We start from the raw sequence: 144,179 nt of genomic DNA, 5'->3' as shown, positions 1-144,179 counted from the left end.
GTCTGCAATATGACACTTATCCAATTTTGTACTTATGGGAATAATAGACTTTAATTCCGCCAGTGAAATGAGTTTTATCAGTTTTGGTGCATGTCGGGACTATTTTTGTCAAAGGGTGCTGTTCATTCTGGAGCTTCAGAAAGTGCATATCAAATAGCGATTTCTAAAGGAGGCTAATAATCTTTGGGGGCTTGGTGTAGATGTTAAGTTTTGGTGGTATGGAGTTTATTTAAACATCTTGATAATATTTGTAGTTTGTCCTCATGTAATTATAAGGTAATATCTGTGTTATGGGTAGTTATCTTTTAGTTTTTGCTCATATTAACCTATATATTTTACATCTAAAATCTTAAAAAAAAGTGTACAGGAGGTATTCAGTAATTCTAAGAGGACGAGTTGACGAGTTGACGAGTTAACGGTGGCTGCAGTTACATGTACATATGTAACTTTTTAAGACATAAGATTACTAATATGATATGCAAACAGCAACTTCGAAATCTATTTTTGATCACGGTCCCCCTGAGTATTGACATCAGACTTGTGTGGTTTGCATGTAATTTAAATCATCTTTAAAATCCAGAAATCAAATTATAGTCAGATTTAAGTGTGCATGTAAACATAGCCATTGTTGACTAATTTTAAAACAAAAACAAGACTTGACTGTATGGAATTTTGAAAAAACAACAAACTATATTTATTTTGTGCTATTATGTTAAAATTTTGCTAAATATTCTGTATGTTTGTGGACCTTATTGTTGTCTGCATTTGACATATCCTTCAACCAGTGGCCAAAACCTATGTGCTCCATATCTTGTGTCTGAATCTTGGTCAAGAATGCCTAGCTGGAAGATAAACCAACTGTGAATACTCCGAGTGTATGGGGCTAACCCGAGTACCTGAATTAAAGCCAGACACGGGGAGCACACGCAAACTCCACATAAAATCAAACGCAGGAATTTCCATAAAGTTTTGAGAAGAAGAGCAATCAATATGCATGCAAGCCAAATGGAATTCAAAACAGAATTATGTAAGTAGATAATGGTATTATACAAAACATGCTGTCAATCCAACTGCATGGAAACAAACAACAGGAGCCGACCACATGGGCAGCATCACTTCCCACACAACCTATCTAAATAAAGCCACAGCACACAGGCCTACACCTCTGAACGGGACAGAATTAGACAGGCTTTTTTCAAAATGGTAAGACACGCAATCAGATATTTTCTTCCACGCCACCACTTTTACTTTTTTTCGTTTGTTGTGGTTGGCATTTCCACTTATCCATAAATATTTGAGTTTAATGAAGAACTGGTGAAAAATCTTGCTGCTTAAATAAGATATAAAGTAGGATGAGTTGTGTAAAATGTTCACTGTTCATGTGCACCAACAAGTCAACAATGCATCAATTCTCTGGGTGGCTTGAAAACGGCTTTGTGGTCCATGAAGAACTTCTTTGCTGTTGAGAAAGCCAAATAAGCTAGCAATGTATTTCCAAAGCAGTACAATAGGATGATAGGATAAAAACAATATTGTAAGCTTAAAGACTTATTGTGCTTGTGCCCGTTATATAGTATTTTTGGATCATTACGTTATGATTTGCACATTTTAAATCACAATATTTAAAATGTGCTAAAAACTTAATACAATAAAGAACGTCATCACAACAAAGGGGTGTGTAGCTATTGGCACCTCCGATGGGTATCTGCAGATCACGTTTCTTTTTCATTTGTACCAAAATGACTAAGTGGTGCTGCTGAATCCTACGCCTATCATGATTAAGAGAATAAAATTGGAGAGCGAAGTAAGTATGCAGTGGGCATAAGCCAGTGCACGAACCACTCCAAATACTACTTTGAGTGAGTAAATGGTGAAGGGAACCAACTATAACATGGCTCAAAAAAGTGGATTTTGCGTAATAAGGGCCTTTTTCCCATGTATTTGCGCAAAATGTGTCTTTCCCCAGTACAGATACATTGTAAAAGCATCTCTTGACATCAAAATAATTCCATCTGCATCTAATTATAAACCACTTAATGTCAAATAATCAGGAAGTGCACGTTATACTAATAGCTGTTGGCTTTACTGTCACACCAAACTCTGCACTGGTCTCTGAGAGTTGGGAAAAACATCTTGCGGTGAATAATTCTGATGCTCTGAATGTATAAGGTAAGTGAGGAATTACTTGACCACAGCTTTTCACAGAAGTATCTACAGTAGCTATAGTGCGTTTGAGCAAGGCTAAAGCATTTTAATGTTACATGAGTTAAGTATGTCTTTGAAAATAGACATATAGACATAGTTTGGCATAATCCATAGTTCCGCTTTAGCAGTACAAGCCTTATGTAGAAGAACTGATAAATACATATTGTTGTTGCATTTGATTCTTAATTAACCTTATGTTCTGCTATGACTAACACTGATTCATTCAATTAAAAAAGGAGATTTGAGTGAGTATGATATAATTCTGAGTCATTATGTTCCCATTACACTGCCCACACTAACCATAAACCTGCACTATTACCTGTTGTTACTGGACTAGTGTAAATATGTTGATCTTGCTCTATTAGCTGATCTGACCCCTCGTGTTAATGCATCAACAACAATGGCATAGCTGTTAGCGCCGGAGCTTTAACCACATTCTCCCCGCCTGAATCCGGAGGTCAGGCCACTTCTACTGCGGAGCTGCTTTTCTCTGCTGACCATTACTCACCTAAACTTAAGTGCTGAGTTTGAGCAAGCAAAACAGAGCTGAACGCTTTCTGTCCAGATGAGTCACGGAATTATGTCACATTTCACATAAATTTGAAGTTTTGCAATCGAAAAGTGGATTTTCCTTCAAATACAAGGTTACTTTTTTTTCCCTTCAATGTACTCCGTTAATGATACTTTGCATTTGATTCTGGATGCAACCTGGACAAGCTACAGGTCATATCTGTGGAGAGGCAAGCCTGCTCAGTGCTCACAGCAAGAATGCATGTTCTTCAAAATCTGTTAAACAATGAATTTACTAGTAATTGAATAAATGAAGGATTGATATATTTATTGCCATACTGTAGAACAGGGAGGTCAAACACATTTTCACCGAGGGCCACATCATAAAATGGTCACTCTCAAAGGACCACATGTAAAATAAATGCAACTACTTTTTTAACTTGTTCATTGACTGTCTCTGTATTTATTTCTTGAGTTAAAATACTGCATATACATTTCCACAGATGTAAAAATATGGCTGTATAACTGTATCTCGTGATAAACTGACATTTTAAGACGGTCAAAACTTTTAATTTATCTTGTTGTGGGCCACATAAAAAGAAGTGGGGGGCCACATTTAGCCCGGGGGCCTTGAGTTTGACACATGTGCTGTAGAACAAGAAGCAATAACATCGCCATGGAGACAAGCTGGAAAAATCACACAATTTTGGATGGGATTGAACCATTGACTTTTAGATAAGATAACAATTCCACATCATTTTTACCATCTCTATATTCCCTTTTTTATTTCCTTATCTAAATTATTCCATCTTTGTACCATCCATTTCCATTGTGATTTAGTAAGCTCTGTTTATGCAGTGTCCAGCAGAGACACAGTGACGAAAGACGGAAGATAAGATATGATTCATTTTACCAGCACTGTACAACATGTTCTCCAAACTGTGAGGAGGTCCTGGCTGTTCCTGACAAGTGATGGGGACAGCTCTAGTATGGTGAATTCAGTACAATTACATTTTAAAAAAAACATTCCCGGAACAGGTTGACTGACTGTGATGTAACTTTCCGTATCCATGGCCACGCTTCCTGTAAATAACCTCCTCAGATGCTCTCTTCTTGAGGTCAGCTATTTATATCCTGTGAAAGTTAAGGGCAAAAGCTGCACCGCCCTGAGCACCAGCAGGCCCTAGACATCCCAGGCAATGTCAGCGAGAAAAGAGCAAAACATCAAGTCAGATCATAGTTCAGGGAATAGAGCTCAGCCTTCTGTTTAGTCTTTTTCAGGTTTTTTTTTTTTTTATACATATAAAAATATTGTATTATGAAAGAACTTGATATTGCAGTAGAGATTCCACTTGTGACAAAAGTTGTTCATATACAATAAAGAGATGATATAACAATGAGTGTATCCAGTGGAAATTAAGATATAAGTAGGAATAATAAATATATCAAATTTGTGGGGAAACCTGCAAGAATACAGTACAAAACTTGCCTGGAATCCAACGAATCTCCCCAAGTTCAGATGGGTGTGACTGATAGGTGGATTAGCTACTCAGGGAGACATATGGTCTGTCCATCTCATAACAAATATGGCTGCTTAAGAGGAAGCAAAGAAAGGAAAAAAAAAATATCACAGGGGACTGAAAAACATCACAGATTTCTGCAGACTGAGTGAATGAGTGAAGCACTAAATTGTCAATCTGAGGTAAGAGAAAGATAATTTTATTCAGTATGATGAGTGTCCAATGAGCTTCTTTGTTTCACATGTCTTACAGAAAAAAACTAATCTGATGCACAAGTGTGGTTCAGGCTCGAGACGCAGTGTTAAAGCTTTTGGCAAAGTATGACAAATTATGGTTCATATTAAAACCTTTATTACATTAACACGTTAACTTGTGCAATCTTTTGTACGTTTTCAAGTATGTAGTTAATTAATATTTCGAAATATTATAAAATACAAACTTACTCAAATACAAAAATTACTTTCATACTAAAAGTAGGAACAACAGTGAAAGGAGAAGGTAACATCTTATTGCATTAAAGCTTTAAACGGTCTAAAGAGGATGTTAGCGTGCGGTGAGTCCAGTGCCACGTGTGCTGTGTGGGCGATACTTCCACTTTCACTCCTCAGAATCATGAGTCACTTATCAAAGCGAACCACTGCTTTCCCTGGAAAAGACAAACTCAACCTGATTATGTGCTCTGCTGGTGGACTACAGGAGACATGGTCTGCTCAACCAAACTGATGCACGAAACATGGATTAAAAACATTGGATTATTTTTAGTTCATAAGTTTAAATAAGAAATTTTGTAAGAAAAGTCCCAATTTAAAGGTACATTATGTAACTTTTTTGAGTGGAGGGCCTGCAATCTGGTTATCTCTATAGACATGTTATTGCTTTACATATGGTGATGTCATATGGTAATACAGGAAGTGCTCCACTGTGTGTTTAAACTCCACACACTTTCACTAGAATCATCTGGATAATTTCAGCCCTGGAACTGATAATCTCTAGTTAACTTGAAAAGTACCTCTTCATGACATCACAACAGCGCATTTTGAGCTTTGGAGGTGTAGACGGACCAATATTAAGGGTGATGCCAACATGTGTGAATGAAATATGATTTTTTTGATGAGGTAACAGCATTCTAACATGGCTTAAAGCTCACAAGAGTCAATTTTGGATAATATAGGACCTTTAATGATGAGTTGGAGCCATGTTTCACAGATCCTCCTGCTCAGCTGAAGTCTAAAGTTGCTTTAGTTTCAATTATATTAGTGGTAAAAATGTATTTACTTGTTTTCGGTGGAGGATGGACATCTGCAGAATATAGTATATGTTTAATTTCTTATATAAGATTTATTATGCAAGTCTGGCTAAGTTTTGGATTCCTGAGCCCCAAATTGACTTGCAAAAAGTATTGTAATAGTCTGATATTTCATGTTTAGTTCAGAGTTGACACCTTTTGTTGTTCTTGGAACTGTTTATGTGTTGTTAATGTAACTGCTTGTGTATGTGACACTTGGTGGCTATGCCAACAAGTTGATGTGAAGGTTTTATTTTTTCAGTTACTGGTCTGTTTTGGAAACTGGCTCTAGTGCGTCAAGACTGCTCTTCTTTTGGCAAGGGTTACCGCCTACAGTAGCCCTTGTGTTCAGATAATAAACAACCAGAAGAAAGCACACACTGGAGTATTTTGGTAATAATAGTAACATGATATTAGCTGTTTGTAGTAGTTGACTGTATTGCTATGCATGTCACTTAAGCTTTGCTTTGTCATTCAGAAAGCCAGTTGTATAATAAATGAATAGTGATCTAACGGTTTGAACAACTGTAAAATGTTTATTCTCACAATAACACTAAAATTTAATACCATAATATCTCTACTTACACATTACATTCCTACAGAGGCATGATGGGTCACGTGTCTTGTCCAAAATTTTAAAATTACCTTTCTCTTATATGTTTTTATAAGAAAAAAACAACAGAAACTGGACAGTTTGAGCTTCACCATAAAAAGCCTTTTTCCAAAACACAACACCATAAACTGTAAAAGAATGAATACATGATCACAGTTGCAGTACTATTAAACCAGGACATGTAAAATGCATTGGCCTACTTAGCACTGCATAACCTGCTCCTTTCTGAGATTGGTTCCACATGTACTGAAAATCCTTTGAAGCAGGAAATTACAGATTGTGAGTAGAAAATGTCCTAATATGCAATAACAACGGGTCTATTTGTACACAGTAAGTTTTCTCGCTCACACCTCGCCTCCTGCCTGTTGTGTAACTTTAGTGTTGTTGGCTCTCAGGCTGTTGGCAATTGTCACCGCGGAGACACAGGAAATTCAATCAGTTAAATGCGAGTGTGTCACATTAACAAGGACGCGGCGCTTCCTCCAGCCCCTCCCCCTCCCCTCCGTATCTCCTGCTGCCCCCTCCTCTGGTCAGCTGCTCCTCATGTCTCCAATAACCCCGAGAGCAGGTCATGTGATGCATAGGCAAACTGGAGTACAAGACACATTCATGCAGGTTTATTTTAACTTTGGATAGAGTGGAAGTCAGTGGTAGTGGGAATTCAACCACAAAGATTTCATATGGTGCTGTCACTACTGCAGAACTAGTAGCTGCTTCAACCTCTCCATCTGTTGTATTGTATTTTGAGTTAGACATATTTGAGCAATCCTGTATTGTACATTTCTGACTTTTCACCCACTTCTAGTTTTCACCCACTGCCTTGTACTTGCATATGTAGGGTTCAAAAATGTCAACAATTTTCAACAATAAAAAGTATATAAAAAGTAAATAGTAAGCAACTGCGTGCCTATTAGATATGCAGTTTTGAACAGGAAGCCAATGGGCCTGTTTCTGTTATTACGCCATTTTAGATCAATATTGCGGTTTTGAATTAACAAAATAAAAAATAATAACATATGTGTGATAGTTGAAAACTAAATACCTGAAAAAAGCTTGAAAAAAATGTCTTTCATCACATCTCAAGATGGATCCCTGCTATTGATTTTCAAAACATCAAATGAGAAGCTGTTACTGACCCTGCCTAAACTAATCCCACCCAGATGAATAAGAGGAAGTCAGATTAACCATGAAAATGATTCACTCTGGTCACAATAAAGGAGCTTTGTCAAGTCTTGCTAAATGCCGTCTTAGTAAATATGACTAATTTGGATCAGCATGGTGCAGCCCCCCCCAATTATTTACACCATTGGACCAACTAGATAGATAGAGCATGTGTTGTACTTTTACAGCCTAAAGCCATGTTTATCCATTAGAAACAGACATATTTAGATCAACCTATGTCGATTAGGCGCTTCTCCTGCTCCATAGCACAAAGATCAACGATTTGATTCTTTGATTTCTTTTTTGCTAGTCTCTGAATAAGTTTCTTCTATCATTAAACACATCTGATTCTTGGTAGTTTCCTGGTTACCATGCTTTACAGAGGTAGCTGATTGTCAAACCATGAAAGGAGGAAGTTAGTAGTTAGTTACTTGAAGTTAGAAGCTCGTGCCTGCAAGAAAAAGGACCAGGTGAGGGACAGCTCCTCAGGATCATCTTTCAAAGGTTTCTAGAACAGCCCATTCAACAGTTTATATATCACTGCATGCAACCTCATTACCAGTGTATTATTACGTCTCCAAAAAAGTTCCATTCAACTGTAGCCTACTATCTTTATTAATAAAGTACCTATATTACACCGAATTGACTCTTATGAGCTTTAAGTCATGTTAGAATGTTGTTACCTCATCAAAAACATACCCGGAATGTTTTGTTTCATTCACACATTTAAGTAATCCTCCTATTATAATTCTATATCGCCAAAGCTCAAAATAATCTGTTCCACCTTTCGATGTCATGTAGTGGTAGTTTTCAAGTTAACAGCATACAGTTTACCTTTTGTTCAGTAGAGATTGACAATTCTGTTTCTGAAAGTATCCAAATGATTCTAGTGAAGGTACATGAAGTTTAAAAACACCGTGGAGCACTGTATTACCACATGACATCACAAGGTGGAACAAGAACTCGACCTAACTGGGTTTGTGTGTTAAACATGTAAATGAAACAAAATACAACTCAAGCAATGTTTTTGATAGGAAAACAATATTATAACAGAAATCAGATAATAGTGTAATATGGGCCCTTTAAGGTATGCCAAATAGCAAAGCAAAAATATAAATCATCTAACATTCACTTGCAACATGTCATACCAAAACATATTTTGTTGACTTATCCATCTCTTTATTATGGGTTTGCGAACAATAAAATGTTTTGCAACTAGATGCAGACTTAGTTCTGCTTTTACAGTATAATCTATGGAGGAACAAACAAAATGTACTAATTTACAAGAAGAACGTGAAGTGCCCCATGCACTGTTTAAAGGTCATTTTTCATGTCCAATGTTGTCCCTAAAGCTATACCATATTTTGTACATGAATATTTGGGAGCATAAAAATGTATATTATTTAAAAAGAGGTGTTATTATTTATGGAAAGTTTCTATTTGTGGAGGAAAAAGGGAAGTACGATGTCCCTGCATTTACCACAAATCTAGAATAGTGAAGGCAGCATGGATGGTAATTGCATAAATCTAGGCTATATGGTGTTTTGCTGATGTAGATTTAAAGGGCTGGACACAGTCTGTTTCCTGTCTTTAATCCATGAGTGTGCTCTGCTTAAACTATCCCCCTCTGACCTACCCATAATCCTGCTGTCTTCATTCATAAACAAGCTGCTGCTGAATACACGGGCCTCAGGAAACAAAAGCTCACTGGTCATTTGAATTTGTGCTAAGAACACTTCCCACTTTAGGCAATTGCAGTTCCTATTTACAAAACCAATATTAGCTTTAGCAGACTTGCTTTGACTGAAAGAGGAGGAGGGCGTGGATTTAATGAACTCAAATAATTGTGTCATAGTCTTGTGATGGCATATCAGTAGGTTTATGTAGCTTTTTTATTTATTTATTTTTTTATGTGCCAATGTCAGTGAAGTAAAGATTTGGAGTAAACTGACAGAAATATGACTGTCGATCACTCTCACACCACATATTCATACAGGCAAAGTGGGTGAAGTGTTTTGCCTAATGAGACACAACTACAGCATGCACCACTCGAGCTGTGATCAAACCACAGATTTTCGGGTTACATGGTTCAGTTTCTAATTTCCAATCCCCTACTGCCCTAAAAGTAACTCGGTGCTATTTTGAAATGCCTAATATTACTAATTTCCTCTCAGTTTTTAAGCAATAACTTTTCAACACCATCTGTCCCTCTTTTGGGTGCACCTGCAGAGCAATTTCTGTCCCTTGTCCCACATATTTAGATTGATGCCGCAGGAATTATAACATTTGAGATTTACATAGAAAACATATTTTATCTTGCAAAGAGCTGAAGGTACTGGCTTATAGAGTTGTAAAATGTTGGCACCTATTGCGATTCTAATCTCTCTGTGTGTCACAGTTGATAAAAACTGAAAATCGTATGGTTTTATTGCAATTGGCTATGCGCACAGTAGCATGCTAGCTGACTCATTGTGTCTCAAAGCTTATGTAAACTTTTATTAAAAGCATACAATATAAAATAAATAACAAATAAACACAGAATAGTCCTCCGCTGAAGTATTCATTTTATTTGTGCAGTCTTTAACATATTGTCAGTGACATCCACCCCCAGCTCCCTGTCCATTGCCTTATCTTTAATTATTTAATATTTTTAGCACATCTCAGCAAAAAAAAAAACGATAGTGATAAAATTGGACAGGAAGTAGTGACGCTAATAGCGAGGTTGCTTGGCGCTGTTGTGCACAGAGACAATTATTATCTATTAGCTTAGATTTCCCAAGTACTTCCATCCAACTCACAACATTCAACAATTTATCTAGCCCATGTCAGGAAATACAACAATATACACTGATACGAGTATAATACTTCATCACTACAGCAACTTGGGCTATGGCTGTTACTCTTTTCATTCACAAAACCAATATTAGCTTTGGCATGTTGGTTTAACAAAACGGTTAGGCTCATGGACATCTGTGTGAAGATAATGATGATAAGTGACTATGCAAAATGTGGCCATTTTCATATGTAAAGAATCCAACCTAGTGGTAATGCAATTTGAATTTTGTCTTTTCCTGTAAATCACTTGTTTTAAAATGTGCAAATGGGCTGTCATTCCAAGAAGGAAGATAATGATGTATGCAAAAAAATATGCGGCTATTTTGTATTTGTAAATTCAACAACTCGTCATGTTTGTTTGCACTGTGGTACATTCAGTAGTCTGCACTGTCATCGCTCCCTCGTGGACTTGTGGCTGGCAGCGGAGGAAGTGGAGAAGGCTGTGACCATATAAGGAGTTCCTGTGAGCTGGTATATGTGTGTGTGTGTATATCTGTGTGTGTGTGTGTGAATGAGCAGGGTAAACAGTAAGAGCGTGCTGTTGGTAGCAGAGCATTGGTTTACATGTGAATGACCTGTGCTTCATAATGTGTGCAGAGGTGAATCTAAACAGCAGCACAAACAGGACTGAAATAGATACATTAGGTTGCACAGAATAAATAAAATAAATCAATCAATTAGGGCTTAATGTCATGTTTACTCTCGGAAACTCCAGATTTTTATCTACTGTATTATTCAAGTAAAAATAATATTATTAACTAACTATTAAGGTTCAATGAAGTTTGTCCTCTACATTTGACCCATCCTTGATAACTTGCCCAGGGACCCATCTCCAGACCTGAAACCCACCCACACCCAGAGAAACATGCAAACTCAAACCTGGAACCTTTTATTGTGACGTGAGAGTACTCACTACTTAGCCACCATGCCCAACTATGTGGACATTATTGACTAATTGCAGAAATATCACCAGTATAGCCTTATTTGGAAGATAGTATTACATTTTTTATCTTCTCTTTTTGCAGATTTGTTAAAATTTATCGTAGACTCAACATGTAAATTTTGCATGTCTTCAATATCACAACTTCAATTTTATGTTGCAAAATGTATGCAATGTATCGCTCATTCATTATTTATACTACAATATTTTATTTGGGATGGCCGTGGTGGCTTAGCAGGCAAAGCATTGTTTCCCCATTATTTATAAGTTATTGGTGTCATTTCTCTTCCCACTAGTACAGTTTTTGTTGCTGTGTCTTTTACACTAACTGTTTATGTCTCTTATGTCTAATATCAAAACTCATAGATCTCACAAAACTGTCACTTCAGTTTACAGATTGTTTATTTTGTTGTTTTTATAACCCAGTTTGACATGTGATCTGTTGTTTCTTTCACTTTCTCATCATTGCCACGCACACGGAGTCGCATAAACACATGTGACAGACAGGACGGGCTCATTCATAAAAGCACTGGTGCTGAGTCCTGGCTTAATCTGCGTTGGATTAGGGGATTACAGAGGAAGCAGATTTGGACAGATGCACACGGATCCTGCTCACGCTCACATTTCATATCAGACTTGTGTTTTATACTCTTTCAGTCATGTGGATGGATGCTGGATGGAGTTGGCCTGTGGTGCAGAATACTTTATTTTTAAACCAAGGATAAAATTGGAAAAGATAGTGGCATGAGACTACTGGGCAAAATGATGTGCACTTAAAACAATTATAATAATGCTAATACATGCTCAGTTAGTATTTTACACAGACTTTTTGCTGTGGATCAACATAAAATAATGATGTGAAAAAGTGACGTAATCTTATGTGATGTCCTACTTTTTAAATGCACAACCACTGACTGTATATATGAATGGGCATAGCTAACCTGCTGGCCGCCACATTCCTGATTGGACGTGAACATGGGCATGCTTCTGGTTCCATCGCTCCAACTCGGCTCAAAATTCGCCTCCATAACTGTCAGCTTTGATGAGTTTCATATGACGAACCGAACACCATGGGTGATGTTACACTACCTTAGTCTACTTCTTTATACAGCATATTTGTACAGCTTAAACTACTATTGAATGTATTATTAAGAAATACGTATTAGTGATACTTTGTGGGGAGGAGGGTGGGTTCAAAAATCACCTGCTTTATTGTATTTTACTGTATTTTATTTATTACAATCCTTGAGCAGAGTATGTTTGTCATGTAAGTCATTGTCATCTTTGCCTCAGACCATGCTACACAGTCACTAATTTTGCTTTATCCAGTCAGCAAATACTATTTGATACTATTGCCCCCCTCCTTTAACTAAATAACTGAATCACCACCAGTAACACATGACAACAAAATCAGGTTATGAGCTCATGCTGCTCAAATATTGTATCCTGGAAAATGTCTGCACTACTGGGCTTTGTAAAAAATAAACATAACCTTACAATGTGAATACAGTAGGAAAACCTGTTCATAGATTGACGGTGTGTTTGCTCATTTTACTTCAAAAAATATAAAATAAACTAAATATTTTTAAAGACATCTTCGTTGCTTTGGAGATTACATAAAATTGATAACTAGATTACTAACTTGATTACTGCACTTTAATCTTCCCTTTCATTTAGACAAAGTTAATTTCCGTATTTACCTTTAAAGTACAAACCTGAGTCACGAGAAATCCACAGGAGCTGTTTGAAGTGGAGACAACCAAAATCTTGTCAGTATTTTGAAGCAAATTGACATGAGAAAATGTACGATTACGGCAAAAGCAAAATAACAAATTAATTGTTATTAGTAAATTGTTACATTGTTATAAATGTGCTATTTTATAGGCTACAATTTGAAGATAATGATCACTTCCAGGAAACCACTTCTTGAGGAAAGCCATCTTAATGCTGGATATCTGAGTCAGTGTCCGGCCACCAGAATCAATGTCCCTGGACTAAGTGGCCCGGTCTCAAAGCTGCAGTGGAATCAGATATGTGATCATCTCTGGCCATTCAGATCAATAACGTCTGGGCCCTTTACAAGTTATGACTCCTATTTGGAGGCTACTCCAGTTTATTTTGAATATTGTATTGTTCTGATGTAAGGAAATGCATTGAATTTCATCTGGTTGTTTATTTTCTGAACACAAGGTCGACTGTAGGCTGTAACCTACTCGTTGGCATGGCAACCAAATGTCATATACGAAAGCAGTTACATTAACAACAACACATTAACAGTTACAAAACAACAAAAGGTGTCAACCCTGAACACAAAATATCAGATCATTACAGTATATTGCAGTATATATATTTATGCATTTTTATTGCAAGGAATAAATTATATAATATGATTTACATAATACTGTATGCTATAGAAATGATTTACTGCAGTGTTTCTCAGACTGTGGTATGAGTTTATTCAGGTCATATGTGGACAGCTCTTCCTTTTCTGGTTAAGAATCAATTTTATTCATAGTTATGCCCTTTTTGGACAATTACTTGGTTAGAAGTACTGCAACCGTGATATATCTGGTTTAGCCCTGTACTTTATCAGGTTTAGATTTGGTGGCCAATCATTTACACATAATATTTCAGTGGAATATAAGAAAATCAGACCAACCTGCAGTAGGTGATTTGAAGGTGCCATGGTTTATGATAACTCTGGATAGGATTAAGTTAAAGCCAACATGTGGACAGCTCATGTTAAATTGTTTATTGGTAAAGTTTTGATTCCCCGTAAGGAAATTTGTCCTCTACATTTGACCCATCCTTTAATGCTGTTAGGGTAACCTTTTAATAGCCATAGCTGACTACCTAAATGAAGGATTAGCCATTTAGCTGCACAATTACGTATTGCTATTAAATAAGAAAGATATTTTGAACTGTTACAAAGTCTGAAATAGGCTACTGAGGTATAATGTGCACTACAAACAACAAAATTTCATCTCCTGTTACATGCAAAGTGAACTGAATTCTTTTTTGAAATTAGAAATTGCAATACTGGTTATTTGTTTTGTCTTTTTTATGGAGATGGTTGTTTGGAGGAGGGATTGTGAATATATGAATCAAATGATGGCACAATTAGGAAGACAATAGAAAGACAAGAGGATGCAGTGATATAGTATAGTATATAGCATAGTATGTGATAACATGCTAACGATTAGATATAACACAAACACAGAACTGGTTTTGCTAACAATGACTCTCTCAGTCCAATAGTATCCCCTCCTCTGTTGATGGATGACGGCATGTGTAAACCAAGGAGGGGGTTGCATGGATTGAGAGCTGAAATATATGCAAATAAGGTGACATCATCGCATAGTCAGCACTCAGCCAATCAGCTCGCAGCTCCCTGACTGCTATCCCCACCCCCAGCACCGCTCCCTTGTTGCTACGGCAGCATCAGCCCCATCCCGATCTGTAGAAGCAGCGATCGGATTCACTATAGTAAAGTGTGTTTTTGTTGATAAAACAATCATTGGGTACTATCAGAATACTGTTATTTTGAAGATAGGTTTATGCACACGCCACAGCCCCTCCCCCTTCCTTGTCTTTTGTCCTCTGCTGTCACCATTGTCAGCACCCTGTCAGGTATGATTTAGTGCTGCAGAGTGCTGACGTCTTACCTGAACATGCGGCAAAAACAGCAAACATGAGAGTGAAGAGCTTGGTAACTACAAGTGTACTGACATGATAGTAACATGGAAACTAAAAACATATGCACTTATTCCATTGTAATATGATTAATCCAACCTATACATTATAAGTTTAATTCTGTTACCATCCTATTACACTATTTCTGTGTTGTAGAACAGATATAAGTGATTTGAATGCCCAATAGAGGTGGAAAATGTGATATCAATTTGGCTTTTATACAGAAAAGTAAAAACTAAATGATAACACCTAATACATACACAGCCTACTTTTTATTGCTCCATTCCAAGTTTGTTGTGGGGAGATTGTTCTGTGCATTTGGTCCATCCTTCAACCAGTGCCACTAAGGCAACCTGTCAGGAGCAGAGGGCTTATCTGGAATAGCCTAGGACTTTGTTGGTTCTTTGGAGATAACACAAATAAATAAGATCTAGTTCAAAGTTTACTTTTCTACCGCAATACAGTATTATCTGCATTCCTAACTGCACATACACCACATCAAAGGATAGGGCCTAAACCAGAACTAAAGCAGTGACTAAATCTGGACTAGGCCAGAACTAAAACAGGACCAAATCAAGTCTACATCAGGACTAAACTGTGGGCTCATACCAAGACCAAACCAGGACAAGTGACTTAATAACGGTCACTTATCAAATCATTTCTTTTGCAGTTTGACTTCCATTTTCTTAATTTTGCCATTTTTGTGTAATTAAACACTTTCTTTGTCACCTCTATAGCTGAATGTCTTATATATTTAAGTCAAGCACCCAGAGAGCAGACACCATGGTGATCAATGAGTGTTGTGTTTCAGTGACACCTGTCAGAGCTGAGTGATGGGAACACTTTGTCCTTCTGACTAATGACGCCACAAAGGAAACAGGGCCAAATAAGGCATCTATAACTGACGCCTTAATGATAATGAGACAACAAAATAGAACAGATTTTGTATTTCATTTACATTTGAACCAACAGAATCCATATGGTAGTTTTTACTCCCACCGTATTGAGAATAACATAACTCAGTAAGCCATGTCGGTTATAGGTTGTATTTATGTAGCTCTTTTTCCATAAGGTTGACTCAATTTCTGCAATGTTGTATTCTATGGGGTTTTGTATTAAGTAATACAGTGCCATTCAATGTTTGGATACAATTTCACATGTATTTTTATGGAACGATAGTGGAAAAAGTACATATTCCAAGGACATTACAGAAACAAACACTACAGAATGCTGTGTGGGTTGTTGTTGACACCCAATAGTGGAGGAATATTTGATCTTCCACTTACATTATCAAATTGAAAACAACTTTATCTAACAACTGGACTATTTATGTGTGGGCTTTTGTGTTCACTTAACCTAGAAATACCTTGTGTAATAATTGCATTTATGTAAGCCAGCTTATCAAACTTTTATTCATGTCTTCTGGTACAACTGTTTAACAACCAAAAATATCAACATTTATTTGAAGTTTGAAGCTTAAAGGGCCACTATGTAAAGGTCACTTGCTTGTCTCTGTGAAGATGTTATTGCTTTGCCTGATATGTTCCACAATATGTCATTAAACTTATTTGTCTGGAGACAAGCACCACACGGCCAAGTTACACGTCAGATCTGTGGAAAAGTGACTCTGCTCTGAGTAAGAATGCACGTTTTGTGTTATGTTTGTTTGTTTTTAATAAATAGAAACCCCTGTAAATGAATAAATACATGATGTTTATTTGAGAACATTCCAAATCTCCAGGGAGACAAGCAGGTGGCGAATCCTACATCAGAAAAGTTGCATAGTGTACCTTTAACAGCAAACTTTACAGCAGAAGAAATTAGCTTTGACTTCTATTTTGCTTGTCTATATGTGAATCCTCCTCAGAATTTTCTACTTAGGCTAAACATCGACTTTTTTGTCTGTGTTCTCACTTCTGAAAATGAGATGTTTTGGTTCTGTCTCTTCTTTTGCGGTCTGATCTACCAATTTGCCTCTCCCTTTCGTTCCCGTAACCATGACGACGGGATCACCATGCAAATACCTAGGCGCAATGAGAGGAGATGCAAATGGTGTTTCCGCTCGTGGGTTCACACACACACCCACAGTCTCACACACACACTCACGCACAAAGTATCAGATAGGATGTGGTCAAATCTGCACGTGTGCACCCCAGTGCCCTCATCTGCTACGCCCATGTATCATATAAACAACTTCTAAAACTTCAGTTAAAACCAAAATCTGTGTCAAAGTATAATAAGATGCATTCACGTTATAAAATTTGATACAATTTCAGATGGAGGGAAATGGACAATATATTATAAAGAGACACAGACTACAGTTTTTGAAAGAAATATCCTAGAAATGTCAACATATTAATCTGGTGGAGTATTGCGACTGTTTGATGCTTACTGTCTGTAGTAACTGAGTTTGTTTTGTGAGGAAAGGCATACTGTGCATTATATTACAGAGATATTAACTTTAAAGAAGGATAAGAAAATTGTATGTTGACAGTTTACCAGCAAAAACATTATTGGCATGTTGAATGTTATGACATCACATGACGTATAGGCTACACCAACCAACAGTTTTATGAATGAATTACTATACACAAGGTCTATTGTGCTGATTCAAGTGGGCACATAAATGGTAATATATGCAAGAATCCTTTCCTCCACATATGGCCTTCCAGAACAGAGTGGGAGTGCATTTATTTAATGTAAGTCTGTTTCCTGCGCCGTTTAGCTTATTTGTTTACACAGGAAGCTGCCTTTTAGGTATTGGTTTTACTGTCAGTAAGTGCAGACAACAATAGTATGTTTAAAAGAATGAAGAACTTGTTTTGTGTTTGTAAAAGTATAGCATCAAAAAGTATGGGAAAGTCTTTTTAAAGTTGATTCTCAGACTCAAATTTCAAATGTTCATTTTGTCTAGATGTAGGCCTACTCCCTACTCTGCTTTTAATCAACAGTTGCCAGCCCAATATATAAATGAATGAATATATGTCATTATAGGTGACATATTTATTTATTTTGTTTACTCAGTTGTATTTCGATTAATTCATGCATGTTAGAGTGCTCGAAAAATGTCTATTTTCACCTACCTCTATACCTACCCTCTTCCCTATCCTGACTTGCATTGGCTCTGGGTCATACACGTAATGTTCAAAAATGTCATACAGTACACCGATTTTTTAGCATACAAATATGTAAATGACAATACACTGCTTGCTACAGTAAAATGTTACTATTAAGAGGAAGAGCTTATCAATTGTGCATCTTTAACACAAAGTCAGCGTTCCCATTTCTATTACTAGCCATTTAAGACGAATTTTGCCCTTTACAATGGGCAAAATGGGTTATAGTTTATTACCAAGTTTATTACTACAGAAAAATCATAACATGTCTCCTTTAATAATAAAAAATGTAGGTAAATAAGTCAAATTCTACAAATTAAAACACATTACTGCATATTGAGACCTATATTAGCATATGTTTTCACCCCGCCACATTAGTTCGCACTACAGTTGGTGTCTAATTAATTAACTGAAACAAAGCATTCATTGACGTCTGCTTCCTGTCGCAGGTGGAGGGGTGCTGTGGGTCTTCCTGTAACACTAGTATCATGAGCCTGAGGACACACTTAATTGCAGGGCTGACAGGCACCCGCCCACTCCCACATGCATTCACTACGGGCAGTTTACAGTCACCAATCCACCTACTCCTACAAGGCTGCAGGCAGGGAGGAAGCAACCTGCAGGGCCCCATGCTAGCGTGACAGACAATGATATGCTAAATTAGTGTCCAGTGAATGCAATAATGGATGGTGTTTTGAGTTTAAGGCTTGAATGTTTTCAAAATAGTGTATTAAACCTTGCTTGCCTCTTGAAATGTCAGTGTTGATGAAGGTGCTCTATGTAACCTTTCTGGAGCAGGGTTCTATCACTTGCTGGTTTCCATGGAGATGTTATTGCCGGGTTGTACGCCTCCAAATTCCACGGTGCAACAAATCAACCATACCGTGTACCCTAACACTCTTTCTGATCCATCTCTTTCCATTCCAGGCAAAGCAATAACATCCATGGAGACAGGTTGTGAACTGTCTATCAAAAAGTTGCATAGTCCACCTTTAAATTCTAAAATTCTACAATTCAGTAAGCTATATTGCATTTTTAAGAATTTCATTTCACTAAGATGTTGACTTGAAAGATGAGTCACGTTTTTAAATGATTAGTGACAACATTATAACTCTTACTTGGTTTGTAAAACTCATTATAATCTTATAATCATTGAATTGTGTTTTATTCAGTTGTTATGAATGAAGCCCGGAGCAGTGGATGACCGAATGCGCACCTCTGGACTCCAATCTCGTCTTCCACGCCTCTGTTTCATTGATGTTTGCAGGTTTGTTTTATGAATGAACGGCAGAGGGGACGAAAGGGGGGACGGGGAACTGTGCGCTCTCTGATTGGCTCTGAGCGCTTGACGTCACCTCCGCTGTGACGCCATGCACCCATTCATAAAAAAAAAAGAAAAAAAAACGCAAAAGGGAAACAATCAGGAGGAGACACAGCGAAGAGAGGCAGAGGGCGAGGATAGACGAAGAGAAGAGAGAGAGAAAGAGAGAGATGCGAGGATAGACTGGAGACGTACTGACGCTGCTAAACACTTCACAGTTTTCCCGACGACGCGCAAATGGAGGAGATGTGCGAGATGGAGTGCCCGCTGCTCAAAAGGCTCCTAAAGGACGACGGAGGGGCGGCCAAGGTGCTGATTTTGGATTGCCGCTCGTTCCTCGCGTACAGCGCTGGCCATATCCGAGGTGCCGTGAACGCGCGGTGCAACACGATCGTGCGACGCCGGGCCAAGGGTTCCGTGCTGAGTCTGGACCAGGTGCTGGCCGGGGACGACGAGGCGCGCGCTCGGCTCCGCTCCGGGATGTACTCGGCTGCAGTGCTGTACGACGAGAGGACGCCCGATCTGGACGCGGTGAAAGAGGACAGCACGGTGACGCTCGTGTTCAACGCGCTGTGCAGGGATTCCGCGGGCACGCTCGTCTACCTGCTAAAAGGTAAAAAAACACTGCACTATAGCCTGTTTGTTTAACGATTTATTGTCGAAAACGTTAAAGTGTATCTTATGTTTTCACTTTGTAAATTGATCTGAAAGTCTCACTTCATAGTTCATTCATAACATCTACAGCCCAGACTTCAAATTTTAACAATAGCCTATTAAATGAAAAATATTATTATTATTATTATACCAACATCTTATAAACTGTATTATTGAGTAGTCCTATATTTATTCTCAATATGAAATTATTTGAGCAAGAATATTGATACTAGTAGGTCACTGCATGACAATCCATGAACTGGAATCCCACCTGAATCCACCAGAATGAAATTGTGAAAATCCATTATAATAATCTATTCACATATTACAAATGCTGTAGAAAGATTATTCTACAGACAACCAAATGAAAAACATTATAATCTGCAGTCTATACAATTGGACATAGTATGACATAACCTTACAGAGTCTTGGTATTATCCAATTCTCAATTATTTGATCAATCTCCGCTCCGGACATCCATTTATAGTATCCATTTGACTCTGTTGTAATGTTTTTGGTCTCACACACCCTACTCACATTCTCGTGGGCCAATAGCAGCCAGGGCAGAGGATGAGGTAATGCTGATGCACATTGGGTATCAAGCAATATACGCAGTTCCATCATCACCAACACTATAACACTGAGAAATAGATTCTGTACGTGCCACAGTGAAATACGATCGTATTCTGGGATGTGGTTGATAGAAAGTATTGTTATTGTTGGTGCAATGTGGTGACGCAGTTATGTTAAAGCATGGTGGTGGGTGTACTGCTGGCTTGCAGTTGGTGTCATAGCATTATATGGTTCTGTAATGTTTAGTTGAATCTGCATTAGGGTAAAATGTGAATTTCAATTTTAGGAGATGGTTGTTTGAATATAAAGTTTTGATTTGATCCCGGTTAGCACCTCTTATAGTCCTGGTTAAGTTCCAGTTAAGTCCTGGTCTCAGTTTTGATGTGGTGTGTGTGGAAGTGTGAACGCAGTCTGTAAATTTGGATACTGGACTTTGTGGGACTCATAAAATGATTAGGCTCAACATTTGTGGATTTTAAATTTGGATATTTCTGAGCAACAAATGAGAATATAGACTAATATTGTTGTTACTATGGTTTGTGTTGCAGGTGGTTACGACAGGTTTTTCACAGAGTACCCCGAATACTGCCTGACAACCAAATCCTTACATTCACTCACCAGTCAGTCGAGCGTGGACTCTGCTTGTTCATCGTGTGGGACGCCGCAACATGACCAGGTAAGATACTAAACATCTACCTATAAAGTGTCTAATCTTTCATTACGGGATAGATAGTGATAACACCTTTTTCACCTTCCATAAATAAAGTATAGTATAAGTAAAAATCTACAGGTTTATTGACTCCTAGCCCCAATCCAATAATCAATTCTTTGTGCTTTATCAAGGCTAATTAAGGTGTAGTTATTAGTTTTTCAAAATTTGTATACTGAAATTTTTGTCAAATATAATCAAGTAAAAGTTGTTTGTCAATAATCTTGCTCCCATGAAGTCAGTAGTAGCAAACAAAAGCATCCAGCTATAAAAAATAATAGTAATAAAAAAAAAGAAGATAATTCCATGTATAAAATCACAGAAATATACTGTAAAGTAAATTGTACGAGAATATGTAACTGATTGTTACATATTCTTATACATAGTATTTTCTGAATAAATTAACAGTGTAACGATGTATTCTACTGACGTCCTCTTTCTCCTGTTAGGTAAACAGAACTGTAGCCTGGACCTATTTGCTTTGTAAACATAAGAGTGCATACATACAGTCTATAATCTGTTTATTCAGAGCTGCTTAGCCAGTTTTAAATATTGACCATTCATACAGTAATCTTCCACAAGCATATTCAAGTGAGTTCCTAGTGTTACCCTGGGGTCAGTTTTTAGCGTCGCACTCGCTGCCACTTCCTGTGACCCTGCTGACCTTGTATGGTGATTGGTTATCTAGAGCCAGGCCTTTTGTTCTGGTTTAAATTCCCTTCAGGGGGCACAATCCAGTCTCTTGTGTGTTTTTGAGGAAAATTACTGATTATCACGGCCGCAGACTTATTTATTCCAGGAACTAGCATGAATATTTCAAATTCCAAATAAATGATTGTAACACATATTTAAAAATGGTCTGAAAGAAAGCACACATTTTGTATGTTTTTTCCCATTTTGAATTTAATGACAAAATGTTCTGCTAGTACTACTGATACTACTATACAAATACTATTTCTACTGCTATTATTACTACTGCAACCCGTACTTATATACTTAAATACTTATACTGGTAGTGTTACTTTCATTTTTTGTATGAGGCTACTAACAATACTTATACTACTATTATTATTACTATTCCTTACAGTGTTACTAATACTGTTCCTACTACTACATATTTCATGTCTTTTACTAGGCCACTAATACTACAGATATTACTACTATTGTTAGCCTACTATGACAAAAAAAGTTACAACCAGTAATATTCTCTGTTCCTTTTGAATTCTAATTATCATTGTACCTGATAAAAAAAGTGTCACAAATACATTTCATACAACAGGACAATAATTCCAACATAATATATAGACTACTTAAGTTAATTATCTATTTTCTGTCCACCCCAGTCTGTTATGGCAAATAGATCCGGAGTGAATCTTGTTGTTTTCGTCCTGTCTCCCTACCCCTCCCTCTCCTGCTCTTCCTCCTCCTCACCTTACATCTCTTAGCACTATCGATCATTTCCTGATGCTGTGTTAGCGGGACGCTCGTCAGAGGCAGTGACATAAACGCACTAAGGCCTCGTCAATAAGTTGCACTACCGGTTCAGACCACAGACCTCCAGCCAAGGGCCCCCAGCCAAGCGTGACACCCATGACACCACATGACAGCACGAACACAGCCACACATAGCACTGTTCACTGCAAATAGTTATATCCAGGTTTTGACAATGGCATATAGTTAATTGTTTCTGCTTTTATTGCAAAACATATTGAATACATTGGCAAGCGTAACATGTATTTCTGTATTACCTTTTTAACATGCACATAGCATTGTATCATTGAATCTCATATTTAGTGTAAATCTAGCAAAGCGCTCATGTGGATCATATTTATTACTAACAATGGTACTATTATGTTTATTTTTAGAACAAATTTTCCCTTGTCATTTCACACAATTCATGTTAACTCTCTACTCCATCTAGTGGCACAAAACAGTGTAGCAAGCCTATGCAACTCTCAAAGTAAAGGCCCAGATTTTTTTTGTCCCTTTATAGTGTAAATGCAGCACTTTGACAAAATCTGACTGCTGCATGTAATTATCGTTAAGTAAGTATTAAGTGTTTTAACAATTGCAAACCCGAGAGAAAGAAAATAATGGCATTACACCCCTGATTCACAAAAAAAAAACACTTTTAAAGCTGTGCATGTGACCAACAATTCATGCGTGTGTACCAAAGGTTTTAGCTAAGAAGTCATAAGATAGATAAACACCTACTTTCTCCTTTCACATTTTAAAAACCTGGTTCCATTTTGTGTTATCCCTTGCGACTGTCGAATTATTTACAAACCATAATCGAACCATATGGCTTTGTTTCTGTGTTTGTTCCAGGGAGGTCCGGTGGAAATCCTCCCATTCCTGTACCTCGGCAGCGCCCTTCACGCCTCAAAAAAGGAGGTTCTAGATGGCATCGGAATCTCAGCCCTGCTCAACGTGTCGGCCGACTGCCCCAACCACTTCGAGGGGACCTACCAGTACAAGTGCATCCCCGTGGAGGATAACCACAAGGAGGACATCAGCTGCTGGTTCTTGGAGGCCATAGAGTTCATAGGTCAGTGCCTGGAACTAGAACTAGAACTGTGGCGGGTTAGCATATGGTTTCTTCCGGCTGCTCCAAATCCATCTCATGCGTGTTGTTGTTTTGTAGGTCATGTCATTATCAGGTCAGATGGAGGCTGTCAGTGCGGTAATGTTAACTGGGTGTCATAGAAGGGTAGAGGTTTCATTATTCAGTGGAACATAGTGGCACATATTTGGTTGCAAAGAAATGCTAAAAATAGTTTAAATCACGTTACAAGTAGCTTAAAAAGGTTAGAAACAGTAGCAACACAGTAAATAGTTCCATTTTTGATTAAGTTGATGTCAATCGACGTGCCAAAGAAGAAGTATGGGTTAATTTTAAATGGAGATACTATGGAAAAAAGTATTGTATGCATATGAAAATTGGTTGGATGAAATCAATGTGCTCTCAACCTAATCAAACTGAGTATCCAGTCTCAAATAAATGAAATAACCTAATAATAATAATATTGTGTAGTGAGTTCAGTTTACATTGCATTGTCTATAAGGCTTTTCGAAAAACCAAATCACTTCCTCCCATATGGCTAGTTCAAAACGTCCAAAGATGACTAACCTGATATTTTCCTACACGAATCCGCTGTCGCAATACATTATGGATTATTTACACGCCTGCCGCAGCGCCGATCGCAGTAATCCATATCAGATCCGTCAAGGCGGTGACACACGCATACAGAGGGTATAAAACCGGCTGTCTGAACTGAGTGTGAGTGTTTTCATATGAGGGAGTATATAGGAAAAAAGAATACAAAATTTAATTGATTACAACACTATATACGTCTGAAAATGAAATGCATGTAATCAATGGAATATGAATAAAGTTTTCCCCAATAAGTTCTTTATATTTAGCCAGCTTAATTCCCTGCGGGCTGCTGCTCACGCCACACAACATTGTTAAACCAATCATGCCGACGAAGCTCATTGGGGAAATTGAATTAGCGAAAAAAAATCGGACTATTGCCTGGTGGAATGTAATGAATTGGCCTAAACGCACAGAGAAGAGGAGGGAGAGAGACAGAACGGGGAGGAAGTGTGTGCTATTTTTTTTATTATTTGGTTCTTGCGTGGTTGTGTGGCTAAATGTGATTTGCTGTTTTTCTCACTCGGAGCTGAGACGGTGCTGAGGGATGCAGAGAGGAGGAGGAGAGGAAGTGCGATAAGGAAGGCATTGCTGCAGATTTGTACAAGCTATTTTAGACGTGATATGTGGAGATATGTTTGACACTTTAGAACGGAGGTGTCAGCTGAGAATAGCAATACGATGTTTTCCGCAATGTAAACGTTGAGATTTGAATGTTGCGTCTTGTTGGGTATGTTAGAGCCAAAAGTATAACCAAAAAAATATCCACAGAAGATATTCGCTGTTTGTCATGTGTGAGAGTATACATGCAAGCATACATTTAATTACAAAAAAAAACCCTAAAAAACTTGTACAATGTAGAGATTGGAAAAGTTTGCAGTTTAATTTAGATTAAATCCCTAGTTCAGATTTTTATCTTGTTCTTGAGAAAGCCACTTTACCTGCCATGTTTCTGTCAGCATTTAGGAACTCATGTCATCTTGCTGTTCATATAAATATATTCTCTCTCCTCTTTCGTCATCTTGCTATTTCAGTTCCACTCTTACCGTAGCAGTGGAACCACCAGCCACCTCAGGCTATCAACACCCGTGTCTAGGCTCAAGATTTTTTTAGATTTTTGTAATGATATAAAAATGTACTTAGTAACCCCCATGTTTGTGTGCATTGTTCTAACCTGTTGTACCTTGTGTCTCCCCAGACTCAGTGCGGGACTCCAGCGGGCGCGTGCTGGTCCACTGCCAGGCCGGCATCTCCCGCTCAGCCACCATCTGCCTGGCCTACCTTATGAAGAGGAAGCGCGTGCGTCTGGATGAAGCCTTTGAGTTTGTGCGCAGGCGTCGCAGCATCATCTCCCCCAACTTCAGCTTCATGGGCCAGCTCCTGCAGTTCGAATCCCAGCTCCTAGCCACCTCCTGTGCCGCCGAGGCCGCTGCCACCGCCAGCCCCCTGCTAGCACCCAAGTCCGCCGCCAACCCTTCCGCCACAGCCACGCCTACTTCGCCTTTCATCTTCAGCTTTCCCGTCTCAGTGGTCAACCCCGTCTACTTGCACCACAATCCAATCACAACATCTCCCGGCTGCTGATGGCTGGACGGACATTTTGCTCACAGCTGGGACAATACGGACAAAGCTGAGCACACACACTGGGCTGTGATTGGCTGAGAGAGCTGTCAGTCTTGTAATGCTGACAGCTACATGCTTCCAAAAAGGTGGGAGAGTTTGCGTCACGGTGCCTAAATGACAACCATAGACAGTAGAGGAGTACCGGGCAGGGGTGTCTGCTCTCCCACTAGCTATTTAAGTCCAAAACTGATCACTGGCAGCTAACATACTGCTACTAACATGAGTAGGTTTTTCATTTTTTTAGTTTTTAGTTTTTTGCTTCATTTTACAAGTGCATTAGTATCATAAGCTAGCTAAATTACCAGCTAAATGCATAACTTTTTCCCATATTTGGTGGTATATATTTACAAAAAACTGGAATATTGTCATGCATACACGTTTTTTCTACTTATGTTTTTAATAGCCTTCTCAAGTATTGCAGTTTTACCTGAGCGACATCCTGGTCCACTATGCTTCTACTGTCTATGTTACAAAGACTTTTCAATGGTACACAAACCAGCCAACGCTCCATCCATTTCACTATTATCACAATAGACCAAAAAACATCCCTGGATTTTTTTTCCCATTATATATACACTTTTTTTCTTGAGTGGAGTGTTGGACTGAAGCTTTCTCCTTGAACCGGCACGCTACTTTAACACACACCTATCTCTCTCTCATTCATGACGACCCAAATGAATAAGCTCAGTATGAGTACGGGGCCTGTTGCTACGGAGACGACAGGAGATGGACACAGGAAGGAAGGAGGGATCTTAAGCACCCCCCCCCCACCCCCGACCCACTCTTACTCTCCGTCTCTTCCTTCCTTCATTGGGTGACAAAATAGGATGGAGGGAGAGCAGTGACAGGTGCTTTGCTGGCTTCCTGTCTTTCTCTTCTCCCCCTCTCCCACACATACACCTTCCGTTCATGTTCTTTTCATCCTTTTGTGAGCTGCCCCCTCTCCTCTTTTATTCCTCCCCTCTCATCTTTCGCTCTCTTCCGCCCCGAATAGCAGATAAATAAATCATACCAGATGCCAAAAAAGGCCACAAGCCGAGCGACTAGGATGGAAGGTCCACAATGGGGAACCAAAATGATCTAGAAGCACACTTGTTGGTTATTTTTTAAGGATTATAAATGATGTGTTCTTTTTACACATGGCAGTTTCCCAAAACACACAGGATGTTGTTGCTTTCTTTCAGCATAAGTGACTTTTTTCAATCTGACAAATTGCTTAGGGAAATGTATGGAGTCAATGGCCTGGATTGTGCACTACCACTGTTTTTTAAGAGGTTTGTGCCTTGTTCTTAAAGGTATAACATGGATTTAAGCTCCTATGGATTGACTTTGGAGAAAAAGGATAGTGCAAAAGTATAATGTTAATTTATTTAATATGATGGTAATATATATTCTGTAATTCATAGCCTATCCATATGTCAAATGTAATTCCAAATATTCATTTTCAAACCTGCAACATTTCATGCATTTTTTTTTATTTTTTTTTTTACTGCAGATGTACGGTAATTGTTTTGATACTTCTGGAATCCGTGCATACAGTTACTACATAATTGTTCCCATAGAATTAAAATGACCAACCCTTATGTAAGTTGTCACTTTGAATCAGTGCAATACAGGCTTACAAGGGTAGATAGATACTGTAACCCATATGCTACTGAGACTGAGAAACTGTTTGCAATGTCAATCTCCAAAGTCCACCCATGGGTGCTTTTTCACCCAGTCCACCCAGTCAAACATTCACAACCATGTTACAAAGAAACTCCACTACTGCGTAATGTTTTTGGACGGTTGTTGGCGGCACCTCTCTGTAGCACTTTGAAGTGATGCAATATTGTATTTATAATTTATGATTGATTTGCACATCATGGTTGAAGATAGGCTGACTAGATGTGACCCAATGGAATAATAATGAACTTGTAGGAAAAAGAGAAGAGTCAGAAGAGAGTTAATCAGTGGTAAAACGCAATACTAAATGTCTTTTGGTTTGTCCTATGTCCACCTGATCTGTTTGTCTGGTCAGTGCTGTTACGACATCATGGCAATATCAACTCTCCACTGGGACTTTTCAAAGACTCTCCCTCAGTTTTATTGTAAATGAATGATCTGTGCATTTATTTATTACTAAGAATACAATGTTGAATAAAAAATGTTCTTAATGAAAATGATCGGTGTATGTGATGTTTTTATATTACAGGAAAGATGTTTGTAGAATGAAATATTGTAGCCTATGATTAAACAACAACTAACACAATTGGGCTATTTTACAACTTAATTTTGATGTGAAAAGCTCAATAGCTGCAAGAAAAAACAAAACAAACAAAAAAAAAAAAACATTAGTTTGAATACATAGTAAATATAGTAAACATCATAGTCAAGAGAACATTGTTGTGTCCATATAGGCCTATTCTCTGTATTTTTCTGTACCTATTAAAATAAAAGTGAGAGAAAAATGTCATCAAATAATATATATTCTTTCATACCATATGTAGGATTATAACATTTAGCAGCCTAATGTCTGTGATACTTGCTGGGTCAAAAGTAAGCGACTAGTACCCTCTAGTGGACATTTTAAGAAAGTGCAATATGTCTGGTTTTATTATTGCTCCTCTTTGATTAACATACACTAAGCCTTACAAGTCCATGTTGTTTTATATGCTGATTTTGAGGTTTTATGCTTATTTGCAGAATATCAGACATATGTTAGTTATGAATAGATTATGAATAAAAAATAAATATTATTTAAGTATCCCATTTTATACACTACCAGTCAAAAGTTTGGATGCACCTTCTTTGTAAATGATTTTTTTTTTCTTTGTTTCCTGCTTTCTACATTTTATATACACACAGAAGACATTAAATATATGATGTAAGATATGGAATTGTGTAGCAATGGAAAAAAAACCAAAAACACTAACAATAACAAAATATTTGTTTATATTTTTAATTCAAATCCTCAAAGGAGCCACCCTTTAGTTTGTGGGCAGAGTTGCAAATCTTTGGCATTTTCTCCAAGGGTTTTGATGCTTGAGGAGAATGAGAATCTACAATGTAAATAATCATGGAAATAAAGAAGAAAAATAAATGAAAAAGTATGTCCAAACATTGACTGGTAGTGTATTTCTTCTACAAATAATAGTATGACCTAAATGTTTCCATATTTTTAGCAGATGCTCAAATAAAATAAATACATACATTCATGAATAGATAGGCCTTGTGACAAAGTGGGCCTTTGTCCCCTTTTTTTTTAAATTTTTAATTTGGTTTGTACACATGTCTGTTCATTTTCAATAACTTTTCAATACTAAACTAAATAGAACTATCCCGGGTTTGTTTTTGTTTAGTTTTTCAATCAGTTAAAACACCACACACTAGTTAGTTTAAACATATTTTATTTAGTTAAATGTGTCAATTCAGTTCAATACAGCAATCCTCTTACCTGCACATGGTCACATGGTCCAAACGAAGAGGGGGCGTGCCCTATGTCAGCCATTATAGAGGCTTGAGTGGGGTCGTGGGCCGGACCATGTGGAGGGGAAAACTGTTTATTTCTTTGTGTTAATGCCTTATGTATTTTTGTTTCAGTGATATAAGTGTTTATAGTTAATTTGTTAAACACTTTAGTAAAGGAACTTGGGCCCTGAGATATGGTTTTATATTGAAGGAAATGCTAATGTTACACCCACAGCACCTGGAGAAAAGATGGAGTAAACCGGGGGAGGAGCTTCCGGTGCAGGAGAGTATTTTAACAGGGCTAATTAGACAGATGAGAGACATCAGTGTAGCCAGGGTAAACGTGGCGTTTTCCTTAGTTGTTTAAGTTTTGTTGCTTAGTTTTCGTTGAGCACCGTTAATTTTTGTAAATATGTATTATTTTTTGTGTTCACGGGGTACCACTATGCGGATAATAAATTTTGTCTAATGGGACCTCTTTTGAGTCTGACTCCTACTTGATCACTTCGGGCCAGCTTCCCCACAGGCCTGTTTATTAATGTTATTAATGTGTTTATTTATAAATGAAAAAGGACCTCCTCAAACGAACTTTAAAACAGCTGCAGTACATCCAGAACACTGCTGCTTGGGTTTGATATTTGCTGAGGTGACTAGAACCAAATAGATTTTAAAGCAGCTCTGTGTACAAGTCTCTCCATGGTCAAACACCAAAGTACATCTCCAACATGTTCGTGCCATATGAACCATCTCACACTCTGAGAACTTCAGGGACTGGCCTCCTGCTGGTGCCCAGAGTCAGGACTAAACATGGGGAATCGTTTCAAGTTTATGCAGCTAAAACCTGGAACAGGCCTCTACTTTGACTGAGATTAAATCCAGGCTCAAATCACTTTTGTTTAGCTGTGCATATGACTGAAAGGTTTTTATTTTGCACTTTTCTCTAATGTTAATTTTCTGATTATTTATGCTTTGATTCATTTGTAGTGTGATTTTAATGTCTTTCTTATTCTGTAAAGCACTTTGAATTACTTTGTGTACGAGCTGTACTATACAAATAAACTTTCCTTGCCTTAAATAGTAAAAATATACTATTAGCCCAAAAATATACAAAACACAGGAGACACAGCTGATCTGATTTATTAAGGATTTTGTTCTGTACAAGTGTTTGTTCCACATGTTAGCTGTCAGACTGTACAACTGTACACAGAATACACATGATGCAGAGGAAACGCTTTTATCACTCCAGTTTGAAGAGCACATTCACTGCGTTTCTCTTGAAATATTTACACAACAATGGCTGCCTGGTCCACGGTCCAGCAAAACACAAACCAGACACAACACAATTCCAAAGAGTTGTCACATTAAAAAAGTCTTTACATGAAAAATAATGTTTAAAAAGACCCCCAAAGGCCTACCTAGCAGGTTTTGAACTGTCCACCTGCTCAGGTCATGTCTATAACTTCACTCGAAATTATCACAATTAGATCCAAATTCTTTTTACCCAATTTCATTCTTTATTACATTAAATTAATGGCATAATTCAGCACATCTTGGTTCAGTCCACTCTATCAAAGCCAAATATGCCAGCTACTGTCCGGCTCTATCAAATGCTGTCTTGAAATATGGTTGCCTATGAAAAAATAATGATATTCAAAATACTAGGCCAATGTCTCCACAGCAAAAATCAAAAGTAACTTCACATTATGTGTTAGAGGCACCCTGAACAAGGATTTGACCTAGTGTAACCCATACAATAACAAATTATACGTGTCAAAGTGTTGTAGATATATAGTTAAGTTTAAGGCAATTCACGATCGATTACAGAAAAGTGAAAATAAAAACAGTGTGGTCCCATAACAGTGTGATATTTATATGTTAATAAATAAATAAATCATGGTAAAACATTAAAAGAAAAAAAAAAAAAAGACATTACTGTGAGGTGAATTATGGTAGTGTAAGTAAACATTTATGTATATTTATTGGCCATTCTCCATAACATTAAGTTTCAAGTAGCTGTGCCTGATTTTTTTCCATATATTTCAACAAAATTTGTCTTTCCCCGGTACAGATACATTGTATAAGCAGCTCTTGAGGTCAAATTAAGTCTGTTGTGTGTTGCCTGCATCCAATTATAAAGTGTTTTTTTTTTTTTTGTCTGGGCATCAGGGAGTGCACGGTTAACATGCTATTTGCTGTTAGCATTAAAGTGAAGGTCAAACAGCCTTTCTAGTCTCTGAAAAAAGCACCAACTCATCCCTGTGACTAATTAGGACACATGGAATGCAAAAGGTTTAGTTTTGTATGCTAGTTTTGAATTTTCACATTTTGAAGACAGTAAAAATCAAGCACAGTGCCTTTAAACCTATTGGATGATTTGGAGACGGGCTGTTCACATTCTAAATAAATTGAATATTAACTAAATGTGTAATTAAGCTTATTCCTGTGTTACACCACTAGGAGGCAGCCAATACGAGAGTTCAACAAAAGGCAGCAAATGCCAGTAAACAAAACAAAAAAAATAAATAAATAAAAGGATATGATGTGATATTGAAATGTAACTTGAATAATGTACCTATTGGGATGAAGAAACACGTATTGTGGTCCCAGTTTCGGACAATAAAATGCACCTCTGGATTGTCATTTTGTTCTTTTAACAAATGCAAACTTTGCTACTAAACAACATTCATTTTTTAACGTAAAAAAATGTGAAAGGATAGGGCTTGAAATGAATAAAGCACTGTTTTTGCTTTGTGGCCCCAGGGAGTTGTTCCAAAATAAATTTCAAATGACAGGGAGTATGAGGAGTACAAAGGAATGTGTTTTTGCCTTGAAGAATGAAGCAGAAATTCACAACTCCATATTTGGGCTAATCTCCTTTCTATATGCACCCCGCCTCTCCACACATTGCCTTGATGTTTGCAGTCTGCCTCTGCTCCAAGAGTCCTTCTCGAGGTTTAAAACACCTCTTTAGTCTATATAAGCCGTAGTCCACAGTCTTTGGGATCCTTAGGACTTCTGTTCGGCGGAGGCAGCAGGCGTAGCAACACTTTCCGGCTTCACGATCTGATACGTGATCAAGTATTCGGGATAAGCCTGGACAGACAGACAAGTAGTAAGAAATGTAAAAAATGTTGGCTATGTTGTAATATTGCAATAGCATAGGCCTTACAATATTATCATTGACTTCTACAGTACGTGTAAGCTCTAAGCACATTTTGAAGTATTATAGTCAACATACTGAAAAAGTAAAACAATTTACCATGAAAAAGTAGCAAATAAATTGTACTGTTCCCATGAGTAAATACCATGAACTCACTATAATTGCACTTTTAGATACCATGTGAATTTGTTCATATTACTATAACTATGCTATAAAGAAAAGTGCTATGCCTGTGGCCTAAATTGTAGTATTATGTTAAAGCTGCTCCATTTCATGAATCAACATGAGTAAATTACAGTTATTCTACATTTTGATTTTATTTTGAAATATGATAATAAGCGGTAAAGTGTTTTCCTCATAAAACAGCACCACTATAATACACCTTAAATAGCCTTAATAAACCATGAACAAAGAGCATCGTTCATTAAGAATTATTGAAGCTTAGTAACTACTTAATTAAGGAGTTAGGAATTAGGGTATTAATTAAGTGGTTACTAAACCTGAATCATTCTTAATAAACTATTTTCTCAATTTGAAATAAGTCTTTGTTCATGCTTTATTAAGGCTAATTAAAGTGTAGTCATTATAAAGTGTTACCCATAAATCTAATAAATACCATACAGTGAAATTTGTATATGCTTATATCGGTTGGATTTGAAATGAAATGATTGAAGAATGGCACGTACCTGCTCCCCTCTGTAGATGACGTACTCCGCGTAGGCTAGCCCGTTGACACTGGGACGTCCAATGACCGAGTGGTGACCTGGAGGGGCATGGGCCATTTTCATCGCACTGAACTGAAGGAAGGACTTACCCAACGTCACTCTGCAGAACAGCATTTGTCTGAAACACAACAAGCGAACAAGTGGAAGTTAAAAAAGCAGTTTTTGTTAGAAAAGACAATCCTTCCTTGAACAGGAATGTGGGGATTAGACATCATCTTTCCCCCATCTATAACTCCATCCTCAAACCCAAAGTAAATAAAGGAAACAGAGAACAACAGAGCTAGCCAAGAGTTGTATGAATATGCTAAGTATGTCTCAGGCACAGTGCACACTTAGTGTAGCTAAACAGAACTAGCCTACATACAGAAATTGTAAACAAAAGCCGTTTCCAGTTTCAGTATAGTTAGCTCCAGCCTTCAAACAGTTATAAGTGTCCACCAGCAATCTGACCAGAACTGAAGAAGTGGCTTGGATGAGCAGCCAAATGTCTTCACTCCTACAACTTTTTGTCTAGTTGACAGATTTTACTTTTGACTTTTACGATGGATCAGACCTGGACGACTGAGGGATTACAGAGACATCCTTTGCTGAAAGTTAAAACATTTTATTTAAACTCATCAGCTACTACTGCCCGGGCTCTGTTTGAAAGACAATTTTGAACCCATTTACATGTAGCATTGTCAAATCCAATATGCCTCAGGCGTTTCAAGAGGATTTTATGATCTACTGAATCACTTTAAATTTTTTCAGCACACATAATGTAGAGATCCACACTTAATGTTGCAGTGCCATCATAGTAGAAGAATATTTACACCAGCTCTATATTTCTAGAGCTCTTAACTTCGATTTACTGCCACTGATTGAGGGCATGTTTTAGCTGTGCATACCTGCACTATTCACTATTAATGTTAATGATTAAAATCATCATTTATATTTGTTTGTACTGTGATTTGAATGCATCTTTCTTGTTCTGAAAAGCACTCTGAATTACTTTGTGTACAAATTTATATATATATATATATATATATATATATATATATATATATATATATATATATATATATATATATATATATATATATATATATATATATATATATAATTATATTTGTATTAGAATTATTGTTATATTTTCATTATTTTAATTTAAATGTATATATGAACATAATGTATATTTGTTATTTACCTTTATAATAATCTTGTATAAAAGGTAGTGGGGAAATGTATGGTAATTTGCGTACAGAACTAGATGACCCCATCCACTTTTCTTTGAATTCATTGACTTCAAATAAAATCATGATTCATTTTTCCACTGCTCATTTACTTTACTCCTGTACTTGTACTGTAAATTTGTTTATTACACTAACTGTTGACGATCCCCAAAGTCTTACCTATGGCACACGTAGCAGGAGCGGTCTTTGTGGGTGGGGCATCCTGTGCCTCCACCAATCCCGTACACGTACTGGTTACTTTTGGAAGAGTTCTCAGCAAAGTAGATCCCAGCCCCAAACATGCCCCCAATGTAGGCATGGCGTTCATCGAAGCCTTTGTGGATAATAGCGTTGATGAACGGAGACCCTGGAAGCAGAGAAAGGATTAAGTTTGGAGATAAGAAAACAAAGAGAGAGTTTGAGTGATATGGTTCTTGGAAAGTAAAGAGATGGCAGAGTATGATAGTTGGAGCTGAATAAATAATGTAAAAAAAATAAAATAAAAAAAAATATATATATATATATATATATATATATATCTTGGTTATGAATCTGAAGTATGAAGTTCCCACTGTAAAATAGCATGGTGATTTTAGTCACAGATACTCTGCCTCAACAAAAGAAGTCACTACCTGGATTTAACTAAGCAAATAGGTATGAGCCTCCAACAGTCTGTGCTCAAAGAATAAGGTCAGCTGACACCTGAATATACTGAATGACCAGGTTACTCCATCAATGGATTTTTTCTTCCCTGATGGCACGGGCATATTCCAAGATGACAATGCCAGGATTCATCGGGCTCAAATTGTGATAGAGTGGTTCAGGAGCATGAGACATAATTTTCACACATGGATTGTCCACCACAGAGTCCAGACCTTAACCCCATTGAGAATCTTTGGGATGTGCTGGAGAAGGCTTTGTGCAGCAGTCAGACTCTATCATCATCAGTGCAACATCTTGGTGAAAAATGTATGCAACACTGGATGGAAATAAATCTTGTGACATTACAGAAGCGAAATTGAAATGATGCCGCAGCGAATGTGTGACGTAATTAAAGTTAAAGGCGGTCCAACAAAATATTTTAGTGTGTGACGTTTCTTTTGGCGCCGACTTTTTTTTTTTGGCCAGGCAGTGTATAATTTCCTCCTGTTTCCAATGAACTCTTGTGTACTAACCAGTGTCCAACAGTGCTTTGACGCAATAACTAGTTCCATTCAAGACTTCAACTGCAAACATTACCTTTGATGATTTGTTGACAGGTTAAAAGTAAACTACCATAAGATCCTGTAAATATGGAATACCATGAAGTGTGTCCGGAATATGAGCCATTGTTCAAACGACAAACTGCAGGGAATTTTCACTCAACAAATATTTGAATAGTACAAACATGGAATTTTAAGCTGAAATGTTGACACATTGTCAGCAAACTAATGACTCAAGGCTATTACCAGTAATCACTTTTTGCAATAAAAATTTGAATAATTAGATTTGGAACCAGTCATGTTCAATGACAGCAAAATTAAAATGACTTATTCTTGAATTCTTACCATTATTTCTATCCAAACATTTACACTGCATTATTCAGGGGCGATGTTTATGCAAATTATAGAAAAAAGGCAGTCTTTTTTCTAGCAAAGAAAAAATGAAATTGAAAATATTTAAAAATTGATTCTTTTAAATATAAGTTACTCAAAATACTGATTAACAGACACCAGGTGTTTTTGATGGTCAGATTACTTTTGTATGATCAAATTATCTGCTTACTTGATTATTGTAATTATTCGATTTTTACGAGCCATGGACCCACTGTCTCAAAATGTTGGTGAATTATGTAACAAATAATAAAATAATAAAGCTGTTTTAGTAAATATATTGTCATACTTCTATACCTCTCATATACAGCAGCTCTTTCCCATTGAGTGATACACAATAGTATGTTCTATCACTAAACCATAAGCTGACATTGTTTTATCTCAATGTATTTACCATGAAACAGCATGCGTTCATTGTGATGGTTGTGGTTTTCATCTGCAATCTCTTTTTGTCTGTGCGTGTATCTTTCCCGTAGCTTCTTATTCACCACTTTCTGAATCTGGAAAATAGAGGAAGAGTATTTATGGAAGTTATTGATTTTTAACATTCAGAAAGATGATGCTGAGCTCTTGAAAGACCACACGGCTATAAAGTCCTCAGATGATTTATGAGAGGACTAACCTTAATGATATTGTACCGACTGAAGACTCCGCCCGCGTTGCCTCCATCTCGGTGCTCTCTGATAGTGCTCTGGAGCTATTGGGTAAAATAAGATTAGAGGTGAAACTAATATGCGCAGTGAAAAAAATGTTATCACTTGCAACTATATTTGGAAAATAATCTAAACAACAGACATATTGACTAAAATGAATATCTTAATTTTTTTGTATTATCTAATTAACAGAATTTTATCAATGCATCAGGAATGTGCTGAAATTTTCCTGTCAGTATTTTGGTTTAAGTATTGGACAAAATGTGAAAATGTGATCACTTTATATGGTACTTGTTTAGAAGATTATACTGGACGTTTTTTTCTTATAATGAGGTAATTTTTTAAAGAAGGGGCACACTTTCATGGGGTATTTATTGCTAACAAATAACATATTCAGATCACCATGTAATCTTTTATTGTTTTGAAAATGCTATATTCACCAAAAACAACACTTTAACAAGTCACTCCCCCTTCAGAATGCTCTCACATTACAATCAGTGTCCGCTACTGAAACTACCGCACATAGCATCATGTTAACAGTTTTAATTAAAGTCGATATACTCAATATTTTAATTTTGCATATTTCCATAACCATAGTTGCAGATATTATACTTTTTTTTTGACAATGTAGACAATTTTTGATACACTAATAATGAGAATTGTTGATCTAAATGGAAAATGTCCAAGCTATGATACTAAGAGCAGCATTTCTGGGGTAAAGTGGTCCTGTAGATACCAGAGAACAGAGAAGAATAGAAGCTGATTGAAACTGATTGGAGCTCTCAGCCCTGGTCTGCAGTAAGGCTCATCTGAATGCACTACACATCAGCTGACGTCTCTAGGATTCAGCTTTGATTTGATTGGGGTTAGTGTAAGGTTACTGGTGATGAAATTAAAGGTGCACTATGTAACATTTCTATACCCCTTGGAGATGTTATTAGCCTAGAATGTTCCACAGTATAGCAGGCCAAGTCACAGGAAAGATAGTTTAATTCCAAACAGTGCGACATTTGAGGGAAAGCAATAACATCTCCATGGGGACAAGCAAGTGAGCCACCAGAAAAGTTAAATAGTGCATTCCCCCTATGAAATAAATAAAATCAACTTGTAACTGTATCACTGAATGCAATATGACCAACTACCACTAAAAGTCTAATGTCACTGTCAGATGATAAGTAATTCTTTGTAACATGCACATGAGTTCTGTGACATTTCTCAAACTAATTTCATTTCTGCGTTACATCAACTATAATTAAAACGGGTATGCTAGAGGTGGTTAGGCCCAAGTTTCAAATATTATCTACAGACAGAAAGCGTCAGTCATTTCCAGTTTCATTAAAAATTAAAGCAAAGAAACGAGCGGTTAAATTTGTGTTGAGCCTGACAGTGCTCATTAATTCTAAAGACATTCACATTGATAACTGCTGTCGTCTCCAATTACCCCTTTCATTTACAAGAGTGGCATAGGCAGAGCTGCTCTCACACTCTCACTGATATGGAACAAGATGGGAGGATGATAGGACTAATTATTTGGCATTGAGTGTTGATAATAAAAAAGCTGTGTTGTACAATATCTATTTGAAAAGCAAGAAATTAGCAGAGATTAGCCGAAATAGAGCATTTACCTCCTCCTCCACCGACTGGAACTCCTTGTCGTCTGGAGACAGGTCGATGAGAACTGTGCCCTGGCTCGAACAGTGGAATGTCAGGTATGGGTTGGCACCTGTAGCACAGAAATGGTTCAAGTCAGGCAGTTGAATAGTTTAATTTCAGTGTAGGGATTATTTTGAGAAGTTAAATTGAGATTATATTGGGAAATGAAATTTAAAAAAAAGTGAAAACCTTAAAACGCACCTGATTTATTCCCATCAATTTGAGCAAAATTTGTCCCACTAGTCCCACTACAGATATATTCTATAAGCAGCTCCTGATGTCAAAATAAGTCCTCTGTGTACAGTCGGAATCTAATTATTTAGCGTTTTATTGTCTGAGAAAGAAGAAGTGTGTGACAAACTCCACTCTGGCCTCTGAAAGCTGTGAAAAGCCCTTATAAACTCATTGCGGTGAATAATTAGGATACTTGGAATACATAAGGTAAGTGAGAAATAACTTTGGACCACTGCAAACCATTTAAAATTAACTAGTTCTATTTTTCACATTTTAAGGCAACAAAAATCATGTGCTATGCCTGATTTTTAATTCACTTCTTTCGCAATATTAGGGATTCCCAAACTTTTCACAGTATAACCCCCAAAATAATCATACAACAACAGTTAAATTTCACTTACATATTGTTTGTTAAATAAATAATAATATATTTAATCTAGTGTCAATTTTGTTTTAAAAATAATTTTCAGATCTCCACTTTGGAAATGCCTGTAAACGATCACTGAATTAATAATTAAGAATTATAAATTGACGGACTTCCAAACCTCCCAAACATTCCAAACATTTTTGGGTATTTAAAATGACAATATGAAATAAGAATATCAATAAAAAAACAAAACAAATGAGAACTTCTAAATTTTGATTCTCTAGTTCCAAATCTCCATATTTGCCTGTCCTCCTGTGATTGCACTGCTCTGTGGTCTGTCCTGACCTTGCTGGCCTCCTAGCAGCCTCTCGATGCCCTTGATGAGTTTGTGTCTGTGGCCGTAAGCGTTGATGCCAATCTCTTTGAGCTCCTCATGACCCATGTCGGCCAGAACGTCCAGTGAAATCTGCCCACATACAACAAAGGCATATTTACATATGCAATACAAATACACAGTTCTGTTCTCGTCTAATTATAAAGTGACGTGATGAACATATGAACATAAGAGGTCACAAAAAAGGTTAGCATTTACTATATTCCAGTTAGGGCAGGGCGATATGGCCTAAATCTTTAACAAAATGTGAAAGAGAACATTTGCGCTAACAATATAATTCACAATATACCTTAGGCTACTTATTGTGGCTTTTATAATATTGGCAAGACTTTTTCCATTGGTATTTAACACTATTTGAGCATATATACCATGGTCTATTTGAACTCTAATGCACAGCTTTGTTGTCATTTTATAGTTTAGTATATTTTTATGACACGTAACCTGTGAAGCACATGGTCAATCTTTTAAAGTGTGCTATTTAAATTCATTTAATTGACTGATACAGAAACTTATTTCGGGCTATAAGTTCTGCTTCCACAGTCAGTCTTTAATTCACTTGAAGCTTTAGTGGTAGCAATTAGCCATGACCTCTGTCTGCCTCACCTCACAACTTCACAACTGAAATGTGAAAAATGGAAAATCAGCTGCAGGTCAAGCACAATCACAATATTAAAAAAAATTATATCACCCCAATATATACTACCAATTCAAAACTGGACACAACTTCTCATTACTATTATTATTCTTTATATTTAACCCTTTCTACATTTTAGATACAATCTGAAAACATCACATACATTGTGTGAGAAATGTGGAATTATGTAGCAAAAAAGGTTTTTTTTGTTTTTTTAACTTCAAATTATTCAAAGTAGCCACACATTTTGTTTTGTTGACAGCGCCTTGGCCTTCTCTCACTGAGCTTCATGGTGAATTCTCCTGAGATGGTTTTCACTTCACAGGTGTGCCTTGTCAGGGTCAAGACATGCAAAAATGCAAAGCAGTGATCAAAGCAAACGATGACAAAATCTAAAATAAGTTTGGAGATATTTTAGTGTATTTCTGTTTGTGTTCATTCATAGTTTTGAAGCTTTGATTGAGAATCAACAATGTAAATAGTCATGAAAGGAAAGAAAAAACATAGATGAAAAATTGTGTCTAAACATTTGACTGCTACAATACATCACAATATTTATGATATGACCCAGCCTTAATTCCAGTGTTTGATCTAATAGATATCAGAATGCATAATCCTGCGGCTCAAGTTGGTGAGCTTCATTAGAAAAATCATTTCTTTTGATATTATGATGCCAGATGCTTTAGCGAGCCAGTTTCAACACACGTACTTATTAAAATATGGCCTTTGTTTCAGAAATGTGTCCCACTTAGCTCTAGGTTGTTAAAATTTGAAATGCTACTTTTAATGTCGATGAGTCACCACCATAAACATTCATTGAGTGGGCTCTGTTTATCCCAACCAGTCTTTCTATCATTTATTAATGTTTGGTTCAGAAAGTGGGATGTCATTAGCAATTACCTTCTTCACTCTACAATAATAAGTTTGTTATCATAGTCTTGAACCCAATAACTTGAAATTTTGTCTACTTTCCCAGAACTCAATCTACTTATACTTTTCAACCTCTGCCTGTTCCACACTCTTTAATTTGCTCTCCATTATAGTCAGCTTCCTGGGTTCCATTTGCGCAAACAAAGAATTCAGAAATTAACAGCGTGTGAAGCACAAACACATTAAAACAGATGTGGCCGCAGCTCATCTAACGTTCTATATTTGTGCCCATTTTCCACTTCCTGCTGTGTTGATAACGACGAGGAAATAGCGTGCATTACAATGTACGGCTTGTTTACCTGCTCTCTTTGGAAAATGTCCCGAAGATGCTCAAGTCCTAAACTTTTCAGAAACTGGTTTATGGTCATGTCGAGCAGTGCTGAACATAGAGAAACAACAAACAAACAAATAGAAATAAATTAGAAAAAGAAATACATAAAATAAAGTTAAATACTTCAAATACTTCATAAGATTCAAAGATAATTGTAAGCATTGATGTCTGAGGTTAAAGTATGATGAAAGCAGTGGAGTGATATTAGCAGTATAACATAAAGCACTTTTATTTGCTGAAGGATTGTCAAAAGTATTGAAAATCAGATGCTAAACTAGATAATTACTTGAGCAAGTACCGATACTAAAAAAGTCATATCAACCGGGCAGAAATGAACCATTCCTGAGTAGCTTCAAAAAGATCTTGAGCTATATCAGAACAAGACCACACAGACTACTATACACCCATGAGACATACCTGGGCGGCTGAGGGGTTACACATATACAACTTGGTAATATAAAAGAAAGTACTACAATTTAATGCTGAAAACCGCATTCTATTGTCGAAAGAAAGAGTGTATTTATTATCACTGTGTTATTGCAATCGGCATTGAGTACCGACCCTATTCCTTTGTATTGAAATGGATTTAAAATTCTAGTATTGTGAGACTAACTTGCTGTGTAAATCTATATATAAAAACTCATAGCAATAAAATCATCTCATCTGCATCATGTGGTCAGTTCTACATTAGGTAACTTTACTGGTGAAGGGGCCGTCACCTACTAGTAAACACAATCTCTTAAAAACTGACTAGGGTTGCCTCTTCACCAATCTGACATATAATTTGGCTTATTGACGTCACCTGCTTGTCTCCATGGAAATAAATAAGTTTAATGACGCACTGTGGAGCATTTCAGTCAAGCAAAAGTGTCTCCATCAAGGCAAGCAGGTGGCAGAACTTCCCCCACAAAAACTATATAGTGCATATTTAAGTGTTTGATGAGAATAAAAACATGGCGTGACTTTACTTTCTCCTTCTTTTCTGTCCGACCCAGATGCCCCGTCTCCTGACCCTGTAGCACCGCCCACTGTGATGTCATTGAGGGGTGTGCTCAGGTTGTCTATACTGCTGGCTGCGGATAGACAGGACGGGGATGGCGACGGAGAGATGACCACGCCCCCTGCAGCCCCAGTGCTCACCACGCTGGCACTCACCTAATGGAAACAACAAAAACGTGTTATTTAGACCTTTAAATATGCCATCAAATATGCAAATAAAGTTGATGTCCAAGCACACCACAGTGGCTTGTGGTTTAAGACAGCTCGGCAGCGCATCTGGAGGCATGGCATCGATCAACAAGGCTCTGATGTCATCCGCCTGCAGTAGAATGAACAGAGATTTTGATTAGTAATGTGTTAAAACTATTTACACACTTCAAATCCCATGATGGTCAGCATGCAAGATAAGACTTGAAAACATATTTCTGTAAATGTTAAATAAACAACAAGCATAATCTAACTGCAAAGTGCATACTAACAGAGTATTTGCATACAAAGTATCACCTGCGCCTTAAAGCCTAATACCTAAAGCTTGAACAACATTCCACTATCTTCAAAGCAGCACCACATACTGCACATCTTATCAATAACGATTCAAAAACAGGCAATGTTACAGCAAAGAAAAATTAAGGTTTTATCATATATCAAGATTTTTAACTTAAAGTGCACAATGTAACTTTTTGTGGAGACATTATGGCATTGAACATATCTATTATAGGAAATGGTAACAAAATGCTCCAAAGGTCTGTAAAAAACAGTCCCTAATGCTTACTTAAAACTAAACTTGAATGCATTACATAGTGTGACTTTGTGCTTTGGATCTAAAACAAACAACTTCTGTTACCGTTGCCAGATCCAGCGGCGTCTGTCCTTCCTGGTTCTTCATGGTGGGATCTGCACCGTGGGCCAATAAGAGAGCACAGAGCTGAGTCCTGCCCTTCTGCGCCGCCTCGTGGAGTGGAGTGAACGCCCATTTGTCTGTAGCATTGACGCACGTGTTGAACTTGATCAGCAGGGCGGCAATATCTACGTGCTAGACAGAGGACACGAGAAGAAAAAGAGGTGGTGAGGATGTACAGCGGGGGACATCTGAGGAGTGTGAAGTATGCTGCGTAAATGTAACAAAATCGTGTGATCAAGAATTTCACACAAGCTTTGTTTAAAAATAATACAAAAGTAAGAACTCAGAAAGACAGAACATGATTAGCAACATGTCTCACTATCATACATAGTAATACTTCTTTTCTTCTGTTCTTTTTGTCCCAAAAGTTTGTGTTATTTAAGTTTAAAGGTGTACCATTTAACTTCTATAGTGTGGGATCTGTCACCTGATTTTCTCTATGAAGATGCTATTGCATTGCCTATAATGTCCCACAGTAAAGTGTTCAATAACAGATATTTAAATGTTCATATTATCTTGAAAAACCTGTACTCTTAGTTTTGTCTCTACGCAGAGCTCACCTGTAACTTGCTCTGTAGGGAGTCAGTCACCTGATTGGTAGACATGTTTAATGCTATACTGCTGAACGTTCCAGGCAAAGCAATAATATCTCCATAAAGTTAAGCGCACAAGGAATACTGCGCCAAGTGAATATGAAGTGGTTTGAGCCAACATTCAAGCTTCTGTAGCAAAAACCATGAAAGGATGTGGCTGGTAAGGGTGTGACAATGTTAGATTTCAGAGTTACAATTATTTTGGGAAGAAACATCAAGATTTTACAATTTATGTAGCCTCGTCCAAACAATTGTGAAACACTTAATTCACATGATATTGTCACATTTCACCAGTATCTGACCAGCTTTGTGAAATCAAACCTCCTTTGACGTAGAAGAGAATAGTATGTCTCTTTGAATATTAACAGTGGGACATAAATCGTCAGGTGACCACAGCAGTGTGTCTGGCCACTGTTTATTCCAACTAAACATTCAACAACATTTACACATTGAAGAACTTCTTTTCTCACTAAAATTTTAAAATGTTGTTATGTTACTGCTCAACGCAATGGATGTTATGTTACAAAAAAATGCTTCAGAGAGGACACAATTTCTTAAAGAGGGAATATTTTACTTCCATGGAATATTAACTGCTAAGGCACAACATATTTAATTCCATGTTTATTGCTTTGAAAATGCTATATTCACCGAAAACAACGTAATAACATGTTTTATAAGTTTCAGTTTAGTTTATAATGCTCTGAATCTCCCCTACCTTGGCTCTCACACAGATCAGTGTGCATTTTGCTAATGAAACTACTGCATATCATATCAGGTTTGTCAAGTTGCTGTGTATAGTTTTGTATCATGTTTGTGTATATTTATGGAGAATTGTTGTGTGGGAGCATGGGTGACGTAGGCTTATGGGCTGAGCATTGGACAGAATCTTACAGCTAACCCTAAGGAAGGTTTGAATAGTACTGGAAGAGATTGCTAAATTACTGAAACATGCATGGATGACATTAAAAACCTCTTCAGGCATGTAAAAAAAAAAAAAAAAAACATTGTAGAAAGCAAAAAAAAAAAAAAAGCTTCTGCATTATACCCTCACTGTAAAAAATGAGCTCAGAGGCATTTTCAGCTCGATTTTCGATGTTAAATCTAAATCAAAGACAAACAATTTCAACGCATTCATAATCTGAAACTTTTGTCGCACGCTTCCTCTTCTATTCTCTCTGACTGTTCTTCTCTGGCTCTTGTCTTTATGTCAAAATCGATGTAGCTCAGATCAGAGGAGCAGCAGGAGATGCTTAAATGTGTATATGTGCATGCTTGTCTCCCAGACCCAAAGCTCATCAACTTTTCATTCAGACATGTGTTCCACAACAATACTACTGCAGAGGAACGCTGCCAAGCTATACAGGCAGAAAGGAAAACTATATAGACAACACACTTTATTCAATTTTTGAGGAAGGAGCCAGCAGATGTGGGGCAATGGGTGTTTGATTAATGTTTTATAGTTCATCTCTTCTTTAATGATTAATACTTTTACTCAAGCTATGCAAATGTCATATTCTCCTTTCTCAGTGATAGTTTGTGATGCAGAGACACGTTTCTAATGAGTACAAACGTGGAATTTTACAAAGCCATGCTCAGGAGGAAGACTTCAGATTTGGAAGTTATGTCTCATGTCACATTGGAATGCCATTAGCTTCAAAACACCTGCATAAAGTTAATTATGGGTTCTGTCCATATCTAAAAATCACTCCTAGTGATAATACAGTAGTTTGATATCATGTTAGTAAGAAAATAATCAAAATAGGCCCTTCATATTAGTCTCAAATTATTGGCAGAGCTTACAGATCATCAGCTGCGCTCATTTAACAAAAACTTTTTTGGCCTTTGCCATGTACAAATCCATATCAATCTCCAGTTATTAGTTTATATGTGTATTACTTGGGTAAAAGTATGTAGTACTGTGTAGTAGTACTAAATGGAAATTATTTTTCTTTTGGATCTTTTTACTGAGCCTGGCTATAATATTCCACAGAAAGGCTTAACAAGTATATATTTCCATGGAGAAAGTTCTTAAGAATAATTTTAATTTTACATTTCCAGGTGATGTGCCACCTCTCATGTTGCTTTGATCATTTGTTATTGTTGTAGTCTCCAACCGTCAATCTTGTGTTTATTTTAAAATGTAAAAAAAAAACAATCAAGAGCCCAAACTTCAGAAAATTACCCAAAATGATTCAATTCCCCTGGTTAAATTGAAGTGAGTCTTACCCCATAGGATGCAGCATTGTGCAGTGGGATGAGTCCTCCTTTGTCCTGGGCATTCACATCCGCTCCATGCTCCAGCAGATACTCCGCCACCTCCAGGTTGTTATATCCGGCTGAGGGGTTGGCAGTACACGCAGACAGGAGATGAAAACAAGAAGACAAGAAAGCAGAGGTAGAATTAGGCAGTGAAAATAAAATAAAAAAGAGGACTCGTCAGCCTATATCCGCATGACAGCCTGTAATCATTTTCCCTTTTACAGATTTCTGTGGAGGGAGTGTGGGAGTCTGAGTGGTTCAATATATAAAAAAATAAAATAAAAAAAATACTGCAATGATGCTCAAAGTGCTTTTCTAAAACTGTCTTATTTTAAAAAGTGCTAGACGCAGCATAAATTATTTTCCAATTAAAGTTGAGTTTGTCATTGCAAGTGCTGTTTCTGGACATGATGTTTTATGCAATTATGGAAAATGGCAAAAAAGTTGGCAAGGGATTTTCATTTAAATTTGATAAATATGTAAAATTGGCAAGCCGTAACACAATTTCCAAGATACATTTTTAAAACAGAGGGGGCAATTAGCAAATAGTTTAAAGGTGCACTGTGTAACTTTTCTGATGAAGGGTCTGCTACCATCTTGTTTTCATGGAGATGTTATTGCTTTCCCTTGAAGTGTTACGCAGTTAAGCGTTAAACGTTATGTGTGTTTTTATTGCCAAAATATGTATAGAAAAACAAGCATTCTTACTGTGATACCTCTCCACAGATCTGACCTATAACTTGCTGGTTAATGCTACATTGTGGAACATTCTAAGCCACATGTGTCAAACTCAAGGCCAGCGGGCTAAATGTGGCCCTCCTCATCATTTTATGTGGCCCTCGACAGAGTAAATTAAAAGGTATGATGGTCTTAAAAGACACGCAGTTACACAGCTATATTTTTTACATATTCACAAATGCATATGTAATATTTGTAACTTGAATAAGTAATGAATACAGAAACAGTTAATGAACAATTTAAAAAAGTTTATTTTACAACTGGCCCTTTGACGGTAGCCATTTTACTGATGTGGCCCTCAGTGAAAATGTGTTTGACACCCCTGTTCTAAGCTAAGCAATGATATCTCCATAGAGACAAGCAGCTGACATACCCTCGACTGGAAAAGTTACACAATGCACCTTTAAACAGTAAGTATGTACTCGGATCCAATTACAATTACAATATTATACAATTAAGTGAGGTAGTGTTATGCAAGTAGAATACAAGTAGATACAATACAATATATATTTACTATTATTATACACTCACCTAAAGGATTATTAGGAACACCTGTTCAATTTCTCCTTAATGCAATTATCTAATCAACCAGTCACATGGCAGTTGCTTCAATGCATTTAGGGGTGTGGTCCTGGTCAAGACAATCTCCTGAACTCCAAACTGAATGTCAGAATGGGAAAGAAGGGTGATTTAAGCAATTTTGAGCGTGGCATGATTGTTGGTGCCAGATGGGCCGGTCTGAGTATTTCACAATCTGCTCAGTTACTGGGATTTTCACGCACAACCATTTCTAGGGTTTACAAAGAATGGTGTGAAAAGGGAAAAACATCCAGTATGTGGCAGTCCTGTAGGCGAAAATGCCTTGTTGATGCTAGAGGTCAGAGGAGAATGGGCCGGGTGATTCAAGCTGATAGAAGAGCAACGTTGACTGAAATAACCACTCGTTACAACCGAGGAATGCAGCAAAGCATTTGTGAAGCCACAACCTTGAGGCGGATGGGCTACAACAGCAGAAGACCCCACCGGGTACCACTCATCTCCACTACAAATAAGAAAAAGAGGCTACAATTTGTACGAGCTCACCAAAATTGGACAGTTGAAGACAAATGTGAAAAATGTTGCCTGACCTGATGAGTCTCGATTTCTGTTGAGACAGTCAAATGGTAGAGTCAGAATTTGGCGTAAACAGAATGAGAACATGGATCCATCATGCCTTGTTACCACTGTGCAGGCTGGTGGTGGTGTAATGGTGTGGGGGATGTTTTCTTGGCACATTTTAGGTCTCTTAGTAATTGGGCATCGTTTAAATGCCTTGGGCTACCTGAACATTGTTTCTGACCATGTCCATCCCTTCATGACCACCATGTACCCATCCTCTGATGGCTACTTCCAGCAGGATAATGCACCATGTCATAAAGCTCGAGTCATTTCAAATTGGTTTCTTGAACATGACAATGAGTTCACTGTACTACAATGGCCCCCACAGTCACCAGATCTCAACCCGATAGAGCATCTTTGGGATGTGGTGGAATGGGAGCTTCGTGCCCTGGATGTACATCCCACAAATCTCCATCAACTGCAAGATGCTCCTATCAATATGGGCCAACATTTCTAAAGAATGCTTTCAGCACCTTGTTGAATCAATGCCACGTAGAATTAAGGCAGTTCTGAAGGCGAAAGGGGGTCAAACACCGCATTAGTATGGTGTTCCTAATAATCCTTCAGGTGAGTGTAGATGTTATAGATGTTTATTATGCAAATTAGTATACGTGGTATAAAACTAAACAAGACAGTTTAAAGTAGAAATTTGAAAACGAAATATGCAACATCATCCAGTTTGAATGCTGCAATATTGACTGTGTGCACAATAGTTAATCGTTATTTAAGTGTGTACTAAACCCATTTATTCTGATTTATTGCCCTGACTGGACAATTATTTTGATGAACCGCCATGGATTTCCAGCTGACAACACTTTAATTATACTTTTTAAATGTAAAATATATTGGGGAAATGGCGTCTATTTGAGGCAGATCTAAATTGGCAGTTAGTGTGTAAATTAGGTTCATCAAATGTCAAAAGCATAAAATTTGTTCTATAGGGCTCATATAGACTTATTTTTCCATCGCTGTGGAATTATTCTATTCTCTGCAGTGAGAGTAGACAAATTCATAGACTTATTATTATTATTATTATTATTAAAAATGTAAAAAAATAAAAATAAACTAGTTTGTTTTAAACTATTTGCAGTGCTTATACAATATTGGGGCAAGACAAATTTTGCTCAACTACACGAAAAAATTTGGGTATAGCCTCTTTAAGTTTGCATTTAGTTTCCGTTCCAGCTCATGGTTTCACTTATACAGCCCTGAGGTGTATGTTGTTAAAGATTGTCATCAAGCACAACAGCATTTGAATCTTATTACCTTCGAGCCGTATCTGTGCTTGTCTCTACCGCTGATGTTATCGTGATTAAACATGCTGAGTATACGGAGCTTAGTGCGCCTCTGTTATCCGCTTTTATAATCTGCACTTTTAAGTTTGTGCCCAAGGAAGTCTGAGGAGCCAAGGTCAATCTAGTTACTACCAAGGCCCTTCCCAGCTAGAAGAGCAGAAAATTTTTAAGCAGTGAGAATGATCCAAGTTGAGTTCAAACGGCTTTGACAGTTTTCTTATATAGTTGGAAGTAAAAAATATGCATAATGTAGCATGTCTATATTCTTATTTTTAGTTTTGCAACCTAAGCAAAAAAAGTGTTATCTACGCCTTTTTAGTTTCATTGGCACTGACATGGAGGAGCTTGATTTATGTCTAATACATTGTCTTTTGTTGCAAGCTTTATGCCCAAGTAATAGCCTATTGTTCAAAATTACTTTTTCCAGGGTAGCATTGATTCAGTCCTACTACATTATTGAGATACAGATACAGATCACAAACTGCTGTAATTATTTCCCATTTGGTTGCAAAAGAAAATTGAATTTTATCAACTGGACAAAAGTTTTCTCTACTCATCCAAATAGCTTCTTCAGTTCTGACAGGGATCTGGTAAGTCACTATCTTATATTTGTCTGAAGGGAGGAACTAACTGCAGTGAAACTGACACAGTCTAGTTGTAAGGGGCATCTGTTTTTATTGAAAGTGCATATGAGAGATTTTCCTCTTTTTTTTATTACTACTTGCTTTAGTGGAAGAGTACCTTTGGTAAGTATTTATAGTTTAACATCAGCTATGTTTTTTTTCACACGGTAGTGCACTTTGTGGACCGACCTCAGTGCACACTAGATTTACTTTTGTTAACTTTATTTTTTGGGTTGGTCTTCTTTACATACACCGCACATCATTCACCCCAAACACGCACCATGAGTCATATGAGAGCTGATCGCTGTAAGGTATTTACATCTAGCAGTGCAGCACTACATCAAACTAGTATCTTGATTTACTAATGCTAAGGTAAATAACACGTGCCCACCAGTGGAGTGCAGACATATGGAATATGTGGGGGCTCACAAAGATGCTATGCAGACCAGTGTGGAGACTTACTAGGAAGCCATGCGACCAGAAGAAGACCCTCCTTATACACACACACACACACCCCTACACACACACAGGGAGACACTATACTGTCAAACTGTCAACATGCACATCTCATCCTATCCTTTCCGTAGAGTCTGTTGCTTCATTGTTCACTTTACCTGTGTAGAAAGCTAGCAAGAATACCTAATAGAATATGCGCAGACACGCTCGCTTCCCTTATACACAGTGGCCTTTTGTTTCACCTGTGGCTAAATACAGCGTGAGAACTGTAAGTGCTGGTGATGGAGAAGAAAAAGTTTTTTGAACGACGCACAGACTGCTCACCTGCGCAGACAGACGCTGATATTAAATTGATCCAAACTGTCTCGACAGACAAATGTATAAAACAACAACTTTGCAGCACCAATTCATATAAATACATACGTGTTCCAAGTGATTTTTTGCCCAGTTCCATCAAATTTACTTGCACCCTGTACTGTGTAGGTCAGCCCAAGGTCAGGCGTGGTTACATCGCACTGGCCCGCTCCAGAGTGAGAGTGGAGCCGCCCTGAGACTACCTGTTTCAAGCGCGCTCAAAGCAGACTTTTAATGTGGTCCTGAATGTGACTGTTGGGCTCACATGCACTTTAATTTTCATTTATTAATTTAGGCCTATCTTTATTTATACAGGGAGAGCCCAAAGAGACTCTCCTTTTCATGACAGTATAAATGTTTGTCTCCAGATTAATTATCAATTAAATTGCATTTGTGGCACCAAAGTATCCAGTTTTGCATGTCCTTGAAATATATTCAATTTTTGGGAAGCAAAACAACCAAAATCCCTTTTAACCATCTCAGGTGGCAAGATCAATCATGTGATCTTGTATTAAAAATTCTCAATTGTCCACAGACAAGTGAGATATTCTGGCAGTCTATGAAGTAGTCTCTTCTAAATGCATTTTATACAGTGTTATTCTCTTCAGGCAGATAGTGACGGCCAACTTACTTTTTTCCAGTGATGAGTTTTAAATTCATTCTGTTATGAAACGTAGGGCTGAGGGAAAGAGTGAATCTAAAGGTTTCAAAGTAGAGGCTGCATTTATATTATATCTCTATTACCCAGTACAGAAAGAAAGGTTGCTTGAAGAACACTGAACATTTATTCTGTAATTTAATGGGGTACAATATTTGTTTGTTTGTTTGTTGTACTATAAGTCTAATTAAACTACCCCATTTCTCCATTTGCATCATACCTGCCAGATGTAGTGGAGTGGAGTTGCGTCCCTGCGTGTCCCTGCAGTTAATGTTATCTGGACTGCATAATTTCTGCACTCGGGCCAGACAGCCTTTCTTTGCGGCGTCCAGCAGCGCAGCGTCACCCCTCAGTAAGTCCTGAATGTCCGTGTCCCCGTCCTTTACCAGATCTAAAGGTGTGTTTCCATCGCGGTTCTTCTTGGTTGGGTCCGCTCCATGCTGAAACAAGAACGTCACATTGTTAGGGCACTGGGACTCATGAGGCTTGTTACGATAACACATTAATGACAGTAAACCCTGTGAACAATATTGCAAAAAAATAAATAAAAAATGTTTCAATTTAACAGCACAATTAAACACTTTAGTGGTTAGTACTTGTATCTATAATTTGTCATAGGCGTTCAATCAACTACAAAACAATTTACTAGTACAAAGTAAAGGTATACACACTAATTATTGAGCCTAAAAAATATGACTCTTTTTTAAAAGATAGGTAGAACTTCATGCTTTGACTCATGTATGCTTAAGCTAAGTCCTTACAAAAGCTGGTCAATATATGTCCATGTATTCAACAGATGGAGGTAGTGACACATGTGCAGTAATTTAGTTGTTGATATATGCAGCTTACCCATTGGCTTTGATCCATGCAGCTTATCCATGGGCTTTGATCCAACAGAGATTTCAATGTATATATATTATACAGCAGCGGGCACATGGCATTCCATTTGAGCTGCTTTATTTTTGCAGTGAGGCCAAACTACACTGCTGCTGTTATCCCAATGTTGTTTATATACTGAAAGGTATCAAAAACAAATGCCTAAGTAAGTCCAATCCGTTTTGTGGCAAGTCCAGAATACATTGTCCTAAGCGGGTAATGTATTATTTAAGAGGTTCACTTCTTGGGATTTGAGTTGGTTACCTTAAACAACACACATACTCAAAATTCAGTGCTATAGTTGCGTTTAGCTGGTGGATCGGTGAAATTGTATTATGATAAGGTGTAAGGTATGTTTTAAAGCAGAAAAGACACCAACAAAGATTCACAATTGAACATGTGGCAACAAGGTCACATTACAATTAACAGTGCTGGTTCCATTATAGTAGTAGTGCTGTGAAAATATTCACATTTTTAAACAAGGTCAAGATTTTATCATTTCTAATCATCAATTTTCATCCCGGGTCATTTTTATTGAGAGGTCTACAGCCAGTCCACTGTCAATAAAAGTATAAGGCTAGGAGCAGAGTTCAGACTTTGGAGGGAAAAAAAGGCAATTATTAGTGTTAAATAGTAGTTAAAAGACTATATTGTCGTTCAAGAAATTAATATTGAAAGCCATTTGTTTTAATAAGACAAAATGACTAAATCAAAAATTGTGATCAATCAAAATCAATCCAAAAATTTGACAATAGCTTCTATAGGGTAAAAACAAAGACCATTCCATGCCTATCATCCAAATCTTGTTTTATGGTTTGTTGCTTTTTTCTACCTCAAGATGAAGACAGTAAAACTCTTTCAAATTCACAATAGAGTGGTATATTAGTATCTTGCTTTATTGCATTTTACAAGAGCTGCTTTTAAAAACACCGTGCTGCGCTACACCCCTCTTTGGCTAATGTTATAACTCGCAAATTGTGAGAAATGTTTTTCCAGTGTTGCCTTTAGCCAACCACAACTAAAGAAACAAAACAATCCACTTGAGTTCATTTACAAGCCAGTGCTTGACTCAATTTTCACGTTTACTTTCTGCATATTTAGCTCAAAAATGTTTTCTTGAAAGCCTGGAATTTTTTACCTCCTTTCTCTGCAAAACTCAAATCTAAAAGCAAAACTGAAAGACTTAGCCATCTCTTTTTTGACAACACAGTGGTAGTACAAAAGATCCTCTAGCAGTGACTTGAATTTAAACTATCCTTACTAAAAGTGCCTCTTTTTTCTCTTCGAGCGTTTGAGCGTGTTTTGCACTCGGTGATGACAAGTGACAAGTGCGAGGAGGATGAAGGTAATTCACAGGGGAGAGGCAGACGAGGCAGACATGAAGAAGAGGAGTCAGGGAGGTGAGGACAGGACAGTCAGCCTAGTAGAAAACATCATGCCCTTAGAGACTCAAAAGGTGAACAGATATTTTCATAGCTGGGCATTTATCTGTATAATGTTTGAAGTGGAGTTATTGGTGAAGTCATGTTGTAGTACCACTAATCGGAGTAATCAAGAAAATGTCCATACAGATTTCAACCTCTTTACTTTTAATTCTTAGACTCATTTTACTGCAGAAAAGTTTAGACGTTGGCATTGCATATATCGCAAAACCAAGTCTAAAAAGCGGCAAAAACAACTGATTAAATAAAAATGCAACAATCTTATGCTGTAATCTTTCAAACAAGGGTATAAAGTGACATTTCTGCTCTTTTGTGGGATAACTAATAAGTTTAACAGACATGTTTTAGCACATTTCTGGTAGATTGTCAAATTATCTTCAGATTATTGAAAAAAACTGAGAAATTCAACTTGTCAATATTGCCCACCCATAGAGAAGGAAGAATGCAATGAGCAGTATACTGGAAAAAAAAGCATCTATATTAAAGGAATCTGCAAAGTAGGGAGAACAGCAGTGTTAATTTTGAGATAGTTAGGTTTATAATTTGGTTAAGGAGAAAAGATATGTTGAGAGTCAAATCAAACAAATGGTGATATTGTTAATGGCACTAACATTACACTGGAAATGTACTACCTAATTTCTCCGTCAACAAACTCAACAACAACTCAGACACAGGAACCTGTCTTTTGCTTCAGACTGTATAGAGCGTGATCCACAGTCTATTTTCAACACAAAAGCTAACAATCATAGTCTTGACAAATGAGTCTGAGTTGTTCAACAAAGTGAATTTGAACTAGAAGCTTGCTTCCAAAAAATTAGCTAAATCTTAGTTGATAACATCAGTAATGTGTTTTTTTGCCTCAGAAATATGTGGGCAGTTGTCTACCTGCTCTGCTCAAACTGTTGCTTGCTGTGGCATTGCTTTGCATTTTGTGTCAAGATAACACTGCAATCACCTGGCGCTTAGATATCTAAAGTGGTCTCATGGGCAAGCACATTAGCTTTGTCATAAAGTTCAGCTTCCTTCAGTTGAGGCTCCTTTCTAAGGTAAAGCCCTACCTTACACATGCACATTTGGATTTTTATAAAGAAATCTGCACATTTGTAATGTTGTGTATGGGGCTGGACCATGGCTCTCTGCAGTGTTTACAGAATGCCCAGAACACTACAGTTCATCTGCTGACAAAAACTAAGAGAGCACATTACACCTGTGCTGTGCAACCTGCACTGGCTCCCTATTTCATATTGGTGGAATTCAAAATGTTATTGTGTTTAAATGTCTGCACTCTACGGGTCCACTTTATTTGAGAGAGTTACTGCAGCCCTATACACCATCCAGAGCTGAGGTCAGCTGATCAGCTCTTGCTGGCTGTGCCCAAAGCCAGGCTCAAGACCAGAAGTGACAGAGCCCAGAACATGGAACAGCCTGTCAGATCCTCTCAATCTTTAACGTAGTTTAGACTATACTGAAAACCCACCTCTTCTACATGGCATTTAATACTAGCTAGACTTGGTGTTTTATTGTTCTTTTCCTATGTATTGTATTATTTCAAAATATTTGTTGTTGTTTTTTTGTTCACTTTTATTTGAAGCACTTTTGTCTGCTAAAGCTGTTTTAAATGTAATATATATATATATATATACATACACATAAAATAAATAAATTTAAAAAAAAAATTGAACTGAATAATTCTGAGTCATATTAGTTAAAATACCAGCTTTGGAGCAAGGTAAAAAAAACACTATCATCAGTGCAGCATCAAGTTTTTCGCACCTGATGTTCTCGTGCTCCATGGTAAGTGCTAATAACACACTTTGCCCATTAATCGAGAGGAACATAATTATGCTGTGGCACTTCGAGCTCCGACAAAGACTTATCCCAGCGTTTTGTACGTCTGAAAGATGAACTTGGAGAATGTCACAGCGGTGGCAGTGGCACATTATTCCGAGTCCAGAATAACACAAAAGAGGGAAACTGTAAAGAGGCTTACGCACAGAGGAAACTTACAGATGAACTTTGGAAGAGTTTATCTGGAAAGAATGAATAGACTAGAGGCCAAGGTTGAACACAATTTTTACTAATGCTAAGCTCAGCCATTTTAGAGCATAATCATCTATAATAGTACAATAGCTTCTCCTTAAAGTGAGACTACATATTTCTGTCTTACACAAATGAAAGCACAACAAATGTATAGAAAAATGTTAATAATATAGAAATTGTGATCAGCAATAAATTAGTAAGGCTGAGCTTGACTCGCAACTGAAATCACAATTATGAGATCTTTATAACAACACATTTTATGTCTTTTTTATAAGTGTGACTACCTTAAAAATTGATTTCTATCACTGTATGAAATGTATTAGTTTTACAGTAAATATTTCAGTCTTTGCCATAACGCTGTTGTTTGTGGCTATTTATAAAAAGTAAACTGTAAACATAACCTGCATTTAAAACACATCAAGAAACTCATTGTTTTTGTCCGATTACACAATTATTAATCAATCAACGACTTTCTTTTTTACCCAAAGCTCAAATCATTTTGCACCTGTGTGATCTTGTCAACAATAACTATTAACAAAGTTAGATAATTGCCTAAAATTCCTCAACCCCACTAGCTAAACACGAAATATATTTTTGGATGGAGAGAACAGTTCCTTCCCTAGTTTCAGGACATTTCAGGCCGGGGTACGTTTTTATTAAAGGGGAAATGAAGGTTCTGCTCTGCGACTCTGTGACTCTGAACCGTGAAGATCCAAACATGAGCAAATAAAGGCAGCGCGCTCAAGTCGATCGATCATGTGTCTGTGTAACGGGAGCGGTGCTGGGAGCAGGCATCAGATCACCAAGCCCAGGCTCGAGGGAGTCTCCACCATCCCCCCACCCAAGCCCTGCGGTGACAGTGAGGAATTCGTTTCATCTGTCTCGCTCAACATCGGCATGTTATGATAGCGCCAAGGATCAATGCTTCTCCCAAACCAGTAGGCGCAGATGAAAAATGGTTGCCACCTGCTCAAAGCCGCGCTCGCTGACAACTTCATCTCTGCATGGCTTCCACTCGAGATAATCAGATCCTTTGCAGGCCGGGTGAGGATACGAACAGTGCCTTGTCATAAATTCGTGTTAAGTGGGGGGTAGGAGGGTTGGAAAAACAAACAAAGATGCTACGGCAGATGGTGGCCAGCTATCTGTGGGCTGTGGAGTCAATGAGCCAGAGAGGAATCACCTTGTTCACTTCCGGAAGAAGCATTCTTCTTAGACTGGCCCTTGGCATCAAGAGCATTAATTATCACATGGTAATGGAGACTACTCAGCAAAAAGCCATAAACGTCAACACTTTAGCAGATATTAGTCACACAAAAACACTGCTACGGGAGTGAATAAAATGTAGTTATTTTATTTATGTGTAATTAAAAACTCAATAGTCCAAGTAATACAAAGGTAATTCTTTTTTCTATTGTCTGTTTTTTCAGTTGTTGCCACAGCTGATTATCAACTTCCAGTACATCACCATACATCACCCCTTTAGTCAAAACTCCGGCAATAGTCAAATAAGCCAAGTCAAGAGTGCAATATTATTTTTTTTTCTTGAAGTAAAATCCCCCTTTGCCCATTGTAGGGGGTGTGAACAAAGTTATAATCAGTACTGACCTTAAGAGTGACATGTAGAGGTCATGTACTGTCTAGATGACAGAGGCCATAGTTATTGGTGTCTTTCTATCAGTGAAAACACATTGAGAGTACCGTCAACTATGGCAGGGCGATTTTCAGGCTGCACCGTTGCAAATGAAAAAGCTTTACAGAGTTTTGAAATATGCAGAAACAAAAATCATTGGCTGCCTGCTACGCTCCCTTATCATGCTACCTCAGTATAGCTAAAACGCTGTGAAGTTCCACCACTACAGGCGCTACAGGAATGCCAAACCCTACACCACCAGACTTCTGCATGTCTTTTGCCTTAAACAAATTACTGTGTCATGTTGAAGAATCACAATAGAGACCAATAAATACCCGTTTTCAAGATATGCATAGTTAAAATATTGATTATAAATGTGTGATTTCTAGTAGCAAATCTCCTCAACTCCACACACTCGTAAATACACACATCACCTTGGCTGTGAGCTCTGTGGGGATTCAGCATGGGAACCATCAAACCCTGACACAGCTACAAGTAATTATCAGAGGAATAGAACATCACCAGTTACAAGTTCTGCTCATCCGTTAGCCTCTCTGTCACAGCTGATTTCTGCTTCACTTGGCTGAGGAAGTTCCAAACAACTCCCTGACTACAGACAGGAACCACCTCATATCTCACTTCAAACATAAGAACCTTTAATCAGCGCATCATTTCCAGCAGACTGCCCCCATTGCGCTGGGAGTTCACATGTTCCTGCTCCTACTCCCAGTGGAGCTTTGTACGCCGCATTTATTCAGACCAAAACACAGCTATTCCCCAGTGCTGTCACCTCCGCTGTCCTCCTCTGTCCACTCCCCTCCTCTCAGCTGTCAGCCGACTGCACTGCTGTTACTGCATGTTCTAATTATTGGCCTATGGGTAGCACTTGAAAATATTCCGTTATTAGTGTAGCCATATGTTAATGTGTAAATATGTAAAGAACCAGTAGTTGATGGTCGAGGGATTTAAAGGCAGTATTGTAACTTTACATAAAATATTTAAACCCATAACGTGACAGTATATAGCCGAGATATATTTTGTATTTACTATATTTTTATTTTTACTTGTACCTACACAATAGCATAAATGTGCTTTATTTGACACCAGTCTCGTGCCTTTTGCTACTTATATTGAATTTATTATTACCATTTATGTTTTTGCTCTATCTTATTATATTATATTGTGATGTGTGAATGACTAAATATTCTGTCCTCAGTGTTGTGTAAAAACCAGAGGCTAAAAACACACAGAACAAAAGAAGAGTCCACACGACAAGACAGTAATTGACCTTTACATAAACAAAGGATTTTCAGAGTGAACATTAAACTGTCCATTAAATGTTCACTCCTTAAAGACGCTGTATCTGATTTTTACTGTCTTAAAACGTGAAAATCGAACTAGTTCATTTTAAACAGCAGTGTTACAAAGTTATTCCTCACTGAATTTATGCATTCCAAATATCCACCAAGTATTCACCATGATGAGTTTATAAGCACTTTTCAAAATGCTCAGATATCAGAGAAAAGTTTTGCTGTGACGGTAAAGCTATCAACAACTGTAATGCAAAAAAATTAATAAATACTTAGACCACTTAACTTATGTAAACTATAATCTATGTGCCTGGTACTCTCACTTTCTACTTTCCCACTGCTTTCTCATTATCTGGTGATGCTACTTCAATACGCAGTTTTAAAAATATTTATCAATCCCTGAGCCAAATAATAATCAGTCTCTCTCACTCCTACCGCTGCTTTCCATGTAGTGTTTGATTTAACATACACTTGCTTATGCTCCAAACTTCATCTTAAACATAACAACAAGCAAATGCGTGATGGTGCACCCCTCAGGACAAACTGTCTCTGCTCTTAATGCTTGGTCCTGCATGCTAAGTATAAGTACGCTTTGTGAGTTAGCAGCATACATTACAATTACTTTTGAGGCTCCATGTGGCAGAACACAGTGGTGATGTAACCTGTCGGGAGATGGATAATGGCAAAAACAAAGCATGCTCATCTGTGCTGCTACATCGCTAACAGGAGGTACTGCTCTCTCTGAAGCTCTGTTACTGTTAAACAAGTTCCTCTCAAATAACATTACAATCCATTTTGTATTTTTTCTTGAGTTTTCAGACAATCTAAAACCTTATCAGGGTGTGTTTGCCAATTTGTGCGTTGTAGTGTCACCATGGTAACTGCAGAACTTTCCGCTATAGACATACATGAAATAAACCCCCAGCTTGATGTCACTGCAGTAGTATCAAAATTTAAAATGCAAATAGAGGAATGTGACAATCATATTACAGAACACATTTTTTCACCCGTGTCATCTTCTTGGTAAGAATTTATAAATATTCTAAGCATGGCTATTTTAAATGCTAGTGCTGTGTGACTGAATTTTAATGTAACCTGACACGTTCCATGTTTTTAATGTGTGTAAGAAATGACTAATGTTTTCTTCATGTATTACAATTCTACCCGTGCTTGGTACATGTGAGAGCGGTTAGCTGCAGTACTCATCAAGGCCTTTGCAAGCTGACAATTTTAACCATTCCAAGTTGTACTTAGCAAAAATAATTAGCAGATGTGAAATGCTGAATAATAAATCTCATAAAAAGCACCTCTAGTTAATAGCACATTACATTAGCAGCACTGGTTTTAACACGCAGATGAGAGTGCTGAATTATAATTGAAGCTTAATATCTTTACAAATCCTCCAGAACTATTGCATAGTAGTAAAAGCAAGTTAATGTATGCATACTTTTAATATGTGGTAATGTAAAGTTTCAAAGCCAATATAAAATAAAAGAAGAACATTTATAATTTTTATACAAAGTTCAATCAGCTCGGAAGCAATAAACCAACTAAAAAATTTAACAAAAATTTGAAAATAATTTGTTTGAGCAAGAATGTCTCTGTGTTGTCAATTTTATTACCTGGGAGAATCTTAAAACTTAAAGACATTCATTTGTAATGCCCTCCTTCTTTATCTCACGCCAGTTGGTACTGTCATTCATTGTTTATTCAGAGCAGCCCACAGGGCACATGCATAATGCCAAAGAAAAAACAATTAATCTCTGGAAGCATCTCTGTATCAGAACAAGTATAAAACCGCACAGATTAGTATACACAATGGAACCTACTTGAACAACTGAGGGATTACACAGTTTTAAGACCATATGGAAACATAAAAGAAAGAAAGATTTAATGTTGAAAATCACATTTGATTGTCTAAAGAAAGAGTGTTTTTAATTATCATACACCAAATCTATTCCCTTGACTTTGAGCGTTCTACACTTGTTTACACGTGTTCGCAGGCTTGTGGAGCTGTGTGCTCAGACAGTGGTAGCTCATGTTTATGCAGTGTACCTGAAACATCCATGAATACATGTATGCACTGCTTCAGACGCTGTACTGAGGAACAGCAAGGACAGTATGCAGTGTCAATTCTGCATAAAGAATTCTGGATCTGGGACTGAAACCAGTTTCAGCTCTGTGTATTAGATTACCATTTACTATTTGATGACAGAAACAGGACAGCACAGAGGAAATAAAAATTAGAATACATTATAATCAGTGCGTAAAACTGGGGCTGCCCAGCGCACACAGCTCCACAAGCCCATAATGAGGGGTTGAATCTACAATGAGCACATCTTTGAACAGTAATTGTGTGCAAAGTACCCATGTTTAGAACAGTAGAGATGTGACGCTAAGCTGAGTGGAGTGTGCACTGAGACTGAGACTCCTCCACCTTGAAGAACAGCCTGTGTCCTGCCCAGTGAGCCCCAGGGAGCGCAATGGGCATTTATGTAAGCTTTTCACTCATCCAAGTGCCAGCCTTTTGCAGCCTGTGTTCATTTTTTTTGGTTATTTTTGATAAATATAACCAAAATTAAAATTATGACTTTATTCTCGTAAAATGATGACTTTTTCTGACTTTTAAATGTTGAAATATTACGACTTTATTCTCCTAGCGCAGGCGTACTATATTTATTTTAAGTGACCCTTATACTTGTTGAAGATTTTAAAGTCACCTCGCTGTGAGGTAAACAGTAGGCTATTGGGTGGTTAATTATTATGAGTGTAAGTCTAAGTTTAATGGGGTATCTACGGATGTGCACTTTTTTTTTAATTGTCCGTTATATGTTTGTTTGTATATAGTTTAGTTGTTTTACCAAAAATCAATACAAATTTGGTAACAAAGAAAAAAAAGCAGTCATAAAACTAGAGGACACTTCACTCAGTGCAAGAAATACAGTACTGTCTGCTACAATGTTTATAATAGAACTCTTCTTACCTTCAACAGCAGTTTGCAGATCTCATATTTGCCCTTGGCTGCAGCCTCATGTAGTGGAGTGAACTTCCACAGGTCTGCCACATTTACCGAGGCTCCATGTCTGACCAGCAGCTCTGCCACCTCATAGTGACCATACGAACAGGCGTTATGGAGGGGAACCAGCCCACTATCAAAAAACAAGAGACATTTTAGGTGTGTAACTCACTATGTTTACATTGCGGTGTACTCAGAGTGTGCTAAACAACCAAATTCAAATAGTCTTTGCCTCAAAACCTGTAAGAACACTCTTGTCCCAGTCTACAAGCAGGTGAAAGAACTAAATAGGTGCAAATGGGCATCTAATATTTTAGCATTGGCACTAACTTTGTGGTTATAATTGCCACAAAGTAAAAACGGCTACCATACATACAACCACACTTTTGGCAGACATACATATGTAACATCTCATTTACGTTGTTTGTTTGATTTTTTTTGTTTGATCGATGCCCCAGTAGGTTTTGCTTTCACTTTGGCGTAGTGCTCCAAAACAATGAAACTGCATGTGATAATCCACAGTGAATGGACAGTATTTTAACATCGGTGCTGATCTAAAATGAAAGAACACCCATCCAAGCCATAGATTTATATATAAATGGACATAGCGAACCTACTAGCTGCGTTACCTTCAACAGCCTTGCTCCAGCTCGGCTCTTTGGTTGCTGTGATACTCGTGGTCAGAATTCCAAATATGGAACTCGGACCCAAATTTCCGCCCTATAACTGCTAGCCTCGATAAGCTTCTTTGACAGAAGCTGAACATGGGTGACATCACACTCCCTTAGTCCCTTACTCCACTTCTTACCCTGTGCAGTGAAAGCCTCTTATAGTCTGTGCCAATATATGTGAATCAGCCTCTACAGATTTGTTAATGGCATCTTCGAGTTGTAAACTACAACACAGCACTGTAGTTCCCAGATTTACATGCATTTTGATCAATCGGTTAAATTTTTTTTCTAAGGTGCATGTAAACTTAGTGACTGTAGTTTTAAAAGAGGTGCTAATATAAAGGTTAGGTCTCAGTACCCTTTGTCTTTGGCATGGACATCTGCCCCATGATGGAGCAGATACTCCACCACTGAAACACGGTTGTAGCCGGCAGCAAAGTGAAGAGGCGTAGAGTGGCGTCCTTCCAAATCTCGGCAATTCACATTTTGGGCTGTGCAAAGAGACTGTTGGAAACAAAACATGTGCATTAGACATCAAAACCAAATTAGAACATGTCGTCAATAAATTGAGGCAAAATAACCAAATGGTCATGGTTACATAATTTTGGGTGAATCATCGAGTAGTGCAGAACAGTTTGTGGCAAAAAATGAATGTTATTAAAACAGAGTGATTTCCAAGACACTTCCAAGGTGCTGTTGTTAATGCATACAAAGTTTAACTGAACTAAAAACTGAAATTGGGATTATATTAAGAGAAGAAGACAACTCTTGTCTCATCTTAAATTCAACATCTTAGACTTGAGAAATTCAACATCTTAGACTTGACTTAGACACTATTCATTTTCAAAGTGAAATGACTTGGACACAGTAGCTATATATTAAAATACAAAAAAAAGAAATTTACAAAAATTAAAATAGCAAAAATAGAAAAAGACATGTTGAATAGGCACACAATACAAATACAATACAATATACAAATTTGTATTTATGGACTTTTTCCATTCCAAAAATATTACATTTAACAAAAAAAAAAGGTTAATTGCTAGGGTAACAGTCATACACATCATTCTGAAACCCAGAGATATAATTTGGATGTGTACACCTTGGTTGCTATACGTCTTTGATGCTTGTTGACAGTTGAAATTGAAAATGAAAAACTAAAACCAAGTTCCATTTATCTGCTATCTCTGGCTAAATAGATAAATTACAAAGTAAGTAAATCTCACAAAAACACATATTTTGACAAACACCACATGCCGTGTCCATCACTGAGTCTGCAGTTATTAATTAAAATAACAGAAATCTCACACAAATTAGTAATTGGTTTGTACGATTCATTAAGCAACGCCTTATGGTGCAGTGCTAGAGAGAACATAACATAACTGAAAGTGACTACTTAATGCTTCAGACAGTCCTAGCTGTGTATTAAATTAGTAATGCACTCCAATGCATTAAAGTTTGGTGCATGTTCAAATCTGAATATGTAAATGAACTTCATACAGGGGGTATTATACCAAATTATTTGTTTGAGTTTTCTACCATGTTAAAACATTGTTCCCTTATAAAAAACATGAAAAGGTTTTAGATGTCATCCATGCATGTTTCTGTATTTTTTCAATCGCTCCCGGGCCCTATTCAAACCCTCCTTGCGGTTAGCTTTAAAATTCTGTGAAATGCTCAGCCCACAAGCCAACGTCATCTGTACTCCCACACGACAATTATCCATAGATGTACAAAAGCAGAATAGAAAACTGCACACAACAACTTGACAAACCTGCTGCAATGGTAACAATAAAAGGCAACACAGTGATCTAAATATGTTATGTGTTAGCAGTTAATACCCCATGGAAGGAAAATACACCCTCTTTAAAAAGGGCTATGGCTCAATTTTATTGGAGCCAGATCACAAATAGATTTTAACATGATTCATGTACACATGATACATGATTCATACACTTTGTATTTTTCCAAATCATTTGCTTCATCTGAAAGTTGAATATTCACTGTGTTTAAATCCAGCTCAATCCAGCTGCATTGAAAAGAGAAATATGGCGATATGACCAAAATAGCAGATTGTCACATAAATGAGATAAAAATGTATATATTCCCATATTGCCCGGCCCTACAACAAATTGAACAAATTCCTACAATGCTGCTTACAAGATGTTTATTCTTCCAATGAATTATTGAAACTTTCACAATCATTTTTATACAGCTATTCTGAGCTATCTGTCTAGTTATCGACAAAAAGAGATAAAGAAAAATAAATAAGAGGAAGCGGGAACAAGGGGATCCATCTACTGCAGTAAAAATGGTCAAATTCCGGTCGACATAAATCAGACTAAGTATATCATTAAAAACAGAAGACTGAATATGCAATTATTTTTAATTAGTGTAAATGCACTAACAAAATACCATCCACATTAACACTCTCACTCTAATAGCTCCTCTTGCCACACATGCCTGATAATATGACAAAAATCCACAGGAAGATCCAAAGCTGTTACTATCCCTCTCTCCACGTCAATCAGTGCTTCGGTCAGACAGCTAACCCGCGCCTTTTACAAGTGACAGGTTAAAAACAGAATCTGAGAGACAGGAGCAGGCTTTACCAAAACTCCTCTCATGTTCAAATACAATCCGCAAGGCATCACTCTCTGACAGAATCCTCACCGGGAAACGCTCCCCCATACGGATAAGCCAATTAGAGTCTGTTTATAGAGATCAGCTGTATTCTATCAAAAAAGTCAACCTAGTCTTACAGGGCTGTGACATTCAGTAGGTGGTAGGGTGTCAAAAGCATCAAAAATCAGGCAGTAATCAAAACTAAAACTAGTATCAAAACTAGATATTCACTTGAACAGTTATAATGAACCTTTCCTGAATAGTATACAGTATAAGACCACACAGACTAGTATACACCCATGGACTGCTATGGAACATACCTTTGCAACTGAGGAATTACACAAATATAAAGCCGCATGGTAATATAAAAGAAAGTACTGTGATTTAATGTTGAAAATCACAGTGTTATCATTGTGGTATTGGAATCAATATTTGAAAATCAAGTCTATTCCTCAGCATCGAAATCGAGTTTGAAATTTTAGGACTGCAAAAACTAACACTAGTAGGTGGTTTCATCCAGGCAGTAATAGTAGCATAAGCAGCTCCTATGGTTTTTGAAAAGAGTGTGGGCCACTGGCAAATAAATAAATAAAAAATGTGCACACTTTTCCATCTCTATTAAAAGGATCTTACAAACAGGAATGTGGTGGGTGTGTGGCCTTTGATGAGAATGAGTTCCAACCGAAATCAATAAACAACGACAACAGAAGACACCGGGCGGATATAGTGGATAAAGGAACCATGACATTTCGCTACAATAACGCAAGCTAGGTGTGTATTAGAGCAAGAGCCTAGCCGCAAAGGTCAAGACATTTTACTGCATTTTAGTTCAAAATAAAGAAACCGTGCAGGGCTGGGCTGGTGATATACACATTTGAGCTCTGTAAGGCACTGTGTATACTCCTCACAGGTCATACTAAAACTAGTACTGAATCTACAAACAGCTACCGACACTGAAAATCACATACATAGGACTAAGTTGGACCTTTATAAAGACTAGTAAAATACCACATAGCACAAAAGAAACAATTATTACATTGTATTATAAAAAAGTGTATTTTTATTGCTACTGTGGTATGGAAATCAGTATCAAGGGATCACTGTTGGAAATACTGCAACGCTACTTTCTTCACTTTCTAATAAAATCATTGACTGAAATTTTGACTTAGCCAAACACAGTGAAGCATGAACTCTCAGAAGAACCAAATAGAGTTGCAGCTTAAAAGAAATATAAAGCTAGTAAGAGTACATGAATAAATTATCCACTTCAATTTATACCTGGACAGGTGTAATGCTAATTGTTACCATTGGAGCAAACAGTACTATGCTTAAATTGCAACTAAAACACTTTTTTTCGCTACTAAACTGGGTATTTTTGTTGAATTCTATACTGTTCCTCGCCATTCTTGGTAAAGTTTAGTGTAAATTAGGTTCAAGTGCAGATTTGTGGTCTAAAACTGTCAAAAAGCTACTGCCTCTGGCTATTAAAGGACTGTAACATTATGTACCTCCACCCTGATTAGAGCCCATTAGTGCAGGGTGCAGAGTTTAAAGTGTTCCTTATACATCACACTGTTCCTTATACTTCGAGACCCCGTTTCTCACTCCTTTAGTCTTCCAGGCCCTGCCCAGATTAGCAGCTCTATTTGCAATGTTGTTGAACTTGTGGGTTTAATTTGGGTGATTAGTCCCACTTTAATGAATATGAAACTGTATTCTCACCTTGACTGTGTCCAGGTCTCCAGCTTTAGCAGCCTCCAGTAGTCTGTAGTCCACATCAGAGTTTCTCACGGGCACGTTTTCTGAACAAAAGCACCGCAGAGCTTTAATCTTTACGTCATTATCCACTAACATATAAGAGACTGCCATGAAAGGACGCCATAACCTTTACAGATCGCTCTCAAGCCTGCTGTACATACTTGTATATTCATTTCCTGTCAGTACACTGTATGTATTTCATCCGTCAAAAAGCATGAATAATTGAACGTGTGATAAAAGTAGCTGTTCTGTACGACTAATTGATACACAAATAATACACTGTGTCTCCATGGTGAAAGGCATCAATAATGACCTTTGGAGACAATTATAGTTGGTCGGAGAGTAGCACGCGGCTGCCTGGTAACCGCACAGCACACAGAGGGGAGCTTACCATTGAGTATTTGCTGAACGGCTTCATTTCCCATCTGAGCAGCGGTGAAGCCCTGCAGCGACACCAGCGAGGCATCTGCCCCGTATCCTAGCAACAGCCGGCAGGTCTGGAGGTGTCCAGCCAGAGCAGCACGGTGGAGGGCCGTCTGACCCAGTGTGTCCAGGGCATTTACCTGGAAAAGCACCATACTGTTCTCATCACATTTCACATTGTCATTTAATTTGGACTACTATAATTGTCATACCGATTCAGGATATTGTAATTAAAAATCTCCATCTGTTTTTCAAAGGGTTTGGTGAAAGGAACTATAATGTAAGTTTCAAAATGGTCCATCTTGATTAAAACTGTAATATGCACTTAAATCATATTATGAAGATAGGTTTTGGTACATCTTTCTGCTTTCTTAATGGTTAATTGGCTTGAGAACCAAACACAAACTGTAACTGATAAACAACAACTACACCATGCACTCTTTTTTGGTAAAACTATTATCTGATTTGAACTTTTATATTTCTTGTCTCGGGGGCTTTGCATGGTGATGTACGAAAAACTCGCAATTTCATATTTTGTTGAGACATGAATATGTATGTATAAACCTTTGTCAAAAACATTTTAAACTGTTTACAACTACACATCTATTCAGTGGACTGTGAATGCAAAGCTCAAGCATATCATTAATGCCTGCTCTTTTCACTAAGTGCTTGTCAAAGAAAATAATATATTAGCTTTGATTACCACATTTTTTCCATTCATTAAAAAGTGTCCTCATTAAAAAGTGCAGATGCAAATGGATCTTTGTTTTGGTGCAACATGAAGCTCTGTCATCATCTTTCCGCTTCTAACTCTGTGCATAGTGTTGTTGAACTTTTGTCCGAGGGCAAGACATTTCACAGTCACAACATCTCACCTTGGCCCCGTGTTTCTGCAGCACCTCCATGATGTCATTGTGAGCCCGCTCCGCTGCCACATGGAGCGGTGTCATGAAGCTATAGAGGAACAGACAGGTGGAGGCAAGGTTATCATTCCTTAAGTCTTTGCATTTGGCTTGAAGTCTCAGTATGTAAGTAAAATGTATGCCTGTGTGAAAACTTCTACTACGCATTCAAAGTTTGAGTGCTTCTCAGTTCAGATGATAGATAATCATCTCGGGATAAAAGCAGACTCACTCCTTATTCTTCTCATTGACGTTGGCGCCCTTCCTTAGCAGCAGCTCTGTCACTTGCTTCCTCTTGGGGTGAGGTGATGCCACGGCACAGTGCTAGCACATAGCATACAGAAGCATCATTATCGCTCAGCTCTCTGCACCCAAAAGTTGAGAAAAAAAACTTTGGTTCACCCCATGCTACTTACCAGGGCTGTCTCGTGTGTGTGTGGATGTTTGAAGTTGATGATCTCCAAGGCTAGAGTCTTCTTAGCCTTGGCCATGTCAGCCTCCCTAGCGGCTTGGAGCAGCGAGTGGCCCTTGAATTCGTCTGAAAATACACACAGAAAATGTCAGGACTTGGATTGGCTACAGGGTAAGTTGCAAAGGAGAAAGTGAAAAGTAACCAGGATGGACACTGTATATTTACAATGAGATATAGCAATTAAAAGGTTGCACTTGTCGTTATTGTAATGAATGGATGGACTTACAGAAGCGTCAGTTTTTTATAGGAAACACTTAATAATCACACCTTAATTAGCCCTAAAGCCACAGTATTTAAGTTTCATTCATCCATGAATTGAATTATTAATAAATTAACACGCACACGTGTGCGCACACACACACACACACACACCCACCCCCCCCCACACACACACATAAACATAATTTCCTGACACTGACTGGGCTTGTAGTTCCACAAACTGGACTTTTCTTTGGCCGCCTCTTGCTTGTTTCCATGGACATTTTGTCCCCTTGGCTATAATCTTCCTTAGTATGGTATAATATATCTATTCCCGTGGAAACTTCTGCATATGATTGCAACTTTCTAATTCCATGAGATCATGTAAGTGATATGCAACCTCCAGAAAATTACATACTGTAACTTTAATAAAGCATGAACAAAGACTTAATTCTTAATGAACAAATAGTTTTTTGAGGAATGATTCAGGCTGGGTTTACTTTATTTAATTAAGGTTTAAGGAGTTAAGGGTATTAATTAAGAAGCTATGTACAGTAAACTGACCCAAATTGCAGGATTCTTTGACACCACTGTCTCACTACAACTGAGCTCCTTTTTATAACTACAGCAGTAACACTACAGAATCAAGTAGCATATACTGACAATGTGAAATGAATGTGCACACTTATGTCAATGCTTATTTGGTTACTCATATCTCCGTGTTATTAGCTGCATTACTCTAAGCTGCTACGCTAACAGTCTGCTACAAACAGTTTATCTGTCCAGTGCTGCATATGATTTAGTGCAAACAAAACATTGCATTTGGAACAATTACAACAACACAATAATCCATACTTGGCACTGATATGATTGTACATAGATGCATTTAATTATGTTGCTCCCATTTTTTCTTCTTCATAATTGCTTATTGAGCACTACATATCAATAACTTAAAAAGTAAATAAGCTTAGTTAATTAGTTGTTATTATTATTTAGTTAAATACCTTGCCTTAATATTTTCTTGAGTAAACAGAAGGAACTATATATTACTTCAATCTAAATAATAGTTTTATGGTCTGTGGTGAAGCTATAGCTGCATTTTTTCTTTACTATTGCTTGAACTTAAAACTTAAAAAAAGTACAGTATGTAACTTTCTGGAGATGGCACATCACCTGCATGGAGTCCATGGAAATAGACTGTAGACACTTGAATTTCATAAAACTAACTAAACAAAGTCAAGATCACAATGTTCTAAACCATAACTGCATAATTTACCTCCTGCTGAACATCATTTTATCAGCTAGGTGACTTCAAAGATTTTTTCAGTCTTTTCATTTCGAGCTAATAACATATGATGCAAGTCTAAGAGCTGAAGCGGAAACAAGTAATTATCCCTGGGGATTGAAAATTACAAACAACAAACTACTTTGGCTCATATTCATTTAAGTCAACATGAAAGATAGGAGCCCTGCACCAGCACTTATGCACTTTTCAATCTGAGAGAAAAAGCTTCAATTCTCAATAGACATTCTCACCACAGAGTAGAGAAATAGATTGTTGCAAAAGGAGAACATATTCGACAAAAACTACTCTTGGGTCCTTAACTTTGGTTTCTTTGAATGAAACACTATAAATAAGGTAAAAGAGCTGGAGTGTAATGCACAGGCCAATGTTTGGAAAGAAAATCCTCAGAGAACACATACAGGCTGTGAGTGCAAATAGTTACGCCACTATTTATGTCGGCATGGTTTCAAAGGGTGAAATTAAATACAGTTTGTTGTCTGCCTTCAAACGCAAAATTGGTTCATAGCGAAAACTGCTATTCAAGTAGGAATAGATGTAATATCAAAGCTAGTCTGTGCCATGTATGTGCATTTGAACTTTGTAGATGGTCAGGGCTAGTGTTGGCACGATACAAACATTTTAAACACATGATAACTTTAGATCTGATATAGTTCCAGATCATACTAAAACTTTTCAGGAACAATCAGAATTTGTTCTATTACTTGTATCCATACTCATGTCTGTGCAATCTGATCCATATTAAAAGCCAAAGCTCAATCTGTCAACAATGTTTTACCCAGCTGACAGATTGAATTTTGGCTTTTACTAGCCATACCCATACAAAGCAGTACTACTTTCAATAGTTATCATGCTGTCTAACTAGTATCGACTTGTATCTGGGTAAAGATTTTTTTTCCGAACACTAGTATGGACTATACTAGGTTCAATGTTAGGAATGATCTCTAATGTGTGTAGCAGGTTAGTCTATTGAAGTACAACACGGACTGAGCTATAGTTGAAATGATTGGATATTTGCACCCACTGACTGTTCTAAAATCCACACTTGGAACAGAAAGAATAGAAAACATAGCTGAAGACGTACACATAAGCCTCTCCTTGAGCTCGGGAGTAGGAGCCATGTCGACAGAGCTCTTGCTGTGACAATTGAGTAGTGTGGGGTCAGCTCCGTGGCTCAGCAGCAGAGAGCACACCTCCACTCGGTTTTTAGACGCAGCTTCATGGAGAGGAGTGAACTGCCACAGGTCCATGGCATTTACACAGGCGCCATGCTGGAAAGAGAGTGGGATTTGTAGATAAATACAGTGAATTACATTTGCCTGACACAAAATTGTGAAGTGAAAGTATATATGCTTCAAAAATTACATAAAAATGTCTCTGAGTGATTGATGGCTGATGTTGGTTAAGGTTAAGGATTGTAAATTATTGTGAGAATAAACAACCATTTTAGAATTATTCATCATTAACAACAGGGATTGTCTATTTAATACATTATAGTTCTTCTAGTTTGTGATCATCAAATCACAATTCAACAAATCGGAAAATTGGAAAAAACTTTAGTTGGATTCATGTGGGATCTGACTCTCTGCTCTCATCAGTATTCAAAAGCCATGTATTAGAACTCGAGCACAAGTATAATCATATTAATAATAAGACAATGCCACTAGGTCAGCGCTGAGCACGAGCAGAAGGAGGGATAAGGAGCTTAAGATTGCCAGCCCACTCGGACGACATTGTAAAATTATGGAAAGCCAGCTCCCATCATTAAATCATCCACAGACAGAAGGAGTGTTACCTTAAGCAGCAGCTCGGTGACTTCGTAGTGACCATAAGAACAAGCATTGTGTAGAGGCACCAGTCCACTGAAACAAAGTACAATATATTCCATCAGTATACGATGTAAACAATCAATTACACATTTTATTCTTGCTTGTAAGGAGACATTGAATAGATGTAATGTCATACTTGGCTTTGATCTGTAGATGTCTGAACAGTCGTTTGCATTCCCTTTGTAGCCATTACATATTTCATAAATAGTTATGGTTGGTGTTTTTATATTGTCTGTTTTATGTGGGGTTTGGATATCATTTCTAACTGTCCATTACCGCGCATCTTTAAGGACGTGTTTGGTACTGCTTAGTTTGAATGTAAATTGTAGGTATGACTACTTCACCACACTAACAGTATAAAGATATTGTTGATAAATATGTTATAATTTACCCATTAACTGATAAAGGTAAATGTAACTTTTCTGGTGGAGCAAAAGATGAAATTTAAATCTGTCAACTGGTGTAGGGTTAGCAACTTCACTATAGACATGTTATCGCTTTCCCTCAAATGTTTTAGCGCATAACATTTAACTTTTACATCTCCATGGAGACAAGCAGGAGGCCCCACCAGGTCTGATCTCTGGAGAGGTGATCCCGTAAGGTAATTTGGAATAATTAAAAAACATGTAAATGACTAAGTGCAACATAAAGTTTAATGCTTAGTGTGGAATGTTGCAGGCAAAGCAATAACATTTTCATGGAAACAGGCAGGTAGCAAAAAATGTACATAGTGCACCTTAAGTGAAGGTCTATCTCTAAGTCTATGGCTTTATTTTTACAACACTGCAGAGAGCTAAACTCTTTCAGTGATTCTAACCTCTGCAGTGCCGACCTCTTCGCAAACCAATTTGAAGCTCTGCAAAGATGAGCGTCTCTGCTAATAACTGCTAGTGTGATATTTATGTGTACCAACCCCTTGTCCTTGGCGTGAACATCTGCTCCGTGCTGTAAGAGGAGCTGCACTATCCGCACTCGGTTGTATCCTGCTGCCAGGTGCAGAGGTGTCGACTAGAACAAGAAAAGAAAGAAAAAAACTTCAAAATGTGTCTACAAGAACATGCAGCCAATCACAGTAATTGCAGTGGCACCACATAAGGAAAAAGAGTTTTGTGAGATGTGGGGAGAGAATGAGAATTTCCCCACCACTGAATAAGTCTCCCGTTACAAAGCCTGTCTATATTTGCTATAATCCTGATGAAAAGCTTTAAAATGGCAGCGAGATGGAATGGATTTAGCTCCGTGTGCAGTTTTCCCCTCTTTCAGAAGGGCTATCAATGACACCAAAATGTGCAAGAAAATGTTGAGTCGCTGCGAACATGATGTTATGCAGTCGGCCTCAAGTTCCTGTAAAGAGAGGTAATGAAAAATCTGCCTCAGAGCCAGCCAAGGAAATCAGCGCGATGCATTAAAGATCACATTGTGAATAGGTCCAAGATTAAAGGTATGACATGCAGCAAGCAGATATACTAAATTATACAAAATTTCCATGTCATAGTGGAAGATGAGGAGTGAGGAGTGAAGAGTTGGGGGTAAAGAAAGTTGCTTTAATACATGCAGTGTGGATGGAGACTCTGCCAGCTTTGAAGTGACAAAGTGAAAAATGAATGTCGCACAAATTCTCTTAGGCTATGTGTGGGATAGCCAGTGGGTTTTGATGTAGTAGAGACACTTCCACTTTCCAGTTCCAGGGATACTGTGAATCAAGTTAAATAGTTTTTTATGAAAATGTACCTCATTTGGTCTTTCCTAATGAATGATAATAAGTAAACAGGCCAAGGGGGCATAGGCGTTACCTCACACTTTGTCAGGCTAAAGATGAGGCAACAAAAATGCACAACAATGCTATATAACAGAACAGACACTTCCTCCAATAGCAGTAAAAATAAGGCAAAGGCATAACTGTGAAAGCATAGCAAGGCAAGAGTCTAGCACTACTTCAACCTACTACCTACTTCAAACCTTTTACAACAACTTTATCTAAATTGTAAACAGACAATGATAAATCATATAGAGGATCCATCAATTCAGCAATAAAAAATCTGCATAGTGAAAAATGGCTATTCCCCAAAGACATAAAAATGTGTCTGTACAAGTACACCGAGGCTTTTGCACGAGCTTAACTATGATAGCCAGAAATGGAATATTTCTTTCTCAAAATAAAAAAAAGAAACTGGTGTTCACCTATTTCAGACAATTTCACAGATAATGCTGTGTAGATACTTTTCAGTAAATAGATATATTTAAATATGAATTACATATGTCCTAGATGAAAATACCAGTACCACCATGGATAAAAAATAATAATAATAAAAAAATCCTCTATTTTGTAAATGTTAAGGTAAAAATGTCAGCCACTAGGTTTATGGATTTTGATTGAACTGAATGTGCATAGAGCATAGAAAAAGTGCTGCAACCATGACTTTAAGCAATACTGTGTAACTTTATTTTGACATGTAACCTTCAAATTTTGTATCCTGGCATAGAGCATTTTAATGCTTCAATGTACACATAAGATCTGAGTCTTACACAACAGATGTGTAAGAGGCACATTGGGATATGACAAACTTCACATTCGCTTAATCATTTCATGTTCTTGTTTATGTTTTTCCAGATGGGTTTGAGTTGATTTCGGAGGAAGCCAAAAGCAGAATGTCTTCTTGCTCAATGATGATGCAAAACATTTGAAACATTCAATCTTTTACAAAAAAAAAAACCTAATTCTGCACCATCAAGCACACCTCCTCTCATCTTAAAATGTGCTTCCACCACTTCTGACCACTCCTAAAGTAATTTCCATGTGCTATATGCAAATAAACAAGCTAATCTAAAACAATGTTATGCTGTCTCTTCAATGTTAATAATGAAGGTAGAAGAAACAATGGGGCTTAGAGTTCTGCCTTAAGGCTAGAGTCAATTAAATTCAGCCTAAAATATTTTTTTTTTCCCCACAGGCTTTGCATCAGTGAATGTACAAGTATGCCAACAGCATTTATTTATTGGTTCAGTTTAATAATGTGTCTAATTTGATATTATAATTTGGATTATGATTTGGTTTTGTTGACTCCATTCTTCAGTTAAGGTAGATTATTTTTATTATTATTTTGTTATAGGTTGTAAAAAATGCTATTTTCTGTATACAAAAGTTGAGAATAATTTGAGCCAATCCTCATGCGTTAAAAGCATGTGGTTTGGAGCTGAGTTAGTAGGAATTCATTGGCCTTTTTTTTTGTGTTAAAAGCATGTCTTGTTTATATTTATATAATCAATACTGAAACCAATTTTTCAATATCGCCCAGCCGTAATTTTCAGGTGGTACTTGACTTTAGACGTATCAAGAACCAAAAAACCTTAAAACCAACCAAACCAAATATGGCCACACACAAAGCCTATATTTACTATTGGCTGGCTCCGGATGCGTTACAAACAGTGACGAGATAGTGTCAGTGTGGTGGGCGGTATATATCTCCTATAATGGTGGCTGAGTGCAGATCGTTCTGTAGTGAGCTCTGAGGTGCTGAGGCAGAGCTGTGTGGACAGATGGGACACTTGTATATTTACAGGATGTGACAGCAGCGTTTGAGAGGAGCGGCCCATACTACACACTTCGTCACCATCCTCATTCCCAATGCAGTGTTTTTGCAACGCGTGCTGTGCTTGTCGTGCATAAAAGCTTGGTAAACAGCCCAACTGGAACACTTAACTTAGGAACATTAGGTCTTGATCTCATTATGATATGATATTTTTAAGTAACAACACTTTCCACACATTTTTGTCTACTCTACCCATCCCTGCTTCCACATTAAATCAGGCTTTCATGACACGTTTAAACATTCTGATGGAAAGCCAGGAGCTGTTCTTGGCCGACACATGCACACTGGGTTGCATCACTGTCGGGGTCAGCCTGGGTAGATTAAGCCCCACCCCTGCAATCTGTCATCTCCGTGGGAGGAACGTGGAGTGTGTGCATGCCCAGCTCTACCTCTTAAGGTCACTTATTGGATTCTTCACACACCCTGACCCGAACTCGTAACAGCACCTCCAGCAGAAACTTTAATTATAACCGGAGATTAACCCATATGAACCTGTGCAAATAAGTCCTTGACAGATGCCAAGTTTACATAATACATTTCATAGTTTACAAATTGTTTTTTTTTTAGTCACAAGAATCTCAAGCTTGCATTAAAGTTAACACTGACCTATGGACCATTCCAGACAGAAGTAATAATATTTCCATGGAGACAAGTTTGTGGCAGACCTTTGACTAGAAAAGTTACAAAGTGCACATTTAAGATATTCCACAAGCATAATTTTCAACTTGATACATTTAGTTTTTTAATCAGTTTAGCTTTTTTTTTTCTCTGCCTGCTGGCATATGTAATTATGAGAGAAAGTTATCAAAACAATTGTATTTTTTAGAAACGAAAAACATATCCAATCATATAAACTTCAATTGAAATCTAGTGAATTTAAGAAGTAATTTTCCAATTTCTCTAATGCTCTACTTAAAAAAAACTTTACCAATTCCTACAAAACCTAAATTTTGATTTTAGTACTACTAAAAAAATTTTTTTTTATAAAAACGTGTGAAATGGACAGACATAGTCCAAGGACAAGCAAGCACTGTTTGATGTGAACAGGTCTGGGGTGAATAGAAGGAGCAGTCCTTGGTGAAATCAAAAAGACCCTCTGGTTTGGAGTGCCAGTGCTCATAAATCCTGTTCTAGAACACTCTTTATGGAGGAGCTAAATGGCTTCACACAACTGCAATGGACCAAAATGTTCTGGATGTTAAATTGAGATTCTTCAAATAAAGTGTTTTTTATTATGTGAACAAAAGCATCCATCGAGACAGATAGGTTTAATGCCATACTGTGGCATTAAACTGGTGACCCCCCACCAGAAAAGTTGCATAGTGCACCTTTAAATAAAAAAAAATAAAAAAAATAGAGTTAATCTTTGAAGTACTGTTTTAGTCATTAGTCTTAATAATTTTAATGTAAATAAATGATTTGGAATATAATTATATTCCAATGCACATTTAGGTTTTCCAGCACCATTTTGTGTATTGATACAGGTGAAAAATCTATTTTTGAACAAATATATTTTATATAAATATAAATATAAATATATATATAAATAAATATATTTTTTTCCTAAATAACCGTGTTGACAAGCAAAATTTTGCCACCAACCCTACTTCTGTGAAGTGGAAAAGCAAGAAGCCAGGCCATATTTCACGGCCATGCAATCAGGCCTTACACTGGGAGGGCACTGGTGAACAATGGCTATAAAAACCTGCTCTGTTGTTTTTAATCATCTAAAAGCCCTTCAGTGAGCTGCAGACCAGTCCAAAGCGGAAAAGGAGAATGAGGGAGGGATATATGAAAGGGACTAGAATGTGTGGAGGAAAAGGTAAAAGGGCCAAAGGGCAAGTTCAATGCAAACAAATATTGATACTATTATTACTATTTATATATTCTTAAAATTATATAGTTGTAATCTGACAATGTTGATAACAGTGCAGAGATTTATATAATAAAATGTATATAATGAAATAATATGGCAACAAGGCTGACTTTATGGCTTGTGTTAGCATCATAAGACCTATTTTACTATTGTACAAAACAGTGACTCAGGTGGTAGCGTGGCATTCTCATAACTGGAAGGTCAGGGGTTCAATCCCTATTTTTCAACCACCTTACCCATGAATGTGTGAGGGAGTAATCTGTGGTGATCGGAAAGGCCCCTGGTACAGACTGGCAACCAGCAAAACCATTATTGTCCAAGGTTAGGAATATGCCTAAACATCCGGACACCAAGCCTCCCTAAAGCTTTTGTGCAGGGCTTTGTGGATATTTCTTTCACAAAATCTCTGACTTCACTTCCTCCTTACGAGGCTGTCAAGCTGTTCCCAGGACAACGGTGACTGCTAGCTGTCAGCAGTTGCCATAGTAACAAGACACCAGTGAGGGTGTAATGTGTCCATATTTGCACTGTGCTTTGAGTGTTTTGATTTTCTACATATGAGTCTTTGTCATTATGCCTTTTGAGTCTCTAACTTTCATCCAAATATGTGCGCATGCTCATTTTCTTGATAATATTCAGAGATTTTGCATCAAAATGTGCTAAAATGTGCCACAAAATGTCTTGATTGAGGTTTAAGTATCACACAAAACATGAATGAACCATCAAATAAACCCCAAATGTACAGTAATATCACTTTAAAGGCTTATTTAGAAGACATTTCTGTTCATTTAATTTTTACTTTACCACGTTTTGCAATTTTTTTTTTTACATTTTAATTATAGATGATATACTTCATATTGTCATTTTACATATCTCAAGGGCACCAATTGCTGTCTCCCACTTCTAGATGTAGCCTTATTTATTTTTAGGTTTGTGTAAAGTGATCAACTAAAAGCAAAAAAGATGCTTTTCTCTGACATTTGAAAATAATTATTTGGATTTTTCACAAATTTTATTGTCTTTTTAGAAAAATTCCAAATAAAAACAAAAACAAAAATGGCATAAAATTATAACAAAAGTTCTGTCTGTTGTTTTCCTGAAAGGTTGATCTTAATTTTAGATTGTCCAAAAAATTATTATTCTCCTCAGGTCGCTGCACTTAACAAGTCATTTGAAAATGTCATTGCCCATGTCAGGGTAATAATTACTAAAACAACATTGTGAGTGATTTTCTTTTCCATTTTCCACTGTTGGTGACAAAAGGTTATTTACTAAAACCAGAGTTACAAAGGTCATTAGGTTTGACATTACTGTTCCATTCAGTGCGTTGCTGAAATATTATGCCATCTTAATAACACTTATGCACAGCTTCCAGAAGAAAAATGAACAGGAATGTGATTTGCAAACGTGCTTGGATTATTGACAGTAAAAGGGAGTTGCTGACAATTGTCTTTGAGCTATTGATTTCAAAAAATCAATTAGTTCTCAATTATTTAAGAAGCATCGCAATTGAACCTAAAGGGAGCGACTAGAATACAATTTTAAAAATAAACTGTAAAATGCACACCTTTAGACTTCAAGACATTTGGCATTGTCTTTGTAAAGTAAAGACGTTTTTTTTTTCCACAGGTACAAACTAGGGATCAAACCAGGGTCATTCTTACTGTTGTGTCAAACATGTCTCCCTGATACTGGGGATGTAGTCAACTAATGAAATTCTTGTCCTCTTGCCCTGACGATCGATTAGTATAGACAAAAAAGAAAGCGTATAAAAGTAAGCAACTATTCATCTAGGAAACTATGCATTTATAAAGACAAAAATACCAAATCTTCAGCTAAGTCACTCACTAACTTTCGGCTGTTGCCCCATAAATCTTTATACTGTTTAGTTGATAAATACAAATTTTGGTCAACTGAGACACCACTGACTGATTAATTGACATACAGCCCAACCCTGTATCTCATTTAGAAACTTTCATCTCATTTAACTTTCTAGTTCAAGGCTTACTGGCTCAAAAAAAAGTTCCAGGTTTTCATCACACTCACAAAAGTATCTGAAAAAACTCACCAGCATAAATAAGCATGTCATAACCCAATTCAGCTCGACAGGTGCTAACAAGACGAAAGCGTGTCAGATGGCTCGATCAATAAACATATTATCCAATTTGTGCAACATTTCACACGTGTGGAGAAGGCGGACACACGTGCGGAGAAGACTGCTGACTGCTCTGCCCAGTCAACAGCGTCAAAATAAATAACCCAAGGGCCTCTCATCTCCAGCTAACACACACCAGCCCCATACTGATATCTGCAGCATCAATCAGTCTACCGGTACTCAGTCTGGCACGCATGCACACTGACAGGTCTCAAAGGGAAGGGCTCACTAGTGCACAGACCAACTTCAGGGGAAGCTTTCAAAAATATAGTGTTGGTTTACCTTTGATTAACATGCACCAATTTTAAAAAATATATATTTCAATTTCAGTTTCTGGATGTTTTTTCCTTTATCTTACTTCAGTCATTTAGCCGTCAACAACGATGAAATGTTAAATGATTTGTACCAGATTTAAAACATTTTCCTACAACAGCCATATTGTATAAGTAGTTCTTGAGGTCAAAATAGGTCGGCTGCATCGAATTAGAAAATAAGTGCTTTTTGTAAACTAGTTTGTTCTGGTCTTTGAGACTTGTCAACAGTGCTTATAAACTCATTGTGGTGAGTAATTAGTATGCCTGGAATGCAAAAGGTAAGTGAGGAATAACTTTGGACAACTGTAAACTTGTTCTGTTTTTCAAGTTTTTAAGATCAACTCCTTTAAGGGAAGGTGCTTTATTTGTCATTATCTGACTGTACCTGCAGTCTTGTAGAAACAGGCATGAGTCTTAACCACATCATAAAAACTCTGCAGTCTGCCTTATATGCAACTCAGAGCCATTGATTTAATTATACTGTTTAACTTTAAAATAAATTCATTGAAAAGCAACTTTGGTGCGTCTTCAGAAAAAAGATGTAAAGTCAACTGTACTTTTCTCTGCCATTTTCTATTTTATATAAATAACCAAAGGTTATATTCATATATCATTTATGTAGATGTGTCTGAGCAGTCAGCCATGCTCTGAAAAAAACTCTCCCATGAGAAAGCGTTATTGTCAGTGGTTAAAATGCCATTCTTTTGAAATCTCATCCCTTGAATACAAGGAAGAAAGCTGACCGATTTCAAAGTAAAAGTGCACATGCAAATCCCTCTCATAATCAGATGCAGAGGCATATATGGACACAGAGCCAGGCTACAGCTGCATCTCAATGAGTTTGAAAGAATTATGTGTTAGTTTCAGAAGTGACAGCTCGTTCCAACATCTTACTCTACTTTTAAAATTGTGCTATTTAGCTATTTAATAATAACATTTTCAAAAAGTGGTGTCATCGTTGAGAAACTGAATCACTGGCAATCAAGAAGCGTAAGGGTTAATGTATGATTATTGCTAAGAACATATAAAAGATGGTAATCGTTTTTGAAATTTCATATTGAGTTATTGCAAATTGAGTTATTGCAAATATCAAATTGGAAAGGCTGCAAATATTTAGAAAAATTAACTATAAATTAATAGTTTAGAACTATACAAACATGATAAGAAAAGCATGAGATTCATGTATTAAGTCAAATGAGTCAGTTCATATTTCAGTCTTTTCTAAAATGTGAAAGCTCCTAGAGTTGTTTACACGTATACTGCAAATCAAATACTTGTCAGAAAAATCACAATTTGAGGTGCTACTGTCAACAGGGCAAAAAAACAAAATACAAACACCACACTGCCAGGGCAGAGACCAACAGTCACTTTGAAATTCACAGCGACTTCACAGTGACTAAAAGAGATTGGTCTTGAATTGCCTACCTTAAACTTCAAAAGCACTCGACAGTGAAGGCCCGAGCACACAGGACACGGTATGATGCAGATTTATTGTAAAAGCTTATGCCGCTTTCATGTGGTGTCAGATAAATCGTAAATACAACTTTCCGACATCCGAGTTGTGACATCAAGGGTGTTGATTAGTGGAAGTCAAAAGAGAGTTCACAATAAATAAGATAAATTGTAAGATATTTTGTACCAAGTGAACGTGAAGAGGCAGTAGTTTCTGCTCAAAATAATCACAAACAGATAAAGAGTGTGTTCTCAGCATGCAACAGGATATGAACATGCATCGGTTGGGTAAACGTACACTGCCCCCAAAGAAAACTCCTGCCATCCAAACTGCCCAGCATTAGGGTCAAAATGAGAAATAAAGTGTTATCATCCAGAAACCAAAAAATAAGGCTGGCACAGTGATGACAAAACAATGCGCTGGTCACTGAAAGTTATGACAAGCACTTAGGATATAGGAATGTGCTAGGAAAGTAAGGAAAAAGACTAGACTTCTGCAAACGGTTTACAGTTTTTTTTTTTACATTTTTAAGACAGTAGAAATTGGGAACAGTGCCTTTAAATAATGTATAAAGAAAAAAGGAATAGTAATTTCAACGCAAACTATAGTAGATGTGCTATCTGCTGAAAATTATTGAGTGCGAGTGCCAGGCAGTGTAAATGTGACTAGCTGCTAGTATCAAAGCTGGTCATTAGCAGAAGAAACAAGCACTGAAATGACCAGACCAGAAAGAGTCTGGTGCAGATGGGAGTTTAAAGATGAAGTAGCACACAACCTCAAACATACTCAAACACAGTATGACTGCATAACTATTGCAAAAGCACCTCAAAATATTTGGCTCACAGAATGTCAAACTATAATGAGTGTAATCTCCAAATCCAGTGGCAGTGAAAAATGTGCTGTCAGGCAGAAGTTACAGCAGATGCGGTGACCTTGTGAACACGCCTGACATTTGTAAACAGGAGAGTGAGCACGTCAAGACAAGAACTATACTGTCCTCCAACATGATGTGCACACTCATCAGGCTGCCATGACACCACGACAAACGAGAGCTTCATGTCGGATGAGAACTGGCATCCCGATCAACAAAGGGCGTCAGCCTGGAATTAAAATCACCTTAACTTTGAAGTAGAGAACAGACTGGGGAGAACAGGACGCCCAGTGTACAGTGGACTAAAACTATTGATTTCTGAGGAATGACAAACGCTCTGAGAACATCTGTCACTTTTGTTTTGAGTTAGGCAAAGTCAAACTTGCAGGTGTCTTCAGAGGGCTACAATGCATCATTATATGAGATTATTAACAAGCCACGCTCTGCTGCTCATGTACTGTGCAATCTGTGAATAAATCTGTGCATTTAAAAGATGGCCCATGTATTTTTTCTAGAAGGACAGTGTTATTGCTTTGGCTAGAATATTATACAGTACTGCTTTATACTTATCTACATTGTATATTCAATTAAAGATGTTTAGATTGATTAAAATACGTTGGAAAACATGTATTCTTACGAGCTGACTCGTCTCCTCAGTGGCACCACACGTTTGTTTCCTTGAAGACTGGCAAGTTTACGTAATACTGTGAGAAATTCTAGGCAAAGTAATACTTCTCCATGTAGACAAGCAGGTGGTACATCACCAGAAAAGTTACATAGTGTACCTTTAATAAGGTACTTGGATGGGAGACTGCTGGGAATACCAGGTGCCACAGTGGGGTGTCATGGTGCCCTTAGGCAAGGCACTTCACCCACATTACCTAGTAAGAAAGTGTTCTGTGAGTAAATGTTGGTCAAGGTTGGAGGGGCCGATGGCACAGATTGGCAGCCTTACTTCTGTCAGTCTACCCCAGGGCAGCTGTGGCTACAGTAGTAGCTTAACTCCACCAAGCGTGGAGTGAATGACTAATGCACAAAACTGTAAAGCGGCATAACATGTCTGGAAATCCTTTATATAAGACTAAGGCATTATTATTATAATTATAAAGCATAACAGTTTAATCTAGATTCCATACATAGTGATTTGGATCTGTTCTCTAACATTATTAAACTGCATTTTTTCACACAACTAATTCTAATTTTACACATCCATCCGTATTTTTTCTTTTACGCATCGAATAAATTAGTGAAAATCCCCGCAGCCCCCGCGCTCTCATTCGTTACCTTCGAGGGACAACAGAGGCAGATTACCGTAATGACGGTAAAATATTTAGATAGCCCCATGTCTCCGCTTTGAGACGCCGTTTGAATTTACATGAGAGCATAGTTGCGGAGTTATGCTGCTGGAAAGTCCGCAACTGCGCTCTATCGGCGATGATAGGATCCGACGTTATAGGGTTAAACTAACTCGTGCTTGTTTATGCGTGTGCAGCGCCCATGATGTGACCTTGGGTCAGGTGTAATCTGACTGGTTGTCCTGTATATTAGTCATGTGACTGGATGGATGATCTACCCAAAATGCCTTCGCGATCGACGTAATGAACACCCCTGATCTACATTATTGCAGTCTGAGAGGATGCCAGCTTTGGCCTGACAGAAGACCAGAGAGCACAGATGAGTCTGAACAAAGGTGAAGGGAGTTGGGGGACAGGTGGAAAAAATCTGATAAACTTACGAATGGTAGCTTTAAAGGTGCAGTGTGTAGTTTTATACCAAAAAATTGGTTTATTTATGAATTAATAAGTACTGATGAGTTGATTGACACTTTTACTGTCCACTGTGCACCTTTAAGCCAGTCGACTTTATTTAATTATTAAAAATATTATTATTAAATTAAATTTTTGAGTGGCCAGGTCCAATTTTCCGCAGAATCTGTGGCTATGACGTGATGTGAGTTCATGTCTTCTCCCTAGCGACATGTTAGAACTGTTCCAGAGTCACCACTGAAGAAAACAAATTGATTTCTACAATTTGCTAAACCCACAGTCGCTCCTCTCAGCCGTCTGTCGTCTGCACAGAGTTAAGCTTAAGCATTGCCTCCTGTCCAACCTTTTCACAATAAAGCCCTTTGTGTAGGTGGTAAACACTGGAGCTTTTATGTTGAAAGCACCACAGAAAGTGTCTAGTTGTTTATCGTGGAAACTTGACATTGCAGATATGCTGAAACTTTTGCTGAGTTTTTTTCAATGACAGGACTTTAGCACTACACGGGCTGTGATAAAACAAAGCAGAAAGATAGGACAGCAGACAACAGCGGCTTGGCTGTGCTCCATCTCTCCCCTATCGCTCGCACACACGTACTCCGACACCTGCTAGTGATGCATGCAGCATTTTACAGCTTAACATGGACAGACATTTCTGTGCATTCACTACAGTCTCTATGTCCATGAGTTAAACGCATTAGGCCTATTGCACAAACTAGGCCTACATTTTGTCTGTTTCAGATGGAATCAAACATTCATACCACACATTGGTATCACTACATGGATGACAAGTGGACGAAAATCTAAAATCAAGATCTGGAACCCTTTACTGCACATATTAATAGTAGACCCGAATGTCAAGTACACATGGGAAAAGGCCAAGGAGAACTTAGATTGTGCAGTAAACATAGGAAAGGTAGAGGTCTTCAGGAAGCCCCCACACACTGACCAATACCTGCTTTTTGATTCACACCGTCCACTGTAGCATAAACTTGAGTTATTCGAACATTACAACACAGGGATCAAGTGGTTCCAGTCTAGTCTTAAACTGCGTTAAAGACTGAGAGGATCTGACATGCAGAGAGAGGCTGCTCCATAGTTCAGCTGCCACAGAAAAGGGTGTCACCTCTGGTCTTGAGCCTGGCTTTGGGCACAGCAGTAGCTGGTCAGCTGTCCTCAGGGCTCTGGGTGAAGAATAGGGCTGCGGTAACTCCCTCAAATAAAGTAGACCCATAGAGTGCATACACGTAAACAAAATAATATTTAGACTTGCCGATATGAAATAGGCAGGCAGTGCAGGTCGCACAGTCTAGGTTTTTGCGACTTACTGCAGTGTTCTGGGCATTCTGTGAGAGTTGCATCGAGCCACAGTCCAATCCCACAAACAAAGAATTACAATAATACAGGTGCAACGTTAGAATTGTGTGGATTGTTTTTGCAAAAACCCACCTGTGGAAGGTATGGCTTTACCTTAGCAAGGAGCCTCAACTGAAAGAAGCTGGACTTTAAGACAGAGCTAATGTGCTTGTCCAGTTTGAACATAGAATCCACAATCACACCAAGATTTCTGACTGCAGGGCAGAGAGGACAGAGGACCAATCACACTGTCATGCCCAAGCAGTGGGTTTGTTTGGTCAAACACCACAATCTCAGTTTTATTTTGATTTAAGTTCAGGAAAGACAATCCCTTTTTAACAGGTATGAGGGGCTTAGACATGATTTATTTCATATTTATAACTCCATCCTCAGACCTAAATCAAAACAAGGAAAATAATATTGATAGCCAGTATGGTAATACGTGTGAAAGCACAGATTTGGGGCCTGAACCATTATGCAAAATATGACTCATGCACAGTTCACATTAACTAGGTCTACTGAACTGCTCTAACAAACACATACTGTAAACAAATAGGTGTGTTAGTTTCACTGTAGTTAGCTCCTCCCTTTAGATGGTCTTGAGCCTGGCTTTGGGCAGCATCCACCAGCAATCTGACCAGAACGGAAGAAGCGGCTTAGATGAGCAGAAAAACGTCTTTGCTCTAAAACTTTTGTAAAGTTGACAGAATTAAATTTTTCTTTTGCTGTGTAGGTTGTGATTAAAACTAATTTTGGCGCATCTGAACTACATCCGTTGATAAGCACTGACAATGTTGCTCTCAGCAGGGTAAAAATCTAAAAATCAACATATAAGCAAGACTTCAATGAATGCCTTCTTCATTTTTCTCTCCGTGTCTCATTTTCTATCCAAGCTTTGCTCTTTGATGTTCTTGCCAGCTAGAGCACGAATGGGTGCCTCTCTGGTAACATACAGAAACTCTAAGAAAAAATGGGAACTGCATGCCAGTTTACAGCCAACTGCAATCTGAAAAGTGAAACATATTCACTGACAAACAGTGACGGAAGGAAAGTGAAGCATAACACAGACCTTGGAAAATGATTGAAGAAAGGGGCATTTTGGGAAATGTTTTTTTTTGTCTTTGGGAAACAAGCCAGAGTTTGAGAGTGCAGTGTGTGGGAGAAAGCAGAGCGCTTCAATACAGTCATCTGGATAAGGCTCTGCACTTCGCTGGATTAATAATATCCCACTCCAATGACTTCCTAGTCATCTGAGCATGTGCACAAACCCAGTACCCAGACATAGACGATTTCTGGATTGGAATAAGAGATCCTGGTTTGTGATAATAATATGTGTAACTTGTGTATCATGGGTTTCCAGTTTGTGTGTATGTAGATTAAAGGTGCTCTATGCAATTTTTATATAGATAGAAATGATATTGCTCTGACTGGAAAGTTGCACAGTAAGGCATTTACTACCCCAATGGAGACAAGCAGCTGTAAACAAATGACTACTGAAGACCAACAAAATGATCAACTTTGGTACGAAACCTTCCCAGGAACAGATCACAAAAAGGGGAGGAATTTGAGGTGGCCCAGAACTAAAAGTATTTGAGAGTCGACCTCAATCACAAACTGGACTGGTCGGCACATGCAAGTTCTTTGTACAAAAAAAGAGTTCGAGATTTTTTGTGATCTGTGAGATGCTTAAAAAAAATTCATCAGCCGACTGTATCTAGTGCTGTTTTCTTTGGGGTTGTTTGTTGGGGTGGCAGTATGAGACAAACTGATCAGCTGGCTCAAAATTTTGAGAAAAAAAGTTTACTGGGTGAATTAAATATTAAAATGTCTTAAGATATCCAATATGCATCTAAAAGTAAAAAGTAGAAGCAAATTTATGAGCAAGCTCAGGAATACATCGATTTACCAGCAGCAGAGAAAACATTTTATTTCTTCAAGATTCTAGACGTGAAATATTCTTGTATCAATACTATGCTTTTATAAGAAGATATGACTCACTCAGTCCAATGTAATATATCAGTTGAGTCCCCAGTTCTCTAAGGCCCTTTGGGAAAAATAACAGCCAACCCCCTGCCACTGATTCACAATATGTAATAAGAACACAAAGCACTTACTGGTATTAAAAGTATTGTTGGGGAAACTATAAATAGGTTTACACAAAATTCTCAGTCTACTCAACATGCCCCTGGATGTTCACAGATTCCTTTAAAACACCTAATCTAATCACAACTAGCATCCTTGTCAGAAACATTACAATTAGAACAAACTGTTTTCTTCTAATTAAACGATTAGTGACAACTCTGACCACCTATGTCCTATGGCCAAAACATCTCAGGTAAGTAAGGTAAATAATAATAGCTTTTCTAAATTACAATTTGATTCAATTTACCAAAATTAAAATTCAGCTCAACAGCCCATCATCATGGAAGCTGAAAACAATCTCTACCAGGTGAACTTAATAATGCATGACACTATCCCAATTTGACGAGTTCTGATTGATCTGTTGTTGTCTTTCTCTAAAAGAACATCAATTTCTCCCTCATCATATCTATGCTCCTAGAATTAATTAGGAACCCAGTAAACCCAATAATTTCTTCTGCTTTGAATGTAACTCAAATCGTAGCCCATAACCAGAATAATACAGCAATGGCGTGAAAATATACCCCCTCAGCCATGCCTTACTGCTCTCCATCTGAACGATTACACAATATTACACAGAGAGAGAATTAGGGGTTGTCATGTATGGCCCGGAAGTTTCACATTTGCAATATTGTTATATTTATCCACTCACGGACCGTTAAATCTTAAATGGCCACTAATCTATTGCGTTGGTTGTGGGCATCTCCAAAAGGATTTGAGATGACATGCTTCCCCCGGGGTACCACAGTGTCGACGGGCCACCTGCGCCAATAATAGCCGGCGGATGTTCCCCCACAATTATGAATTTGACAGTGATATGATGGATATAAGCCCGGGTTGAGCATCATCAACAGCCCTTGAGTACCATAATCACAGAGTGAGACCCTCCTCAAGGCTGTTATGGCGTTTATGTGAGAGGCTCCGAGAGGACAGGCTTCAGTCTCCCTTCAGTGCGCTGGATCTCCCAGGAGTTACTATAGCAACGTGTCAATTACAGCCACTTTGACTTTGGCGGATAATAAACTGGAGAGTGGATACTTAAAGTGAATTTTGTCATGGCTATGTTGCATCCAAACAAGAAGCTTTTTTCCTTAAGACTGCATTATCCAAATTGTCTATTAGAGAGGGAACCAAGACCCAAATTTATCTGAAAATGAAGTCAAAATCAGAGGATGATTAGTGAACTCACTACAGTGCACCAGTGACAATTATTACCTTACAATTCAATACAATGTGCCACTCACAACACACATTTTTAATATGATATGACAATGCCAAGATAATCGATATATTACAGTTGATAACAATAATCACCATTTTAAAATAAATACATTTTTGTCAGACTTGAGGAAACAGAAAACAGAATCAATATTATCAATAGTCTGTATACTTATTATTAGTTGTTATTATTATTATTATTAGTTATTAAAAGTCTTACTATGAATTAATCAAAAGAACTTCATGCCTCTCGAGTTACAAAACTAAGCAGTATATGATGTGTTACTCACAAAAATGACTACACTGCTTACAAAACACTCCAATTGCTTGATCGGAAAAGAAACTACTGGTAGCTAACACGACATAACATTGAACACTGACCTCTGTACCCGGCGGACCACAGATCTCCATTTACTTTAATTTGCACAGAAGCAGAGATCTTCACTTAACATCCATTAGTGTCAAGGGACTCCTCTCCAAAAGCAGCTTGTACAGTCATATCAGTACCTACACTAGACTCCTTAGGCTATATGCTGAACCAGATTTGGTCTAAACAAACTCAAGGTAGGGCTGGGCAACAAAAACTCTCAGAGAAAAGCAGGGGAGTTTAGCAAAGGGCCAGAGCGGACTTTGAAATAAGTGACATCAAATGAAATGTTGTCAAAGTGTAAATCGCGTTTTTTTCCCTCACATCAGCAATGAGTTTAATGTAACAACACTGCTATGGTTAGTTTGAACTCATTCATAAAATGGAGATGAAGTTCCATTTTTTTTAGAAATAATTGTCAATTTTATTTTCAGGAAAAACTGCCCAGCCCTAACTCATGGCCATCTATTAGGGAACTATTCAACAGGCCATTGCACCACTGTTTCAATGTTGTTCTTATTTAAGGAAGGTATACACTGAGGAGACTTCAACACAGAAAACTTAGAAATGGACTCTTTTTCTCTTTCGCTATTGCTGCTCAACCTACATGTCTCCAGATTCCCCCAGGACACATCAAGAACAGCCCAAACTAAATCATTTCTATTAAATGAGGGGTATCTAATTTAAGATTTTTCTCCGTTACCATCGTCACTTCATATTTCATTTAGTATGCCCAACATTTTTTTTACACAGTTTCCATTCTAATGAGACCAGGAATAGCTTTTTGCAGCGGCTTCGGCTAATAGCTAAACCTCGTCTAATTACGGTTACTCTCCAAGCAACAACATCCAAGTAATTACCAGCAGGTTAGAGCAACATACGTGTGGATAGGGAGTAGTAATTTGTCCCCATTCTACTTCACTTACCCCCTTCAATATGTTTCACTACATGCGTCGGAGCACAGGAAATAAATGTACACTTGGGTGGATCTTAATTAAGTGGCCATTTCGATGAACAGCTATAAGAGCATCGCCATCACCAGAGCTCCTTCAAGATGGTACCCTGCTTTTAATCCAATGATCAAAGTTCTCTTGGCTACTTCTTGGTTTGTGCACATATTAAGCTCATTAAGATTTAAGGCTGTGGAAGAGCTTAAAAAGAATCTTTAATTTCATCCAAACATCAGATGCTGTGGGAGTGAGTAAATCTAAGTAAATGGCGCAAGGGGAGAAAAATTGTGACGCTTGCCTCAACTTTGTCTCTGCATTCAGAATAGGCCTGGGTGATAAGGTGATAAAAATCGAATAGTGATTTTATTCCTGTGACAATATACTATTTTAGTACGTTGTGATTCACACATTTTCTCTTGAATGCAGCTCTATGCTTAAACAAAGACACCTTTTCCCACCCACACCTCATACTGGTCAGCCTCAGTCATGTTGTGAGTAACTGACAGGTAGAAGACGGGGTATTTTACTTCTATGGGGTATTAACGGCTAACACATAACATTTAGATTGAAAGTGCTATATTCACCAGAAACAGTGCATTAACATGTTTAATCAGTTTCACATTTGATTCTGACACTCCCTTTGTTCCCCACGTTAAGTCGCTCCCCGTTCACAGAGCTATCAAACACAATCAGTGTGTATCCTGCTAATGAAACTACTGCACATCACATTGGGTTTGTCAAACTGTTTACAGGTTTGCTTTTGTATATTTATAGAGAATTGGCATGTGTATGACATTGGCTTGTGGGCTGAGCATTGCACAAAATGAGGAGGGTTCGAATAGGGTCCAGGAGAGATCACTAAATTACTGACACATTCATGGATGACATCTAAAACCTCTTCAGGCATGTTTTTGATGTTAGAACATGGTAGAAAGCGTAAAATAATCAATTTTATCTATTTTGCATCATACCCCACTTTAACCAATCTATGTCGAAAAATAAAAGTTTGAAATAAGTTAAAAAGATTGTGTGGACCAAGAGCAAAAAAAAAAAAGGACGTCTTCTTTTAAAAAGTTCTCAAAGCAGAGTAGCCACTTTTGCAAAGGCACCTCTTGTACTAATCCCAGCCTGTGCCTCTGGTGTATAAACGTTCGGATTACAGAGCTAACCACTGCTTGTTCTAAAATTAGCCAGATTCACAGCCGATGGCAGAGCCAGAAGGTCGTTTGAAAGACTTGTGTCTGTGTGAAGCCATCTCCAGTGATCCTCAAAGATGTTTGGTGTGGGGAACCTGGAGGATCAGAAAGACAAGCTGCTGGTGTGGCTAACAGCTGTGATTATGGTGTCTGTACAGAGGTGTCAGCATGAACACATCTGGCACTATACACAACACAATCAATGCAGCTTCAAACTTGTCTTTATGCATTTTGACTTATAGCACAGTGAAGTTACTGGAACACAACTTTTTAAACAGTACATTTGAGCAATACAAAGTTTGTGTAAAACAAATCATCTTTGTACTACAGTCCCCTTTTTAATTAAAACTTTAATCAGATGAGTAAAATGCTAAGCTAATAGCTGATGCCACTATTAGATAGTTTTCTTGTCATTATTGTGCTTTGACACCATTTTGAAACAGAGTATATATACTGCATATGGCATCAAATTATATCCTACATCGTACTTATTTCAGGGGCAACTTTTTGGTAACAATAACAGTATGACAATTCAGATTTAATAATATGCAAATATCATTTGGAATATTCTGAGATGTGATGAGACCTACAAGAATAGAAAAAGGTGCTAGGGGAAGAAGTTATTATTTTCAAGAATGTTTTCAATTTGAAATTTAATTTGAAACCAATTAATTGAATGTTTTTTAGTGGTCCCCGTGGAAAGCTGAGTGCTTACTTGTAAAAGGTGCTAATCACATGTTTTGGAACTAGTTGGCTGCAAATCACACTTCAAAATTCACTTTCTACTCCAATGTGTGAAATCCTGCCGAGATACAATGGCTTACAGTAGGGATATAAAAAGCCAAGCCTTTCCTTTTTGCCTTTATAAATCTGGAAACATAAAAGATGAATACCCAACGATAGGAGGTGATTCTCTGCTGTAACCATTTAGAGCAGCCTTCACCTCTTTGCCATCTGAAAGAGCTGTCCCTGAGCTTGACAACATTTCATGTGTTACTGTGCAATGCCATTATTCAGCGGTGAGTGCTAATTTATTTGCTGAAGGGTCTGCGTCTCCTTCTATTTATTTTAATGAATGACAGTCGGGCTAGAGCGCTGATGCCTGCTAGAGAGGGCCTCCGATTATTTTGTACAACCAAGGCCCCAAAGCTGCCAGCACATGAGTTTAAGGTTGACTGTCAAATACAGGAGTTTTGAGCGTACCTTGCGTCCGTCGCTAGCATGGCAGTTGACGTTCAGGGGAGTGAGCAAGGCCATTAGCTTCTCTTCGTTTCCGCTCCTGCAAAAACATGCACACAGGAAATACATTTAAAGAGAAACTGGTACTACAGGATTAGCACTTCTACTGAGCAAAAGAATATAGGGAAGAAATGAGGAAGAAAGAGATAAGAAATGTGAGACCCGGGGGAAGGAACGGGGTAAAGCTGAGAAAATTCATTTGCCGTTTCAAATTGACAAAGATTTTTTCAGTGGGAGGTTACGGCTTGAAATGTGTGGTGATTTGGGATGAGTCTGACTGCAACAAGCATTTAAAAGAGCGGCTTTATAGGAGGAGGCATAGCCGGCAAGAAGTGTTTCTGTAGCATCACCACTCTGACTATCAAAAACATAAGGTCCAACAATACTGTCCTGTCTATGCTCGTTTTTATACAATTTAGTTTGACTTGTTCTACCATACATTGCATTCACCCACAATCTATATAGTCCAAAATGTTTTGCAAATGTATGTTTTTTGTGCCAATTAACAAGTCTGTCACTAAGGTTGGAAGAAATCAATAGAATGCGCATAGTAATACTGAAACTAGTACCAAAAAAAGATACTCATTTGAAAATTAACAGAATAATATTAGACATTTACTGTATAGATTTACAGTGGCCTTGAAGTATAAATGGAAATAAATAAATGGGAATAAACTGATCAAACACCACATGGTGCAGAAATTAATGAAGAAATTAGTATTATTTATGTTGAAAATAATGTTCTAATGTCAAAAAACTGTGATTTTTTATTATCATAGTGGCATAAAAATTGGTAGAGAGCACGGATCCATTTGCCCAGTATTATACTAGAGTTACCAGTCCCCATAAAAATGATGTGGTTATCAATAAGTTTAGTTTAACTTTGACTTCAGTTTGTGTTTAGGCTTAATTGTTGTGATGTTTGTAAATGCCATGGGTGAATTGGGAATCAGGAAAGTGGTAAAACATCTTGCTTCAAACAAAACAAACAAAAAGGGATTAAAGCGACCACACAGACTAACTGCCCCGTGGGAGGAGAGCAACTTGTTTGGATGCAAAAACGTCCATTTCCTTCTCTCCTCACTGCAAGCTGCCAAAACAGAGGAGTCATCCGAACACAACAACATCTTGAGGGTTGGAAGTCAGCAAGTTACTGAGCAGGTCTCCCCAGACTTGAACACATGGCGTTGGTTAGATAACAGCCATGTACTAATAAAGTCCCAATCCTTAAAGAGCACTAAACTTTCTCAAACAATTGGTCTCAGTCAAACTCACTATACGTTTATATGAACGGCAGGAAAACCGGATAACTGGCCTAGTCCCTGTAACCCAGGAACTACGATTCAGGTGTTGTGAACTGAATGTCAAAGATCCCAATAACACATCTGGAAAAGTTGATCAGTACTAAGAAACAGCCTGGAATGTATTTGACATGTGTTTGGACGTTTACTCCAATACATGCTAAACTAGAGTCTTTCCACCTGTGGACTAGCACGTGTTACCGGAGCTTCAGTGTGGTTATTTGCATGGTGGAGCGCACATAACTCATGACTAATTTATTTTTTGCCAAAATTGTGGTTATATGCATTACCAGCAATTACAGCTGTAAAGTTTTAGTGCCAATGCTAAAATACTAGATGTCCCCAATTGTCTTGTAGCCCCCTGTTTGCACCTATTAGGTTCTTTGACCTACATGTAGACTGGGACATGCGTGGTCTGACAGGTTTTGGGGCAGACATGATTTGCATTTGGTTGTTTAGCGCACTCCGAGTTCTCTGTGCATGGAAATATAGTGAGTGACAGTAGAATGAGTGATTTTAAGGATCTGCACATCTGTGAACAGCCTTAAAGATGTCAGCTGACTCCTTAATTTGCTAAATGTCATAAAAGGTCAAGTTATAGTTTAATATCTGATAGCTTTCTATGGCTTTGCTTCCCTGGAAGTCTTACGTTAAATATTGCCACAGCTTGGTAGTTAAATCTCACGTAGTTAATCAACATGTTTGAGAGTCAGAATATATCTTTGAGTAACATGGCCCTTTCATAAGCACACTGTGATAAGAATCATTCAGGTACGATAAGGTAGACTTAGAGAATGTTCAGCTGGGGAATATGTTGTTAGCTCCCCTTTTGTCAATAAAATAAACGCTTATTGCTAACTTTTGGATGACAAATTGTACAATCTCATGGGGTAGCGGTAGCTCAAGTTCGTGGTTCCATTCCAAACTACGGGGAATACAAAATCGTGTTGTGTCCTTGGGCAAGACACATCACCTACCCATAAACGCATGTCAGTGTTGCTATGTAGACAACTCACAGCTGCCTTCCATTATATGATTTTAAAATAAGATGATAATTGCTAACTTTCACCTCCAGTGAAACACAGACAATGTGATTACTTAGAAAAGCCTATAAATATGTACTGTGACTCAAAGATGTGACGCCAACTTACTTAACTTTGTCTCTGTCACTCTCTGTAAGAATAGATTATGTCCTACTATTTTTCACGAATGCATAAAGTGCGTGTGCTTATCGATAATGCGGTGTAAGAATGGAGATCGAACAAAACAGACTCGACTGGCTTGTTTGCCCTAAGCTGATTGTCGGCCCCCAGTGACAGCTCTGTTTTACTGGATTGAAACCTTTTGGCAGCAACCGCGCATTTGGCCTGTGCAATAAAGCTGCTGTCAGAGAAATTAACGATTATGTTTTTAGTTTTGTTTTTGCTGTCAATGCTTAGACCCTATTCATTGGAGTCTATGGAACAGTTTCCTCCAGTGTATATAATCTGGCTATGTAATTATCTAACAGAGATACATCAGTATCTACCAAGGAGGCCTTGGGAATATCAGTTTAAGTTAGGTATTCATTATTGCCTCTGTAGGGAAATTTGCCCTTTTGCATTTGACCCATTGTTAACACTAGAGCAACTCGTCAGGAGCAATTGGCAACAATAATGCCAATAATGTAGTGCCTGGGGACTAGTGATATACAGGTTAGCGGACCCTCCTTGTCCAACTCAAAGAAAACTGCATCCCTAACCAACTCTAGCTAATGTACATTAAAACTAATGCATTGTGTTCTGCAGCAGCTGATTGTCATATTAGGGGATGAAAATGCTAGTAAAATGTTTTCACTCAAATGCACTCTTTAAAAGCTCCAATGCACTGTCTAGGAACTGGGAGTGGACCCGGCTCTGGGACTGATTTGTAAGAACTACCCATTATTGTTCTTTTTTTAGGTTGATGGGGTAAACTGCACTAACTGGAGAAAAATGCAAGGTCCACAAAAAATACACTATCCGGCTAGGGTATCAAACTGGGGACTTTCTAGCTGTAAGAACAACTGTGCTCCATTTTGCCCAAGTTGCAAATCATGTCTCTATTCTACGCAGATATGATTTCAAATCCATACAAATAGCCTCAAAATAATATTCATGATACCTTGTTTATTATCTGACTATACACCAACATCGGGAAACTATTTGGTAAACAAATTGTCTGATGATCTAGTAGTGAAAAACAGCATCCACTAAGCCATGTGTGGGAGTCATTTGCCCACAAAAAGGCAGACTAAAATAAAACCGGGCAGAAAAATAACACTGGTCAAGCTGCCCGGCTACTCCTCAGCTGTGAGAGTGAAACAGTGAGTTCACAGTTCAGACTCAAGATGGCCCCTGACCCTGCCATACACTGGCCTAGTGCTGCACTGAGCCAGCTGCCTCCCCTGCCACAAAGAGGGATGGAACAAGAGAGGCTGTTGAGGCAGCCAGAGCTCAGCCACCCACACGAAATAACAAACCAGAGTGCTGCCGTTTCTAGACTGGAGATGGGGGCAACAAAAACATACAGGCTTTCACAACGAGCCCACGTGCACCTCAGCCCACAACACAAACATACCTCCAAAAGACAGCAGAAAAGATGGGTCGATATGCCTGCTGCACATATCAAAATGAGCAACACATAATTACATCCACAGAGGGGAGAGATAGTATGATGCAGCTCAGGATAATCCGGTAAGCTTTGATGTAGCATTTAAGGTCCATTAATTAAGAGTCAGAATTTAGGGTGTTGTGTTGTCATTTTCGCTGTTGCCTTTGAACCATTTCGGGGAATTAGACAAATTTGCACAAGTCATATAGGTGTAAAGATTTTGGGGTAGGTGAAAGGAAGGCAGAGAAAAACAAAGTGGATATGCAGAATCTGTAACAACTCAAACAACATACTGCGATTTGATAAGCCAATCTGGGAGAAGTTTCTTGCCCAAGGACATAACAGCATGCACAGGGTATGCCAAGACTTTGAATATTGAGCTAGAGCCATCAAGGTCAGACTATCAATTATCTCCCTTCCCAAAAATGATACGAATGCTTTTCCAATATGTTGTTTTAATTAGTTCTTCTCACTACCACTACATAATTAATATATTTGATCATGTGTGCGTTTTTGCTGTATAGAACTCAATAAAGCATGTGCTGAATCAGCCTGTATGCACATATAAATAAGGACGTGGTTATCTACAGTCACGTCTCAATGTGAATGGAGTCTTGGGGCTCCCTACGCATTGGTCAGTTTGGTGAGGCCACTTCGAACAGAGTTGTGTCTCTACGTTTTGGGCATAGCTCCAGGGGCAGGGGACAATGTTAATCGTGCCTGAATTATACATTTGAATCAAGCCCATCTCAGCAGTTCCAATTATTTCATTTTCTCCACCCCTATGCTGCATTTAAACATCTCTTTATATACTGCGTTGGGTTTGGCTAATGGAGATATAATATTTTTGATCTTCACATGAGTGCTGTGCATTGAAAAACAGGAAACAGCTGTTGTTAACATGAGCTACTTTTGTTTTGCTAAATATGTCAGCTCAAACTACTGAAAGTATAGCGTTTGGAGAAATGACTTTTTTCTGTTTATATCTGCTTTCTGCTATCTTGTTTTGCCTGAGTCTGCGTTCTCTCTTATCCAATCATCTTGTTGCACTGTGTAGCCCATCCTTCGCTGTCCAAGAGATGAAGAGGGCCAGATCGGTTCGGATGCTGGTAGCTTCAATTTTATATCCTCTACAGTATCTGGTTTTGGTGAACAAAAAAGCCCCTTGTTGGAGCAATGAAGTTTAAGATCATAAAGCAGTTGTTCCTTATGTACATTCAAAACATAATAATGTTGCGCAAACATAGCTGACCTAAGGAAGGAGATGGGTCAATGTGTTTGTTGTTGTGGAAATAAAGCCAGAAGAAGCTCCAAATAATTAGCCCCAGACTAGAGAAGTGCAGGTATGTGCCTAAAAGAGCTTGTAAGAGAGAGGGCGAGCAAGAGGGAAGAAAGCCAAAGAGGAAAGACAGGAAGCACAGAGGGGTATAGTAAACATAAAATCACAGGGATTAGGCAAAGCAGGCATACGCAGGAGGCAAAAGGAAAGAAAGGATATGGGTCGGTGTAATTATAAGGAGAAGGGGAGAGGGAAGAGGGCACCGGAAATGAAGCAGAGTGGAGCACTCAGGAGAACAAACAGGACTACACAGGACAGACAGACAGAGGGAGAGGTGGGGACTAGAACACTGCTAAGGGAATTGAAGGGTGAATTATAGCCAAGTGGCAAGTTCAATGCAAGCACTTATTTAGATGCAAGGCCAGCGGTCTTCTGCCATCTTTCATCTATGGAGGATTGCCTTTGTACAAATGAATCATTGGTCTCATGCGTTATATAAGCATAATGCATTTTTTTTGTCGATTTCAATTGGATTAAAATGCAAGGTCTTCCATGCAGTTGTCTGTTTACATGTGAAGTATTTATTGTGATATAAATGCCTTGTGTATGTTGCCAATGATACAAAGTGTTTGTTATTATTTTAGTTTTTAAACAAAGAAAATGTATTAATTGTTAACAAGCTTTAAAGAGACACTAGCCAGCGTGGGTGTGCTCTTTGCACCCCATTACCACGGATCATTCTCAGCATTGATAGCTAGGCTAAACTCTTGTTTACACTGTTTACATTTCCATTCAATAGTTAAATGCTTGAACTCATTTGTAAACTAGTCATTCCCAACACGCTACACATACTGTATATTATGTAAAACTCTCAACAGTTTGAACCATGTCACTAGTTTACTCAAAGTTCTATTTTGATTAGTTCATGGCAGGCATGTTTGAGTAATGCTACAATGTCCTGCATTTTCTTTTCACCTATCACCCCTATCTCTTCACACTTCCCTGCACTTAATTGAAAAAAAAAAAATCTGACTCTAGTTAATACATGTAGGGTTAAAAAAGTTACACAGCCATTTTTCAATAATAAAAACACATGAATGAAAATCTCTTGCTCACTGTGGAGTTTAATAAAAACATATATATTTATTTTATTCAATTATCTACGTGTTTACATATACATTTAAACGTCATTGAATAATACAAAGGTTATTGAATAAAGATATCTAGAATAACAGAAACTAAAACTAGTACTGAAAATAGATAATCATTTAATAATGATTTCATAGAAATGAAATTTTAGCATCTACGTTGTATTGTCATATTGTCATATGATGATTTAAATTCCAAAACAAACTTGCTACATAAAATCATGCTAACACCTTAGGGCAAGCCAATCACGGAGAGGACATAAACAAGGATTAGGAAAAAGGAAGCGATGCGAATAGGAACAAGGACAGGTGTCACAGAGTGCTCACGGGAAGGTGGAGAGAAGAGGAAACAAAGCATCATCAGCACAAGGCGAGATGAAAGGTGGTAAATGGCAGAGAGACAAGGGAAGCTAGGCAGGCAACAGCAAGGGAGGAGAGAGAGAAAGGTAGAAAGAAGGAAAAGAAAGAAAAGACTGATAAAAACAGACACACAATTACACAAAACAGTTGGTACTCACCTCGCAGCCTCCAGCAGCTCATCCTTCTTGTATTCACCTAGACGGTTACAGAAGAGCATGGTGTCAGACAACTGGCCGCTTATGCACACAGACCACACACACACGCACATGATCGGACACGCGGCACTGTTAACGCGGTTCTCCTTCTATCCTCTCTGCCATTTACGGTATACGGGTCTTTTGTTATGGTTTCGGAAAGCTCTGCCTGACTATCTCCACTCCTTCCTCTCCATCTCTCCTCGCAGTGTGCGCACCCCTCCGGTTGCCGTGACGATGCGTTGCCGGCAGCGACCACAGCGCGTTCATTGTTTGGGGAGCGATGGGCACATGCGCTGCTCGGTCTCTATAGCCACGCAGCTCTCCTGGCTTCTATCATATCACTAAAAGTCCTCCTCTGGTTAGATATTTGTGGGGTAATTATTTGATTTTTATGCTTTTTAAAAATTTCTTCTGCCAAAGCCCTCCTTTGCTGGACTCAGGAGGAGCATCAGAAAGCACAACAGAAATAAACAAACCCCTCCCCCTTTGCTTTGCCTCCCTCACTGGCTCAGCCCTGCCCCCCCGCTGTCACAGTCACAACACACACCTCCACAAATGTGGCATTTCCCGGGGGAGGAAGAGAGACAGATGCCCTCAAAAGCAACAACCATGATGAATTTTATAAGAGAAATGGTAAAATGTTTTTCTAATTCTAGATTATGGTTATGTTGCAAATTATGTTGAAAATGTGATATTTGCAAAGTGACCCTAGAAAGCATATTGAGGGTGAAGACCACTGCCAAGGCACTGGTTATATCTGACAATGGAATGCAAAAGACAAACCCCCAACTGAATCATCAAAAGATACATAAATAAATAAAAAAAAAATGAACCATGTAACTTTTCAGATGGAGGGTCACCTGCTTGTCTTTACCAGGAATGTTCCACAGCATGGCATTAAAATGAAATTATCTGTGTCCATGAGAAAAGTGAGACCAAAATAGAAGCACTTTGATGCAATACTTCCAAGCAAAGAAATATCATCCAAAATGCGCCTTAAATAAAAATGCTTGCAATACAACTTTTGCAGCTCAATGCTAGGTGGAATTGTGACTGTGGGTGAAGGGAGGGGGGAGATGGATATAACCACCACTAACTCAGACTACTAAGGGACTGAAAATCACATTATTACATATTACAATTCAATTTGCTGTACCCTGCCGACATAATGAGAAGCTAACATAATTATGATTTATAACACATTGTTATTATGAAACTAAGGTGGGCATAGAGGGAAAGGCATTGGATTTTAAGGTAATTTGATCATCTGCATCATCAGAGGAAAAACTTTGCAATATCAGTTCATGTAATACAACGCCTTTACAATGAGCTCCAAATATATAAGGGTCATAAGGTACAAGAAAACAACTGCATTTGCACTGTTTATGTTGTGGCTCAGTGTTTCTATTGTCTAGATACCACAGGGAACAGTAGTAATTACTCTTAGCTTGGACAGCGCATTACTCGGGCACTAAGGGAGCTTTCAAAACCTTAAAAAAAATAGCATGATAATAGTAACCGCTGAGCTTTCTCTTAGTAAACATAAGCAATATTGCAGGTCAGTTAGGGCTGTGCAATAAAAAAAAAAAAGATCAATTTTTTGTCATATTGTGCAGCCCTAAGTTATAAGTCACAATTTCTGTTTTGATCCTAGATATAACAAAGATTTTTGTATTTATCCAAGTAGTACACAGGTAAGATATCATACAAAGATGAATCAGAAACATAAATGGGAAGTGTGTACACGATGTAGGAAACGGAGGGGTGGGGTGGGGTGAGCAGCGCATAAGAAGGTTACAGCCCGGGAGAGGGGGAGGAGGGAGGAACAAAGGATCTGTAGATGAAAAGAGAGAAAGGATGATTAGGGATGTGCAAACTGACATGCATGGATTTGACACAGTGTAATTGGTGTTAGCAGGGATGAGGCAGAAACACGGGAGAAAGAGGGGGACCGGAGAGTCACAAAATATAGAAAAAAGAAAAGATGCATACAAAGAAAGACAGTCGGTTATTAATAATATGTAAGAATAAAACTTCAACAGTATCCCATGAAATTGAATTGTTTAAATCGAATAAGCAGTCTAAACTAATATGATCATACATTTTAAAGGTAGGGTATGTAGCCTGGTTTTAAAAAAGAACAACAATCATAACTGAACCTGGGTTGCCAGTGCCGTAACCTGCATAAAAAGGGCACATACAAATCAGCTAATTAAAATAAACACGTAATGAAGCACCACAAAAACTGCCCAGACTCCGCCCTGATTTAGAATAAGTCAACATTACACTTATTGTCAGTATATTTGATTGAAATTTTCAAAACCCTACCTTTGTGCGCTGATTATCTAGTCTTAACACATTGCTGCTGCAGTGTAACCCTCCCCATGACACTTTTATGCATCTTGAATAATGGTCACTGCGTATGAGGTGACTCAAAATGCATTTCAATGGTCAGTCGTATTCCAAGGTGCTTTATAATAAAAGCAGAGAGCCCTTTCTTCTTATGAATCCACTTTATAAAATTCATAAAATAGTTATTGTATTTACCTCAGACTAAAAAGAGTGTGTTGAACCTACGTTTTATTATGTCTACGTTGGTTTTGATTTCCGAAAAGGTCAAAACAGTTTGCACAATGCTGGCTCACAACTGCATTAGACTCTTTTTCGTTTTAAACATTCAAGTCGAGCTCTGTCATAGAAGCTGGGGTCACTGATCACATTAACCTATAGGTACATGTTTGGACTTTCTAATGGACAAAGAGATTTTTAAATGTTCCACCATATCCATACTTACACATTTATGACATTTTAAATCCCAAAAATGCAGTTGTGATCCAATATTGACGTCCAGCCTCAGACTACTGCAGTATTTATGTCTAGCAGTCTCGCAGTTTCTCTAGTCTGAAAAAGTTTGGGGTGATAAAAGCCTCTTTCTGATCAAATGCATTTTTCTTCGCCCATTCATGCTTTGCGAACTATACCAAGCATGACTCAGCACTTTAATTAGTTACACAAATCAAGCCCAAAACACACAGTCATCTGTCTTGCTTAATGTCCCCTAACAAGTCGTTAGCATTGGTTCCGGCTGCTCAGTCTCACCACACACTAAAGTTGAAGTCATTCTATGGTCGCACTAGTCCAGTCTGTTCAAAGGATGGGCAATTCACATTACACACAGTATGGTGCTTTACACTGTTTTACAGATTTTGGCAATAACCGAGAATATTTTACTATACAAAATTTGCATTCCTTATCATTCAGAATTTTTCCAATCCAATATACAAGCCCCCTTCTGATTGTAGCCGATTGATGTCAGAGAAACAATAACTTAATTGATTGGATAAAGCATGGTTACAGAACACTGACAACTGACTGTCTTGGCTGATTTGAGGCAATAATGAAGATTTTTTTTCATATTAATTTTATGTTAATGAGAATTGAGGGCTATTACTGCCTTCCAATAAGTTTCTCTTTACGAAGTCTTGAAGCTGGAGGATCTAATTGCCATGGTTAATGGACTTTCTCTGTCATTATTGGAAGTCCGTTGGGTCAAAGCCAGTTGTATTTTGGAGACTCACAAGGTTAAAACCAGGTGCACTGAGCTCCCCGCCACTACTGGCATGACAATGAGAATCTGCTGAAGTGCTTAAGGAGTTTGTTTTGAGAATCCATCCAATGCTAAATATTCAAACAAATGTCCAATCTGAATACACAGGGCTGTAATTATAATGTGATAATTGCTCTCCAAAATGGATTGTAACTTGGGTAAGTTATGGCTTTAATTTTGGTAAGTTATGGCATTGACCTGGTTCGTTCTTCATACTGACTTATTCCTTCACTGAAGAAAGATACCTGTGGGATCTTTTTTTTACCACATATGTTATTTTTAACCGTCTTATGAAATGAAGGAGATCCATATACTGTATAAAGAAGTGGACTAAGTGAGTGTGACAACACCCATCGTGTTCGGCTCCAGTCAAATGAAGCTCATCGAGGCTAGCAGAGCGAATTTGGAGCCAAATTCCTTATTTGGAATACCAACCACAAGTAGCATAGCAACCAAAAAGCCAGTCTGGAGTGAGGCTGTTGAAGGTACCACCCCTTCCTGCGTGTGCTGCTGGTTTAATAGAGAGTGGGCACTTAGCAACACTGTAAATCAAACTTGGTGCTAACGCTAGTGGGAGCGACCTCAGGGGAAGAAGGCACCTGATTTGTTTGTTATTAAAGTTCATATCTTAAATCATGGACAAAATAGCAACACCAGGATCACGTGGAGCAGGTTCATACGAACATTTTAAGACCAAAACGACGATTATCTCTGGAGCAACGACAGAGGGAGGGGTGACAATTTTTCAATGTAAAGTGAATTGGAAACAGAGTTGATGGAGCTGAAAGCGCGCCCATGATCACCTACTATCTGGAATGTGGCGGCTAGCATGTTAGCTATGACTATTGATATATGCAGTCTGTGAAGATGTCCCAATGTTTCATGCCATCACATAAAATATACCTTATGTGAACAGGCGTATTGCTATAAGTAAATATATTAAAATCTGACTTGTTATCTGCAATACTTATTTATTGCAGCTTGTTTTAGGAGTTCATTAGAAAAAGCTTTACTATAGTGGCATAGGCGTGTCACAATAGATGGAATTACAATTTTTGGGTGTCAATATGGGGACTTTTTCTTTGTACAGGTAGGAATCTTTTAGTTATTTGTATCTAGTACAATACGATTTGAGCTGTGAAGGATTTTATAAACACCTAAGACACTCCTTATTTAACAACTAAGTATTTTATTCTTCTATTTATTTATTTATTGCATCTCATGTTTGTTTGTTTTTTGACAGTGGCTCAGTAGTTAGAGCAGCGGTCTCCCAAGTTCTGTTGTTGGCACAGATTGACAGCTTTGCATCCTTTACTATGCCCCAGGGCAGCTGTGGCTACAAATGTGTAGTGAATAAATAATGACTACAGTCTAGTGCTTTGAGAGGCTTTGACAAGCCTGTAAAGCAAAGTACAAGTGTAAGGCATTTATACTTTCTTCAGCAATATATTACACTTCAAAATGTGTGACTGGCCTAAGTGGCATAAAGCAGTGTTCAATAGCAACAGCACTATATTATAAGTACTGCACTTTCTGGCATAGAGTATGAAAATCCCAAGAGCTAACAGCCAAATGCCAATAGCTGGTGTTCTTGAATGTGTCTGTGTGTGGACCGTCCTGCTGACTCCAAACAACAGAGACAGGGGCAGGTTGGAAAGAGGACAGGCCTGCATGTCTCCTGAATGATGATATCATGTGTGCCTCTGTGTGCTGCTGTGTGAGAGGCAGCACACTGCTCCCATGTGTCCGTCTGTGTCATTCCTCTGCCAGTGTATTAGACACCACAGTCACTGCTTGAATTTTAATTGAGAACTCTCATATTCATGTAAACCCCTCCATGTGCTGCCATGGGGAAGTGGTGTGCAGTAAAGGTGAGACACACCTCAATGTAAGCCGCCACAGTCCAATATGCTGATTTTCTTTTTCTTTTTTGCCATTGGGGTTAGAGAGTCTATCTATCTTCCCCTGAGCAAAATGTAGCATGGATTTACAACTGTCTTACAAAATACACATGCACATTAGGTAAGCTTTTATGTACATGTATTTATTTTATATTTATATGGTTATTCTTCTTGATAGTGGTGAAGTTAGTTTAATAGAATTATTTAAAAAATATTTTAAGTGACTACCATTTCTTTATTTTGGTCTAATCTAGCACTGTGGTATTAAGTGTCCTCTGGTTGCCTGAAATGCAGGTAAATCCATTCAGCATATGATATACAGTTGAAACCAGAAGTTTACATACACTATATAAAAACACACATATGCTTTTTTCCATCACTGTCTGACATAAGTGAAACACACTGTTTCTTTGTCTAACATCATGGGAAAGTCAAAAGAAATCAGCCAAGCAATCGGGAAGAGAACACAAGTCTGGTACATCGTGGGTGCAATTTCTAGATACCTGAAGGTGCCACATTCATCTGTTCAAACAATTTTACTCACACTGCACAAAGAGACAGGTTCTGTGTCTCAGAAATGAATGTGCTTTGGTCCGAAATATATATATAAATCCAAGAATAAAAGCAAAAGACCTTGTGAAGATGCTGGCTGAAGCTGTCGTCATCTACAATTAAACAAATACTGTACCAACAGGGGCTGAAAGACACTGCCATTACTCCGAAAGAAAGCCAGGTTATAGTTTGCAAATGCACACAAGGACAAAGTTCGGCCATAATGAGCATTGTTACGTTTGGAGGAAAAGGGGGAAGCTTGCAAGCCTGAGAACACCATCCCAACTGTGAAATACGGTAGTGGCAGCATCATGTTGTGGTTGTTTTGCTGCAGGAGGGACTGGTGCACTTCACAAAATAGATGGCATCATGAGGAAAGAACATTATGTGGAAATACTGAAGCAACATCTCAAGATATCAACCAAGATGTTAAAGTTTGGGCGCAAATGGGTCTTCCAAATGGACTATGATCTGAAGCATACTGCCAAACTGGTTACAAAGTGGCTAAAGGACAACAAAGACAACGTTTTGGAGTGGCCATCACAAAATCCTGATCAAGCGTAAAGAAAATTTATGGGCAGACCAAAAAAGTATGCAATTTTATGTAGTGTATATAAAAACACATATGGTTTCAACTGCATGTATGTAAAGTATTTATTCATGTTAAATTATACTGTTTGATCAAAAGTGACACTTTTTTGCATCATAACCAAAAATAAGCCGTAATTATCTAACTATATCATGTTTGCAAACAACAGTCTGCAAGGCTGGGGTGAATCAACAGCCCTATCAACACAAATGACTGTTATAAAACTTACTGGAGGCTAAGAATAAGTATATTGATTTGTTTAACCTTCCTTTTGTTTACAGTATAGCACCATGGTTTGAACCACTGTTACTGTTCATGCTATTGAGAATGCTTCCAGCCATTGCAGAGTAACACTGCTGAAGTCCTACAAATAATGACACTGAGTGAAAGTGACTAGAGCATGAGTGGTCTGGCTGTCCAGCTGTCCACTGTTGTGTGTGTGTTTGTGTGTCAGATCATCTCGCTGAGACGCACTTTATCCACCGTTACACAACTACTGGCTTTAAGTCAAGAGCTGCTCCAGCCACTAATAATCCAGCAAGGTCACTACTGCTGAAAGAGAGGGCAATAAAAGAGAGAAAATAAATAACCAGGAATAAATATGCAGAAAAAACATATTTTTTGGGGAGCTGCCCCGTACTAAAAGTAACACACTGGATAAATATGCCAAGAAGGTCAATAAGGTCAGTTCGCCTCTTGACAGATCTGTAACTTGTCTCATAGAGGCAAACAGGTGACTAAGAATGTTACAGAGTGGGGCAATAAGTAATTCCAGACATTAAATTATAATTTACTTAGAATAAACTGAAACATTACAAAACTGAACAAAGATGTATTGACATAATGTTCTAGCTGCCCATATAAATTAGATGTATATCAGAAAGTCTGCTAAACCACAATATAAAGTTAACAACACAGACTGTTATCAAATATTAAAAGAGGGTATGGTATACCTCTGCTTGCACACACTTGTTCACATACTCTAACACGATGTGATTAATTGCTTCAAACAGTACGCCACAGTGAACGACTCGGATTAATTGCTTTTTTGGCGGCCTATCCAGACAGCAAGTAAGCACCACTCTTTTTGCTGAGTTCCAAAAACCTATGGGGCTGTGGTGTTTGCGGGTGGACACTTTTGTAAATCATTGTGAGGTAACATCAGTGTTTTTGACCTTGTGTTGGAAGAGCATTATTTAAACTGGGTGTTTTTATTGAGGTCCTCCAAGGGCAATTACCTTCATTTGGTTGGTTGGCTGCAGTTTGCCAAAGTCGGGGTCGGTTTAATTGGGTTTCAGTCTTTTTTTATGATTTAATGTTTCCTCCCAGCTCTTATAAGAGCAGTAGCAGCTACTTTGAGATATGGGGTGGTTTGAAACTGGGCAGAGATGCATGAATAAAACCTGCACACCATGGAATGATTGGATATAATAAACATAGTTGAGTAAGGCTGTTAATAGCCTGGATAGTGATTATATTAGTATTCATCAAAACTTACTGTAGAGAATATAGATAGAGTGATATTTTGGTTTGCCATTATTTGTATTAGCAAACACATATTACACGTTATTTGTAGAGATTGACTGATATGGGTTCTTTAATGGTCGTTGCAGATTGTTTAGAATGCAGAGAAACTGATGGCCAATATGTAGAAACAATTTTGGTAATTTTCCACAAATTATCTAGTTTGAATTTAGTACAAACTCATCCATGACCTTGTGTTAATGCAAACTGTGAAAGACAGCAGTCGAGTCACATTTTGCAGTACCCTCTTTGGCCTTAAGTGTCCAAATAAAGCTTTATACATGTATTTTTCATGCATATTCAAGCAGCTAGTTGGGCCAAACAAAATATCGCCCCCTACTGGAGATTTATGGCTGATATCAGTTTATCTCCAATTATTTGCCTTGTTATTAGACTTTAAACATGCTCTAAAGTCCATTTGCTGTGACATCTCATCTCTTGAAAAGACTTAATTTATTATTATTTTTCATCTGAAATCTGTATAGGGCTCTGTCTGCTGGGGCAGCAGAGGAAATTACAATGAGGAAAAAAAAAACAAATATCTGCTAATTAAGGAACACGTCCAAACATGTTAATGAAACCATCCAGTAGTAATGAATGCAATTTGATGGCAGAAATGCTTACGAGTCTGATGATGATTTATGGATACATGGTTTCTACCTGTGATGCAAGAATCTTGGGAAAATTTGAACCACATATTTTGGACAGCTCAGGGGGAGCATACTGCACAAAATTCTTTAAACAAGCGTGAATGAAGCAAGATACAACTCCAGATGATATGTGAATACACTGCTCTCCAAAATATTTGGGAAACAGGGCTAGTATTATTTTTATACATTTCTCTTACACAGATTGGTGCGCTAGTATATAGTAGTTTCAAAATATCTGTATCAGCATTGGCCATGAAAAAATGTTGATTGATCTGTACTCTCTATTTGAATTTACAATTTAAAGCAATTTATTCATTTGCAGGATTTGTCATTGTTGAACCACTTGTGTAAGTAATCGGTTAGTTCTTTTTCTGTTTTCCTGAGATTCAAAATGGTACAAAAACTATTACAATTTAAAAACAAGTTCTATAATTAACCATCATTAAACATATTAACTCAAACTCGAATATTGGAAAACAGAAACATACTGCATAAGTGCATAAAATTCCACCTGTCTAAATATTACACCTGCACACATACAGCCACAACATCAAAAACTACCATGTACATTTTGCTTACATTTTTACAAATTAGAGAGCAGCAAAGTACAGCAGTGACTTATATGATGTCAGAAACAGTGGGCTGTTCTTTGATTTCACCTATGGACACCAGCTGAATCATCCCATATTCTCTTCTCAGTGGGGCCATACAAAGGTTTCCTGGATAACAAAGAGGAGAAACAACACATGCTAATTTGTGATGGTATCTGGAAACTAGTTGGCATGGCTGAAAAAGCAGCAACAAAAGGGCCAGCAGACTTTCTCCACTGTGTTTCACAAATACAAAGCACCACAAGGAGGCTGTAGGGCCCACTCCTCAGAGGAAAAACGCTGCAATAACAAAAACAGCCCCATCGGCTTCGGAGAAATTAATATGGAAAACAATAGGTCACATCATAGCGTCAAGTGCATGCTAATAGGTGTCAAGAGAAAATGACATTAGAATAAATATATGAATATGAAAATATAAATACATTTCTGAATTAGACTTAACAATGGATAGTTGAGTAATCCTATATAGGTACACTACAATATAGATGCAGTATTGAAATGTTAAATATTGAAAATATTGTTTGTTACCTCTTCATCAAGTGTACTTATGTATCTCTCTCTCCCATATATATATACACACACACATAAATATACATACATATACACAAGATGGACTTTAGTGCTATTTAACACAAACTTTAAGTCTGAAATCCATTGAAATGCCCCAAGTTGATCATTGACAATTTGAAATAATTGGACCTAAATTTGATTAAAATTTAAGTAACTGTTCAGTTATAAGTGTCTCACACAATGAAATGAGACTGTCACAAAAAGAATGTAGACATAACCTTCATTTTAGTTATCAAAATAATCAAATCAGAAAATTGTGACCCGTCTTCTATCCTCAAAGAAGCATAAATCATAAACAAACTGCCATGGCAACCGCAAAAAGTCAGCATGGCTCGGTCACAACGCAAAACAAATTTGGAGACTTTGAACACCATTAAAAAAATTCTGCCATTCAAATCTCTGCACATGGTCATATGCACACAGAAAGTGTCTGTGTTGTGGGGTTGAGCAGCCATGCGGAAAACTAGGCAATATGAGCAGAAGGGGAAATGACACAGACAGATCACAAAAGAAAAAAACAAAACAAAAAAAACACACACACACACACACACAGCACACATAATTTTGTCCTTTTTTTGCTGGGTCATTTTGTTGTTTTAGAAGACCGCATCATTCCGTAGTGTAGAGCAATGTGGAGAAAGAAAGCTTTGGCTCGTTTATCACCAGGGACCAATCGAAGCGCAGTCATCACAGTAATCAATGAGCATGTCACTGATAAGAGCGAAGAACGCCGCGCACTTGGCCTCGCACACAAAGGAAAATCTTCGGCATCTCCCACAGTCCGCAGGTGTGAGATTGCCTTACCATTAGACTCCCGGAGCCTTCAGAAACTCTTTGTCACCATGATTGGGCTGTTAACACACATACCGGCACCCTCTCACTTTCAAGGCGTCCTTTTGATTTTGTGTCGCGCCATCTCTCCATTTGCGGCGTCCATCTGTCAGAGCAGGCACTAAGCATCTCCATCCTTCGTGCCATTGTCGCAGACTCTTTTCCCTCACTGCACATTTGTTTACTTCGCTTCCATCTATCACTACCCGTACCCTTTTCCAGCTTTTCGTCCATTCATCGACTTTCTTTCCATCTCTCTGCCCCTCTTCCCCCCGCTCCTCAAATATATCTCATTATTTTTCTGAAGCCAACTAATTTTGTGCTATGTTAAAGCCGGGCTGCCCATCGAGAATCTCTCTTCAAAGCAACTATTTCATTTTCTAGTAATTTACAATAGACAAGGGTCGCTTGGTGACAGGCGTCTTCTGAGCCAAGATCTAATGGAGAATACAAACAGAGGGGGTTGAGCTGACACGGTCCGTGCACTTGAAACTCTTCCTTTATTGAGTCGCACAACCGGAGACGGCAAAGGGACAAATGTTTCGGAAAACCGGCGAACGCGGCAAGCCCAGGGACGACGAGGGCCCTAATTGATTTCAACGGATGAAAACCTGTCGTGCCGTAGAGAAATGAGATTAGTACTCTCTGCCGTTATGACAACTTGACAGGGATACCGTAAAAAAGGCATTTTGTTCTCCGTAGATACATTACTCCTATCAGAATATCCATGCAGTCGCTATGTCTTTGTGGATGACAGCCTATTATTGTACTCGGTAAGTCATTCCTGTAATGAAAAGCTCACTGTGGCATGATGACAAGTAGGACGTTTTGCACAAAAACTTGTTTGAAGCGGCATTCATTCTCGTGCAATGTATTATGGGTATGTTACAGGTCTATTTTAGGAAAATAGTGAGAGAAAAGGTCATGTAAGTTGCATCATCAGTCAAGAGTCAAAAGTTTCAACTTGAGATGAGGAACATTTGGAATTTAGATTAGGACTACAACAAATTATCAATTAATCCAGTTTATTGAAATAATCATCAAACAATTTAGTAATCGAATTATTGTTAACTGGTCTATACACAAGCTTAAAAATATGCCATGATCAGACACTTTCCTTGCACTTGTTTTAGTGCTCAGACTGAACAGTAATTACATGAACATTTTGAGTTTTTGATTAAACAACTCTTTAGTCTGTAAATATAATCTCCATCAGGATGTCCTCAAGTGGCTTCAAATTAGCTATGTCTGGATGTTGATTAAAAATATCATATTCCCTGGCTTTTCATGTTCTAAAAAACTAATCAATTAAAGAATCTTTCTTTAGCAAAATAATCGTAAGTTGCAGCCTTAATTTTTGTCAATTAGCTTAACTCAGAATTTATTCATGTCTTACTTATACAATGTAGCAAAACAATGTACGTGCCAGTCAGGTCAACAATTGCTCATAATTTAAAACTGAGAGGCAACTGCTAATGACTTGTCTTGAATTTATTCCATTTCTTTAACTCTGTGAAATGTAGCTAGTTATCGTTCTTCAAATCAGCTCAAACTTTCACTTCTAGTTGCCAAAAAATGTTGCTATTCCCTGAAGGCCTATGGTATGAGACAAGCATTTTAACTGACTTTCAACTTTAAAAAATATTCTAAATAAAAAAATATCTCTTCTGAGCCAGTTGAGATACATCTTTCTGACAACAAGTTATCAGTGACAAAGTGGCGTGTCTGTAATGCCCTCCTTTTGACGTCAGAAATCTGGTGTAAAACAAATTTAGTCTCAATAACAAGATTACACTAGATGCCATAGGGCTTCAAACTGAGTGAACACTGCTCAGTATTCTAGACCCACTCCCACTCTGACAACTCAAATTGCCAAAGTGAGACAAATTTTGTATTTTATTTAGGAGAATGACTTGCAGAGCTGAGGCCATTCAAGTCTCGAACTTGGATGGAGACTAACTTAAGACTTCAGTCCACCCGAATAGTGCTAAATCCCTATGGGCTCTAGTGTGAGGCTGCACCTTTACCTGACTGTCAGAAGTGATGTGCTAAAAGGTCTTGTGGAGATAGCCTGGCCCCTCCTGACCCTTCTCCATCGCTTCACTGTTGGCTCCTCAGAAAAGAAGGCTTCAGATCAAAGGAGGAGAGCACTTCACCGCTGGGTCTGGACTGGTTTGATTTGATTCCCTCAGATCAAGTCAATGTAAACAACAAAAAGCACAAGCCTAGTCGATAACAATTGAGAGAGACCACAAGTGTCAATGTAGCAAACAAACTAGCTCAAAGTTATAGCGAACGCTTGTTTACATCATTTTTTTTAATAAGAATAAAAGGAGGTGAAATCATAATAGTGATGTTTTATATCACAGAAAAGTGCCATTGAAAACAAAAAAATACTATATAAAAAAATACTATAATAAAAATACTATTCAGTGTTTCAGAATCTAGAACTGTTCTCATAGCAATTAACATTTCAAAATAAAATATATCTTTTGAATTCTAACTTTGAAAACATTATAGACACCATAGCCTTCTAAAAAACGTAGATGGAGTCATACTGACATTTCGAGTTAGAATCAAACTTTAAGTGAAAGTAGTTAGGTAGCTTTAAGTCACGATAACATTTTGAAGTTTGATATAGGTTTTGTTATATCATTTTGCTGAAGTAAACATATACGATAAACAATAATGCTGAAACTAATATATGCCACTGACAAGAGCAGATTTAAATCACAAAAACTATTCTAAATGTAAAATGTTGTTAAAAAAATCATCTGCTGCAATAAATAAACACTTTAGCACTTAATTTGCATGTGGAATTCAACCTTTTACGGCTTGAATCTTATCTAGTCGAAAACTTTCCCAGCAGTGCAAGAAAAAGTAAAACAGACCCCTTTTTCACTCTTGAATTGTTCACATATAAACAAAAAACAGGCTTATTATAATTAAACACTGAAATGTTGTTTCCCACAGGGCAATGCATTTATATTGTGCTACACAGGATTTATTTGCTTCAACTGCCGGTAGTTCTCTAACTAAAATTTGTTACCTAAGGTGGTGGAAGCAACATCACATCGGATGCTACTTAGCTAACCATGTTACACCCCAATGTTGTTCTCCAATATCCAGAGATTAGAAAAATCCCAATACAAGCCTAAACGGAATGGCAATCTGATTTGTGCATTAATGCGCTGTTAATGAAGTCAGATGGGAGCGGCTTTAAAGCACAAAAAAAAAACCAAAGCCAAAGGAATGAGAAGGGGGTGTTGGCGGGACTATTTTGTGTGTGTGTGTTGTCGGCGGTCCAGAGAATTGATCTTCCGGGCTCAGAGGCAGCGAGTCGGTGAATACCAATCAGCGGTAATTAATAGCTGCTAATGGACTTGGTTTCTCACTCTCTGTTCTCATCTTTTTTCTGTCTGGATTCGTCCCCTCCAGGCTTTTATTTTCTTGTGCTGGAATAACAAGGAGAGTGACAGAAATGAACTCAAAGTCAAAACAACTCAAACTTCTGTGATGGAAAGCTCAAACACTGCCAGGGACTTACAGGGACTCGTTGCTTTATCTTTTTTTCTTTATCGTTTCTTTATACGGGGGAACCCAGTGAGAGCAGTTGGGCTCTCTTTTTCATGGGTGCCCTGTTTTAAAATACAATACAAACACAAAAGCCCCAAACAAATAAGTATTTAAATCCATATAAAACTTTTAAACCAGGTGCTGGTGTGTGTATAAAGTTTGGTACCAGATTATTAAATTGCGAAACCAACACACCCAACTTTGCTTTTCCTTTAAGTGTATTCCATTTTTGTGAAGCAAAACAGCTTTCCCATCTCAGTTTTGGTGCAGCTGGTCTTATGCTGTCATGTGATCTGGTATTAAAATATTTTGGTATCAATGATTAACAAGCAGGTGAGGTATTCTAGCAGTTTTTGAAGTAGTCCCTTATATATACATTTTATACAGTGCTACCCTTTTCTAATAGACATTGATGGGCATCCCACTTTTTCACAGAGAATACAGTGATGGGTTTCAAATCCATCATCTGTAATCAAACGAAGGGTCCAGTGAAATAGCGAATCCAAGAGTTTCAAAGCAGAGGCCGAAGTCTTCTCGTACACCGCATCTCCACACAGAAAGAAAGGCTGCTTCAACAGTTTCTTTTCAGTTATTCATTGGGATACAATATTTGTTTGTGTAATAAAATGATGTTTGATGGATTTAGATTTCAGACTGTTACATAATTCCAAGATATGTTATTTAAATGATATGTTTTCCAATCAAATCCACAGTGATGGGCATGTGGTGAGTCCGTGCATACAGCTGTAGGTGCTTTATGTCGCAAATTATCAGCATATAAAAGTGGATTCAAGCACGAAAGAGCATGGATCATTTAGTAACCAACCAATCTCCAGTTTCGTAAATTGCGGTTTGAGCTAGAGACTGACCATATTAACCTTTGCCTATCGATAAAAACATGCTCATTAAACATTTCTGCTGTTTTTCCTTGAATATGTTTCCAGGCTGAATAACAATAAGTGCGTTTTGGACAGCACCAAATCTTACCCTGTTTTTTAATGATTATGCCAAATGGTGCTCAGTGGCAAGTGACGGGCACTGGCTGCAATGATATCCATATTTAATGCCAGAGGTGCCAGACACATCCAGCCGGTCAGGACACAGATACGGAGCTGGACACCATGGTATTGGCACTATTAATTGCATCCTCGGGCAATGTGGCAATTTGGCCTGACAACTCCTAAAATCTAGTGGTCCGATTTGGGGGCAAATGGTAATGGTTTAGAAGACTGTATAATTTATGAATAGAAGTTTATTATTATTGCGAGAAATCCCGTGAAAATCCTATGAAAAATAAATACCATTTTCAAGTTACCGCTCATTCTGGTTTTCAGTTTAATAACATAGGCAAGATTATTCAAATGTGTGGAGGTATTTCACTGCAGCTTTATCGGTTCTAAATTTGCTTGGGTTAACAACACTGTAGACTAACTCTGTGGCCAGTATACGCAGTAAAAAGTAAATTATGACTTACTCATTTGAAAAAAGTAATTGTGAGTAATGCCATAACATTAGTAGTGAGTAGTAGTTTTTAGTTATTAAATTAACTCTAAAAAGACATCTATATAAAGGTATAAACAAGCTAATAAGCCTGTAACTCTGAGAATTTAAAGGTTAGAAGAGATCAATTTTAAATAGTGAATAATATATATATCACAACTCAAATTATCAATAAGCCAACTTACTAAACAAGAGCCACAATTGTCACACATTCCAGTCAGACTTGTGTTTTGTATTTAAATGCAATGACTAAAAGCAGCAGAAGTCCGATCACAACATTTAAATTCTCACCTTTGCGCAGGTATAACCCACACACCCGTCACTCATTATAATGAACTGTCAGGCCTCGGGGTAGAGAAGCTGCATCCATAAACCAATACACGTGTTTCTACCCAGCGAGACAGCAGAAGTACAATATCAAAAGATCTCGCAAGATAGGAAATCTATACTGGAGAAGTCAAAGTAGTACTAATGACAAAAAGAAAGACAATAACTAAATATTTAAACAGTCTCTAGTGCTACTGCTACTATTACTACTACTACTACTACCATTATTACTGTTACTATTACTACTACTACTACTACTACTACCATTGCTTTTGCTGCTATTCTGTTTTCACAATTTGCACTATTTTTGCTACTACCGCTATTGCTTCATTTAATTCAAACAAAAACAAAATCAAACACTAAATATATTGCCATCGCTGCCGTTTTAATCAAATGGAAGCACAAAAGTGGCATCTGGTTTCTGGGGAAATATCACAGTGTAAAATCTGACCATTCAATTTAAGTTAATGTAACTTCAAAATTCTATCACAGTTCAAATTGTTCCAGAAACTGTATCACAAGATAGTTTATTGGAGCATTCTTGAGTTTTATCCTTAAAGAGGAGCTTTCTCTTTCATGCTATAATGTTGCTTCCTCATCCAAAACATGCCTGAAGAGGTTTTATATGTCATTCATGCATGTTTGAGTAATCTAGTGATCTCTCCCGGGCATGTAGTTTCAAGCCGCTCTGAAGGGGAAGTGACTTAGAGCAAGGAACAAAGGGATGGGGAACAATAAAGAGTAGCATGGTGATCTAAATATGTAATGTGTTGGCATTTATTACTCCATAGACCCCCTCTTTAATCAACAATACTTTTTATACAATTCCATAAGTTACATATCTAGAAGTTGCTTTGAAATGTGCTAAAAACATGCTACTTATGCCAATGCGTTGAGGCATTTGAATAGACAGACAGTTGTTCAGAAGCTATCAAGTCACTAGAGACGGGCGGGGAGCGAGCGGACAAAGCAAGATCAAAATGACACCGTGACTGAAGCAAGGATGAAGGGCGGGGAATGCCACACGCTTGCTAGCTCATTAAACAGCCCTATAATTGATGGGTGACAAAAGACAGGCGTGGAGAGGAGAGACAGGCAGAAAGTTAGTGGTCATGGTCAAGGGCAAAAACAACTTGATGAAAGTGCCCTAATAAGTGCTTTACGGACAGTGGACAATCAATTCCTAATGACAAGAGAGAAGAATGTAAAGGCCAGAGCTAGCGGTGAAGCTTTTGTTAGTGTCGCTAGCTCCTCCGGGTATTTTCGCATCATTACAGTTTCTTTCGATCACTCATTTGGAGTTTTAGGCATACACTGGTTTGTTGTTAATGTAAAGCCCTTCAGGATGTGTGCTTAGAATGTGATTAATTGGAAAGAAAAGTCAATATTATCATAGTGACTGGAGATAAGAATTATCCTAGAAATTGTTAATACAGGAGGGCTATTCAACAGATGGAAGATGCCAACAACAATGAAAACTGAATGAGCCTATACAAAAAGACAATTCCATTTGCACCTTTTTGATCATTTATATTTTAATATTTACTTTTAATATATACTTTATAGATGCTATAATCAGGATTTTGTATCTCCATTTTGAAAATATTTTTGTGTAAAAAGTTTCCATGTCAAGTTAACTTCTCCACTGTGAAATCATTGCAGTTCCATCTTTTCAAAACACAGTGTTACTTTTTTCCTGTCCCAAAAAAGTGTCAAAAGGTTGCATACAATTACATTTTAACTGAATGCATTTAGCATGAGTAGTGTGTTTTTCGCTCTCAAGGGAAGAAATTTGTCAAACAAGGTCATGTAAGTAGCTGCAATTATATTTCCCAAAGCACTGAACGCAACATACAAAATCTAATTCAATAACAATTTTACTTACGATTTTAATATTTTTAATGTTTATAATACTTTACATACATTTTAGATGGCTTCTCACAAGTCTAAGTTTCCATATTTACATCATCAGTTATAAATTGAACTGTGTGTGAACCAAACGTCAGCAGTAAATGTTTCAGTACTTAAGCTTCAACTATAATCTGAACATTCCTGTCATTCATTGATTGTACTGAATATTATATTCCTCCTCACTAGAGCTGCAACCACTGATTATTTTAACCGTCAACTATTCAGTGACCCATTTTTCAATTAGTTAGTTATTAGTGCTATTCCTATTGCACATTGAGACTTTTTAAATACATTATTTAAAAACATTCAGTCACAATATTTCAAATGTTATTTGGTTGATAGAGAATAAAAGTGTATAATTGATTAAATTGTTTCTTTTTGATTCTTTGATTTAATAATGCCACTGTCTTTGTTACAAAAAGGTCTTTTCATATGCGTTTTAGAGTCTGCACTAGTGATTTTCAGATTGTAGATGTCTAACTACCAGATGGAAAACCTGCCTCTTGCCCCAATTAATTACATTGTACTTTGTTTACTTAACCAAAAAGTAAACCCACAAATGTTGAATCTGATCATTTCTATTAGTGACTAGACTGTAGAATTCACTGCATTTCATCAAAAATCTGCATTTTAATAATATTTATTTCAGCTGCCCACACGTGTATTAAATATTATTGGCCATTAGAATGTTATGATGTTATCTGAAACCCCGCAATAGTCTACTACAATTATTATTTGTAGCCGACTAAACATGAATAGTGGATTAATTATTGTCCACCCGCAAGTATCATAGCAACCAAAGAGTCAATACAGAGAATGTTGAAAGTAACGGCTCTTCAAGTTCGCACCACTGCTTTAGCAGGGACCAGGCGCTTAGCACTGCTGTCACTCAAAACAGGATCATGTAGAGCAGGTTAATACAAACATTTTAAGACCAAATGACGAGTCTGACAGCAGCAGTTACGGAGAGAGAGGTAACAGTTTTTTAATAAAAAGTGAATTGGAGCCAGAGCCGATGAAGCCGGAAGCGTGCCCATGCTCACTTCCTATTTGGAACATGGCGGATAGCAGGTTGTTAATTTATATATACAGCCTGTCACTAACCTGTGCCTTACCGATGCTGAACAATACTTTGACTGCATTCTACCTACAGTATGTCACTCACAACAATAAAAGACTATAAATCAGCAGCTCATTTGCACTTATGTCTGATAAGCCGCACGGTGGCTACAGTATCCAGTGACCACTCCAAAAGGACATCACACATCTCCATTGAATGAATATGGAACAGCACATTTCAATACTTGCTGCAGTTATTTATTTATGCATGTTTTAGAAAATGAATCTCATTTGACTGTTTTGCTCCTAAAGAACATGCTGGCAGGTAATTTATACCAATTTGCTCAGGCGGTAAAAAGATGAGCTCGGTCATCTAATCAAACTGATGCATAATCTGCCTGAAAGTATGCCCCACCACTGTGAAAGGCTAAATATAGAATTGATCTATGCTGGCACACTGCAATATTTTGTGGAGTGCACATCCTTTGTCTTTCACAATATACAGAATGTGTCATTAACTAAATGACCAAACCATTGTTCTACAGCTGTGGGCACTGTCAAATCCAACTTGCAATTAGGCCTCGGTACTGTTTCATTTATTCCGGTACCAGTAGTTCCTGAGCAGTTCCTTTTTCGGTGCCAGTATTTTTTGCACGTGTAAATTAATGACCAATCTTATTAATCCTTGAATTACGTTATAACTATATTTATTCATATTTTCAAACATAGTACTGGTTGTCATATAGTCTAGACATACGACGTCTAATTTTACATGGACTTGCTTGGATACATCTTTACACAGATGTGCTCCACGCTGGATATTTACTACACTACATTTACTTGGAAATTACGTTTTTACCAGGACCAAGGAGGATGATTTTGGCGGATTTGGTTCATATTATCGGTTTGGTTTCGGCTTTACACGGACACTGCAGTCTGTAACTGGATGTGGATTTATTACTACGCATTTTGACTCTGAGACGTTATAAAGGCCCGCCTTACCAGACCTGATGTGTTTACGAGTGGATAAATTGCAACACTGAATGCTGTTTCTTCAGCTCTTCTGTTTTACTGGTAAGATGATACACTGTGCGGTGTTTGGACATATGTAAGACTATGTTAAAACATAACTGCTGTTTGTGCCTTTCATTGGTGCAGAGCACATTCATGATGTGTGAGCACCTGCTCTGTTGATAAATCAGTGTGGTGTATTTATTGGCTAATTGATGCACATAAAGCCGAGGAGCTGAAAGCTGGCATCGAACGAACTGTGTTTTTTTAGTACTAGTACTTGCCAAACCTACCCAGCTCTATTTGCAGTGAGAAATTTGTATGCAATTTGCATTTGAAACAGGATTTGGAAAACACACAAAACATGGAGAATTCAAAAGTTATAAACAGAAATGCTAACAACCCAAATTAAAAAATAAAATACTTCTCAACAGAATACATCTGTTGTCTATTTGGTGGTCATAAGAAGTGTGGGGTTTTCCCTGGAAATTGCTTTCCTAAATACAAAGTTTGCATTTTTAATTAGCAACCACTGTTGCTTGTAGAAAAATCAGATACTAATCAATACCAAAACTAGCATCAAAGATACTCTGACCACATACCTATACTGAAAAAGTCACATTCACAGGACAGAAATGAACCTTTCCTGAATAGCAAAAGAATGATTTTGAATGAGTTGAAGTTGAATCAAATATATTACTAGTATAAGTCTAGTATATGCCCATGGACCACTATGGGACCTACCTGGATGACTAAGGGATTACACAGACACATGGTAATATAAAAGAAAGTACTATGATTTAATGTTGAAAATGGCATTTTATTGTCTAAATAAAGTGTTTTTATTATTGTGGTATTGGAATTGAGTCAAACCCTTAGTATCGAAAGTTTGAAATTTTAGTATTGTGACAACACTAATGTAGAGTAGCATAGATAAAAATAGCTGAAAACATCAACTTGAAAATGGGGCAACATGTAAACACACATTATTGAATCCTTCCCTCCTGCACTAAATATTATGTGATAACTGTTTAACAAATAATTTCAGACGCCATTTCTGTAGCGTCAAGTTGGGTTTTCAGAAGTGAAAATGCAGCATGCAAAACTCATTTTCCCTGTTTTCCCTCCTTTGGTCTGCAGCTAAGCGGGAACACAGAGGCTCCATCATTTCTCAGTGTGATGTGTTGGCTGTGGCGGCACGGTGGAGCTAATTTATGGGTCAATATACACTTCCATCACCAAAGACTGGAGCGCAGAGCTGGCGGACCGCTGCAGAGATGAAGAATAGGACAGGACCTCTAAATCACACAAAACAAAAAACATAGCATATGGGACAGGCAGGGAAATGAGGTGCGCGGTATAGGACTCATGCTTAATGGCTTTTATGGTAAATGTATAAGCAGAATTTTTAGATGCTTCGTAGAGTTAAATTACCGGAAAAATAAGGGGCATGTTAGACAACTATTGAACCAACTTTCATCTAATAATTTAAGATGCATTTAAGAGGATACATTTATAATAGCAATAAAAGCACTAAAATATCAACATTCGCTCATATTTGAAAGAAAATTCTTGCTTATTTCATTTAGATTATTATTTGCTATAGACTTAAAAGCTTATTGAGAGCTTATTGTCTCTTGTAATGTAGTAAGATCCCAGTTTTATAGACAAGTTTATAGTCGATGCTGTTGGGAAATAGGGTCTAGGCTGATGTTTCTTTCTAACGACTGGTGTTTAAAATCATTTGTAGAGCTGATTGTAAGGACCAGCAACGAGTGAGGAACTTGACCCAAAGATAAAATAACTTTCTGGGAGCTTTTGTCACAATTATTCATATATTAGCTTTACATTAGATTCCATGAGCTCACACTTCACTGTGATTGGTTGAATCAATCAAATTGATCAACAAGATGGGGAAAAGTACATGTCCCGCGTATGAATGAACAGCTGCCTTCAATACAGTATCACCCTTGCCTACCAGCACCCACTACCTGAGGCGACTGGGGATCTGAACGGAAATTCTGTTATCAAAGATCAGCACGAGACAATCTGAATCATAACTTCGCAATGCAATCGTAACTAATTACACTCCCTAACTTGAATATTTTAAAATATTTTGTTTAAATAAAACAGTGGAAAGCTGACGATTTCTGCCAGAATTAAAATTTAAAGCAATCAAAATTCTACATTACTCCTATTTGCTTGTACTAATAAAAACGTCTCAGAGTGAAATGCCTTAATGCATCACTGCCAACACTAATTAAAAACAGGATGGCTTTACAGTTGAGAAAGGTGGAGAGACACTGATTGTGGTAATTAGCGGTTGCCATTAACTGCATATTTTAAGTTTCTAACAAGATGCAGTCAATCTGTCAGCGGCACCAAACACCAAACAAAAACCTGACAAAACGGGTGTCGAAGAGAACCATCATCACAGGTGGAAGAGGATGATAATGAAGCCTGTGAGGGTGCAGAGACGAGAGACAGACTGGTGCCATGCAAAGGAAATAACATAGCACTTAGAATGGCTTGATTAGTATGGGAATGTTGGAAATAATTCAACTGTACAAGATAATTTAAGACACTAACACGAGAGCAGGGATTTTCAGTAACTGTCAACCCTCATCAGTAACCAAGTGGATACAATGCAGTAGTTGAGGTTTTAAAAGTGTATTAGAATTAGAAATATCAAAAAGTTTGAAGCAAATACAACGAAACATCTACAGAATGAACCACATTAGTTAGGATTATTGTTAGGTTTATTGGGATCACTTTTGGAAAACTTTTTATATTTGAGTTAGATTATATTCATATAAGAGGAACCAGGCCAATTATGTAAATCATCTTTTTGGATAAAAATATCCCAACCTAATAAAAAGTGAATGTACTGTGTGCAAACTTAACATTTTATGAGACATAATGACTCGACTGAAGTTTTCTAAAAGCGAACAGATGGCCATGTCATCAAACTTTATTCACATTGACAACAGCAAGGCATGCACCAGGACGACAACATTTCATCCTGCTCTTGTTATTTTTATAGAGTCCACGGATTCACGGCAGGTGTCGAAAAAGCAGAGAGGTAATGGAATCTAGAGACAAGTGACAAGAGGCACCAACATAATATCTTATTGAGAAGTTAGGACGCCAGAACTGCTGATTATCTAACATTTTACATCGACTTACCTAACACATCTCTGCCTCAATTATAAAGATGTTTTAGTGCATACATAAGTAGTCTCTATATTCCCATTGCTTACATTTGTGTACCTAGTCGAGGAGAATTTGACTCTACCACTTCTAATTTGAAGAAGTAAGATACATGTAATTAGGTCAAGACTAGGTGGATCATAAGTACACAAACAAAAGTATATTCTACAAATTAAAATGTCCTGATTCTAGATAATTAATTGGTTAATGAAAATATCGAATATAAAAAATATATTTAATCGAACATGCACCCAGTTGAATTTTAGTTTAGTTTCCTTTCTGTTATGGCAGGCCTGCAAGGACAGAGCAACAACAACAGAACAACTTGAGAAATGCGGAACACGTAACATTCTCGTCTGTAAAATAAGCTCTGAAATTTGTTGGCTATTTGAACAACAGAACATTTCATTTAAACAATACAAAAGATCGAGAATGCTTTCTATACTGTTTCAGATCTTACAAACCAAACATGAATAGTCCCATGTTTGACTCAGTATATTGTGATGACCAACTTTTGCCAATATTTCTGATGCAAAATATACAGTTATGCAATCTGTGCATTAGCAAAATTATGCATGTGATTGTATTATTATTATTATTATTATTATTATTATTATACAAGGCAATTAAAATTAGCATACTTCATCTCTGAAAATGTAAATAAAAGTGCATTTTATTATAATAACATTGTAAAATGCAAATGTATTCATTCATCTTTTTTTATTTTATTTTTTTGTAATTGTGAGTGCCACTATATAATACAGTTGAACATCCCCTTCAATATGATTATAGGCCAGAGCAATAATACTATATAATCACATGGTACAAAAGGAGGTTATTAAATGCAGACTGTGCAGCTGTTCAAATATGCATGGATATTTCCTACTTTTCAACTGTGTTTAATAATACAGCAATAAACACCACACTTTAGTGCACTAAGTTTGTGGTTGTTCACACCATTCACACATTTCACTGAATACTGCTGAAATATTTCTAAGGGAGAGGAAAAAAATAAACCAATTTAATTTCTCCAAAACCTGAATACCTTTTTTTTTTTCTATGACAGCTTTATTGTAATAGCCACTGTGATGGGGTGAAGGGGCCAAAAAAACACCAGGGCTTGAATATAGCAGCCAGCAGACAAGCTTTCTTCAATTCAAACAAGCAGGGACATTATTTTTCACACTGTTGGGAGACGTGTGGACACTGCGTATGCGTCTCTTGGGTGATATCGTGCAGTTGATCTAATTTAACAGTGAGGCCGAGCGAGGGGAGGCGCTGATGTAACCGCATGCATGTAAACACTCAAAGTGGAGCTGAGAAAAAGTGATTTAGAGGCAGTGCTGATGTCCCCAGAGAAAACACGAGAGATAGTGAGCCCGGAGAGGGTTTGGAAATGAAAAATCTCTTTACTCGTCTGCAAATAGGATACATTAGAGACAAAGGACAGAGATGTTGCCTGATGGGATGTTGGGCAGTTTGTTAGGTATACCTGTACCTCGCATGGACAATATGTATTCAGGTGCAATGTATGTTAAAGTAAAGAAGGGCTCATTAAGTAGTCTAGACTAGTCAAATAATTAATTTATATTGTACATTGAGACTTTTTGATTACATTTTTATCTAAATAAAGGTTTTAGACAGAGAGTATTTATTCTGTTGTATTGTATTAGCGTATTATTGATGAAAATCAAGTGTTTGTTCTTTTTCTGACATTTTGATTTAATAATGTTGCGGTCTTCGTTATTAAAATGTGTTTTTGATGTGTTTTAGAGTTTATATAGTTCAGATAACATTAAGAAACAAAATCCAACTATCAGAAATCATGGATGTATTTATTTAAAAATCAACAGCAAATGTGTGATTCCATTAATAGAAACTTCCATAATATTTAGGTTCTTGCTCAATCTATGAAAAAAGTTCAGTTATGTGAGGCCAACAACCAAGTTGAACCACTCTACAGAAATATATTTTTAATTAATCCAAGATTGGTGTCCCCAAGGTCTGCACCAGACCAATTTGGTGTAAAAGAGCTTGTAATGACAAAACTTTAGATAATTAGCTGGAAAAGTTTTTGTGTCCCATGCCGGCCACTAAAACTCTTCAGTGAGATGCACACTGACAAGGCCTCTTTTTGAAAACTCTTAATCTCAAAACTCAAGATAATATATAATTGTATGGTGCAAGGAAACTTGACGGGTAACCATGTATTCAGTGGGAAATTTAATCTGGATTAACATTTATCAAGATCAACCTCACTGTGACAAGAGCTTGACTTTTGATCAAAAGCTTTGATAATGAGGGTTAATGTGTACAATTACATATTGTGATGATTTGGTAATTGTTGTGAGGTAGAGTTAAGGTAACATAGTAAACTATTGTCTATAATGGGTTAAAAAAATAATCTTATTATATTGCTTAATTTCCTTCTAAACATTCTTCATCATTGCTTTGATATTTCATGATTTAAAACATGAAATAATAAACAACATAATTTCACAGCTTCAACGCTTCCCATAGTCTGATCTCGTACAGCTCGCCATCTACTGGCAGTAGAGAAATTTACCATGTGGAAAGCAATTAAACTAGGTAGCCACCCAGCCTGAGTGACATGAAATACAACTGCAGGTATGTTTGTAATGAGGAAACAATATTCTATCATGCTCAAAAAAGGAAATTTGACATATGTGTTCTTTAAAACTCTGCCAAAAAGACTGCCCAGAAAAAATTAAAGTCATGAACCTGGATATACTTTCCAAGTTTTAGTTTAAATATGTAACTTCGTATTGCTGCTACAAAGCAACCTGGTGCCCCTCATATGTTTACCACATTTGACATTGCAGGCATTTTTCAGGCTGCTGTACTTTCTCTTCTTCCATATCATCAGCGTATGCAGGCAGCACACTCTGACTCATCTTACACTGAAAGAGTCCAATCAGAATGCTGGGGTAGAAGGCACTGCGCCTGTACCTCCTTGGTTTAGAACGATATCACAGACAAGTCAGACAATCAGGAATCGGGATGTATTCAATTCCATCAGTTAACTGTTGTTGGGAAAGGTAATTTGCCACATAGACAAAAAGTCAAAAAGCTTATTGTCCCAGGCCTTTGTGTGCAGAGTTTGTATGTTTCTCCCTGTGTTTGGGTGGGTTTCCTTCTGGCACTCCGATTTCCCCCATCTACCCAAAACATGCACAATAGGTCCTCAGCTAACACAGTCCTGACCAGGCCTAGCAGCAAGATCACAGAGAAAAGTGTGCTGCAGTGCTCCCTGCTCATGAGGAGATGCCCCTGTGGCATTAAGCTGTGGTTCAAATACAGAGGACACGTTTCTTAATCGGAACAATAAAGCAAACCTTAACCTTAAAACATACATTATGCAAAAAAAAAAGGTTGTGTCAGAGATAACGATAAACAGCTATACATAGAAATAAAACCTTTGAGTAAGATACTATGAATGACATAAAGCCACTCTACTCCGACAGTAACTTTTACAGTGCAAAAATCATTATACTCCCATCTGGCCAAATGCAAGTCTCATACCAGGGCAAATCAAGGCACAAGGTCAGATTTTTTTCAGCTCCCAGCGTGTGCCTTAAAATGTTTTATTCATAACTTCAGAGCTGTCTAACTGAATTAATAAATCATGCCGGTTCAAAATATGACTCCCTCAAGATAGTGAAAATGCTACTCAAAACACTAAATTGGTAATTGGCTCGCTGTAGGCTGTTTAAATAAAGTTGGATGAATTAAATGAAAAACATTCAGTGATTGCATAGGTGACACCATTTCCTTGAATTACCAAAACGGGCCAACACCATCTATTCCCTGTGTTGTAATGACACAAAAATGTCTGACTTGATTTTAAATGTTTTCCCCCATGACTCAGTTTCTAAGCCTGTCCCAATGCCCTAACCCTAGTATTTAACCTGATAGTGAAATAATATATTGTCAAAAAGAGCACTTGCTAGCATAGCACCAATTAAAAGTGGCTGTTGATAAGCATAACTGTAGGGGAAATAAAACTTTCAGTCAATAAAAGTCTCAATACAGATTTTGATACCATACATAAAAAGCTCTATTCACTTTTGTTTTAGTTGCTCTGAGCTCTGCACTAAGTCACTTCCCCTTAAGAGTTCTATCCTGACTTCTGGTCTGAAGTGATGGTGACTGCAAATTCACCAATATACCCAAAGACTAACTCAAAATCGTAAAGATTTTTGATCAAAAGACTTTGGGTAACATAAATATGGCAAAATGCCCAAAAAGGTAAGAAAGCAAATAATGGAACAAGGTGAAGAAGAGGAAGAAATATTATCTCAAGCTAGTAGCAATGGCTACATGGAGGACGATGAAGCGAAAGTGAAAGACAGACGATCATCCTGAAAGAGCTTTGTGATTTTAGGAAGGACAACAAGGAGCAATTAGATGCAATGAGAGAGGACATAATCGATATCGGCAAGAGGGTTGATGAAGCAGAAGAAAGAATAGTGGCTGCAGAGACGTGCATCCAGTCATCAAAGGAAATGCTAAATGAGCTAGCAAAACTCTAGAGTAAAGTTGAAGCTAAACTACTGGACCTAGAGGGGCGTTCAAGGCGTCAGAATGTCAGAATATATGAGAGAGCGTGTATCGCGCACTCGGAGTGAGGCCCCCCACTGGAGCCGTGCCATGGTCCTTTGTGGCCAAGTTCGCAAGTTATCAGACGAAGGAGGATATTCTACGGCAGGTGTGGTGGGAAAGGGGTTTTGATTTTCAAGGCAAAAAGATCTATTTGAACAATGACTATGCCCCAAAGTACAACGTAAACGTAAAGAGTACACAGAAGCGTTCGTGGCACTCCGCAAGAACAACATCCGATTCCAGACGCCTTTCCCGACCAAGCTGAGAGTGCACTATAGCGGTCGGCCAAGGAGGCAACAGAGGACATGGTGAAGAGAGGAATGTCGGTTAACGTTGTCAAAACTTCCGCTTCGCTTTTGGAGCAAATAGAGCAGCAAATGTGGCAGAAGGCGAGTGGAAAGAAAGGTGATGCAGCCCAGACACCAAGATTTAAAGAGAAATCCGGGCATTTCGACATCAGGACGACACAGCATAAGGTTTTTATGTTTGGACTCGTAGACAAAGTGAGGTAATGTTTTATATAACTAAGTAAAGTAAATAATTGTGTTTTGACTTTGCACCAATAATTTTCCTATAGTTCTATATATTCAGTGATTCGAGCATGAAAATACACCAGTCGGGTCATTGATTAAGATAAAAGACCCTACAGACAGAGGGTGCTCCTGGGCGAGAAGATGGAGTATTCCTTCCCTTCCCTACGGCCAACAAAGTGGTCTTTTGTTTGGAAGTCAATATGTTCCCTTTTTGTTTTTTAAAATCTGTTTTGATGTTTGTTACTAGTTCTGTTTTTGTTTTTAGGGGTGTACATGTTTCATTTAAAGGAGGAAGTGTATCTTGGAAATAACCATGCAGAGAACTAAGACAATTAGAGTAGCAACTTAAAATGTTAATGGTTTGGGGAATCCAATTAAAAGAAGCAAATTGTGACTAAGTTGAAAAAGGAGGAAAAAGAGATGGCCCTACTTCAGGAAATGGAAATTTAAACGAAGACAGAAGGTGTGTACTGGTTAAAGGTTATCTACAGGATGCTTTGATTACAATCATAAATGTATATACCCCCCCAGGATCTGAGTGGAAGTTTTATAAACACATTTTTGAAATCATTAGTTTAGAGATAGAAGATATTTTGATTCTGGGAGGTGATTTGAACATATGACTTAACCCATCATTGGTATCATCCAATTCGAGGAACCCAACTAAAAGCTTCAATCTGACAATGAAAAAATTTGGACTCCTTGATGTTTGGCGGGAATTTAATCAATACAAAAGAATTATACTTTTTTCTCACACCCCCAAAATCTTTATTCTAGATTGGATTATCTCTTTATATTTAAAAATGATTTACATAAAATGGTTAATTGTAAAATAGGTGTTGGATGTATCAGACCACACCCCAGTATATATGGGCATAGCTTTAAGTCAAGGAAAAAAGATACTTCCTGGAGATTAAATACAAGTATGTTGCATTCTGTGAGGGATAAAATTAGAGAAGATATCAAAAACTATTTAGCTGAAAATGAAAATAGGGAAGTGATACCTACAATTGTGTGGGATGCATTTAAAGTGGTTATGAGATGGAAAATTATTGGATACAGTTCAAATTTTAAAAAGAAAAGGAATTCAAGTTTAACAATTCTTCAAATGCATTTTAACATGTTTGGAAAATGCACATAAAGCTAATTTAAATCAGAGCTTGAAACTCGAAATAGACAAAACAACGAATGAACGAATGAAATTGACAAAATTCTCTCAAGTGAAATAAAGAAAAAAAAAATTTTTATGAGGGAACGATTTTATGAATAAGGAAAAGAAAGAAAATCTGCAAAATTATTGGCTTTTAAATTAAAAAGACAACAATTGGATAATATTCACTAAATAAAAGATCCACAAACAGATACTATAGGCTGTAAATTGGAAGATATTTAACAAGCATTTTTGATATTCTATAGACAATCATACACTTAACCGACGGTAGTGGTAGTCTCAGGACGGCATTTTTGGATACAATTAAACTACCAAAAGTAAATGAAGAACAAAACAAAAACTTGATCTCAGAAATAACTGAACTTCAATTTAAAAAGGCCATTTTTGATTGTAAGACTAACAAAGACTAGAAAATATTCTACCCTAAATTGAAAGTCTGGACCAGAAAGGTTTTATTAAGAGACAGACACAGGATAATATTCTGTGAACTTTATACATTATAGATCAGATAGCTAAACTCAGCATAAAATGTTACTTGTAAGCCTTGATGCCGAAGAGGCATTTGATTGTGTTAACTGGGAATTTTTGTAAAAGTTTTGGGAAAAATGTAAAGAATATAAAGGTAATTCAAGCATTATATAAATGTCCAAAAGCAAGAATTAAAGTAAACAGAGCCCTTTGCAAATAATTTAACATAGAGAGAGGAAACAGACAGGGATGCCCAAGCAGTCCATTATGCTTTGCCATTTTTATTGAGGCGTTGAGCCAGGGTATTGCTCAAAATAGAAATAGAAATATTACCGGGTTGGGAATGTTTGGCCAAGAACACAAAATCTCTTTATTTGCAGATGATGTGTTGATATACTTGACAAATTCAGACTCATCTTTTCTAAGTCTTCACTTACCTGGACACTTTTGGTTCAATATCGGGGTATAAAGTGAATATTTCTAAAACACAGCTACTTAGTGACTGAGTAGGTGTGTAATTAAAACTAACTTCTAAAATTCTGAATTCTGAAAACTGTGAATTTGAATATATAGAATATCTTGGAGTGAATGTTCCAAAGGATTTATCAAAATTGTATGATGTGGAGTTGAACCAATATTTAGTTTTGAATCACGAGTCGAAACTGTTGAAATGAGCAATTTACCTCGGATGACGTATCGATTTCAAACACGTCCAATCCAAATTAGTGATGAACAATTCAATAAGTGGGATGAATTAATCTGCAGGTTTTTTTGGCAGGGTAGGAGCCCAAGATGGAGACTAAAGACTCTTCGGTTAGCTAAGGAGAAAGGGGGCCTTGCTTTGCCCTGTTTGAAGGATTATTACACCTCAGCCCAAATTAGAACCCTGGTGTATTGGTGTAATACAGATTACAAACTCAGGTGGAAGCAAATAGAAATTAAAATGTCTAATGAATGCCCAATTCAGGCCATACTAGAAGACAAAAGACTAAAAAACAGATGCAACAAGATAATCAGTTGATCAATTTACCAATGAAAGTACAGTTAGATTTTAGAAAAAGAAAAAAAAACTTGCATGAACCATAAAATATTGAGGTGGGCTTCTAATGACCTTTTTCACCAGACACATTGGATGAGATGTATAAACGCTGGGCGGGGCAAGGCTTAACATCATATTGGACATATTTTCTCAAAGAAACCAGGGATTTTCAGTCAATTCAATGATAATACCATTTGAATTATGACTTCTTCAGATTCCTACAAATTTGTCATTATATAACAAGCTTTATGCCAAAAGACAAAAATGTTTTTGAAATACCTATAATGAAGAACTTTATTAGGACATATCAGGATGATTCTGCTCTGAAATTGATTTCTAGATTATATAAGGACTTTCAGGACATTAAAATTTCAGACAGACTATATTAAACAAAAATGGGAAGGGGAAGCAAATTCATGGAGATGTTTTTGATCGAAGTGCCTCAGCAGATACTTTATAACACCTGTGCAAAGCTCACATTATTCAGGCTCATCCGGTTGTTGGAGGAATTGTGGTATTCAGGGAGCAAATCATTTTCATTTGTTTTGAGCATGTCCCATGATACAACATTTTTGGAATAATCTTTGATCAGAGTTGAGAGCAATATTTAATTTAAGTTTTTTTAAATTGGGATGAATAATTGTTTGGACTTTTATATTCTGTGGACTCAGGCACTGAGATGGTTCGTTTGTTTGGTATGTTGAGTTTAGCAGCACAGAAGTCAATAACAAAAAAATGGTTAAAAGGCAGATACCCCCATCCTAGACGATTGGCACAATCTGCTATATGAAAATACCCGCTAATAAAAATACTGAACATCGCATCAGATTTGTCAAGATGTATACAGTTTTGTATCATGCTTTACTATATTTATACAGAATAGATGAGTGGGAGCATGGATGACGTAGGTTTGTGGGCTGAGCATTGCACAGAATCTTATAGCTAACCATAAGGAGGGTGTTAATAGGGCCCAGAAGAGATTGTGAAATTATGGATGACATCTAAAACCTCTTCAGGCATGTTTTTGATGAGGGAACAATGTTATAACAAGGTAGAATGCTAAAATATATATATATATATATATATATATATATATATATATATATATATATATATATATATATATATATATATATATATATATATATATATATATACACATACTCCAGAGCATTTTTTTTTTTGCTACAATACATTTCAGTTCTTGAAGTGAATGAGAGAGCAAATTGAAGATAAAGGAAAAATAAAACACTGAAAGCACAGACAGAGGCACACCGTCCAAAGAAGCCAACACTGAGGCAGCTTCTTATGAGCAGATGATCAATGAGTTCAGCCCTGGTTACAAGAAAAAAATAAAAATGTAGAGCCGTAGACACAAACACTTATGACCTCTGGCTACAGCCTTGGAGAAGTGCACGAAATGAAAAAAAATAACTGATGTAGTGCACAGACTAGAGTAAAAGAGCTGCAAAATGAGATAGATGGATGAGGAAAAGGTGCCCGCAGCCTTGGACTGACTCGAGATTGGACGGCGAGGTGGGAACAAGGTGTGGGGAAGTTGTGAGTAAAGTGTTTGTGCAGGTTTTCAATCACTTATCGTTTGCAAGACATCTGGGCATCTGAGTTTTTATGAAGCCAGCAAGGATATTCAGCGCTGGAAATCTGGTAATGAATTTGTAGCGTTGCCAGCCAGCTCAACAAACTCTCCTGGAGAAAAGATGTGTGTCTGGATTATCTCCAATTTAAGCAATTGTATAATGTTTTGTGTAAAATGGGTATTATTATGTTGTTATTTTACAATTTGTGTGTACCGTAAATTTAAGACTCATGAGTGCACCTGAATATAGGCCGCACCAGCAAAATTTAGAAAGAAAATAAAATAAATTATTATTATTATAAGTCGCACTTGAATATAAGCCGCATGTTACAAATATGTAGTAACATGAGATGTTTACACAGAAAGATGGTATATGAAGGTTTTTTTGAGTTTTTAATTTAAGACATGCTTTTTCATTCTTACGTGCAGTGGCTCTATTTCCTTCTTTGATGGTCAGATCGATTGCCTTTATCTTAAAAGCTGCATCATATACATTTCTTTGCGTGTTTTCCATGATGAGGGTGTGTGCATGAGGCACAAAATTACAGTTTAAAATCAAAACTAGTGTATTCTCCAGCACATAATCTTTCCCCACGTCTTTCTCACTTTTGCATTTTCAGGTAGAGAGTGCTCCCCGGTGGCCATTAGCCAGTAAAAATCACTAAATTAGCCGCACCGTTGTGTAAGCCGCAGAGTTCAAATAGTGGGAAAAAAGTAGCGGCTTGCAGTCCGAAATTTACGGTATATGCAAATTTGTGAGTAAACGGTTTGTAAATGTGTTACTATTTCTCAATTCAATGAGGTGACAAATTAAGTGGACTGGCAACAGCTTTTGCTCAACATGCATGATAAAAATCTGTTCTGTTCTTGTGTGAAAAATCTTTTGCAGCTAGATAACAATGAATTTTGGGTTGATCATTTACAGTTCTTAGCACTCTCCATCCTTAATCCACTATGCAAAAAATATTACATTCAATAACACGCATCTGAAGTATGCATTGGCTTTGTTTATTATTGTTGGCTAGAACATACTTGCATATCATAAATCAAACTTAATATAGATAGGGATTATAGCTGTTTATAATCCCTATGAAAACAGCATGTAGTGGCTCATTCAAAACAAGAAAATCGTATGCACAGGTCAACTAACATCAAACACATCTCCTTATTCACATTTGTTATTATAAACCAACTACCACTCAATTTGAAAAGCTTACTCAGAGCTAGGAGTGAGTCCTGCATGTTTGAGCAATCTTTAACTCGATTATTTTCAAGACGCCATGTTACTAATCACCGCCACGGGTATACGCCCACCGCTCTGTACTTACTTTGATCTCCAATTTTATTTTCTTAATCAGTGATATCCGTAGGATTCAGCATTGTTGCGCAGTCATTTTGCTACCAATGAAAAAAAATTGCAGCTCGCAAGGGTGATGTGCAGCTATCCATTGGAGGTGCCGACAACTTTGTTGACGTTTATGGCGACGCCAACTCCCATTGGGCACTGCAGTTTTCTAAGGCGGAAGACAGTGGACTTGTTTTGTTTATTAAGTCATTTTAGGTGAATATTGTGATTTAAAATGTACAAATTAAAACATAATGATCCACGGGTGTCGTACTTTAAAACTATATAGCAGAAACGAGCACAATAAGTCTTCGTTAACGATGCATCAGGAATATGCTAAAATGTGCCTGTAAATGTCTTGGTGGAGACTCGAGTATCTCTCAAAACTTGAATGGAGCACAAAATTGAGGGAAAAAGTGCAGAAAAATGACAGCTCTTTTTACTGTAATTTTAAATTTTTTCAATGTTTTATCTGTTCTGTATATGTTCAGAACGACAATTGCAATATAAAATTTTACCTATTCAGTGTCCACTAAAGGGAAAGTCATGTGTAGTTTTGACAAAGGCACAGACAGATATGGACTTCCATATGAGATTTAGAGGAGCACTGACCTGTGAGCACAGCCTTGGCAGAAGGTTCGGCCAGGTCCAGCGCAGACTTTCCGTCCGTGTTGCGGATGTTGGGGTCGGCTCCATGCTGCAGCAGCACTGTACAACAACAGGGCAGACAGAGACAGTAGCTGAGCTCTTGTATGGACACACAAACTCCTCTGCACGCTGCCGTCCTGCTGCTCCGTGCATAGCCTGCCACCACCGCTTTGCCTTGACCTCCTTCCCTCTCCACATCTGCACTGTCTTTGTCCCGCTCCTCCTCCTGCTCCTCGGCACTAGCGCTGCTCCCTGCCCTGCCTGCCACGCTGCTGATGTAAACAGACATGCCAAGACAGGAGCGAGTGGCTGCCTCCGCTACACACCACAGCGGAGCAATGGAGATATGAGCCGCTTAGATCGCATTATGATCAGGTTCAACAACAGGGAGCATAGCGGGGGGGAAATGAAAGCAAAACAACAGACTGGAGGGATGAAGCGAGCAGAGCGGCAAAGAACCAGGCTGCCAGTGTTAGGAGAGACTCGCGTCTCTCCGACTGACTGAGCGATGCAGGGAGAAGAGAGAGGGGAGAGAGGGAGGAGAGGAGAGAGAGAGCAGAGGGGAGGGTCACAGCGAACAGGTATGAGCAGAATAACAAAGTGTGCCCAAGCTCACTTCTGTTCTAAATGAGCTCCATCTAGGGCACTAATGTCAACACGCAGGCTGTCGTCTCTCTATCAGGGAGTCTGGGACATGCAAGCGCAGCATTCAAATAGCTGGTTTAGTCTGGTGATAATTGGACTGAACTTTACATGCAACCTCAAGGTGGAGGTGGACAAGGCACAAATGTATTTTAAAAGGAAAAATAGTTAGAAAATGGCATGAGACTCAATCAATCCAACTCAATCCAATTGTGATAACAACTTCCAAACCAAAAAGATTCAATCATGCGCTAGTCCCATGATTATGAAAAATAGGGGTGGAAAATAAGGCTGAACGATTTGGGGAAAACATCTAATTGTGATTTTTCTGATCAGCATTAAGATTGCAATGAATATTTTGTTGTTGGTCCGTTGTTGGTGGGCAATAGGCCTAAATGACTTAAACTGATTTTCTTGAAGGCAGATCACAATTTATTTAATTTATTGTGATTTATGAAGACTTAGTAAATTTTCATTGCCTTGAATGGTAACTAAAGTCATCTTCTTCATTTGAAAGTCACACTTCATCGCGGTTGGTTAAATCCAATGGTCAGCCTCAGCAATGCCCTGAGTGAGTGACAAATAGGAGAGGTAATGTTTCTTTGACCATAGAGTTTCATTTAAGACAAAATTAGATGATCACGATATCACAATAGCACCAAAAAAGCATATTATCACAGGAATGAGATCAATATTTCATTTTCAGTATTGCCCAGTATTGCTACAGTGTTATTTAGCTTTAATGTATCTGCTATTCTAACCAAACTAATATAATAATTGAAATGTCTGCTGTTTATCTACGTTTTCAGTTCAGCTTCCTGCTCCGTTTGGTGGAAAGAAGAGGACACATTGGTATGCAAAGTGTATAGTATGCTTCAGAACGGACGCTGACGCACACAAACTCCTCACACCAGCTTACACCAACAAAAAAAGAAAAAAGAAAACAGCTTAGCCACATCCCTATATGAAATACTAACAATTCATAAATAACCACGTTTTTCACTACCGGAGATGATTCAACGTGCACATTATAAAACTAAAGACCTTTTAAATGGCCAACACAATTTAGCGCTCATTTCAGAACATAGAAAAGACACACTCAGGTGCTAAGCTACACTTATCAAGGCTGCAAGTACAATACAGTAGATTTGGAACACGTAGCAGAACCTACTGGAATATAAAATGGGGGATAACTTTTATTAATTGTTATGAAATATTCTCCTATATTCTCTTTTGACAGCTTTTAGCATAACTTTTGGGCAATGAAAATAAGGGGAGGGGGGGGGGGGGTAATATGCTATAATCTTTCTATGTTATAATGTTGTTTCCTCATCAAAAACAAGCCTGAAGAGGTTTTAGATGTCATCCATGCATGTTTGAGTACTGGGCATTATTCAAACCCTCTAAATCACATGTGTCAAACTCAAGGCCTGCGAGCCAAATGTGGCCCGCCGTGTCATTTTATGTGGCCCGCGACAAGGTGAATTAAAAGGTATGACTGTCTTAAAATATCAGTTCATCAGGAGATACAGTTACCCAGCCATTTTTTCATATCTATGCAAATCCATATGCAATACTTGTAATTTGAGTAAGTAATAAATACAGAAACGGTTAATTAACAAGATAAAAAGATAGTTACATTTATTTTACATTATATTTGGTTACATTTAGTTACATTTATACTGTCTTACATTTACATCTGGCCCTTTGAGAGTGACAATTTTGCTGATGTGGCCCTCTGTGAAAATGAGTTTGACACCCCTGCTCTAAATGGTTAGCTGTGAGATTATGTCCAATACAAGCCTATGTCATCCACACTTTTGCATGACAATTCTCTATAAATATACAAACCATGACATAAAACTGTACCCACCAACTTGACAAACCTGATGTGATGTGCAGTAGTGTCATTAGCGGAAGGCACACTGATTGTGTTGTGATAGCACTTTGAAGGGGGCAAAGGGAGGGGAAACTCAGAGCGTCAAAAACTGAAGTAAAACTTATAAAACATGATAATATGCTGTTTTCGGCAAATGTAGAATTTTAAAAACAAGAAAAGGTAACAAAGGGTGAGCTAAATATGGTATATGTTAGAAATTAATACCCCTTTAAAAGACGTTTTCTAATTTACAAGCAGCCAAAGTGAATTAACAGTCTGCTACAGGAAAAACAGTCTATTCCTTGTGAATTTCACTGGCACTGACATTGTTTTTCTACATATGACTTATCTTCAGTAGTGTCACTGATGATACAAAAGTACACGATTATGGTATGGTATACTGAGACTGATACATACTGATGGAATTTCAGTGAACTTCTTAACCTCTGAGCCAATTGTTGCGCAGTGATTTCTAAGATCCTCTTATTTGAAGGTTGTTTATGTGATGTTTTCCTGACTTTGAGCTCTAAAACTAGGGCTTGGTAATGAAAGATTAATTTCTTCTGGAGCTTGTGGGGGCAGCGGAGTGAGGGGCCGCATGTTTAGTTACATTCAGTGGATTTAAGCATGATTTGACTCCTCTTCCTGTCAGATTTGTCTCTAAATCCCAAACCTGGAAGAATGACAGGGAGCACACGGAGATCATGTGACTTCTAATGCTTTGCTAAGACAGTAGGGACAATACATTTCCAACAACATGAGACACAAGATTGGGTTCCTGAGAAAGAGACGCGATTTTAACATAATTATGTGTTTCAGTTCCAAGTTTCAGCCTTTTTCATATTGCTGCCGTAACTGAAAAACTGATTTATTTAACCAATGCTTCTAATAAGACTTGCAAGATTTTGTGCTACAGTACCGCAGTACTATAAAAACATGTCAGCTGGACTACACTATGCTAATGCCTCTCCACGGGAGGCTTGACTGCACTTAAACATCCATTCTCCTGTCAGCTGTTAAGAAAGTAGCTCTACTCTGTTCACTGTGCTGCCATAAAAAGCACTGTGTCACCTTCAAAAGTGAATGTATTATTTTAGGTAAATTTGGTCCTATCAGAAAACCAATTCACTCACAGTTTTGAGAAAATACATCCTAACAATATATTTATGCTTTATCTCTGCACACAGTTAGGCCATAACATAGAGTGCTTCCTTATTTTTGTGAAAATATAAATTGGTGAAGACTGTGAAGGAACATGACGCAAATTTGCTGCAAACGGGCCAAAAACGTACAGAGCCAAAAAATCCAGTAGTGACAGCTAAAAGAGAGACACTCCAACTTCTACAATCTCTAGTCATGCAAGGGCATCTGACTTTTAGTCTGACTTGTTGTTTTAGTTAAATTCTACTTTAACCATGGCATGTGTCATAAAAACAAATGTATTTGCACGGAAAAAGTAAAACAAAATTAGATTTACTGTATATGATTACAATATCTACTTACTGTTCAATATATGATAGATGGAATACTTATTTTTGGGGCTCAATATTTATCGTGGCCACTTTTTCTTTGTACTAGTGGGAAACTTTTTATTTTTTGTACTTTTCTGAAGATTTGAGCAATAAAGGATTGATTAAATGATTTCTATGACTCATTAAGTGTTGCATTGATGTAGTGCAGCTCATGTTCATTAAAATACTGCACATATAGAATCGAAATCCTGCTTTAGGGTGGTCGTGTAAGTGGCATAATGGCACTGAATATTATCATTATCGTCTATATTTCCAATATATTGTACATCAACATTTATTATTGTGACAGGAGTAATTAGACTGACTGATATCACATGCACTATTAAAAAGGTGCTCTACCTTTTACGCTCTTAAAACTATCATTTTAAAAGTTCAGTCATCCAGAGTTATTCCTCATTTTTCCTTGTGCATACCTAGCATATTCATATATAAAAAAACATGTGTACAGCCCCTTTAACAGCAGTTTCTTGGATGAAAACTACATGGAAGCAACAGCCTGTGTTCCCGCAATAGTTCCTCCATCATGGTTCGAAATCAAGAGTGAGAAGAGAGTGGGTGGGCAGGGAAAACAGTTAGTTATGACAATGGGTTAAAAAAGAAAAAGTCTAATGTTTAGATATATAAACAATCTGAACCACTAGATGGGAGTCATGAGCAACTGATAAAATCAAATCAATCACCATACTCTTATATATATTCTATTGTTTATCTATTTATCTAATCTATTTACTACATAAAAATGTAGTAAAACTATAAATAAGTAAATAAAAAAGGTATGTGTCTAGCAAGAACTCCCCTATACCTCTCCCTATTGCCCTAGAAATTTTATTCAGTATAAGTAAAAAAAGGGGAAAGAAGGAGGAGAAAAAAATGGTGCACTCAAGGCCCTGTATAGGTTATAAAAACACTTATCCTCCCTGCTTCTCTTTCAGCTGTGAACCACTACATAGTGTCAGCCAATCTAAATTCCAGATGACCATCCAACAAGTCACACACGCGTTTTGTGCTACCACCCAGGAGTGCCTCAGATATTTCTTTCCATAGAGGAGGACACTGTAGCTGCCCTCTCTCGGCTCTCGGCTGTATCACTTTAAATTAAAATCATGTTGATGGAGGGGTCACACTTTGGAAGAGAAAGCAATAAATGTTTTTGAGTCACAGAAATGACTCTCGGGAAACAGGATTCTTAAACTGAAGTATTATTTTCCATTAGCACTGCAGAAAATTACAACACAGAGCAAGCCATGTTTTGCAGTTTGACAATGACAGCAGAAAGAATGAAATGCAAAAATGTTTTTAAAGAACAGCCATTTCGCAACAAGACCCACTGGTAAATATATCCACATATCCATAATGAATGTTGATTGCAGTTATGCCCAGAACAAGTCCAGTGATGGTTTAAATATGTGCAAGCAACTTTAGGAATTTAACTGTACGTATTTTTGCTAGATGTATTTTTTTCTGATGAGGAAACAAGTTATTGCTGGGTTTCAGATTACACCACAACATTCTGTAAGTGATTAATATTTAATACAGATGGGGCAGCTAAACTTTATTGAATTAAAATGCAGATTTTTGTTGAAATATGCAGAAAAGATCAGATTTACGAATTTACCCTTTCAATACTTTAATTGCAAAGTATAATGTAATCAATGCAATAGAAAAAACCCACCTCTTGCCCCATCTAGCAGTATGACATCACATTTTAAACCCTGAAAACCACCAATACCATTGTAAAAAGCTCACTAAAGTTTTTTGCATAATATGTCCAAGTACAGGTTTTGCACTCACCGATGCAGACGTCTATCTTGCCCTTGATGGCCGCCTCATGTAGTGGAGTGTAGTTCCAGTTGTCTCTTGCATTAGGGTCAGCACCCTGACACAGCAACAAGGACACCACCTGACAAGCACAGAGCATATGTGTGAGGATCACCTGCTGTTGGTCTGCTCACTCCCTCAAAAAACAAATAACGCACTGAAAAATGGGCAGTTTTAGGGTGTCAAATTTAGCTGGTACAGCTCTAACTAACTAGTATATATGATATAGGGAGTCCCAGTCCCTTAGTACTGTGCCAGAACTGAAGACGCCTGGTTGAGTGGCAAAACATTTGACAAATTCTATTGTCAATAACAGTGCATTTTTTATCATTGTCAATGGAAATACTGAGGCTGTGGTAGCCAAAGTAGTTAAAGAGCTTTCAAAAAAGAAACTTTACAATTTTACAAACCATTTAGATAAAGTGATATTATTAGTCTTACTTCTGAGTGTCCAAAGGAGCAGGCATTATGAAGTGGGATGAGGCCCCCATCGTCCCGAGCGTGGACATTGGCCCCTGTCTGAAGTAGGTGGTCCACTACATCTTTTCTCCCGAAGCCTACGATGAAAGTAGTCAAAGAATGAAAGAATTAGAACAAGCCACTCTTTGTTAATTAAGTAGGCTGCATTAGGCCTTTAGCAATTTATGTCTGCCTACACAACTCAATAATATTTTTCAGTTTGCCTGAAAATAATCAAAAATTGGTTTTAGCAATATCCATCCCCATATTTCTCTGTTGTGTTGTGAGAGTCGAACAAATGGTAGGTTAGACATAAGGCACATGTACGTCTATCACAAAAACTATTAACAAACAGAAGTATAAACAGATTCAAGTAAAGCTACTGTGTTTGGCTTACCAGCTGCAAAGTGCAGAGGAGTGGATTTACGTCCTGCCATGTCTTTGGCGTTCACGTTCACTGCATCCACCAGCTTCTTCACCCTGGACACGTCCCCGTTCCGACAGGCTTCAAACAGCTCCCGAAAAGCCCCATTTGCACTGGCACCACTGCCAGCGCTGCTCCCCGCGGCACCGCTCCCTGAGTCCGGGGAGGACACGGCGCTGGTGGCGCTGCTCTCGGTGGTACTGGGGGAGCTAGTGCTGCTCACGGTGCTGCTACTGAAGCTGCTGCTGGAGAGGGCCAGCGCGGGGCTGCTGGGAGAGGCCGGACTCACTTCACCATCCGCCCGGTTATCCAGCGCTCCCTGCGCGCCTGAGCCAGCATGATCAGCTACTGGCGGCGGGGACACCGGAGGAGTGACCGGGAGAGACCTGCTGCGGGACGGGGTTGACAGCCCCAAATCTGGCTGCTGCTGCTGCTGCTGAGAAGAGCGACGAGGCGTCGCCATTTCCACAACACAACAGTCCCACTGGCAACAACAACACTGACAGCTTCCTGTGCGCTGGGCACACTTCCGCCCGAGCTCACGCAGACACATGATGCTCTGCTCCTGCTCCATCCATCGCCGTCAGATTATTACAGGCAGCCCATCACGGATTAGCCTCGGAAAATACCAGAGAACAGCACACAAATCATAACAACGTTTGCCTAATTCTTGTGGCATCCTTTATTTGGTTTTGTTGGGTGTAGGTCAACCTGTTCTTTCTGGAAAGTGATCCAACTGTGCAGCTGTCGCGTGAGGAAACGAAATAGACTATTTCATTTTATATGGACCAATAGCCAACGCGTTTTAAGGTCCAAAACGAAAGGCTACATCCTTTTCTGCCTTATGTAGTTACAGCTGATAATGTTTAATAGATCTAAAATCAGATATTAGCTAAAATGAAGTGAAACAGCGCCCCCCTTTTGAAAAATGTGACCATTTACCTTAACAGTCAGATACAAAAGCACTTCATATAAATTGTACTTTTTTGCAGAACAGATTAAATGCAAATGAGTTAATTTAGCTTCTAAAATGCTCGCAAGTATTATTATTTTTTAGCTCATCTGATTATATTGTGACCTGAATAATCACAATGATCTATTGAAATGTAATAATCTTGACATTCCTAATGGTGGTGCTTATCTTTGAAACATTAAGACACTTTTTCATAAAATAGACAAAGATAACCATTGTTTGAACTGCTTCTTATGTGAAGGACTTTTTCTTTCAATGTTTAAGCAGAATCTGTTTAGAATATTTTGAACAAACACTAATCATAATCACTAATCATAAAATGAGTACAGTCATTATAATGAATGACTTATAAAACATTCTCTTATATCATTTTTGTAATGGAGCTCCACCATCTGCTTATTTCCATGTGATGCTCCACAGTGTGGCATTAAACTTGTATATCTAGCATTTAATTCACTTAAGTTGTTTTAGAGTTCAAATACACAGAAAATATTCCAGTGAGCCGGCTTGCCTCTTTACAGATCTGAACTGTAACTTGGCCTGGTGATGTCGCCTGCATGTCTCCATGGAGATAAATCATTTTAATGCCATATTGTGAAACAGTCAGAGCAAAGCAATAACATCTTCTATCCATCTCAAAGAAATGAGCAGTGTCTATTTCTACAGACACTAAATATTGCTGCACTACAAAACCCTGTGACTGACAACAGATGTGGAAGAAGTAAATAAAAATACAGATACAGAGGTAAAAAGATATTAAAGTTAAAGTAAAAGTATCACATGAAAAAAATCTTCTTAAGTAAACATATTTAGGTACCCATTTAAAAATGTAGAAAAAGTAAAAGTATTTCACACAACTGTTGTTAATTTGTTAAAGTGTTAAATGTAGTGATATTGATTAAAATGATTCATATTTTGGTCAACAGCAGCAAGACGAATAATGTCTTAATTTTACTTACATTTTTACAATTTGCTTTACAGCCGTCAACTGAACAGTGACCTTTGACCCCTGTGGCTGGCGCAGTGTTCACGCGCCTGGAGGGAGGGCCCGCGCGCTCAGGTGTCCCCGGCTCTTCTGCATGTGTTCAGCCCGGAGCGCCTGTGGAAGAGCTGCACTGGACCTGGAGTCTGCCTCTGGAGTCTACACTGTGGGTTTATTATCGAAGCAATAGCGCCCTCAGCTGCGCGGTTTGTGTATTAGCTGTGTTTTTAGAAATGCAGGGTGTAGTTTCATAGTCCACCGCTGGAGGTCAGTGTTTACCTGTGTGTTATACGTATTGTACTACGTTTCAGGTGAAGTCACAGTGGGCCCATAACTCAGAGGTCAGTGGATCGAAACCATCCTCTGCAAAGCGTTTTTTGTTTGTCTTTTTAAATTCTACAATCGATGATGTCATACTTTTCGATGGCAGGAAGGTTTTCCACATTGATTATATTGTATTTTGCCATGAGCCAAAAGGTAAATGCACAAATATTTAACCTGATCGCTTCTCTTAACTACAATCTGCATTTTAACAATATTATTTTTTGGATCACCATTGTATAAAATACTGTGATGTCATCTGAAACCCAGTAACATGGGTAATTCACAAATAGACAAAACATTTTGTGAAAAGCGTGGTCCGTTTTATTCTGTAGACTGTATAAAATTTAGTTGTATTTGCATCAGAAGATCCAGGAATAAATAAGATCAGACCTTAATATCTACAATACATAATAAACATTCAACATGTCATTGTAAACGTCAGTCAAAATCCACTGTCTGCTCTGTGTTGTATGTTTGATGCTATTTTTTCTTCTGTTTTAGCCGTTCTTTATTCCTCTTCTCCAGCCTGAATGAAAAGTATTTCCTCATCATGACTTATCTCCTATCTAAAGCATACATAAAATACTTGTGACCTGGTTGTGATCTTCTGTATGCAGCAATTGAGGTTCCTGTGTTGACTCCTGCTCACTTCTGGAGTCACCAAAAGCTCCTGCTGCAAAGATCCAATGGGCTTTGTAAAGATATAATGGGCTGGAGAAGGCTTTAGAATTCCATCCTATCAGGTCAGATTGGATGGAAATGTGTTGAAGCACTATTATATGTGTGCAAACTTGGACATAGCTTTTACTAAGAACTGTTGTGGCTGCTGTTTGTATTCATGAAAACAAAACTGTGCTTAATTAATATTTGATAAAAACACATAAAACCTCAAAATCAACAATACAACAACACAGCTTAGTCAATAATAATAATAACAGCACACTAAACACTACACTTTTTAATTTTTTATTTTATTTTTTTCTTAACAGTAACACACAGAAATTAAACTATTTTCAACACAATAATAATAACAACACCACACTAAACACTATACTTTTAAATTTTTATTTTATTTTTTTCTTAACAGCAACACACATAGATTAAATTATTTT

General features: G+C 37.7%; 2 protein-coding genes across 3 annotated transcripts; one reads left to right on the top strand and one right to left on the bottom strand.

Moving 5' to 3' along the window:
- Nucleotides 1-19,292: 19,292 nt before the first annotated feature.
- Nucleotides 19,293-28,074, top strand: dusp4 (dual specificity phosphatase 4). The gene is made up of 4 exons (XM_033976291.2): nucleotides 19,293-19,812; nucleotides 20,975-21,102; nucleotides 23,464-23,683; nucleotides 25,488-28,074. Exons 1-4 carry the CDS (start codon nucleotides 19,437-19,439, stop codon nucleotides 25,871-25,873), a joined length of 1,110 nt encoding a protein of 369 aa, XP_033832182.1. The 5' UTR covers nucleotides 19,293-19,436; the 3' UTR covers nucleotides 25,874-28,074.
- Nucleotides 28,075-30,483: 2,409 nt separating this feature from the next.
- Nucleotides 30,484-141,286, bottom strand: LOC117379356 (poly [ADP-ribose] polymerase tankyrase-1-like). Of its 2 annotated transcripts, XM_033976055.2 has the most exons (29): nucleotides 140,762-141,286; nucleotides 140,347-140,462; nucleotides 139,879-139,987; nucleotides 133,999-134,094; nucleotides 99,143-99,179; nucleotides 92,230-92,305; nucleotides 72,692-72,786; nucleotides 71,745-71,811; nucleotides 71,034-71,220; nucleotides 68,393-68,514; nucleotides 68,209-68,300; nucleotides 67,950-68,028; nucleotides 67,043-67,214; nucleotides 66,616-66,695; nucleotides 62,627-62,772; nucleotides 61,565-61,730; nucleotides 51,501-51,720; nucleotides 45,966-46,075; nucleotides 43,090-43,278; nucleotides 42,484-42,564; nucleotides 42,215-42,401; nucleotides 41,215-41,294; nucleotides 39,303-39,423; nucleotides 38,329-38,426; nucleotides 36,673-36,747; nucleotides 36,445-36,550; nucleotides 34,639-34,825; nucleotides 33,209-33,365; nucleotides 30,484-32,455 (listed from the first exon to the last, which is right to left on the bottom strand). In XM_033976055.2, exons 1-29 carry the CDS (start codon nucleotides 141,249-141,251, stop codon nucleotides 32,369-32,371), a joined length of 3,828 nt encoding a protein of 1,275 aa, XP_033831946.1. In that variant the 5' UTR covers nucleotides 141,252-141,286; the 3' UTR covers nucleotides 30,484-32,368. The 2 variants fall into 2 exon arrangements, with proteins under 2 accessions (XP_033831946.1, XP_055081595.1); XM_055225620.1 differs by lacking the exon at nucleotides 133,999-134,094.
- Nucleotides 141,287-144,179: the final 2,893 nt, after the last annotated feature.

This window comes from Periophthalmus magnuspinnatus, chromosome 12 (assembly GCF_009829125.3).
Source record: "Periophthalmus magnuspinnatus isolate fPerMag1 chromosome 12, fPerMag1.2.pri, whole genome shotgun sequence".
Lineage (NCBI taxonomy): Eukaryota > Metazoa > Chordata > Actinopteri > Gobiiformes > Gobiidae > Periophthalmus > Periophthalmus magnuspinnatus.
Note: the sequence above shows the minus strand (reverse complement) of the source record. Positions and strands in the feature narration are given on the sequence as shown.

What these genes read in the sequence shown, in the direction of transcription:
- dusp4 (XM_033976291.2), top strand. Translation starts at nt 19,437, where the DNA reads ATGGAGGAGATGTGCGAGATGGAGTGCCCGCTGCTCAAAAGGCTCCTA. An exon ending in GCTCGTCTACCTGCTAAAAG is followed by an intron (nt 19,813 to 20,974) that starts GTAAAAAAACAC and finishes TTTGTGTTGCAG; the next exon opens with GTGGTTACGACAGGTTTTTC. An exon ending in GGAGGCCATAGAGTTCATAG is followed by an intron (nt 23,684 to 25,487) that starts GTCAGTGCCTGG and finishes GTGTCTCCCCAG; the next exon opens with ACTCAGTGCGGGACTCCAGC.
- LOC117379356 (XM_033976055.2), bottom strand. Translation starts at nt 141,251, where the DNA reads ATGGCGACGCCTCGTCGCTCTTCTCAGCAGCAGCAGCAGCAGCCAGAT. An exon ending in TCACCGAGCTGCTGCTTAAG is followed by an intron (nt 71,221 to 71,744) that starts GTAACACTCCTT and finishes CTCTCTTTCCAG; the next exon opens with CATGGCGCCTGTGTAAATGC. An exon ending in TGCAGAAACACGGGGCCAAG is followed by an intron (nt 67,215 to 67,949) that starts GTGAGATGTTGT and finishes GTGCTTTTCCAG; the next exon opens with GTAAATGCCCTGGACACACT.